At 34.8% G+C, this 144,179-nt stretch overlaps 14 protein-coding genes, 1 long non-coding RNA gene and 1 pseudogene across 19 annotated transcripts; 12 read left to right on the top strand and 4 right to left on the bottom strand.

Annotated features, from left to right (window-relative positions):
* Nucleotides 1-25,691: 25,691 nt before the first annotated feature.
* On the top strand, nt 25,692-38,239 carry LOC146921308 (putative polygalacturonase At3g15720). Its single transcript, XM_085710769.1, has 8 exons — nt 25,692-25,803; nt 35,704-35,729; nt 35,861-35,998; nt 36,540-36,722; nt 36,845-37,052; nt 37,419-37,500; nt 37,604-37,712; nt 37,866-38,239. The coding sequence occupies exons 1-8, from the start codon at nt 25,692-25,694 to the stop codon at nt 38,211-38,213; spliced, it is 1,206 nt and encodes a 401-aa protein (XP_085566895.1). The 3' UTR covers nt 38,214-38,239.
* LOC146921311 (uncharacterized) lies at nt 26,950-29,692 on the top strand. Its single transcript, XM_085714723.1, has one exon. The coding sequence runs from the start codon at nt 27,000-27,002 to the stop codon at nt 29,619-29,621; it is 2,622 nt and encodes an 873-aa protein (XP_085570849.1). The 5' UTR covers nt 26,950-26,999; the 3' UTR covers nt 29,622-29,692.
* On the top strand, nt 29,700-30,606 carry LOC146921310 (uncharacterized; the record flags this gene model as incomplete). Its single annotated transcript, XM_085710505.1, has 1 exon — nt 29,700-30,606. A coding segment is annotated over one exon (813 nt), but the record flags the coding sequence as incomplete, so codon positions are not given.
* LOC146921309 (uncharacterized) lies at nt 30,810-34,905 on the top strand. Its single transcript, XM_085714724.1, has 6 exons — nt 30,810-30,923; nt 32,208-32,832; nt 32,925-33,051; nt 33,142-33,432; nt 33,529-33,630; nt 34,408-34,905. Exons 2-6 carry the CDS (start codon nt 32,210-32,212, stop codon nt 34,891-34,893), a joined length of 1,629 nt encoding a protein of 542 aa, XP_085570850.1. The 5' UTR covers nt 30,810-30,923; nt 32,208-32,209; the 3' UTR covers nt 34,894-34,905.
* Nucleotides 38,240-46,276: 8,037 nt separating the features above from the next.
* On the top strand, nt 46,277-48,526 carry LOC146921307 (toll/interleukin-1 receptor-like protein). The gene is made up of 2 exons (XM_085710768.1): nt 46,277-46,894; nt 47,049-48,526. Exons 1-2 carry the CDS (start codon nt 46,410-46,412, stop codon nt 47,164-47,166), a joined length of 603 nt encoding a protein of 200 aa, XP_085566894.1. The 5' UTR covers nt 46,277-46,409; the 3' UTR covers nt 47,167-48,526.
* Nucleotides 48,527-53,731: 5,205 nt separating this feature from the next.
* On the bottom strand, nt 53,732-57,685 carry LOC146921306 (small multi-drug export protein). The gene is made up of 2 exons (XM_085714727.1): nt 56,403-57,685; nt 53,732-54,246 (listed from the first exon to the last, which is right to left on the bottom strand). Exons 1-2 carry the CDS (start codon nt 56,927-56,929, stop codon nt 53,832-53,834), a joined length of 942 nt encoding a protein of 313 aa, XP_085570853.1. The 5' UTR covers nt 56,930-57,685; the 3' UTR covers nt 53,732-53,831.
* Nucleotides 57,686-57,814: 129 nt separating this feature from the next.
* Nucleotides 57,815-68,576, bottom strand: LOC146921305 (uncharacterized). Its single transcript, XM_085714725.1, has 4 exons — nt 67,833-68,576; nt 59,733-60,317; nt 58,768-59,053; nt 57,815-58,192 (listed from the first exon to the last, which is right to left on the bottom strand). Exons 1-4 carry the CDS (start codon nt 68,406-68,408, stop codon nt 58,158-58,160), a joined length of 1,482 nt encoding a protein of 493 aa, XP_085570851.1. The 5' UTR covers nt 68,409-68,576; the 3' UTR covers nt 57,815-58,157.
* A 14,355-nt stretch (nt 68,577-82,931) lies between these two features.
* LOC146921304 (putative disease resistance protein RGA3 pseudogene) lies at nt 82,932-86,568 on the top strand (annotated as a pseudogene). The gene has a single exon (XR_015012071.1). The product of XR_015012071.1 is annotated as a putative disease resistance protein RGA3 pseudogene (transcript).
* A 1,863-nt stretch (nt 86,569-88,431) lies between these two features.
* Nucleotides 88,432-89,013, bottom strand: LOC146921303 (uncharacterized). Its single transcript, XM_085711281.1, has one exon. It carries the CDS (start codon nt 89,011-89,013, stop codon nt 88,432-88,434), a length of 582 nt encoding a protein of 193 aa, XP_085567407.1.
* Nucleotides 89,014-89,876: 863 nt separating this feature from the next.
* On the top strand, nt 89,877-101,190 carry LOC146921300 (putative disease resistance protein RGA3). The gene is made up of 4 exons (XM_085714736.1): nt 89,877-91,503; nt 98,851-100,639; nt 100,733-100,840; nt 100,928-101,190. Exons 1-2 carry the CDS (start codon nt 89,926-89,928, stop codon nt 100,585-100,587), a joined length of 3,315 nt encoding a protein of 1,104 aa, XP_085570862.1. The 5' UTR covers nt 89,877-89,925; the 3' UTR covers nt 100,588-100,639; nt 100,733-100,840; nt 100,928-101,190.
* On the top strand, nt 91,509-93,937 carry LOC146921302 (uncharacterized; the record flags this gene model as incomplete). Its single annotated transcript, XM_085710504.1, has 5 exons — nt 91,509-92,046; nt 92,221-92,310; nt 92,669-92,764; nt 92,935-93,096; nt 93,624-93,937. Coding segments are annotated over 2 exons (552 nt in total), but the record flags the coding sequence as incomplete, so codon positions are not given.
* LOC146921301 (putative disease resistance protein RGA3) lies at nt 96,059-98,862 on the top strand. Its single transcript, XM_085714735.1, has 2 exons — nt 96,059-96,467; nt 97,831-98,862. Exons 1-2 carry the CDS (start codon nt 96,162-96,164, stop codon nt 98,719-98,721), a joined length of 1,197 nt encoding a protein of 398 aa, XP_085570861.1. The 5' UTR covers nt 96,059-96,161; the 3' UTR covers nt 98,722-98,862.
* A 3,916-nt stretch (nt 101,191-105,106) lies between the features above and the next one.
* Nucleotides 105,107-112,655, top strand: LOC146921299 (disease resistance protein RGA2-like). The gene is made up of 5 exons (XM_085714733.1): nt 105,107-105,458; nt 107,289-110,410; nt 110,506-110,646; nt 110,904-110,999; nt 111,711-112,655. The coding sequence occupies exons 1-2, from the start codon at nt 105,420-105,422 to the stop codon at nt 110,358-110,360; spliced, it is 3,111 nt and encodes a 1,036-aa protein (XP_085570859.1). The 5' UTR covers nt 105,107-105,419; the 3' UTR covers nt 110,361-110,410; nt 110,506-110,646; nt 110,904-110,999; nt 111,711-112,655.
* A 1,823-nt stretch (nt 112,656-114,478) lies between these two features.
* Nucleotides 114,479-124,225, top strand: LOC146921298 (disease resistance protein RGA2-like). Of its 4 annotated transcripts, none has more exons than XM_085714730.1 (5): nt 114,479-115,025; nt 118,824-122,019; nt 123,168-123,240; nt 123,398-123,545; nt 123,653-124,225. In XM_085714730.1, the coding sequence occupies exons 1-2, from the start codon at nt 114,726-114,728 to the stop codon at nt 121,893-121,895; spliced, it is 3,372 nt and encodes a 1,123-aa protein (XP_085570856.1). In that variant the 5' UTR covers nt 114,479-114,725; the 3' UTR covers nt 121,896-122,019; nt 123,168-123,240; nt 123,398-123,545; nt 123,653-124,225. The 4 variants fall into 4 exon arrangements, with proteins under 4 accessions (XP_085570856.1, XP_085570855.1, XP_085570857.1 ...); XM_085714729.1 differs by having other exon boundaries at nt 114,547-115,025; nt 118,824-121,945; XM_085714731.1 differs by having other exon boundaries at nt 114,547-115,025; nt 118,824-121,945; nt 123,168-123,259.
* LOC146921297 (uncharacterized) lies at nt 123,382-126,451 on the bottom strand. Its single transcript, XR_015012070.1, has 4 exons — nt 126,365-126,451; nt 125,957-126,118; nt 125,372-125,871; nt 123,382-123,510 (listed from the first exon to the last, which is right to left on the bottom strand). It is a non-coding gene; the product is annotated as an uncharacterized LOC146921297 (long non-coding RNA).
* Nucleotides 126,452-130,018: 3,567 nt separating this feature from the next.
* Nucleotides 130,019-132,782, top strand: LOC146921296 (Protein kinase superfamily protein). The gene has a single exon (XM_085714728.1). It carries the CDS (start codon nt 130,269-130,271, stop codon nt 132,162-132,164), a length of 1,896 nt encoding a protein of 631 aa, XP_085570854.1. The 5' UTR covers nt 130,019-130,268; the 3' UTR covers nt 132,165-132,782.
* Nucleotides 132,783-144,179: the final 11,397 nt, after the last annotated feature.

Below are 144,179 nucleotides of genomic sequence, written 5' to 3'. Positions count from 1 at the left end.
TGAGTCTTTCTGAGCAATTTGAAAATTGGTCCACAGGTAGTAGTCATGTGAGATATGAATCTTGAAATATAATTCAGACGTCCGAGAAAACCTCTGACTTGCTTTTCAGTTTGAGGGGCCGGCATCTCTCTGATGACTCGGACTTTGTCTAGATCAACTTCAATGCCTCTCTGGCTGACAACGAAGCCTAGCAACTTTCCAGATCGTACACCAAATGTGCACTTGTTAGGATTCAACCGCAGCTTATACTTTCTCAGTCTTTCAAACATCTTTTCCAAGTACACCACATGCTGCTCCTCATCACTTGACTTCACAATCATATCATCAACGTATACTTCAATCTCTTTGTGAATCATATCATGAAACAGAGTGGTCATACCCCTTTGATAGGTAGCACCAGCGTTTATCAAGCCGAACGGCATCACTTTATAACAGAACGTTCCCCACGGAGTGATGAAGGACGTCTTTTCTCTATCTTCAGGAGACATTCGTATTTGATTATAACCAGAGAAACCATCCATAAAAGAGAACATTTTGGATTGAGCAGTACTGTCAACAAGCACATCAATATGAGGCAATGGGAAGTTATCTTTTGGACTGGCTTTATTCAGGTCTCTGTAATCAACAGACATTCGAACTTTCCCATCTTTCTTTGGTACTGGTACGATGTTGGCAATCCACTCAGGGTATTCAGCTGTCATGAGGAAACCCGCATCAATTTGCTTTTGTACTTCAGCCTTGATCTTAAGAGCCATGTCTGGACGAGACCTTCTCAATTTCTGTTTGACAGGAGGACATTCAGGTCTTGTCGGTATCCGATGTTCCACAATCTGGGGATCTAGACCTGGCATATCTTCATAAGACCATGCAAAGACATCTGGATAATCATGGAGAAGCTGAGTAATCTTCCTTTTCACTTCTGGCTCAAGTGCAGCACCAATCTTGATCTCTCGCTTGTTCTCTTCAGTACCCAGGTTGACGAGTTCAATTTCTTCCTGGTGAGGCTGAATGGCTCTTCTTTCTTGCTCAAGCAGTCGAGTGATCTCATACGGTATCCCTTCATCATCATCATCCTCATCTTCAACTTCATATACAGGGAATTCAAAATTTGGAGGAACCATAGGGTCACTGTGTTCAACGGGTTTATTATGGTTCAATCTGCATAATATGATTGGGATGATTTTAGAAAAAGTTTTTCATGCAGATTTTTGAAATTAATAAGAAAAATACAGATGTTTTGGTTTTTTCTGGCATTACCATTATTTCCAAGAAAAAGGCACTAAAAGTAAAAAAAACAAAGAGTCGTGAGAAAGACGACAACTTTTATTGATAACGGCAATGCCGAAACAAACATGCCCTTACAATGATATCACTTTCGCCTTGGGCAGAGCGAAAGGATTGTTATTTTGAAAACAAAAAAACATGAGCAACAAGACACATTACATGGAAGCATGCATGACTAAAGGAACATCAATGGCTTCCCAATTTCTCACAGTGCCTCCTGGTATAACAAACGCAGGCACGTAACCACCTTCAGCAGCATCTTCAGTAATAGCATTGATGAACCCAGCACTGTAAAAAGTTCCCTTTGAAACAGCAGATGTTGGAGAGAATCCAAGGCCCTCTTTACGCTTGTTTTCCAAGATCTGAATCACTTTGCCCCAGCCAGCAGCTTGCCCTTCTTGACCCGGAGAATCCTGAAGCACTGGCACAATCACACATACATCACTGACGGTCAAGTGTTTGTCATCCATCAGACTCTGGATATCATCCTGCACCACACGACAGCCCATAGGATTCTGAAGACATTCCGGACAAGAAGCATGATCATGTTTGAACGGAGAAGCCTGGCAAAGTTTGACATGTAATGGCACCAAGGGAGTAACGACATTGCGGACATCCAACATGGGACCCTCTTGAGGAATTTGGCTTCAGACGGGTGTTGAATTCATATTGACCTTCAAAAGCAGCAGCGAGTTCCTCAAAAGTATGGATGTTATCTTTGCTCAAACTAGTGTACCAATCTGCTGCATCATCTGTCAAGCTACTCTGGAAGCAATGGATCATCAGTGCATCATTATCTGCGTAGTTAGCCATCTTTCGGACATACCGGATAACATGGTTATGTGGGCAAGAAGTCCCATTGTACTTGTCAAATTCTGGCTCTTTGAATTTCTTAGGAACCTCAAATCGGGATACCAAGCATAGATCACGAGCTTTAGCAGGAGCACCGTTGTTTCCCCGGCTAGCCTTGACTTCACGGAGTTCTCCAGCCAACTCCCTTAACTGTCTTTTCATAGCTTCCATTGCGGGATTTTGTCCGCGCGGAGTGTCAACATCAATCACCTGTTGCACAGTGTGTACGATAGGGTCGGTAACGACAGTGGTTACTTGAGGCATAGCAGTAGACACAGGAATCTATCCTTGACCAGCAAAACCAGAGACACCAGCAGCAGTATTAGGAGAGTAGTAAGCTGAGAGGCCATAAGGACGGCCGTTGGGCATAACAAAATGAGCATCAGTAGCCACAGTAGACAGTGGGATAGAGGGAATCACCTCAGCAGTAACTGGAACAGAAGTGGCTGGTTGTTCTTGTGCAGCCATCATAGCGGACATAGCGTCATGAGCCTTAGCCAAGTCTTCTTTCATAGCAGCCAATTCGGCACGGAGCTGAGCATTTTCCTCTTCAAAATTAGCCATCATCCTTCTCTTGTGAAATCTTGTCTGATGAATTCTATCTGGTTGGTAGACTTTGCGAACACGAGCCACTTTTCAGACTGCGGCGGACAAAACCAGGAGGCAATGAGCACGAGAGCAGTTTTTGTGACCAATGAATGCATATGATGCATGAAATGTGTTAATGCATATGCAAAAAAGACTCTTTTTATGTTATCGGAGGGTTTTAGACAAATTAAAAACTTGTAAACATTACTAAACAACAATTAACATAAACGGGAAACAAACAATCAACATATAGTTTTACAAGACAAATCCGACATAAACAAATGGAAATAACAACAGGAAAAGGAAATCCTCAAGCATAGGAAGTGGAAGCATCATCCTCAGACTCAGACTCATAGCTGCAGTATCGTGCATAGAAGTCACGGGCACCCCTAGCCCTCTTGGAGTCTCTCATAAGCAACCTATCTTTCTCTTCAATCTCCCTCTTAGCCTTAGCTAACTCTTTCTTCAGTGTCAAGACCTCATGAGTCTTCTGCTCATCCTTTCCATCCAAAGTCATGATCAAGTTCTCAGCCTCATAGTATCTAGCTCTCCACTGATGCTTCTCCCGACTCTCCATAGCTAGATGCTCCTGATACATCTCCTGGGTAGGTGGGAGTAGAGGCAAAGGCACGGTAGGAACAGATGCAGACACATATCTCATAGAGGGGTAAGGCATACCAATCTCCTCAGCTTGGTTTATCACCCACTGTGTATAGGCCTCATGAGCAATTCCGGACCTTACACCCATATGCTTCACCTCTTTCTTCCGAAGCTTAGTCCAAGCTTCCATGAAATCCTCTCTTATCCCCGTGGGAGCATTGGAGTAGTGAAAGAAGTAAGGAGCCGTAGCAAGATTGATGGGCTTATCTTTCATCGGGAAACCAAATTGTCGCAAAGCAAGCTCCGGGTTGTAGTTGATTCCACCCCGGGTACCGAGAAGAGGTACATTAAGAAACTTTCCACCGCCAAAGATAATTTCCTTAACCCTAGAAGCGGGAGTGAGCCAGACCACTTCATTAGGAGTGAGAGCCATAATCCTCTGTGAAATAGACCAATTCTCCGGATTGTCATGGAAAGACTCCGGAAGGTGCGAAATAAACCACCTATAGAGGAGAGGCACACAACAAAGAATATATCCACGACCCTTGCCGGATCGATCATGAATAGCATGGTATGTGTCAGCTAGCAAAGTAGGAACCGGATTCTTGGAGTGGAAGATCATAATAGCATTCATGTCCACGAAGCCATCAAGATTCGGAAAGAGAATAAGCCCATAGATGAGAAGTGCAAGAATAGCCTCGAGAGTGTCCTGACAAGTGGTCTTGAGATTGGCTTTCCCAAGAAGATACTCTGAAGTGAACCCTCGGATGCGTGCCTTAGTGACAAGATTCTTGGAGACATCGGTGGTCTTGAGATAGAGATCCTTAGCAATAACCAATGGAGTAAGAGGAGGCTCAAGTCCTGAGAAAGGTACCCCCTTAGCAATAGACAGACCCATCAAGGAAGAATAAGCCTCTAGAGTAGGCACCAACTGAAAGTCCGGAAAAGTGAAGCACCGATAGTCCCGATCATAGAATTGCACTAGAGTGTGCACAAGCTTCTCATCCACATTAGTATGAAGAATAGGAAGTAAAGCCCCGTAGCGACGTCGGAAACCAGTCGGATCCTCAATCTTGAGTGCCAAATCTCTCAAACTAGCCAAATCCACTTCCTTGAACTTGTAGGAATTAGTCCTCTTCATTCCTACAATGTTTACAAATTCAACTTGTCTAAGCCCTTTGATAACAATGCATGGAAAAAGTTTATGCATGTATGCATGAATGCATGATTATGTTCAAGTTTGGAGAAAACATGGTGGGTTAAAGTTCAAAGTCGAGGAGTCATGGGTGGACACGGCGTCCGGTGAAACTAGGGTTTTAGGATAATAGTAACCGGGTTCTAAAAAGGTTCCCAAGCTGCGACCTCTCCGACGTATATCATGGTGTCACGAGACAACACTCGCTCCATGATTATCCGTGGAAGGTCTAACTTGAGTGTAGTATCGCGTGACGACTAAAACTCGAGACAACACTCGGTTTAGCCTCCGCACTACGTCCTAGAAAATGGCCATGGATGGGTTTGGTTATCTACGGTTCATAGCGTCATAGAACAATTAGAAGTAAAGTGCCTAAACGCGACAACACGCGCCGACAACATCACCCCCAAAATGCCTCAGCTATGTGGGATTGATCGCATAATCCAAAACACGAGGCAACCCCCGGAATGAATTGTCGATTATATCCCTCCTAAATCCTAAGTTCACTCAGCCCGGGTGTAGGACTTTTGATATTCTCACCCCACACGTTTGCAAGAATTTAAACATTTATTCACATAGGAAAGCAAGTAAAAGAAACAAGTAAAAAGAGCGCAAGCGTGGAAATAAAGACTAGGCGTAACTCTCGAATGTCCCCAGTGAAGTCGCCAGCTGTTTTATCTTGGTTTTCGGGTGTCAAACATTGATTACGTTTGAACCTTTCAAACCGGTGATATCTTATTTTTTCTTGGGAAGGGAAAAAGTAAGCAAAACCCTTGAGAATCGAGGTCCGGGAGTTGTTTTCGCTACGGGAAGGTGTTAGGCACCCATAACGACTATAGTATCCTATAGGAACCGTCTTTAATTTCTACGCGCGCGCTTTATTTTTAAATGCTATTTTGGAAATGTTGTTAAACCTAAAAATTTACTAAGTGAAGAATTGGAGGGAGAAGAATGTGTTTGAATTTTTATTTTATTTGAATTGAAGGAATTTTGTTCCTTGCCTACGTACCCGTTTAAGGGATCAAATCCACCGTAGTTCTCTTCCAAAAAATGTTTTTGTTTTTGTTGGTTGATTTTAAGTTTGAAAATGGATTTTGAAGAATGAGAGAGAGAGGCCTCAAGGGCATGAGACTTATGAAATTGTGAGGTTGGATTAATCATTTTGCAAAAGATGTCAAAGTTTGATTATTTTTCATTGAAGTTTGATTAAGAAAATAAAAGGAAAATTCAATGGGGTTTTGACCCCAAGGTTTATTATGAAAAATGTTTGAGTGAAGTTTGTTCAAGTTTTTTTTTTTGGGAAAATGATTTTTCTACGTATAAAGCCTAAACATTCATCTAAACATACAATCCTAAACATACATCTAAACATGCATATTCTAACTATATAGTGATGTGTGTGCATGTGTCGGTGCTTGTGTCGGTGTACATCATTAGAGTCCATTGTCCTTATTACATCATACCCTAGATACATTCTATGGCCTCTTTGCCAAGAAATTAAAAGTGCATAAAGGAAAATATTACAAAACTCCTAAATGTTTACATTCTAACTTTGGTGCAAATTAAATTGCAAGAAAGAAATAGAGATGAATATGGGGTGAAATAGAGATGCTTATGAAATGATGGAACATGAAATGAAAGGAGTTAGTAGCACATGACAATACCAAAGGAAATAAAGCAAGAGAAACACTAGAACATAAAGGATAGAAAATAAACCAAAATAAAGGCAAAATGAGTGCAAACATGACTAAAATTTGTTCATAGAATGCAAGATCCATGTGACCTATAATTCTCACATTCCAATACACTTTTAAAGGTTTAGAATCAAATCTTGGAATGGGAATTAAGGCAACATGATTAACTTGGCATTTCAAAGCGAACTTTAAGCATATTAACATTGTTTATTTACACAAGTAACTTGTAACCTAAGCAATTAACCAAGATTCACAATTATGCAACAATATCAAACACAAACAGTAGCTAAAACCCTATGAAACCAAGTGGTATAGGTCACAAACGTTCATCAAGCAATTGGGATTGAAATCAAGCAAATTCTCACTCTTTTTTAGCACAAAATATCACAAAAATAGTAAGAGAAACACCACATTATCTTTTACCAATTTTATTATGTAAAATTAACACTAAAAGGTCACAAAATTATCAAGAAACACACATGAATTTTTTTTGGAATTTTTAAAGAATTTTTAGACACAAAAACATACGAAACTTCACAATTTTTTTAGCAAAAATAGTAAACAATTAACAAGAAAAAACCACACATTTTTTTAATCCAGATTTAACACATAAAAACACCAAAAAAAAAGTCAAGAAAATGATCAAGAATACATAAAAAAAATTTAGGAATTTTTTTAGAAAAGTTTGGACATGTAAGGGTGCAAATAGCAAGAAAACAGCAAGAAACATGCAGGACAGGGGGGGGCATAGCAAAACTGCAGAGAAGAATTAGAAAACAGCATGAGGAATGGGCTTAGAGCAATTTTCGAATTGGGCTGAGGGAGTATAAGAGGCTTTTCTGGTTTTCTTAAATCATTTTCCTCATCTCATTCTCTCTCTAAAAATTTTCAACTACACATGCTCTCTCCCTTCTCACTAAAACCGCTGGAAACAAAGAAGAACATGAAGATGAACTTCATCTTCTCCGGTGAGCACAACCAACTCCGACGCGGTGGCTGCCGGCGAAAGGTGGCGGCGCCGCCGCGTCGGAGAGTAAAACTTCTCCGTTTCGAAAACAAATTGCACAGTTAGAATCAGAATCTCCTCCTCTTTTCAAATCCATTCTTAAAATTTTCAAACAATCATACAAGTACTAGATTCAAAATCGAACACAACTCTGAGAAAAAAAGGGAGAAAAGGATTACCTCTGTTTGGATCGTGACTGAATGCTTCACAGCCTGCTTCACGAACAATTGCTATTACGCTTTCTTCGTCGTTCCGTTCGCTTTTCTCCTTCCTTGAACTTGATTCTGGATTTGTTCCTTTTTGCCTTCACGAATTGATTGTTGCTGTGCAAATGCGAATGGCTTTGATTTCAACCGTATGAGATTGTGTACCGGTTTGGCTCTGCTCACCTTCTTTAAGCTTGAATCGGTTTCCTCTCATTTCTTGGTGTTACGTTCGGATCTGGATGCCTTTGATTCATTAACAGCTTCGATTCCGTCCTTGTTCTTTGAATTCTGAGTTGAATCAGCTTCAATTCCGTTCTTCTTCGATTCCGTTCTTCGCAACTTCGCCGTTACCTGAAACTTGAGGCTTCGGCTTTGAATCTGGTTCGGTTATGCTCCTTTGAGCCTCTCTTTGTTCGAAAACGTGTTGTTGTTGCTGATCTTGCTAATTCGATTGTGATTGAATCGGTGTAGCGGAACCTTCGTCGGAATTGGATTCGATTTGCTTGAAAATGGTGCGGTTTTGGTGGTTAAGGAGGTTGTTGTGATGGTTGTGATGGAGGTTGAAGGTGAAGATTGATGAAGAATGGAGGTGGTTAAAGGTGGTTAGGGAGTTGGTTAGGGTGGTGATAGAGTTAGTTAGGGAGGAAGAGTGGTGGAGAAATAGTTGGTTAGGGTGGTGAAAAAGAAAAGGTCACGTGAGGAAAAAGAAAAGAGGGAAAGAAAAGAAATTGAGTTTTTTATGATTTTGTGTAAAATGAATAATTGTTAAATTTTGACTAAGGGTTTGACTTATATAGGTGATGAGAGGGATGCTTGGACCAATGAGGAAATGCCACATGGACTTGACTTGTAACAAACTTTTGTGGACCAATAACATTTGGACACGTGGCACTTGGACTCTAACAAACTAAAAAAGGGATTAAAATGCAAATAATAAAAGTGCAAGGACTAAAATGAAAATTAAAACTAAAATCGAATTGAAAAAGTAAATTGACAATTAACGTAAAGCGAGACGATTAAAAACAACAAAGCAGATTAAAATGAAACAGAAATATGTGAAATGACCAAAACGCCCTTAGGGACTAAAACGACTAAAAATGACTCAGATGCAATTTTAAAAATGGATTTTTAACAGGGAATTAAAGCAAGAATTCATACAAGCAAAATAAAAGACTCAGAGACAATTTTTAAAATTTAAACAGGGTTTTAACACGTGAAAAGACTAAAATGCCCCTAGGGGCAAAATTGACTCGAAATGACTTTAAATGCAATTTTTTGAAATGGATTCTGACATAGAATTGAAATGAAGACTTATTCACACTATTTGAAAGGACTCGACCAAATTTTTAAAAGACTGAAAGAAATTTTAACATAGGAAATGACTAAAATGCCCCTAGGGGCTAAACTGACTAAAAAAAGACTTAACTGATATTTTTTTGAAATGAATTTTGACATGAGATTGAAACAAGGACTTATACAAACCAATTTAAAAGACCCAAACAATTTCCAAAGATTAAAATGAGTTGAATGCAGGAAATGACTAAAATACCCTTCTATGTGAATTTTGCAAACAATATTGAAATAAAATGCAGAGAAAGATGCAATTGATCAGAGACATATCAAATGACTTATAATGCAAGAAAAGAAGAATTGAGTTAGTATTTTTTAGGTCCAAAATTAGGGTATAACAGCTGCCCCTATTTAAGTTTCTTCGTCCGGAGAGCCAAGAGACGGAGTCTTTGAGTTGACGGGACGAAGATACTTAAATATTAACATTTGCACTGCTTTTGAACATAAAAATACGTTTTCAGATTTTCAAAAAAACATGAATGCCATGCAACATTTCATTTATGAATGCAAGACAATCGAACCGGAATCTACGGGCTGTGTCACACCACCAAGGGATTTATAGACATCAAGGTAGAAAGAACGGGCAACAAATAGACGGGTACAAGCTGTTCTTTGGATCGAACTTGCCACTTGACCGAGAGATACAAACAGGAGATGGGTACAAGCTGTTCTTTGGATCGAACTTGCCACTTGACCGAGAGAATACAAACAAAAAATAGGTACAAGCTGTTCTTTGGATCGAACTTGCCACTTGACCAAGGAAAGACAAACAGGAAATGAATACAAGCTGTTCTTTGGATCGAACTTGCCACTTGATCGGAGATACAAACAAAGGGTAGATACAAGCTGTTCTGATCGAACCTGCCACTTGATCAATACCACAACATGTAAGCAGGTGCAAACTGTTCTTTGGATCGAACTTGCCGTTTGACCGGAAACATAGACATAAGCAAAGGGTACAAACTGTTCTTTGGATCGAACTTTCCGTTTGACCGGAAACATAGACATATAAGCAGGTACAAGTGGTTCTTTTTGGATTGAACCTTGCACTTGACCAGTAACAAGATACAAATTGAAAGTCTGGTTTAACAAGATACCAATTGAGGGTAAATTGTCATTGACTTGATTTGGAAGTAGACATGACCATTTTTGTTGGCCCAAAAGTAAATTGACATTGATTTGAATTGAATTGAAAGTTGAATTTGACATTGACATTGACATTGGCTTGGAAATTGAAATTGACATTGACATTGACATTGGCATTGACATTGACATTGACATTGACATTGACATTGGCATTGGATATTGAAATTGACATTGACATTGACATTGGATTGGCATTGACATTGACATTGACATTGACATTGGATATTGACATTGGCATTTGACATTAACATTGACATTAACATTGACATTTGACATTTGACATTGACATTAACATTGACATTGACATTGGCATTTGACATTGACATTTGACATTGGATATTGACATTGACATTGACATTGACATTGGATATTGACATTTGACATTTGACATTGACATTGGCATTTGACATTGACATCGATATTGGATATTGACATTGACATTTGACTTTGACATTGACATTTGGAACTGAAATTTGAAATTGGCATTGAATTTGACAGTTGACAGTTGGATATGCAACATGTATGTATGGTATAGCAAGATTATTGGATGTATGAACACATAAAATGCATGATTATGCATGTATGAATGCTTGAAATGCATGATTGGCTTGTAATTTGACAGAGAAGGTTTCACAGAGATAGACAAAACATTGGAAGATTGGGCACGTAGTGGCTCGTGCCGCGACATATTCACGGGGGAAAAACCTCTTTGGGGAGACCGTCGTTGCGAGACGTATCAAAACCATGGCTGAGGGCAATGAGACTTGTAAAGGAGGACCTTTGGAAGGTTCTTGGATACAGGTCGCCGTTGCTAGGCGTGTCAGTGCTGGGTAAACACTGGATGTTCGCATCTGTGGTCAATGCTTTTCAATATTTTATTTTTTTTCATTTTCATACCCCATTTTTGCCTGAACCGCCCTTTCGGGTTTTCGATTCACCGGGGAATAAAAGTTCTTTTCATTGCCCCATTTTTGCCTGAATTGCCTTCATAGGTTGTCAATCAGCGGGGTGCTCATTTTTGCCTAAGCCGCCCTTTCGGGTTTTCAACTTAGCGAGCTTTTCATTTTCATTTTTTCAATTTTTTCATTTTTCATTCTGTTTTTTCATTCTTGCCATTGACCACAGATCATCCTGGGGAGTAACCTGCTTGTAACATGTATTGAAAGAGACATTGACATTCATTCATTCATGCATGTTTCATTGAAATGTACCATGTTGCTCAGGTTTGCTTTCAAAATAGACAGGAAAAGATTTTTCAATTTTCAAAAATGTTTGTTTCAGTTATTGACATTATCAAATAGAAAGGAAATATTTTGTATAAAGCATTGAAAGTAGAAAGAAAAGTAGAGTTTCAAACAGTAGAAAGGCTCAAATTGATGTAAAAGAGTGAGAGTCAGCCAAAGGCATGACTTCACGGATTTACAAAGCTTGGAAAATGGTAATTTTATTGGTTGGTGATACATTGAACACGATGACCGCTACACTTCATAGAAATTTTGAATTCACAAGTACAGAAACCTCTGATGAAGACGATCATTGACAGTTGCAGATGCCCCCAGGGGTGATGGTGATTCGCCAGATATAGTTACTTGTCTTTTATCAACCTCATTTTTGCATGAACCGCCCTTTCGGGTTTTCGGCTCATCGAGGCGCTCATTCTTGCCTGAGTTGCGTACAATCTCAGCGAGCTTTTTCATATTCATTTTTTTTGTCCCTAACTTTTGCCTGGATCGCCCTTTCGGGTTTTCGATCCACCGGGAAGCGCATTTTTGCCTAGGCCGCCCTTTCGGGTTTTCGACCTACCACGCTGTTCTTTTCTTTCTAGACAAAGTATTTCTTGACTATATCGGCATTAACAGGGTTTGGGAGTTCAACACCATCCATGTGTGTAAGAATCAAAGCACCGCCAGAGAACGCCTTCTTGACAACATAAGGACCTTCGTAGTTAGGTGTCCACTTGCCCCTTGGGTCGGGTTGCTGACTTATCCTTCTTTTCAATACAAGTTCGCCTTCCTTGAATTCTCGAGGTCGGACTTTCTTGTCAAAAGCATTCTTCATTCGCACTTGATACAACTGTCCATGAGTCATAGCATCCATACGTTTCTCTTCAATCAAATTCAATTGATCATACCGACTTTGACACCATTCAGCCTAGTTAACTTTGCTTCCATGATCACCCGAAGAGACGGAATCTCCACTTCCAGAGGGAGAACTGCTTCCATACCATATACCAAAGAGAAAGGGGTTGCCCCGGTTGAACTGTGCACTGTAGTTCGGTAACCATGCAAGGCAAACGGTAGCATCTCATGCCAGTCTTTGTAAGTAGTGACCATCTTTTGAACAATCTTCTTGATGTTCTTGTTAGCGGCCTCAACTGCACCATTCATCTGAGGTCTATAAGGAGAAGAGTTGTGATGTTCAATTTTGAATTCTTCACATAAAGCTTGCATCATGCTATTGTTCAGATTGGAACCGTTGTCAGTGATGATTTTGTTGGGAACACCATATCGACAGATGATGTTATTCTTGATAAACTTGACAACCACTTGCTTGGTCACATTTGCATAGGAAGCAGCTTCAACCCACTTGGTGAAATAGTCAATTGCCACTAGAATGAAACGATGTCCATTGGAAGCTTTTGGCTCAATTCTTCCGATCATGTCAATGCCCCACATAGAGAAAGGCCATGGGGAAGATATAACATTGAGGGCATGTGGAGGCACATGAATCTTGTCAGCATAAATTTGACATTTGTGGCATCTTTTAGCATGTTTGTGGCAATCACGCTCCATAGTTATCCAGTAATAGCCGGCTCTTAACAGTTTCCTTGTCATGGCATGGCCCGAAGCATGGGTCCCGAAAGTACCATCATGTACATCATGCATCAACTTCTCAGCTTCTTGTTTGTCAACACATCTCAGCAAGACCATGTCATAGTTCCTCTTGTATAGGATTTCTCCGTCCAGAAAGAATCTACCAGCCCATCGTCTCAAAGTCTTTTTATCCCTGTTGGAAGCACCAGGTGGATATTCACGATTCTGCAAGAATTGTTTGATGTTGTAATACCAAGGCTTTTTATCATTCACATCTCTATCAGCTTGATCTGGCATATTTTCAATAGTAAACACATGAGCGGGTCTATCAAGACGCTGTACTTTGATTACGGGTACATCGTTCCAATGGTTCACACGAAACATGGAAGACAAAGTAGCAAGAGCATCAGCCATCTGATTTTCATCCCGAGGGATATGGTGCAGCTCAACCTTTGTAAAGTATGTCAACAGACGTCTTGCATAGTCACGGTAAGGGATCAGCTTCTCGTGATGAGTCTCCCATTCACCCTTTATCTGATTGATAACAAGTGCAGAATCTCCATAGATGTCAAGGTGCTTAATTCTCAGGTCAAGAGCTTCTTCAATGCCCAAGATGCATGCTTCATATTCAGCTATGTTGTTTGTGCATTCGAAAGTTATTCGAGCGGTGAAGGGAATGTGGTGCCCTTGCGGAGTTACAATGATGGCTCCAATTCCTTTACCATAAGCATTAACAGCACCATCAAACACCAATCCCCATTTGCTATTGGGGTCCGGCCCTTCATTGATCAGTGGTTCTTCACAGTCTTTTGCTTTCAGATACATAATCTCTTCATCAGGGAAATCAAACTTAATCGGCTGGTAATCATCAAGAGGTTGACAAGCAAGATGCTCAGCAAGGACACTTCCTTTGATCGCTTTCTGAGCTTTGTACACAATATCATATTCAGACAATAACATTTGCCAACGCGCAATCTTTCCAGTAACAGCAGGCTTTTCAACGATGTACTTGATTGGATCCATTCGGGATATCAACCAAGTTGTATGATTCACCATATAATGACGCAGGCGTTTGGCAGCCCAGGCTAAAGCACAACAAGTCTTTTCAAGCATCGTATGCCGAGTCTCACAGTCGGTGAACTTCTTGCTCAGATAGTAGATAGCATGCTCTTTCTTACCAGTCTCATCTTGTTGACCGAGAACACAACCCACTGAATCATCTAACACTGACAGATACATAATCAAAGGCCTTCCTTCCACCGATGGGACAAGGATAGGTGGTTCTAACAGGTATTCTTTAATGCTATCAAAAGCTTCCTGGCATTCATCATTCCATACAACAGGCTGAGTCTTTCTGAGCAATTTGAAAATTGGTCCACAGGTAGTAGTCATGTGAGATATGAATCTTGAAATATAATTCAGACGTCCGAGAAAACCTCTGACTTGCTTTTCAGTTTGAGGGGCCGGCATCTCTCTGATGGCTCGGACTTTGTCTAGATCAACTTCAATGCCTCTCTGGCTGACAACGAAGCCTAGCAACTTTCCAGATCGTACACCAAATGTGCACTTGTTAGGATTCAACCGCAGCTTATACTTTCTCAGTCTTTCAAACATCTTTTCCAAGTACACCACATGCTGCTCCTCATCACTTGACTTCACAATCATATCATCAACGTATACTTCAATCTCTTTGTGAATCATATCATGAAACAGAGTGGTCATACCCCTTTGATAGGTAGCACCAGCGTTTATCAAGCCGAACGGCATCACTTTATAACAGAACGTTCCCCACGGAGTGATGAAGGACGTCTTTTCTCTATCTTCAGGAGACATTCGTATTTGATTATAACCAGAGAAACCATCCATAAAAGAGAACATTTTGGATTGAGCAGTACTGTCAACAAGCACATCAATATGAGGCAATGGGAAGTTATCTTTTGGACTGGCTTTATTCAGGTCTCTGTAATCAACAGACATTCGAACTTTCCCATCTTTCTTTGGTACTGGTACGATGTTGGCAATCCACTCAGGGTATTCAGCTGTCATGAGGAAACCCGCATCAATTTGCTTTTGTACTTCAGCCTTGATCTTAAGAGCCATGTCTGGACGAGACCTTCTCAATTTCTGTTTGACAGGAGGACATTCAGGTCTTGTCGGTATCCGATGTTCCACAATCTGGGGATCTAGACCTGGCATATCTTCATAAGACCATGCAAAGACATCTGGATAATCATGGAGAAGCTGAGTAATCTTCCTTTTCACTTCTGGCTCAAGTGCAGCACCAATCTTGATCTCTCGCTTGTTCTCTTCAGTACCCAGGTTGACGAGTTCAATTTCTTCCTGGTGAGGCTGAATGGCTCTTCTTTCTTGCTCAAGCAGTCGAGTGATCTCATACGGTATCCCTTCATCATCATCATCCTCATCTTCAACTTCATATACAGGGAATTCAAAATTTGGAGGAACCATAGGGTCACTGTGTTCAACGGGTTTATTATGGTTCAATCTGCATAATATGATTGGGATGATTTTAGAAAAAGTTTTTCATGCAGATTTTTGAAATTAATAAGAAAAATACAGATGTTTTGGTTTTTTCTGGCATTACCATTATTTCCAAGAAAAAGGCACTAAAAGTAAAAAAAACAAAGAGTCGTGAGAAAGACGACAACTTTTATTGATAACGGCAATGCCGAAACAAACATGCCCTTACAATGATATCACTTTCGCCTTGGGCAGAGCGAAAGGATTGTTATTTTGAAAACAAAAAAACATGAGCAACAAGACACATTACATGGAAGCATGCATGACTAAAGGAACATCAATGGCTTCCCAATTTCTCACAGTGCCTCCTGGTATAACAAACGCAGGCACGTAACCACCTTCAGCAGCATCTTCAGTAATAGCATTGATGAACCCAGCACTGTAAAAAGTTCCCTTTGAAACAGCAGATGTTGGAGAGAATCCAAGGCCCTCTTTACGCTTGTTTTCCAAGATCTGAATCACTTTGCCCCAGCCAGCAGCTTGCCCTTCTTGACCCGGAGAATCCTGAAGCACTGGCACAATCACACATACATCACTGACGGTCAAGTGTTTGTCATCCATCAGACTCTGGATATCATCCTGCACCACACGACAGCCCATAGGATTCTGAAGACATTCCGGACAAGAAGCATGATCATGTTTGAACGGAGAAGCCTGGCAAAGTTTGACATGTAATGGCACCAAGGGAGTAACGACATTGCGGACATCCAACATGGGACCCTCTTGAGGAATTTGGCTTCAGACGGGTGTTGAATTCATATTGACCTTCAAAAGCAGCAGCGAGTTCCTCAAAAGTATGGATGTTATCTTTGCTCAAACTAGTGTACCAATCTGCTGCATCATCTGTCAAGCTACTCTGGAAGCAATGGATCATCAGTGCATCATTATCTGCGTAGTTAGCCATCTTTCGGACATACCGGATAACATGGTTATGTGGGCAAGAAGTCCCATTGTACTTGTCAAATTCTGGCTCTTTGAATTTCTTAGGAACCTCAAATCGGGATACCAAGCATAGATCACGAGCTTTAGCAGGAGCACCGTTGTTTCCCCGGCTAGCCTTGACTTCACGGAGTTCTCCAGCCAACTCCCTTAACTGTCTTTTCATAGCTTCCATTGCGGGATTTTGTCCGCGCGGAGTGTCAACATCAATCACCTGTTGCACAGTGTGTACGATAGGGTCGGTAACGACAGTGGTTACTTGAGGCATAGCAGTAGACACATGAATCTGTCCTTGACCATCAAAACCAGAGACACCAGCAGCAGTATTAGGAGAGTAGTAAGCTGAGAGGCCATAAGGACGGCCGTTGGGCATAACAAAATGAGCATCAGTAGCCACAGTAGACAGTGGGATAGAGGGAATCACCTCAGCAGTAACTGGAACAGAAGTGGCTGGTTGTTCTTGTGCAGCCATCATAGCGGACATAGCGTCATGAGCCTTAGCCAAGTCTTCTTTCATAGCAGCCAATTCGGCACGGAGCTGAGCATTTTCCTCTTCAAAATTAGCCATCATCCTTCTCTTGTGAAATCTTGTCTGATGAATTCTATCTGGTTGGTAGACTTTGCGAACACGAGCCACTTTTCAGACTGCGGCGGACAAAACCAGGAGGCAATGAGCACGAGAGCAGTTTTTGTGACCAATGAATGCATATGATGCATGAAATGTGTTAATGCATATGCAAAAAAGACTCTTTTTATGTTATCGGAGGGTTTTAGACAAATTAAAAACTTGTAAACATTACTAAACAACAATTAACATAAACGGGAAACAAACAATCAACATATAGTTTTACAAGACAAATCCGACATAAACAAATGGAAATAACAACAGGAAAAGGAAATCCTCAAGCATAGGAAGTGGAAGCATCATCCTCAGACTCAGACTCATAGCTGCAGTATCGTGCATAGAAGTCACGGGCACCCCTAGCCCTCTTGGAGTCTCTCATAAGCAACCTATCTTTCTCTTCAATCTCCCTCTTAGCCTTAGCTAACTCTTTCTTCAGTGTCAAGACCTCATGAGTCTTCTGCTCATCCTTTCCATCCAAAGTCATGATCAAGTTCTCAGCCTCATAGTATCTAGCTCTCCACTGATGCTTCTCCCGACTCTCCATAGCTAGATGCTCCTGATACATCTCCTGGGTAGGTGGGAGTAGAGGCAAAGGCACGGTAGGAACAGATGCAGACACATATCTCATAGAGGGGTAAGGCATACCAATCTCCTCAGCTTGGTTTATCACCCACTGTGTATAGGCCTCATGAGCAATTCCGGACCTTACACCCATATGCTTCACCTCTTTCTTCCGAAGCTTAGTCCAAGCTTCCATGAAATCCTCTCTTATCCCCGTGGGAGCATTGGAGTAGTGAAAGAAGTAAGGAGCCGTAGCAAGATTGATGGGCTTATCTTTCATCGGGAAACCAAATTGTCGCAAAGCAAGCTCCGGGTTGTAGTTGATTCCACCCCGGGTACCGAGAAGAGGTACATTAAGAAACTTTCCACCGCCAAAGATAATTTCCTTAACCCTAGAAGCGGGAGTGAGCCAGACCACTTCATTAGGAGTGAGAGCCATAATCCTCTGTGAAATAGACCAATTCTCCGGATTGTCATGGAAAGACTCCGGAAGGTGCGAAATAAACCACCTATAGAGGAGAGGCACACAACAAAGAATATATCCACGACCCTTGCCGGATCGATCATGAATAGCATGGTATGTGTCAGCTAGCAAAGTAGGAACCGGATTCTTGGAGTGGAAGATCATAATAGCATTCATGTCCACGAAGCCATCAAGATTCGGAAAGAGAATAAGCCCATAGATGAGAAGTGCAAGAATAGCCTCGAGAGTGTCCTGACAAGTGGTCTTGAGATTGGCTTTCCCAAGAAGATACTCTGAAATGAACCCTCGGATGCATGCCTTAGTGACAAGATTCTTGGAGACATCGGTGGTCTTGAGATAGAGATCCTTAGCAATAACCAATGGAGTAAGAGGAGGCTCAAGTCCTGAGAAAGGTACCCCCTTAGCAATAGACAGACCCATCAAGGAAGAATAAGCCTCTAGAGTAGGCACCAACTGAAAGTCCGGAAAAGTGAAGCACCGATAGTCCCGATCATAGAATTGCACTAGAGTGTGCACAAGCTTCTCATCCACATTAGTATGAAGAATAGGAAGTAAAGCCCCGTAGCGACGTCGGAAACCAGTCGGATCCTCAATCTTGAGTGCCAAATCTCTCAAACTAGCCAAATCCACTTCCTTGAACTTGTAGGAATTAGTCCTCTTCATTCCTACAATGTTTACAAATTCAACTTGTCTAAGCCCTTTGATAACAATGCATGGAAAAAGTTTATGCATGTATGCATGAATGCATGATTATGTTCAAGTTCGGAGAAAACATGGTGGGTTAAAGTTCAAAGTCGAGGAGTCATGGGTGGACACGGCGTCCGGTGAAACTAGGGTTTTAGGATAATAGTAACCGGGTTCTAAAAAGGTTCCCAAGCTGCGACCTCTCCGACGTATATCATGGTGTCACGAGACAACACTCGCTCCATGATTATCCGTGGAAGGTCTAACTTGAGTGTAGTATCGCGTGACGACTAAAACTCGAGACAACACTCGGTTTAGCCTCCGCACTACGTCCTAGAAAATGGCCATGGATGGGTTTGGTTATCTACGGTTCATAGCGTCATAGAACAATTAGAAGTAAAGTGCCTAAACGCGACAACACGCGCCGACAACATCACCCCCAAAATGCCTCAGCTATGTGGGATTGATCGCATAATCCAAAACACGAGGCAACCCCCGGAATGAATTGTCGATTATATCCCTCCTAAATCCTAAGTTCACTCAGCCCGGGTGTAGGACTTTTGATATTCTCACCCCACACGTTTGCAAGAATTTAAACATTTATTCACATAGGAAAGCAAGTAAAAGAAACAAGTAAAAAGAGCGCAAGCGTGGAAATAAAGACTAGGCGTAACTCTCGAATGTCCCCAGTGAAGTCGCCAGCTGTTTTATCTTGGTTTTCGGGTGTCAAACATTGATTACGTTTGAACCTTTCAAACCGGTGATATCTTATTTTTTCTTGGGAAGGGAAAAAGTAAGCAAAACCCTTGAGAATCGAGGTCCGGGAGTTGTTTTCGCTACGGGAAGGTGTTAGGCACCCATAACGACTATAGTATCCTATAGGAACCGTCTTTAATTTCTACGCGCGCGCTTTATTTTTAAATGCTATTTTGGAAATGTTGTTAAACCTAAAAATTTACTAAGTGAAGAATTGGAGGGAGAAGAATGTGTTTGAATTTTTATTTTATTTGAATTGAAGGAATTTTGTTCCTTGCCTACGTACCCGTTTAAGGGATCAAATCCACCGTAGTTCTCTTCCAAAAAATGTTTTTGTTTTTGTTGGTTGATTTTAAGTTTGAAAATGGATTTTGAAGAATGAGAGAGAGAGGCCTCAAGGGCATGAGACTTATGAAATTGTGAGGTTGGATTAATCATTTTGCAAAAGATGTCAAAGTTTGATTATTTTTCATTGAAGTTTGATTAAGAAAATAAAAGGAAAATTCAATGGGGTTTTGACCCCAAGGTTTATTATGAAAAATGTTTGAGTGAAGTTTGTTCAAGTTTTTTTTTTTGGGAAAATGATTTTTCTACGTATAAAGCCTAAACATTCATCTAAACATACAATCCTAAACATACATCTAAACATGCATATTCTAACTATATAGTGATGTGTGTGCATGTGTCGGTGCTTGTGTCGGTGTACATCATTAGAGTCCATTGTCCTTATTACATCATACCCTAGATACATTCTATGGCCTCTTTGCCAAGAAATTAAAAGTGCATAAAGGAAAATATTACAAAACTCCTAAATGTTTACATTCTAACTTTGGTGCAAATTAAATTGCAAGAAAGAAATAGAGATGAATATGGGGTGAAATAGAGATGCTTATGAAATGATGGAACATGAAATGAAAGGAGTTAGTAGCACATGACAATACCAAAGGAAATAAAGCAAGAGAAACACTAGAACATAAAGGATAGAAAATAAACCAAAATAAAGGCAAAATGAGTGCAAACATGACTAAAATTTGTTCATAGAATGCAAGATCCATGTGACCTATAATTCTCACATTCCAATACACTTTTAAAGGTTTAGAATCAAATCTTGGAATGGGAATTAAGGCAACATGATTAACTTGGCATTTCAAAGCGAACTTTAAGCATATTAACATTGTTTATTTACACAAGTAACTTGTAACCTAAGCAATTAACCAAGTTTCACAATTATGCAACAATATCAAACACAAACAGTAGCTAAAACCCTATGAAACCAAGTGGTATAGGTCACAAACGTTCATCAAGCAATTGGGATTGAAATCAAGCAAATTCTCACTCTTTTTTAGCACAAAATATCACAAAAATAGTAAGAGAAACACCACATTATCTTTTACCAATTTTATTATGTAAAATTAACACTAAAAGGTCACAAAATTATCAAGAAACACACATGAATTTTTTTTGGAATTTTTAAAGAATTTTTAGACACAAAAACATACGAAACTTCACAATTTTTTTAGCAAAAATAGTAAACAATTAACAAGAAAAAACCACACATTTTTTTAATCCAGATTTAACACATAAAAACACCAAAAAAAAGTCAAGAAAATGATCAAGAATACATAAAAAAAATTTAGGAATTTTTTTAGAAAAGTTTGGACATGTAAGGGTGCAAATAGCAAGAAAACAGCAAGAAACATGCAGGACAGGGGGGGGGCATAGCAAAACTGCAGAGAAGAATTAGAAAACAGCATGAGGAATGGGCTTAGAGCAATTTTCGAATTGGGCTGAGGGAGTATAAGAGGCTTTTCTGGTTTTCTTAAATCATTTTCCTCATCTCATTCTCTCTCTAAAAATTTTCAACTACACATGCTCTCTCCCTTCTCACTAAAACCGCTGGAAACAAAGAAGAACATGAAGATGAACTTCATCTTCTCCGGTGAGCACAACCAACTCCGACGCGGTGGCTGCCGGCGAAAGGTGGCGGCGCCGCCGCGTCGGAGAGTAAAACTTCTCCGTTTCGAAAACAAATTGCACAGTTAGAATCAGAATCTCCTCCTCTTTTCAAATCCATTCTTAAAATTTTCAAACAATCATACAAGTACTAGATTCAAAATCGAACACAACTCTGAGAAAAAAAGGGAGAAAAGGATTACCTCTGTTTGGATCGTGACTGAATGCTTCACAGCCTGCTTCACGAACAATTGCTATTACGCTTTCTTCGTCGTTCCGTTCGCTTTTCTCCTTCCTTGAACTTGATTCTGGATTTGTTCCTTTTTGCCTTCACGAATTGATTGTTGCTGTGCAAATGCGAATGGCTTTGATTTCAACCGTATGAGATTGTGTACCGGTTTGGCTCTGCTCACCTTCTTTAAGCTTGAATCGGTTTCCTCTCATTTCTTGGTGTTACGTTCGGATCTGGATGCCTTTGATTCATTAACAGCTTCGATTCCGTCCTTGTTCTTTGAATTCTGAGTTGAATCAGCTTCAATTCCGTTCTTCTTCGATTCCGTTCTTCGCAACTTCGCCGTTACCTGAAACTTGAGGCTTCGGCTTTGAATCTGGTTCGGTTATGCTCCTTTGAGCCTCTCTTTGTTCGAAAACGTGTTGTTGTTGCTGATCTTGCTAATTCGATTGTGATTGAATCGGTGTAGCGGAACCTTCGTCGGAATTGGATTCGATTTGCTTGAAAATGGTGCGGTTTTGGTGGTTAAGGAGGTTGTTGTGATGGTTGTGATGGAGGTTGAAGGTGAAGATTGATGAAGAATGGAGGTGGTTAAAGGTGGTTAGGGAGTTGGTTAGGGTGGTGATAGAGTTAGTTAGGGAGGAAGAGTGGTGGAGAAATAGTTGGTTAGGGTGGTGAAAAAGAAAAGGTCACGTGAGGAAAAAGAAAAGAGGGAAAGAAAAGAAATTGAGTTTTTTATGATTTTGTGTAAAATGAATAATTGTTAAATTTTGACTAAGGGTTTGACTTATATAGGTGATGAGAGGGATGCTTGGACCAATGAGGAAATGCCACATGGACTTGACTTGTAACAAACTTTTGTGGACCAATAACATTTGGACACGTGGCACTTGGACTCTAACAAACTAAAAAAGGGATTAAAATGCAAATAATAAAAGTGCAAGGACTAAAATGAAAATTAAAACTAAAATCGAATTGAAAAAGTAAATTGACAATTAACGTAAAGCGAGACGATTAAAAACAACAAAGCAGATTAAAATGAAACAGAAATATGTGAAATGACCAAAACGCCCTTAGGGACTAAAACGACTAAAAATGACTCAGATGCAATTTTAAAAATGGATTTTTAACAGGGAATTAAAGCAAGAATTCATACAAGCAAAATAAAAGACTCAGAGACAATTTTTAAAATTTAAACAGGGTTTTAACACGTGAAAAGACTAAAATGCCCCTAGGGGCAAAATTGACTCGAAATGACTTTAAATGCAATTTTTTGAAATGGATTCTGACATAGAATTGAAATGAAGACTTATTCACACTATTTGAAAGGACTCGACCAAATTTTTAAAAGACTGAAAGAAATTTTAACATAGGAAATGACTAAAATGCCCCTAGGGGCTAAACTGACTAAAAAAAGACTTAACTGATATTTTTTTGAAATGAATTTTGACATGAGATTGAAACAAGGACTTATACAAACCAATTTAAAAGACCCAAACAATTTCCAAAGATTAAAATGAGTTGAATGCAGGAAATGACTAAAATACCCTTCTATGTGAATTTTGCAAACAATATTGAAATAAAATGCAGAGAAAGATGCAATTGATCAGAGACATATCAAATGACTTATAATGCAAGAAAAGAAGAATTGAGTTAGTATTTTTTAGGTCCAAAATTAGGGTATAACAGTCGGGAGGTTCCAATTAGTATGAAAATTGGACAAAAAAAACCAAGGTTTTGTTAGTTACTTTAGGTTTGTCATCGTTCATATATACGTATTGTGAACAGACTTCGCATTTTTATGCATGTGTACATTAGATGTCATTTGTAATTAAGTTTTTGATCAACACATTATTGTTGTTTATTTCTATTAATGGATTACTAGTGTTTCTGTATTTTTTGTCTCTTCAGTATCTTACTATGAAGCTTTTGGTTGTAGATTTAATTTTTAAAATAAAAAAATTCGGATTTTTATTATCGCTTTTCTGAAAGCCCTATTAAAGAGGGATAGTTAAGATAGCGCTTTCCAGAAAACGCTAAGAAACATCTGTTTAAAAATAACACAAAAAGAAGGCTATATTAGAGCTTTTCTGAAAGCGCTATTGAAACACTATTATTTAATAGCGTTTAAAAAGCGCTATTATAGGGGGTTCTGACCTATAATAGTGGGGGCTTTCATAGCGCCATTAAACGCCAGAATGAATGCTACTGAAGAAGGTATTTTGTAGTAGTGTGAACATGTTTCCTCTCAGATAACTCGTATTGAGCAGCCTCTAAAGTCAAGCATCGCTTTTCATTTTCCGTATTTGGTTCATATATACATCGAATAATTATGTAAATATAGAAACAATTATTTTCTTTTGAGAAAGGAACCCGATTTGTAGATGTTTTGATAAAAAAAAATATATAATTCTATGATTACAATTTCGTAATCTATATTATCCAAAATTAAAAGAATCAAATCATAATTAATTTACCTCCGACAATATTTATCCAAAATTTAAGGAATAGAATTAGACGATAGCTAAATAAATAATATATAATTTTCAAGATAAAATAACAATTTTATTAACATATATGAAGCATACAATGACATTGGAGGGGGGAACCAATCGTAGTCAGTTCAAAAACCTATAATTTGGTAAACCTCAAAAATCGTAACATACCAATGGTGAATAAATACTTATTTGTCTTATACCATATAAAACAAAAATAACAGCAAAAAAATTCTTTAAATCATGTTCATATAGAAATTATAATATAGATTATGATAACTATATTTGAAAATTATGATAAAAAAAAGATATGATTTTTTCAACATTTCCACTTCAAAACAAATCAAGTACCTCAAATCAAATGCAAATATATATTTTCTAACAATATTAATGCATTTTTTATAACAATAATCAGATGGGTATATCTATACCATATATACAGAAAATAGGGGGTTTCGGGGAGATTTTGGGCTGACATTTATGTTCTTTCAATTATACCCTTAAACAATTTTTTTTTATAATATTATATTATTGGTGTTATTGAAAAAGAAATAAAAATTTGTTATATTTGTTATATTATTATTGTCATTGAATATTTTGTTTAAAAGACATTGAAAAATATTAATATGGTTTGTTGAGTTTGTTACATATGAAAGCCACAAGTATCTATACTTATAATTTTTTATCTATATCAAAAAATTTATATAAAATATCGTTTGTAATTGACACGCAAATTTTTTTTATAAAATATCGTTGATAATCTACAAGCATCAGCATAATAAAAAGAGAGGAAAAACGGGCACGTGAATGTCCGTCTTTTTGCTAGTTAATATAACAAAATTTATAAATAAGTCAACCCAAATCAATTTCAAATCCATTCTATAACAAGTTTGCTAGTTAATAAACTTTTTTGTATATTTCAAATTTCATAATAAAGAAATTGACAATCCATTCCTTATTCATATCCATATTCCTCTATAATAGTAAATCCTTTTTTATTTAGAATAAATGGGGTATCCGAAGTTCCAACTTCGGCCTCTGAATATAGAATGTGATGTCCCTACCAATTTAGTTATGATCACGGAAAAAAATAACATTTGAGATTGGCTAAAGAAAAAATTACTTTTAATCTTTTAGGTATTTTAACAAACATAAGAATTTAGTAAGAAGCAATATCCTAAATAAAAAAAAAAAAAAGAATCAATATCCGATTACATTCTTTGTATAAAAAATATCCAATACGGAAAATCTTTGTATAAAGCAACTATTTATTATTATAGTACTAGAATTGCGGAAATCGAAAATAAAATTTCATTTTCTTGTCAACGTATTGGATATTTTTTATACAAAGAATGTAATCGGATATTGATTCTTTTTTTTATTTAGGATATTGCTTCTTACTAAATTCTTATGTTTGTTAAAATACCTAAAAGATTAAAAGTAATTTTTTCTTTAGCCAATCTCAAATGTTATTTTTTTTCTAGGAAAATGTTGATTTGGTGAAGCCATGATTTAAAATTTCCTTCCTAGGAAGAATATATTTTTTTTTAATTCTTAGTAATTGTGCTATTTTCCTCCATTTGGTACTCTAAAATAGTCTATAAATTGTAATCATTTCTGCACTTTTCACTTCACAAGTCTATACCATCACATTTTCTCGATATATTATATTAGTATTTTCATATAAAATATGAAGAGTCTATTTACCCTTTTAATGTTTGTCGTTGCTTCACACTGCTTGCATGCTAGAATAACACTTAACGATGATTCTAACTTTAATGTTCTTAAATATGGTGCCACTGGGGATGCACTACAAGAAATCTTGCATATTGCCAGGGATCAATGCCAGGAGCAAGAGGTCCTGGCAAATTTGCCAGGAGCTATGCCAGGGAAAACTCCTGGCAAAGTTGCCAGGGGCAACCCCTCACAAAAGTCGTGGCAAAATGCATGGAGCAGAAAAGATTCTTGTGTGGTCAGGAAAAGCAGGACGGTACAACACTTTGCCAGGGGTTGTGCCACGAAAAACCCCTGGCAAATTGCAAAGCCTGCAAATTTGTCAGCCCAACCTGCAAAGGCTACGTGAATAGCCTGTATGTAGCCTGTATTGTAGTGATGCGATGAGTTGACTGGAGAGCCGTTGGGGTCTGTGGCGGTTTGCCAGGGGCAAGACCCTCGGATAACCCCTGGCAAATTGCATCTAATACAATTCCATCTATACAATTGCATCGTTCCCTTTTATTTCAGTATCGTTCCCTTTCATTTTGGTCATAGCACGCAGAGAAAAAAATTTCTCTTAGAACATAAACCACCAAAAACTACTCTCCACGAAACACTCTCTTCTTCAACAACACTAATTTCTTTCACTTTGGTAAATTACTACACCTACATTTTTATGCTTCTATTTTATTTTTTTATATTGGCTTATAATTTTATATTTGTTGTTGTATTTAATAATAAATATGCATGTTATTTTTTGGTGAAGCTAAGTATTAATGCATGTTGAATAGATGTTTGTTTTTGTCTAGATCATCTCTTGAATATATGTTTTTTTTTTTTTTAAAATGTATGTTGAATATGTGTTTTTTTATTAGATCTATTAGTTTTTTTATTAGATCTATTAGTTTCTTTTTATTTGGTATATATGTTAAAACAAAAGAAAAAACCAGAATCAAATTTTTTTTATAAAAAATGTTTTTATTATTTAAAATCGTCTTTTTTAAAGTTTAATTAAAAAATATGTTATTTATTAAAATTTTAAATTTATTGGTGTAATAAGTATTAAACTGATTTTATTATAAGTAATTAGAATTAAAAAAATAATTTAAATGAATAAGTATAAAACTGATTTTATTAATAAGTAATTAGAATTAAAAAAATAACTTAAATGAAAAAGTATAAAAAGTGTTTATTGAAAAAATTTGTGTTAGTAGCGATAGTTAGTGAAAAAAAAAAAAACTAATTGTTATATATGTGAACGTTATAGCTGAAGGTGCCAAAGATGGAGTATTATCAGTATTATCGTAGTTGGATGTATGACAGAACGTTTCCGGGAAGAAGAGGATTAAAATCTCATTTTGTAGAAGGAGTTCACGGATTTATTTCATGGGCATGGGGACAACAAGTTTGTAAAGATGAGGGAGGGATAAGATGTCCGTGTCTGAAATGTGCGTGTAGATATATAAAGACCGACCCCAATGAAGTGAAGAAACACTTGGAGAAAGTTGGATTTATGCCTGATTATTGGGTTTGGATTTATAACGGTGAACAATTTCAAAATTTTGGGGCGGGAGTCAATGCGCAAGCTTCGAGTAGTGGAATAAATGTGGATGACAACGAGCAATTCAACGATGAACAATTCAACATGATGAATGATATGGTCGCTGATGCTTTAGGTGTGGAATTGTCTTACAATGATGATGTTGAAGATGAACAAGGCGAACAACCCCCAAATGAGCAAGCCCAGAGATTTTACCAGTTGTTGAGTGAATGTAATGTCCCGCTGTTTGAAGGGTGTACGCAATCAAAGTTATCAATGTGTGTCAGACTTTTAGCTCATAAGGCAAATTATAGTGTTGCTGATAAAGGTGTGGATGACATTACAGAGATGTTGTTGGATGTAACTCCTTTTAAAGATAATTTGCCAGAAACTTATTATGATGCTGAGAGGTTGGTGATGAGGTTGGGATTAAAAGTTGATAAGATTGATTGTTGCATAAACGGCTGCATGTTGTTTTATAACAATGAATTTGGGAAAAATGACGGAGCATTGGTGGAATGCAAATTTTGTCAGAGTCCACGGTATCGTCTAACCAGGAGTGGGAGGGTTCCGAATAAGACAATGTTTTACTTGCCAATAATACCAAGATTACAAAGATTGTTTGCATCGATGAAAACTGCTAGTCATATGACGTGGCATCATTCAAACAAAATTCCCGAAGTCATGCGACATCCATCTGATGGTGAAGCTTGGAAACACTTTGATGAAGTATATCCTGATTTTGCAGCAGATCCGCGTAATGTAAGACTTGGATTGTGCTCTGATGGTTTCACTCCATATATCCAGGCATCAGGGAAACCCTATTCTTGTTGGCCTATCATTGTAACCCCCTACAATCTCCCTCCAGAAATGTGCATGACAAAGCCGTACATGTATTTGGCGTGTGTTGTTCCAGGCCCAGATAATCCTAAAGCAGGCATAGATGTGTTTCTAGAACCTTTAATTGATGATTTGAGGAGGTTGTGGATTGGAGAATTGACATATGATATTTCAACCAAACAGAATTTTCTAATGAGAGCATCTTTGATGTGGACAATTAATGATTTTCCAGCGTATGGCATGTTGTCTGGTTGGAGCACTCATGGGAAAATGGCTTGTCCACATTGTATGGAAAATAGGAAGGCGTTTACTTTGGAAAATGGAGGGAAGAGTTCGTGGTTTGATCATCGTTGTTTCTTGCCTCATAATCACCCGTTTAGAAGAAGTAAGAATGGCTTCCTGAAGGATAAGAGAGTAGTAGTTGGCCCGCCCCCTAACATCACATCAGAAGAGGTGTGCACAAGAGTTAGTGATTATCCTAAAGTCGCTGATTTTGGCACAACTGTCCCAATACCAGGATACGGAGTTGACCACCACTGGACAAAAAAGAGTATATTTTGGGACCTCCCTTATTGGAAAGATAACTTGCTCAGACATAATCTTGATGTAATGCACATTGAGAAGAATTTTTTTGACAACATATTTAACACAGTGATGGATGTTAAAGGGAAGACAAAAGATAATGAGAAAGCCAGAAAAGACTTAGAAGTGTATTGTAAAAGAAGGGACTTGGAGTTAAAACCTCAACCGAATGGAAAGCTGTTGAAACCTAAGGCATTATACACTCTAACTTCTGAAGAAGCTAAGGCAGTTTGTCAATGGTTGAAAGATTTGAGAATGCCTGACGGATATTGTTCTAACTTGGGCAGGTGTGCCGATGTTAAAACTGGAAGGGTAATTGGAATGAAAAGTCATGATAATCATGTTTTCATGGAGCACTTACTCCCAATTGCATTTAGTTCACTTCCCTCCCATGTGTTAAATCCACTCACTGAGATCAGTCAATTTTTTAAAAACATTTGTGCTTCAACTTTGAGAGTCGATGAACTTGAGAAATTAGACAAGTTAATTCCAATCATACTCTGTCAGCTTGAGCAAATTTTTCCCCCAGGTTTTTTTGACTCTATGGAACATCTTGTGGTGCATCTGGCATATGAGGCTAAGCTTGGCGGGCCTGTTCAATATAGGTGGATGTACCCTTTTGAAAGATTCATGGGAGATTCAAAACGATCTATTCAAAATAGGGCTAGAATTGAAGGATCAATCGTTGCTGTGTACGTTCATAAGGAAACCTCATACTTTCTTGGTCATTACTTCATCGACCGTGTGCTTGTTCCAACCACTACACGAAATGAAGTTTATGTTGATGGTGAAAGAGACCCGTTGACCTTATCAGTTTTCAATCTACCTGGTCGCCACTCTGGCAAGGCGAGGGAACATTGGATGGTAGATCCGAAAGAGTACCGATCAGCTCATGTTCATGTCTTAATTAATTGCGCTGAGGTTAAACCATACCTTGAGTGAGTATAAAACAAACTATTACACATTTTTTCCATTACATTATTTATTAAGTTAAAACACGTCTAACTTTGTTTTTAATTTTGGTATAGGGAATTTAATACCTTTTATGAAGAATTTGGTGATGATTCACCTGGTTACATACATGAATATTTTCCTGGTTGGTTCAAACAAAAAGTATTCGATGCCGAACCAACGGATGAAATACTTCGTTTAAGAGGTTTAGCTCAAGGTCCTTTACAATGTGCCACTGAATATCATACATACTTTGTAAATGGATATAAATTTCATACCCAATCATGGAGTGAGGGGAAGAAGACATATAACAGTGGTGTATATGTAAAAGGAGTTACAGAAGGAGGTGCAGATGACTTCTATGGCGTGGTCAAACACGTTTACGAGTTATTTTACAATCAGGATAAAGTGGTGTTATTTTATTGTGAGTGGTTTGATCCCTCGCCTAGGTGGACAAAAATGAACAAAATAAGCCACAACGTTGACATTCGAGTGGACAAAAAGTATAATGTGTATGATCCTTTTATCATGGCACATAATGTTAGGCAGGTGTACTATGTTCCTTATCCCCCAACGCAACCACGCAAACGAGGGTGGTCGGTTGCAATCAAAACAAAACCAAGGGGTCGCATTGAGACTGAAGACCCAACCGATGAAGTTGAGCAAGTTGATGAAATTTCAAATGTTAATGAGTTAATTGAAGTTGAGCCAGTCACAGGTTGGCGTGATGCACAAGTTGAAGGGGATCATGTTGATCCAGCTGTTTTGTTAGCTCCTAATGAAGATGAAAATGACGAGGATGATGTTGGTTTGGAAGAGCCTAATATTGAAGGGGATATGGATGAAGGGGATCAAGTCAACGAAAGTGTTTTTGGATTATAATTAATGTATTCTTGTATTATTATAATTGGTGTATTGTTGACTTAGTTTTATATTGTTCTAATTGCAATGATATTATTTTCAATATGAATGAATATGTACGTTGTTTAATTCATAGTAGTTAATAGCGGCCAATAGCGGCGCAACGCTACGTAGCGGTTTATAATCGCTATTGCATTTAAAGTGAAAATACAAGATTGTCCTTGGTTTTACCAAAAGGACAAGGGTATTTTTGACATTTGCATCAAACCCTAAAATCCCTAAAAGCTTCAGCTTGTCTTTTTCGTCCTTCATTCTTTCCGGCCGCACCTTCCTTCAGCTGTTCTCTCTTCCTTCCTTCACTCTCTCAAGAGCGCTGCATCCTTCCTTCACCGTCAAACGCCGCCGTCGTTCCTCACCGCCGCCATTCATCAGGTTTGTCACTTCTTGACCCCATGTTTTCAATCTTTCTGAAATCTTCTTTAGATCTTTAGATGTCTCTTTCCGCCGTTCATCAACAACGCTCTTTCTTTGGTTGAACCCTTTCAATGTGATATTTATTTTGTTCATAGATCTGTAATGTGTAACTTCTTTCAATGTGATGCTTATTTTGTTCATGCTTACTGTTTACTGTAACTTCTTTCAATGTTATGATGAAATGTGGCGCGCATATCAAATGTGCTATTGCAATTTCTGTAAAACTCTTTGGAATCCGTCTTAGTTTGCATGATTTTGGGGTCTTATTTCCCCCTCTGGGTGTGTTGGATAAATAATTTGTTTGTTTATTTCACTAACAAAGGAGAGATCTCAATTTTAAAGGGCTTTTCCCAAGCTTGCTACCACGCCTGAAAAATATTGACAGTTGTCACTGTGTTTTATCCTAACACTAGAGAGAAATCGTTTTTGCAATTAAGGACCATATATTGCAGCAGTTAGTTTAGGCAGATTTTTGTTTCTATAATGTATTGCATCGTTGGAGGTGACTGCTACATCACATGTGCTCATTCACGTCGAAAGATTTTAGTCATGACTGTATTATTATGGCTGTTATGCTGAACTGGCTCCAAAACTCACATTTTTCTTTGTTTTTTTGTATTTGTATTGACATTGAAGATTGCACCTATTGAAATGGCTGATCTGTGAAAATGAGAAATAATCTACATGCTAAAATATTGAAAGGACTCTTGAATTGATCCATACATGGAGGGTGTTTGATGTTTCATAGAAAGTTTATAAACAGATTTGAGATTTGAGCAAAATACTAGTAGTTTTAAGGAATTTGGGGTGCCTCTTGCTTATCTATAGTGGTGCTGCTGCCGTGTTTTGTTATATATTCTCCTGATGTCTGTTAGTTTTCGGTCAGTAATTCTGGGTAAATTTAGAGTGTTGCCGCCGCTGCTATAGCTTCTCGACAGCAGCAGGTTTGTTTGGTTTTATCTTTGCAGCTGTAGTTCCAATTTAGAGTGTGTTGGTGTTGTGATTTTGTGGCTTTGGAGATGTAAGGGAATATATTTGATTACTTGTCAAATTAGAGTTTTGATGTTGAATTTGTCGCTTTGGAGATTGATTTGTTAGAATTTGATGGATATGACTATGAGCTTGACCTCTAATCTAATTAGAGTTTTGATGTTGAATTTGTCGCTTATTTTGTTCAATGTTTAACTATGTTATGATGATTTCTTGTTTTGATATGATGTTTTCTTATTGATAAATATCTAGGAATGCCTCCGAAACATAAAGGAAAGAGCAAGGGCAATAACAGGAAGCGGTATAGTACACATGTTGTGGACCCAGCAACAGAAGCGGGATTAAACCCCATGCCTGCTAGTTCTAATGCATCTTCAAGCCATGGATCATCTGCGTCCTCCCAGGGTAGTGCAGCGGCTCCTGCTATGGATTCTGCTCCTCCTCCCACTTACATGGGCCCTCCCGTACATCCAGGATATTATGGCACCATACCTCCTTTTGGGACCAGCTATCATATCCCACCATATTCAGTCCCACCACAAAACATTCCCTTTCCCCAACAACAACTAATCCCTCCACTACAAAACATTCCCTTTCCCCACCAACAACAAATTCCTCCACAACAAAACCCACTTTTTCCCCTACAACAACAAAACCCACCACAACCCCAACAACAACAAATTCCTCCACAACAAAACCCACTCTTTCCCCAACAACAACAAAACCCACCACAACCCCAACAACAACAAAACCCACAACAACTACAACAAAATAATATGGTCGAAGAGGATGGTGGTGGAGAGGTGGTTGATGAAGTTTTCCCGGATTATCCGAGAGATTCTCATGGTCGATTCATCTTAAAGCCTAGTGGAAACTCGTAAGTATTATCATATTACGTACATACTTCAATTTCAATTATTTTATGTATATTTTAAGTTGTAGTAATGTTTAATTATGAGTTTTTATCAGCTTTTTGCCTTGCAAACCGGCTGCTGAAGCTATCAGAGCCATCATCCATAACTGCTATCATAAATTTTGGAAGACATATGGTGATGTGGATGAGGATGAGAAAGAGCGCTGGTTTAGGCTCTTTGAGGTTACTTTAAATCTATATCATAATTTCTATTTTATTTCATATGCACAATTGTTATACTATACTAATTTTCTTTAATATGTTATAATGCAGGGTAAGTGTTCTTGGAAAGCCGAGTATCATGATATAATGCGGCGTAATTTTCATATTAGAGCTTCTGCGCGTTTTTCGGATTTGCTTAGAAGAGCCCGTATGAGGTTTGAGGAGACAAGAAAGCGGCCACATTGGATTGGCCCGCCTATCTTCGATGACTTGGTTAAGTACTGGGCGTCTCAGGAGTTCAAGGAAAAATCAGAGAAAGCAAAGAAGAACCGGGCGTCGGAAAATGGAGGATGCATTCACACTGGTGGTTGCTTAAGCAACGGAGAGCATGCTGAGCGTTTGGTAAAAATAATGAACTTTTAATTATTTTTTCATATCATATTTAATTTAATGTTTAATGTTTAAATACTTCATAATTTTATTTCTTGTGACAAATAGGCTAGGAGGTTATGTCGGGATCCGTTTATTAACGAGCTTCACGACAAAACACACAAAAATAGGTCCGGCCAATACTGCGATGAGCGTGCTAGGAGAGTGCAGGTAATCTTTGATAATTATATGTCACATTTTAGGCCTTAATGTTATTATTTTGTACATGAAATGTTTACGTGTCGCGAGTGCTGCGTTTTTGTCCCCTGCTGTTTCCTGTGTTGAGGCTGACTGTGTGTTTCCTACTGGCGTGCGTATCAGCTTCTGCTGTGCTGGTTTTAGCTGCTTTGCGGTTCTGTTTCCTGTATTGGTTCTGTTTTAGATGCTTTGCGGTTCTGTTTTAGCTGCTTCTGCTTTGCTGGTTTTAGGCTGGACATTATGGTTTTTTTTTCAGCTATTATTTTGTACAGGTTGGGGCTTTATTTTCGGTCTATAGGTAGTGAGGCAGGGATATGCTGCTGGTGTTGTTCACTAGTATATGTTGGCCTCAAGACCGGTTTCCGTTATTGGCAGTTTTGGCGGTTTTGTTGCTCTGTTTATTAGCTGCCCTTTGTTTGTGAAACTGCTAGTTAGTGAAAACATGTGCTTAGGCCTTAATGAGCTAATTAGTAGGTAGCCCAAACCTAGGTGTACTTTTTAAGTGCAAAACCTATAAAATTATATGCTTTGATATGAGGAGCCTATGTATTCTTTCAACTTTATGTGTCTATAAAATGTCATGACTGGAAAATTATAACTGCTTGAGATTTATAGACTATAGTCCATTCATTTTCTGGAACTAAGTTTCCAAACAGATTTATATTGTTGATGATGATACTGCTAGTTATTGTTCAATGTTGGTTTAGTAGACTATAAAGCATAAACTATTTTGTTATATTATTTGAACAGGAGGAGTACGATCGGCAGCTGGCTGAGGCTATTCAAAATGGGTCAACTGTTGATCACACTTTGTCCTTCCGCACTTGGACAAAAGTTGCTGGTGAGAAAAAGAAAGGAAAGCTATATGGTCTTGGAAACTTGGCCGCTAACTACCGGAAGGGTAGTGTTGCGTCAACACTAAGACTTAGCCTCAACCATGGTGAAGGATCCTCCCAACAGCCTGAGCTAACGCCAGAGATGCGGGAACTGATACATAGACTGACACAAGAGCAGTTTGCGCAGCAGATGGCGAGTCAAGCAGCCGTTGTGCAAGACTTGCTTACCCGCCAAAGGTCATATGAGGAGCAGCTGGCTCAGTTAAGGCAAGCGCAGGCTCAAGATCCCTCTCACACTAGAGCACCGGTTTTAAGTCCCAATGTTGACCCTTATCCGGTTGATAGAGATGAGGAGGATAGAGATGAGGATGATGATCAGGATGATGATGAGGAGGATTGAAGTCCCACTGTTATTTTTTTTTTGAAGTCCCACTGTTATGATATATTCTCTCTTGCCTTTATCTATTTAATTTCTTGGTCGGTAATATTTGGGGAAGTTTCTTATACTTCCCGGTACAATTTCTACCTATTTGATACTTATGTATGTAATATTTTGCACAATTTTAATTGCAATGCTGCTGCACTTATTATTTTATGTGTGCTATTGCTTTAATTTGCATTGTTAGCTTCTTTTTCTAAACCAATTAAATTAAAATAACATTTTAAAAACGTTTTTTAAATAATTTTTATTATTAAATCAATTTTTAAAAAAGAAATACAAAAACAATTTAAAAACGTTTATTTTAAATATTTTCATAATTAAATTTAATTAATTTTCGAAAATAAAATTTAAATTCTTTTTTAAAATTATTTTAAATATTAAATTTTAATATTATTATTTTTTAAACGAATAAAAAACGTTTTTTAAAAATTAAATGAACACAATTTGCCAGGGGTTAACCCCTGGCAAAGTCCCTGACATGTTTTGAAAAAGACTGATGTGATGCAGATACATCTGCAAAAGCCTGCATTGACTAGTGAATTCGTCAGAGAGGTCTGAAATTATGCAGTTACATTTTGCCAGGGGTTGTGCCAGGGCCTGTGCCAGGGGCGCATTTGCCAGGAGCTAAAGCCCTGGCAGGGTCATTTGCGATGAGCGGATTTGCTTGGTATTCTGCTCCTGGCAAAACTCCTGGCAAACGTCCATTTGCCAGGGATTTTTGCATTTTGACAGGGCTTCCGCCCCTGGCAAAATGCAAGATTTCTTGTAGTGATGGCAACACTGATGATTCAGATGTATATATTATTTTTACTTAATATTTCATTGTTTTTTCATGATATTATCTTGGTTATACTTTGTATTTATTCTATGATATTATATTTTTTTAAACTAACACCAATTTAAAACTATTTTGCACCTTACAAAGGCTTTTGTGAAAGCATGGAACGATGTCTGTAGTACTACTCAGGGCACTCCAACACTCATCGTACCCGAAGGAAAAACATTCTTGTTGCAACCTTTGTCTTATGAAGGTCCATGCAAATCTGCATCCATTCAAGTTGAGGTACTCTATATTTGACAGAATTAAAGTTAATCTATTTCAAAATAAGTTGACACTTAGATTTTAAAAACAAATAGAATAATTTTGTTAAATTATGGTTTTCGTAAGTATAATTTTTAAATCATAATATAAAATTTAATTTGTATACATACTACATTTTCACAAATACATTCAATCAAATTACACAATATATGTATACACAGTAAAAAATAAATATTGGTAGAGATATTTTAAAAACAAACCTAAAATAAAAGACAATATGAATGGATACATGTGCAAAAATAGCTTACGCAGTCCATGCATAGAAAATAATCTTTACAATTATTATAATCTCTTTGTTGAAATATTGAAATTAAAAATTTATTATTTCCTTAAAATTTTATAATGTCATTTCATATAAAAAAAAAAGAAGTCAAAACATTTATCTTTTTGACAGGAGCGTTTGAGCATCCATAATGGTGGTTGTTTCATCTATTTTATCGAATTTTCTATTTGATATGTTTCTATGTACATTTTTAAGGATGTTTTTTTTTTGGCTTGACAGATTAAAGGAACTATCACCGCTCCGAAAAGCATTGAGGCTTGGAAATGGGCAGATAATAAAAGGACATCATGGGTCCAATTTTCAAGAATAAATGGTCTTGTTGTATATGGAGAAGGAAATATTGATGGCCAAGGTGCCCCTTGGTGGGAAAAATATCCTCATGACGAAAGTAATAGGCCAACTGTAAGTTGAAAAACATGATATAGCTAATATTTGGATTTTGATATATTATTGTTTTTACTTCATGGAAATGTTTAATATTTAACTAATTATTTAACTTCGTGATAATATGTGCACATATGCAGGCTTTTCAATTCACTGGATGTGAAAGTCTAACAATTAGCAACTTGAATCACATTAATAGCCCAAGAAATCATATAAGTATAGATTCATGCAAAGCCACTTCCATCTCCAATCTTCAAATAACTGCGCCTGAAAATAGTTCAAACACTGATGGGATTGATATCGCATCTTCATCAAACATCATCATTAAGAGTTTATCCATTAGAACTGGTCAGTATAATACATAAACTCAACTCTATATTTCTTGACGATCGCTATTAATATTCCATTTGGTCGTATACATAAATCATTTTGGAACATTTTCTTAACCCCAATGATAAGACCTTTGATAAATTTCAATATCCATTTATTACCTTTTTTCAAATATATATCTTATTAATACTTCCATTTTTTATTCCAAATTATACACATTAGTTGCACTACCAAATTTTTTTAACATGTGTACAAGGGGTCTTATAAATAAGAACGGAGGGAATATTTATTACTCCTCTATCTTGTTTTAATTGTTCTTATTTGATAAAATCCCTTTGTTTATTTTTATTTTGATTTTTCTTAACTATTGTCCATTATTTTTAGGCGACGATTGCATCGCAATTAACTCTGGCTCCAGTTTCATTAACATAACTGATATTTTTTGTGGACCTGGTCATGGCATCAGGTAAACAATTTAAATTTAATATATATTAACAGTTCAATTTTTTTCACATTATATATGTTATAGTTCAATTAACATTTGAATTATCTTAATTTATTGAATCTAGTGTCGGCAGCCTTGGAAAAGGTGGAGAATATGCTACTGTTGAAGAGGTATATGTAAAAAATTGCACCTTAAAGGGAACTTTAAATGGAGCGAGAATCAAGACATGGAAGGTAAGCATAGATCGGATGTGGTTGAACAAATTGACAATTGTTGCGACTATATTCTATAAGATGTTGATGCTATAAATTGATTTTGTAGAGTTTAGTTAAATCCAAATTCAAAATATTCTCAGAGTAACATATATGTTTTGTTGTTTGAATTAGGGCGGAAGTGGGTATGCGAGGAAGATCACATACGAAGATATTACACTTGTAGAAGTCAGGAACCCTGTAATTATTGATCAATATTATGACCCTCATAAATATGATAGTGCTAGCGAAGCAGTTAAAGTGAGTGATGTTACTTACCTCAACATACAAGGAACCTCGGTTAATGAAAATACGGTTCAATTAAATTGTGACCCTAACATTGGTTGCAACAACATTGTAATCGATCATATTAACATAACCCGTGTTGATGGAGGGGAACCACATGCGTCATGCACTAATGCACATGGAACATGTTCTTCATGTTATCCAGATGTGTCGTGTCTTTCTGATAAAAAAATATAGTTCTATTTCATACAAGAATACACAAGGAAAAAACCCAAGTATGCATTAGATTTATTTTCATCTTGCCCTACGTAGCAATTTTCTTGTTGAAAGAAACCAAGGTTATTGTTGTAGTAGTCTTTGTAATAATTGGTAAATTTTAGCTAAGGTTTTTATTTTCCTCTCTAGAATGTACTCTTTACTTTTGTTCTGATTAATAATAGTTCAAGTTAGTCTATTAATTTATAATTATGTCTATGAATTTTTCTTCTTCTTAACATCTAGTTTTTAAAGGTTACAATAAATTAAGTGATAGGGGTATTTTTAAATTATGAAAAATTTGTGAAAATTGATGAAGAAACAAAGAAGAAATGAAGACTGACAAAGAATTCTTCTAATATTTGTTTTATCCCCATATCTAATTAACAAGGTCTTCATATATTGATAAATAATGGAACTATGTTTTTTATTATACTAATTGGAAAGATGTCCCGAGATAATCAAACAAATTATATATGTTTTTAACTAAACAGTTTTCGAACATGGAATTTAGTTGAAGAGTCAGCTAGTAAAGGAACTATGTCCCTCAACTTTGGGTTCCTTAACTCCTCCAACGAATACTAAGTATGAGGTTAGGTGTGATCTAATAAATTAATAAATACATGAATAGAAGTAAAGTACAAAGATAAATGATAAATTGCAAGAGATTGCAATGTGTTGATTGATTTTGTCTCAAAATCAATCAACACATTGCAAGAGATGACCTACAAAATTCATTCAAACCGGAGACTTTAACAAGAAATAATATATAAATATAAATTTTTCTAAAGGGAAAGAGGTAGATCAAGCAAAAAAAGAGGTAATAGAGAAATTACCCCCTCCTACAAATATTACGGGAGCTAGTAGTTTTCTACGACATGTTGGATTCTATCGACGGTTCATAAAAGACTTCTCAAAACTTTCTAAGTCTTTATGAAATTTACTTGTGAAAGAAAATGAATTTAATTTTGATGCAGATCTTGTCGCGATCGAGGTCAATTTCAACACAAATTCTTGTGAATTGGCCTCTTGAGTGATTGGATGTAAGTTTATCTATCTTTAACATGTTACCCATTTGTGATCCTAAAGTCCGAAAAGAAAAAAAAAAAAAAACATCATTATTTAGTTCAATAGGTAACTCATGTGTACATACCAACGTCGCCACTTTACGCATAACTGTAACCGAGTCTAAGAAGAAATGCCTCCGCCGTTAAACCATCAAATAATGTTTGGATATTCTTCAAGGCCCTTCAAAGAAAGCACGCTTGTACACCTCCGTAGAAAAAACCATAACCATGAAATCGTTAGACAACAAATCTATGATTTTGATTGATCCCTTCTTAACCCAAAGACCATTTACTCTTGACTCAAGCATCTTGAAATTGATCTTCAAATTGAATTCCTGACCTTTTTGACTGTAACTTTCTTGGGAATAATCTCAATCTGGAGTTAAACATTAATACTTGTTGTCGTTGGTGAAATTTCTTCCTCACTAAGTGCTTATCATAGCTGCTTTGTCGGTGAAATCTGGAGTTAAACTTAAAAAAAAAAAAGTCCCTATATAATCACGAGCATGTAAGTCAAATTGTAACCTTAGAGGGGGTGAATTAGGTTTCTAGGAATATTGGTTAATTTTTTAGAGTTTAGCGTTGTTGATAATTTTTCCGGTAAATAATGATGAAGGTATGAATGCGGAAAAATAAAAGAGTAAGGGAAGAAGAAAAGACACAAGAGAGTTTATAGTGGTTCCCCTCTAAACCTTAGGGTCAGTCCACTCCCTTCACACCCCGCGAAGGAATTCACTATGTTAGAATCTTTGTTACAAGCAATCTCACCCCAAGACCCCCTAACAATCTTTCTAACAAAAACACAAGAAAGAAACCCTCTCTCTTGATTACAACACAAACACCAAACACTTTTGATGGACTTTGAATCTTCCTGAATCAAAGAACCTTTTACAACAATCACAAGATAGCACCCCACTATCTTTAACAATAATTCTCACCAACAATGGTAAGAAACTTTACAACAAAGTAATTGAAGAATAACAAATGTATGACTGTATATCTTTATCAATATCACTCTAACAAATGGACTTGTGCTCAGAAAACTTTTTAATAAATGTTAAAGTGTATGCCAAGTTTTCCAAACAATTTGAATGAAAGTTTAAAAGCAAGTGATATTGAAAATGTCAATTGAGATAATGAAAGTAGTTATGTGTAAATTGCTTTGATTCTCAATTGAATTTATAGAGGCTAAAAAGATGTTTAGGAAACAATGCTATTTTTTCAAAAAGAGTTATCAATGAATAGAAACATATTTGAATGGCACCTATTCATAAAAATGAGTATGAAATGCTTTTTGAAAAAATTGCCGTTGTACAATTAAAATGTTCCGTTAAAAATCAATTATGCCATATTTACACTCTTTGGCTCATGATCAATTAGCATGTTAATTATTTGTATGTGAAAAGATCACTTAGCATGTAAAAAGAAAATACGTTGCAAAAAGTGACCGTTGGCATTTGAACTTAATTTTGCCAAAATACGTGCCACTATGAAATCATGTCTATACAATTTAAAATGCAAGATTCATAATTGATTTTTCAAAGAGAACATGCTGAAACAAATTTAGTGCAATATAAGAACATTTATATGAGGCATAATTGATTATATGATTTTTCAAAGTCAAAAATAATTTTTCTAATCAAAATATTTTCATGCAAAAATATTTTAATGCAAAATCACATTTATATGAAAATCATTATGAGTGTGTGATTTATTTTCATGAGTATTAACATTGCATCATATGGAGACTTAGAAAAATGTTAGGAATTATTTTCTGAGCATTCTAAGTTGTTCCATAAGTTAAGAATGATAAATCAAAAAATAAGGACCATACTTACAAAAATACAACTATGAAGCCTAAGTCCCATTTCTTCATTCTTCAACTTGAGCCTCCATGGTTTTTCTTCTTTTGTGATGTGAGTTTGTTATCATCAAAACCCAACCAAGTCTAAGAAGGAAATCTTCTTCACAATCTCCCCCTTTTTGATGATGACAAACCATATCCTTTTGACAATGTTTGCTCAACGAAAACTCCCCTTATCTTGTATTTCTCCCCCTTTGTTTTGCAATTGGATACCTGAAACAATTTAAGCACAAAACACAAACATACACTTTCTCCCCCTTTTGACATCATCAAAAAGAAGAAAAAAGGGTAAAATCCAAAGGGTCGAAATATAGGGAAATAATAATTTTAATGTAAAAATAATTGATCTTCTTCACAATGAATATTCAATGATTCACATAGATTGTTGAAATATCATAGCTATGTATATGAATCAACTTTATATATTCTTTTTGTTTACAGTAATTTTCTAAAAAGATTTTAAACGGTAAAATATAGAATTTTTCAATTTTTCTTAAAAAAAAAACGAAGCATCAAACACATGCATCACTTGATATTATTAACATTGTTATAGCCCTGAACAAACACAGCATGCGTTGATTATTACTTCCAATTAAAATTGAAAAGGTGCTACTACTCATGCACACATAAAATTCAACCGATAATGAGAATCAACTATCAAATTTCATAGGCATATCATGTATTTATTTGAATGAAATGTGTACCTTTAACCATCATCATCAACATGTATGAGTGTCCATCTTTCTGTCAAAGTTATAGCATTATTTAACCACAAATAACTCATAAATCGAATCGTATGATCTTGTATCTTATAGAACCCAATCAAAATATGACAATTTTAGCACATGGTCTTCAAGTACCTACAAAACAATTAATAGTACTTTCTAGGTACCCATTGTGATTTGGGTCCTTGTTTGTTAATACCTTTCTTTACCCAAATAAACTCACCATAAGGAACACCAAAGTTTCTTATGTAGCAAGTATTTGGAGTATGCCCTTTTATGTTGCAATAAAAACATGTTAAATTAAGAACATGATGTGAACCAAAATTATTTCCTTGGGAGAAATTATTCTTAGCATTTGAATTATTTTTCTTAAAAGAATTGTTAGAATAATTTGTTCTTTTAGAATTAAATTTTTGATTCACATTCTTGGAAGAATTAACAATATGCATTTTCTTGGTTTCTATGTTGTTGGAATTTGCACTTGCTTTAACAAAGACCGTTTTATTGGTGTTTGGTTTATCAAATTTAGAAAAACCAAGCCCGGTTTTGTTGTTTGAATATCTTTGTCGGCTAAGCACATCATCGAAACTGTTGTGACCTTTTTCAAAATTTTTGATTACTTGATTTAATTCAGCAATTGTTGTTTCATGTTCTTTACATTTATTACATGAAGAACCTTTAACCTTTTCTAATTCTTCTTGTGCATCAAAAGCCTTTCTTTCTAGAGATACATTTTGTTTCTTTTGCTTTGCACAAGTTTTAGAAAGATTAATGAATTCTTCAAACAATTCATCAAATGCATTTTGTAATTCTTCATAAGAAGGTTTAAAATTTAATTCAGAATCACTTACCTCTTGTTCATCATCGGAGTGGTGTGACGCCATTAATGTTAAATTTGCATATTCGTCATCCTCTGATTCTGAAGATGAACTTATATCATTGTCATCCCATGCAATATAGGCCCTTCTTGGCTTGAATTCTTTCTTTCCTTTATGGCTACTTTTTCTTGCAAGGGTTGGACAGTCTACCTTCATATGCCCCTCTTTTCCACATTCGAAGCATGTGAAACTCTGACTTGATGTAGAAACATCATTCTTCTTGTGAAATTTTCTTTTATTTCGAAATTTAATTTTTTTTATCCTTTTGAAGGAATTTTCCTAATTTTTTCACAAGAAGAGTAATATTCTCATCTTCATCAGAACTTTCATCTTGTTGAAGAACATTGGACTCTGCCTTCAAGGAGATATTCTTGTGTTTCTTTACACCTTCTTCATGTTGTTCTAGTCTTGCAAGTTCAATTTCATGCTCTTGTAATTTTCCAAAAAGTGCTGCCAACGACATATTTGGAAGACTTTTCTTTTCAGATATGGCTGTTACTTTTGGTTGCCACTCCCTTGTTAGTGACCTGAGAATCTTCAGGTTTATTTCATTGTTGGACAAGGTTTTTCCAAGGGCTGCAAGATGATTGATAAGATGTGAAAATCTCTTCTGCGTGTCTAGAATCTTTTCTCCTGGTTGCATTCTAAACATCTCGTACTCTTGAGAGAGGGTATTCAATCTGGAACGTTTTACTTCTTCTGTTCCTTCATGTGTTGTTTCCAAAGTGTCCCAGATTTCTTTGGCTGTTTTGCAGTTAGAAATTCTGAAAAACTCATCCATCCCAAGAGAGGATTGAAGAATGTTCTTTGCCTTTTTGTCAAATAACACTTTTTTCGGTCATCATCATCCCATGATATTTGTGGTTTGATACCAGTCACACCATTCACAGTACTTTTCAATTCAGGGAACTTAATTCAGAATACATGTACACATGTTCAATCATTCCAACAACCTTAACTTATCAAAAAAATTTAGAATTCGGAAAATTCTTATCAAACTATAATATAAAAATCTAACCACATTGCGTTACTCGAATATACACAGCTTCAGATTAAAAAAATATATCACAGAAACCATAAACCTCACGTAGAAAATCCATGAGTTTGTGTCTTGTTGTTGTTCATTCAATAATAATAATACGTACATTCTTATCATTTACCCCATAGTTTACACATCCTATAATATGTTGTCAACTATTAATTTACATCGTACACTAAAATACTTCAGAGTTCTAATAAACACGAAGCACAAAAGCATGTTTATAATTGCCTTGAATGAATTTACAGATTTTCACAAATATTACATAAATAGTAAGCGATTGTGTTTCAGGTCTTCAAATGCTCGATGATAGACAAGTTCTAACTACCAAATGCAATGAAAATAAAATTTAATTCAGCAAAAAGCATGCTTACCAAATGCACATCTGTTAGCATTTGTAAGACTAAACTCAAATCAAGTTATAAATGCAAGGTATTAACTTTAAATTCAATGATATATTGTGTTCTCTATGTAACAAAAAAACAAACCGTATATGAGAAATAAACAATTAACAAATTCAAACATCTAACTTCAAAGTGTAAACAAACAAATTACTAGAGTGAAATTGTAATTCATTAGATCTGAAGACTCACCTGATTCAGATGTTGAATTGAAGGAGATCGACCTGGCGAGAGATTCGAGTGAATGAGAGAAAGCCAGAATGAGTGAGTGAGAGAAAGATTTGATTCAAAGTTCAGAGTTCAACAAGTGTGAATCCTGTTTCAGAGTTAAACGAGTGAGTGAGTGGTCAGATTGAGAGAAAACCAAAACGTGTGAGTGAGAGAAATAAGAACAAGATGTGAGTCTGCGATTCACCTGATTCAGATTTCAACGAGTGAGTCGGCGATTTACATCGAGATTGAGTGAGTGATTCAGATTGAGGTTCATGCTCAACAAGTGAGATGGGGATTCAAATTTTTTTTTTGAACAAGAGATGGTGATTCAAATTGATTTGAGATGTTCGATTTTTGGGGAAGGGTTTGCCGTTGGATTTTTTGAGTGAAGAGGGAAAACGAAAATGTTTGTGTGAGTGATTGATTGAGTTTGGGAGAAGAGATTGCTTTCACGGTTTCTCTGCGAAGAGGGAAGACGAAAACATTTTCTCAATGAAGAGGGTAAGTGTGAAAACGTGAAAGGGAAAGGGAAAGTGAAAATTGTAAAAGTGACACATGTTTTTCCCCACATGTATTATGTGACTGATGTCCAACATAGTTCATCCAAATTTCAAAAATGCCACCGCATTTATATTTCTCTACAGATATTATTTCCACTGATGTGAAAAAGCTTCAGTTCACTAGTTTTCCCTTCAGGCATTTACTCCACTGATGTGAATACTCCACAGTGTTACGTTTCCCATCAGGTATTTTACCACTGATGTGGAAATCCTGTTGTGAAATGTATATTTTCTAGTAGTGTGTAGTGGGAACATAAGGACCATTCTGGACAGCACCCCAAATTTCTTCACCTTGGGCTTCTAGATAGGTTGTCATCCTAATTTTCCAGAAATCATAATGATCTCCGGTGAAACATGGTGGTCGGTTTGAATTAGGACCTTCTGCCAGAAACGGTTTAGCGGAAGCCATTTTCTGGATCAAAGAAGCAAGTTATCTTTACTCTTGCTCTGATGCCAAATGTAAGTTAAATTGTAACCTTAGAGGGGGGTGAATTAGGTTTCTAGGAATATTGGTTAATTTTTTAGAGTTTAGCGTTGTTGATAATTTTTCCGGTAAATAATGATGAAGGTATGAATGCGGAAAAATAAAAGAGTAAGGGAAGAAGAAAAGACACAAGAGAGTTTATAGTGGTTCCCCTCTAAACCTTAGGGTCAGTCCACTCCCTTCACACCCCGCGAAAGAATTCACTATGTTAGAATCTTAGGTTACAATCTGAACTTACAGAGCATTCAAAACTAGTTAGGATGACAATTAGACTTATACCCGATAGATACCCATAAAAATACTCATGATGGGTAGGGTAAAAACCCGCATAATGGATACGGGCATAGACACGAGTAATTATCCACAAAAATGAGCGGATATGGGTGCGGGTAGGTATATGTATCTTAGTACCCACCCAGCCCTATTCCCACATAATTTTTTTTTTAGCACAAAAAAATAAAAGAAAAATTATTTATGCTATCACATAAAATATATGTATACCAATTTAAAAAATACAACACTATTAAACTATTACACATTTTTATTTTTAATAAAAATGTTTATTAATAACATAATGTAAACACAATGTGAATATGCCAACAAAGATTTGAACTTTGGCATAGTTAACCGTAGTTAGGTTACATTTACCCTAACAAATATATTAATTTGACAGTTTAATATATACCTTTTCAACGACCTTGACTAAATTATTATTATTATTTTCCATTTGTCGGTGCTCACACAGAAAGTTAATAATATACCCTAACTTAGGAGGAGCCCGACTTTGTAGGAAGATTCATAATTCATTCTTTTATTGGGTTCTCACATAACTAAACCATGTTATAACAAGAACTTTACTTAGTGTTTAAATTCACATGAAGCTAGGATTAAAATTCTCATTCATATCACCATTATCTCCTTAATGTTAAGCTAGATAGCCAATAAACATGTCATGGTCAACCTCTTTCCCTCCTCATCACCAAAAGCATGGTCAAGTGTTCCTCAGCTTTAGAGGCGAGGACACACGCTACACCTTCACTAGCCATCTTCATGACACTTTGACCAGACTTAAAGTTGGAACATATATAGATTACAATCTTCAAAGAGGAGATGAGATATCCTCCGCACTTCTTATGGCCATCGAGGAGGCAAAGGTTTCCATCGTTATATTTTCGAAAAACTACGGAAACTCTAAGTGGTGTTTGGATGAGCTCGTGAAAATACTTGAATGTAAGAAGATGAAGAGGCAAATTGTTTTGCCTATTTTTTATGATATAGAACCGTCTGATGTTCGCAACCAAACAGGAAGTTATGCTGAAGCATTTGTTAAACATGAGAAACAATTTCAGGGCAAAATGGAGAAGGTGCAAACATGGAGGGATGCTTTAAGAGAAGCAGCCAATATTTCGGGTTGGAAATGCTCGGTTAACAGGTAACTACATTTTTCGAAGGATTAATATGCTTTTAATTTCGATAAAACATATGACTTTAATTTTAGTTTCTACAAAATATTTCTTTGACTTTTAATCTCCAAAATATTGTAATTTCTGACAGTAACTTTTACCCTGATGATTACATAACTGCAGGATGGAATCTGAACTTCTTGAGAAAATTGCAAAGGATGTAATCGAAAAACTAAATCGAGTAAATGATGGTGACCTAGATCGTAAGATTGAAAAGATCATGAATCTTGCTAAACTCTAATATCAATTCTTTCAAAGCATGTATAGCCTTGAAAATTTGAACAAGTATCAAGAAACTATTCAACGTAATCCAGAGTTCAAAAGGAGAGAAGTATTTATTTGCTTTGCTTGTCACCTGACATGCATTCACAATGGGAGAACTAATCATAGAATCGATATTGATTTACCATTTTAATGTACCAGTTTTATGATAAATCAATTGTTGTTATGAGGATGTATACTATGAGAATGGTTAACTTATATGAGAATGGTGAGAATGATCATCAACCATTAGATCAAAAATATATGGTTGAGATTAAAAAGTCACATATGCACCTCACCTTATTCTATCAAATTTCATAAAACTCATTCTTTCATCTTCTCCACACCATCTCTCAGTACATTTGATCTTCGTGATTCCCATAGCAACACAATTCAATTAAAAACAACATATTTTCATAAAAGAATTGCAAAATTTATATATGATTTGCAAAATTTGAAACTCATCTAATTTTAATTTTTCAATCGCATAAATTTCTTCATTAGTGTGATTAATCGCATAAACATCATTTCATCAACGTTTGACAAGAGCTCTCTCAAGTGTTCATATATTTTGCAATATTGGTAGAAGCACCGTTGACAGTAATGTTGGTAGAAAATTGTAGAAATCAAAATACTTTAATATGACAATCAATACTCCAACGTATTGATTTTGCTTTATTGTTATAATTTATTTATTTTAAAGTTGTATTTTCATAAAGATCTAATCCAACACAGCAAGAGAAGGGAGGAGAAGAAATTCAAATTTCTTCAATAAGAACATTAGGAAGAAGAGATGAACATGATTTTTTCTGATCAGATTTAACCTCTTATTTTGGAAGATCTCTTGATTGATGAAAGATGATGACGACGAATATGTGATCTTTTTATTTGAGAATTTGATGTTCTTGGAGTTTAAGGTTAGGTTGATCGAGAGATGATGGATTTTTCATGAATTTATGAAATTGTTGGATGAAGTTATAAGTTTTTGGGTGAATTTTCTGGATTTATTTTATGCCATGAAATTTGACGTTAAAGGTGGGATCGATACCAGCAATCACTGTGACGGGAAGTTAAAGGTTGGAGAAGATGAAACGTTAAAATGGGTTTATGAGAAACAATCTAATGGAGAGAGATACATGTGTTTCTTAAATGGACTTTTTTAATCTCAACCATTTATTTTTAATCTAATGGTCATCATGTATTCTCACCATTCTCATATAAAGAAGGCATTCTCACTAGATATGTCCTCTATATTATGTTTAAATGTAACAGTTTTATGAGAAATCAATTGTTGTTATTATGTTTATGAAGTTTAATTTTCCAAATTATATTATTATTAATATCCTACTCCCCTTTAATTTCTTCGATGTGTTACGCTTTGGCATGATTTATATGGTGTTTGTTTTATTTGGAAATTTTAGTTTAGTGCCATTAATATTCCATCTATGTCAAAATAGAAAATTAACGTATGCACTTATGTGGCGAAATGCTTCTAGTTATTATACTTTTTGTTGCCTTTTACTCTTTTTTTTTTATTTTTATGAAAGACAAAATAAATTAGGCTTAAATCCAAGCACAAGTGCATAGATCAAGCCAAAAACGATGCATCGCCAATTTACAGTCATAGGAAATAATGAACTGAGAAACAGAATTACAGAAAACATACATGATCTCATGAACCACACTCAACAAAAGAGTGCTAGACAAAAGAAACGCCACGAGAGGAGTTGAATAGCTCAACTGATTTGAGTTAAAGGAAAATGAGTTGAAAGTTGTGAGTTCAAACTCGGACGAATAAGAAAATATTAATCTAACAAAATACTACTAACATTTACCTTTCAAAAAAAAAATTATGTACAATTGGCATAAATAAATATTATACTCTCATACCCTCCATCCAGACGGAGAGTGAAGATTGTGCACACCCAGCTTCAAAAAGATATAGTGAAAAAAGGTCGAGGATTCAAGGCATTGATCAAAATATCTGCCAGCTGTGTAGAGTTAGGCACGGGAAAAGGTGAAACAAGCGAGCCTGTAGCTTTTCGCAAACCACATGACAATCAATATCAACGAGCTTTCTGCTCTCATGAAAAATAGAGTTCACAGACACATGACGAGCATATTGTTTGTCACAATATAGGAGTGCCAAAGAGATGAAAGGAACATTAAGACCACAAAGAAGATATGTCAACCACTGTTATTCACATACAGTTAGCCAATAACTAAGAGTAAACTCATTTACAACCAATGGGTTTCTTACCAAAAGGAAGAAAGGTTAGCTCCTCAAGCGTAGTTATGTTCTGAGGCTTGCAATTCAGCTTGTATATCCTAAATTAAGCAAGATAGTTTTGAGGATTGTTGATATGTGGTATGATACCCTAAACTCAAAATCATTTTAAGACTGACTATTTAGAAAATGAATAGTTAATTGCCCTTGCGTAACTTTTATAAACTTTTTCAAGACACAAGCATGTAGGCTTAGGATACCACTAGTCACATACATGCATCACAATTAATATCAAATGAAATTCCTAAAATCATTTAGTAAGAAGATCCAAAGGATCGATTCTCTCTAACACGTGGAATGATCCAAACAATACTTTAACAGAGGAATGCTAGGGACACTCTTTTAAACATTTTCTCTAACACTCACTCTCTTATTGGATGAAATTAATGTGTGTCCCACCACTTTAAGTGGAACCCATTTCCAAAGTGTGAGACCCACCTTAATTTAAACCAATGAGAAAGTCAGTGTTTGAGAGTTGTTGAAAAGAGAGTGTTGCTAGCACTACTCACTTTAACATAACCAAACGGAAAGAAAGTAGTAAGACAGAACATAACACTAAAATTCCCCCTTGTATCACAATCAGATGATTTAGAGTAGACCTCACATTGTTCACATAGCATAAGGCTCGCCTGACCATATTCACAAAACACTATGACAGCTACGCAGTTACTATGATTTACATGTCTGTACAGTTGACACTTCTGTTTAACTTCAGTACAGTTACGCAGTTACTATGATTCACATGTCTGTACACTTGACACTTCTATTTAACTTCGGTACCATTCTAACTCCAAACACACGTCAACGAACATGATAAATTCTCACTCCAGAGGCGAACACATTCAAGTCATCATCTACTCGCACTTCGGTACCACTAACTCCAAACACACGTCAAGTAACATTATCAGTTCTCACTCGGGAGACAAACACATTCAAGTCATCATCTACTCATTCAATCGCAATCCATATAAGTGTGACACCATAGCACACAAGGCTTGCATGAGACCAACTATTAGAAACCATAAAGAGGACTAGCATAAAACTTCTCATCCAAATGCAATTGAATTAGCACAATCATCTTTTAAAACAATATATCTTGGCGTAATCTTTAAAATCAACTATTCCATCAATAAAAGTGTATATCATATAGGAAAATTAGGTTGACAAATGAAATATAGAAATTTTAAGGGACAACAATGACAAAAAAAATATTCAGTACAAAGTTTATTTATCAAATTTGCAGTAGCAAATACAACAACAACAATCATTGCAGTAGCAAATATAGAAATTTAATTTTTGATCTATTTGCAGTGGCAAATAGATCAAAAATTTAACTACACTCAAGATACAGTAAGACAATATGTTTTAATTTTGATCCGTTGTAGTTTTGTAAGTATATAGAACTTCTTCACAAATAATGTGTTGACATATCATTAAGAGATTGATTATCAAAGATGCCTTATTTTTTAATAACAAATGTTAGTATGTTAATTGTTATGTTAGTATTTTCTCCTGTGACAGGGTTCGAACCCTGGTCCTTTAACTCCTTTAATCCTTTATCTCAACTAATTGAGCTATCCCCCAATATTATCAAAGATACTACCCAGCGGTCAAACACTTTCAACATTGTGTTCACATATCTTTGGAGGATACTGTAAAAAATTCAAACTAAGACCCTATTTCGATAAATTGCTTAATTAAGCACTTGTAGTAGAAGTACAAGGGCCTTCTTGGATAAAAAGCTTAGTTGCAGCTTATAGCACAAGCGCTTATCATGATAAGTGCTTATGTGTAAGCTTGCATAAGCTATTTTTATAGCAAAAGATAAAATAACATTAAATTGTTTTTGTATATGCTATAAGTTGTTTTTATAAGCGAAATTGGAGAACTTATGAAAATAAATTGAAAAAAGCTTATGAAAACTGTCATAAGCTGTTTTCATAAGTTCTCCCAAACAGTCTCACAAAGCTTATGCTAATAGATGAGCTCAAATAAGCCAATCAAAACAGACCCTTAGGCCCTGTTTGGATAAACAGCTTATACAAATGCTTATAGCATTAGAGCTTATAGCTCAAGAGCTTACATCATAAGTTCTTATACTTAATAAGTCTTTTTCGTTTGGATATGTATACAAAAAAGTACTTGCATAAACTGAAGTGTTTGGATGTGTATTTCATAAGCACTTATAAAATGTTAATATAAGTACTTACCTAATTTTTGTTTCGATCTTCATACTTGGTGAACGAATTCGTCCATTTGTCTTGGTTTATCACTTCGTAATGTCATTATAGGCTCTTTATCTTCTTGCTTTTTGATTTATGTTTGTTTTGACTATGTTGTGAACCACTTTTAGGCACACCGTGTGCGTAACTTTGTTTCCACTCCTTTTTAATATATGGGTCTTGCTAACCAGTGCCCTTAAGGATTCAAAAGAGAAAATAATTTATGAATTTCATGTAGAAAATGCTTCAATTTTAATTTTCAATGTAGAGAAAACACAAGTTCCAATAAAAAGTTTCTTCTTTGAACTTCTAAACAAGTGCCCCCAATGGCATTTGTTAGCATTTTCCTTAATATATTCACCTATTTTTGGCCTCTTAAAAGATTAATTTAAAACACCTCACCCCTAAGAAAATTAATTTATAAAAAATTTAAAGAATCAAACCATGATTACAGGTAGTAAGAAAACATGATTGAAATTGTCGTAGTTGTTTTAATATTTAAATAAATAAATAGAATAAAAACAATAACTTCTTATAAAAGATAGGGGAAAGATGCGTAGATTAATAGCAAAAGGCATACGTATAAGAAAAAGATAAGTTGCATTATAAAATCCAGAACATATGATAAGTGTTAATAAAACGACGCAAGTTTAAGAAAAAGGGGCTAGCGGGATTCGAAACGTGTCCCCTATTATTCAAAAGCTCCGTATAAGCCCATGTGTAAGCTAGTAGTGAGAGCTTGTTAAAATATGCCATAAGCAGCTTATTAAACCGTGATAAGCTCTTTCTATTATTGCTCAAAAAAAAAAAAAAAAGCTCTTTCTATTAATTTACCCAAACACATTCACAAAGGCTTATGTTGGTAGATAAGCTCATATAAGCTCAAAATAAGCCAATCCAAACGGGGACTTATTATAGGTGCATGTTGACAAGTTATTTCTAGAACAAAAAATAAAGTCAACTGTTTTTATATAAACTATAAGCTATTTTCATAACCTAACCTGTCATAAGCTGAAAACAACTTATGAACATGTCACAAGTTGTTTCCATATGCTCTTCCAAACAGTCTCAAAAGTCACAAGTGTCTAGGTCAGTAGATAAACTGAAATAAAACAATCCAAACAAACCCTAAATAGAACCAAAATTAAACTCATCCAGTTTTTACTAGACAAACTAACAAACTAGGATGTAACCAATCACTAATATTACTCAAATTAAAAATGTACACAATTAGAAGATGTAAGAATTGGAAGTGCAATAAGCATTCCTACTTTTTCTTAAAAGTTTTATGAGCACTCAAATTCAGTTTGAAGAATCATATATGAGTAAAGCACCAAATTAGTCCCTGTCTTTGTAAGTCATTCTCAAGTTAGCCCCTCGGCTCTATTAATATTTCAAATTAGTCCCTGTCTTTGTCAAAAGTTTCTCAATTAGGTCCCTCGTCATATGACAAAAACATAAAGATAGAGACCTAATTGAGAAACATTTGACAAAGACAGGGACTAGTTTGAAATATTAACAGAGTCAGAGACTAAATTGAGAATGGCTTACAGAGACTTGGGACCAATTTGGTGGTTTACTCAATCAGATATGGTGTGATTTTTATCTCCAAATTCTATATTTATATTTAAAAACGAAAATAAAACGAGTAAAACAAAAATGCACCACAAACGTGATAATTTGAATAGGTTTCAAGGTTCCCACCCAGGTGCCCAAGATTGGGGAAAAATTATAATATCCAGGGTTTTCTGCAACAAGGAACATCAGTAAGTCAAAACTCTTAATTTCCCCAAAATTGTGATTTTACACATATCAGGGAAAACTGGATTGAAGGTATTGATTCTAAATTAAGGCTGTGGTTGCAGTTATGCTGGAAACCTTGATATTGCGGAAAAATCCAGCCATATGTTACCAATGCGCTGCAATTGCCGTTGAGGAGACCACTAAAACCTAAATATTGTGGCCGCAATTTAAAACTATATGGATGCACATAAAATATTAGCCATTTCAATCTTACATATTATTATTTACATAAATTTAAACTCATAAAAACCAATGAATAGAATAAACAACAAAACTTTTAACAATTGTCTTTGTATTGATAAAGAAAACTATGAGTCTACGACATTTTAAAAGTCAATTTGATGAGCTAAAACCTTTTTTAAGATTTCTAAGGATGGTCCACATGAATGTGGAAACAAAGAAAAGGATGATACCAGTAATGATTGCATATTTCAGACCAAGATTCACTAGCAAATTTACGAGCATCCCGGCAAATACAACGCCGAAGAAATTCGCAGACACTGCTGGCCAAAACGGCATATCAAGAATTGATGCTATAATGGCTCCAGACCATGCTCCGGTGCCGGGAAACGGGACAGCCACAAAGAGCATCAGACCAAGCCATTGAAACTCCTCCACTGGTCCAGCCTTTGCTTTGGCATTCTTGAACAGAATGTCAAGGAATCGTGATGCCGAAGGGCTCTTAGAAGCGAGGAAAGATGCAAATCGTTTTAGGTAGAGTATGATGAACGGCACAGGTACCATGTTCCTGCATCAATTGCACAAAACTAGTTAATTTGACCACAAAAGAACTACCATTACTACCAAAAAAATAAATTAAATATGTCAACACGCCAGAGTTGTCAGTTACAGATTGCGGAAAATAGAGATTTGTTTAAATTCCACAACCGTACAGTGTTATTGTGCTGCTATAGCCAGAATTTGACAACATTTTGTACAAAATAGCGTATCGTAGATCAATAGTGATTTATTAAAATCCCACTTAGCTATAGCGCTGGTATGGCCGCTATTTGAATACAAGCATTAAATATTCTATGCAGCATGGACACTTCTCCTTCTCGAGACATCAGAAACTAGGACTTGTTTCTAATACAGATACCCGATACCCATACGACAGTTGTATAATCCCAGTCAAACATTCCTCATTTGAACTTCTATTGGAAGAATTATTTTCAACAAACTTGGACACTTGGCTAACATCAAAGAAGGCTTCACACCAGAGGTAAAACTATCAGAAAAATCAACTTAAAATATTAAAAAAACAAAAAAAACAAAAAAGTTAAAACCTTTTTTTTAACCGTATCTAATACACTTCATTCTGGAACATCGTTACCTACCTTTGGTCATCGTTGTATTTAACACATGCATATTAGGACGTTCAAGATTAATTAGTTTTTAACTAAAGCATGCTACACACAGATAATAAGCGTGTCCATGTTTGTGTTGTGTTCAGTGTCCGGGTTTGTTTCCCTGTTTCATATCTAATGAAACATAGTGTAACAAATCAAACCCATTTCAATGTACTCTAATATAAAGTTAAAATTACATAGCCATAAAGTTAAAATGACATAGTAAAATGTACTCTAATATAACTATTCTTATAAAAAATAAAAAACTATAATATAACTATTCAAAGTGAATGTGCAAATTCTATGGTAACAATATCACAACAACAGCAACAAAAAACACATTATCTTAAACCATAACCACGACGAATTGTACAAAGCCCATTAATAGCAAATGGAAAGCATGATTACAGTGAATTTCAAGAATACATCATATAAACCGGCTGGGAGTGGCAACTCAACTTATGAGTTCTGGAATGTGTATAAGTTTAACTATTGAACGTCATGAGTTTTATCCCCTCTCTTCCCACCAGGGTTTTCAACATCCTAAACCCAATCCGAGCCGTGACATAACAGTTTTGGATGTTGTTGAAACCACAATGCGACAACAATTGAGGCCACATCGGTCACAAATCTTCACAATATCAATAATTGTGATGCAACTGCTATTTAAAACCATGCACCCCACTAACAAGCACTAACAATTAACCAACTAATCTCTCCAAAAAAACAATTAACCAACTAACATTTGATGCTAAAAAATTAAATACATCATCTTCAGTCTTGAATTTTTCACACCTAAATATTTAGGTCTGCCTTACCTCTATAGAGGTGACATGCATAATGTTTCAAATTTTCTTTATAAAAACACAAAAACCAAACCATAGAAATAAAGAGCCTACCCCACCTTCAATGTCATTTTTTCCTATCTCTCTATTCCTTACCTTTACAAAAGTGAAGAAAAAATCTCAATTTTTTACATCACATAAGGTAGCAAAAACGGTAATTAAAAAAACTACAACAATCAAGCCTTAACCCACTAAGTAGGATCCACTACATGATCAAATGTCGCCATAATATTCTATCGTAAGTCACATCCCAATCCACCTCATTAATCTCTGCATCCTTCTTAATAGTCTCTCTTATAGTTTTTCTAGGTCTTTCTTCATTTAATCTAGTGATTTGACTACTCTTCATCTAATCTACTCTCAATACTACATAATCTTCAGGTCTTCTCTCTATATTCCCAAACCACCTAAGTAAACTTTTTACCATCTTTTCTGATAGGTGCTACCCCTACTCCCTCTCTAATACTCTCATTTCAAATTCTATCATGTCTAGTTTTACCGAACATCCAACGCAACATTTTTGTCTCCGCTACACTTTACTCTCGTGTTAGTTCTTTACCACCTAACGGCTAACACTATCTCATACAGCATTGTCGGTCTAACAGCTGTACAAAAAGGATACTTAAAAAATAACAAAAAAAAAAAAAAATATTTTCTCCTACAAAAAAAAAAAAACAAAAAAAGTATAATCAAAAGAAGAAGAAACTAACCCAAGAATGGATAACACAGTCAAACTTGCAGGATCAAGCTGCAACCAATAACCAACAGGAATAGCTCCACGAAGCTCAAGAACAGGAAGAGTAGCAAGAGTAAACACAACAACCCAATCAGGCCAACCCAATTTCCTCAACGAATTCGCAATCTTCAATCCAAAACCAGAAGCTTTAATAGAATCAACAGCACCACCAGCAGCAGCAGCAGCATTAGCATCCTTTGAATAAGCAAACCAAGCCAAAGACATAGAAGCCCAGAAAATAACCCATAATGCAAATTTCACCGGTTTTTCCTCGTAAAAAATCAACCTTTCAGGTTCATCAATAGCATCTAAATATTCAGTAGAAGAAGCTTTGATTTGGGTAGGAGCTAGTTTTGTAAGAGAATGTGTGAAAAGAGAAGAACCATGATGAAGGGTTAAGGAGGGTTTTGGCTTAAGAAAATGGTGATTGAAAAATGGGAGTTTTTGATGGGGTTTTGTGAAGTGAAATGAGGGTGTTAATAGTAAAGCAAGAGAAGCCATTAGAAAAGGTGAAAATGGAAATTTTGGTTTGAAGTAAGATTGAGTAATTAGAAGTTAAAAATGTTGGTATTGAGATTCATGTTGTGAAGTGGGCATTAGAGAACAAAAACAAACGGAGTTCACAAGGTGGTTCTGAGTTGTAACCGAAGAGAAGAGAATGACACTTCGAGTGAGGGAAGTGAGAACTGAGAAGCACCAGAAAATTTTGGGAACTAACAAAAATCAGAATTGTAGTATTTTTAAAAAAAAAAAATCAGAATTGTGGTAAATTTATGTTGAATATATTAAAAATTGAAGTATTTATTTATTTATTTTTAAAATAGATTTTTAATTTGGAATTGTTAAACTGAGGACAAGACCTTCTTTTCTACGTCACTACCAAAAAAAAGACCTTATCTACATACAAGTCAAATTTATATATTTATATTTTTTTTTATTAACCCTTTCTTTCTGAGAGCCATTAATTCAGTCAAAAAATATATAAATCTTTTTTTTGAGCAAAAATATCACAAATCTTGTTAACATTGTTAGTTGTTCATACAATGTTTTTTTACAGTAAAATAATTTTTGTTTTTACATAAGATAAAAAATAGATCTATTTAATGTCTGAGCATGACAGAAACTTAATTCACTTGGACAACAAATTTTGTTACATCAAAAATAACTAATTAGAAAGAAGTTCCACTAAAGTGTTTGGTTTATATACAATCGTAATTTTGACCATAAAAATAATTTACACATGTATCTAATGATGTTCCACACATCATTGTCGTATATAAAACTTTTTTACAGAGTTACAGACAATGATAAAAAAAAAAAATTGACTCCTGTTACAGTGGTAAATTAAACTCATAAAAAATGCTTCAAGATTTCAATAGTATATCATAAGTCATAAATATAAAATTTATATATAATCAAAAAATCTTTATCTGATTCTGACAAAACTCATATAAACATGTCATAGCATCATCACCTAGAGTTATCTTTATCTTGAAGCCTGTAACATTACAAAACCATCTAACATTGTTGTTATACTTATGATCCATTTCCATGGCAATTTCAAGCTGCTTCAACAAGAATCTGCTAAACAAATGCAATGGACTATTACAAGGCGGAACTTATAAGCTATAACACATTCTCGAATCCTAAATGTTTTAACATATAACTCTCAGAAGCTTGAATCAGTATGTAGTATGTACAAAGGCCATGTGTTGCAAAATCTGGCTTCTCAAAGATAACCTTGTGCCTCCAACTCTCTTGCCACTGAAACACAAGAAAATGAAGCAAATGTCAAAATTGATACACAGATAAATGATGAAAGAAATACTGTAAAACAAGGAAGTAAATGATGTATAAAATACAATGCAAGCACTCAAATCAGAACAACCAAATATTTCAGGGCACAATGCTAATTCCAATACATTTTCCAGAGCCAGAAATTGCAGAGTCTAACCACGCACATTGTGACCGTGACAAAACACACGTTTAAAGGATAAGTGTTATCAAAGAACTTTCTAACGTGGTCTTCTTAACACACTCTTTTCAATTCGTTGAAATCTAAATATGTGAATCTCATAAATTTGATGTAACACATAAATTTCAATAAACGAGTGATTGGAAAGAGTATTAGAAAGTGTGTTGATAGCATTTCGCCAACATGTTATGTAAAGGCCAGATAAACAAAGCAAAACGATTGCGATATTTACAAACCATCGCTTGATTAACTAATCTACAATGACAAAATAGTTGTTCCTTAGGACTTGGTTGATTTAGAATGATGCAAGTTCAGTAGTAGTAGACTAGATTAATTAATCAAAAGGGGGGAAAAGAATTCTAACCTTTTGAGAAAGGAAGAACCAAAACAACCTGCATAGTAACATTATTTGGAGGAAGCTGCAAACGAAGAGGATAAAGCTTTCCATTCAAAGGACTCTTAGTACACACAATGATTCCCTCTAACCCTGTCTCTTCCTCAATCTTCTTGCTCAATTCCTCAACTCCATTCCCTTTGAAAACCAAAGAATATCCCTGCACACCTTCATCGCTCACTTCGCCATCATCTTCAGCAACATGGTAGTATATAATTCGGCCCTCCATCTTCCTAGGTGATGCATCATCATTCGACTGCAAACAAAACCAAACACAATTAACCAAAGAAACAAAAAACCAAGCACAATTCAACGAGAAAATCATCAATATAGTTTTAATCTCAGTATTCATTAAGAACTAGTTTGCTTTCTAAAACATTTTCAATTTGTATCTGAATATGCCATGGATAGATACTACACAACAATTGTGATAAAGAAAACCTTTTAATGACAATAAGTTAATTGTTAGATTATTTTTTCTCCTTTGTCCAGGTTCGAACCTAGGAATTCAACTCATTATCACTTACTTCAAACCATAGAGCTACCTAACCCCCAATTAAAAAAAAAAGACATTTTAAAATATCATCAATTTCAGCAACTAAATCAACAACACTTCATAAAACTAAATTGGTGATTGAATTAAAATTCCAAGCTTAAACAAAATAACCAGATAAAAGATATTGATACTTCTCAAACAATAAATCATACATATCTAATTTCAAGCAAAATCAAAACAACCCAGATTGAAAAATTGATACTTTTCAAGGAACAAATCATACATAACTAATTTCAAACTAAATCATAACAACCCAGATAAAAAAAAATTGATATTTCTCAAACAATAAATAATACATAACTAATTCAAAACAAAACCAAAGCAACCCAGATAAAAAAAAAAAAAAAAAAATCAAAACTTTTCATAGAACAATTCATACCTGTTGTCTGGAAAAGCTAGCAGAAACACTAGGAGGAGCCACCGCCACAGCAGGAGAAGGCATGCTAGTTTCAAAAGCTGGAGCAGAAGGTTGTTGTTTACTAACATGAATCTCAACAACATCAACATCCCACAAAACCCAATCCTGAGTAACAGTCCTATGCGGAATATCATGCGTCACAGTATTCCTCCACGGTGGCAACCCACCATTCCCTCTAAGAAAATTCCCATACCTCGTCTTCAGCTTCACACGAACACCATCCCTTACAGGCTCCCATTCAACAGAAGAATCCAAAGTCTTTGGACTAGTTTGAAGCACTTTTCGACCAGTCATGCCGAGGAGAAATGGAGTGTCTGAAGCTGTTAGATATTTGCCGTAACAGCTTTTGAGACGGATAACGTTGTCGTAGTTTGGGACATATTCTACGTACCACCTTGCGTTGTTTGATGAACCGTTTCTGCCTTGTGAAACGGATTCTTCATCTTCTTCTGCTAGAAGATATTTGTCGTGGTGGCTTCTGAGACGGACTGCTTTTGCTTTGTGGAAGAAGTCCATTCCGCTTCGAAGCTTGTTGGGTTTAGTTGTCTGCATGGTTATAAGATTCAGCTCTTGTCGTTTCGATCCGTAATAACAAAAACTAAAATGAGAGTTTTAATATGGAATGAAGAGGTTTAGATATTTTTTAGGGTGGTGAGAGGGGAAATGAAATGTTTTGTAGAAGGGTGTAGTGGTGGGTTTTTATATGGGAATGAAAAGTGGTGCGTTTATTGGATTTTAATGATGGGTGAAAATTGTGGGTGTTTTGGTTTGAATAATTGAAAGTTGATGTGAAAAATGTGAGAAGAGACAGAGTCAATAGTGTCAACTGAGATAACACGTTTGGGTAAAGGAGGCAATTGCGTGGGTGAAGCGGGTTTGTAATAATCTGTTGGGTTCAATTTAAGTTGCGTGTGTCGTCGTGAGTGAGGAAGGTTCTACCTGTGGAAGGGTCACGGTTTTTAGTTTCCTCTATAGTAATCTAATTTATGTCGGTATGAAAAATGAAAATGATTTTTGTTTTTTACTATTCATTTTTTCAAAAATATCTTGGAAAGTTTGATTAAATATTTATTATAATTAAAAATTAAAGATTGAGATAATTCTTTTTTTCAATAAGTGAAGTAATTTATTAAGTATATAATATGTTTGTTGTAGCATCAAAGTAGACACACTCTATACGCCTTTTATTAAAGGTTGCATATAACTTACACTATTATGTGTATGTGTTATAGACTTGGATTGAAGAATATGGATTTTTTTGAATAATTTGTTAGTATTTGAATTCAATCGCTTGTTTAATATGAGTTGAATTTGAATACATGAATATAAGTTTTTTTTTTTTTATAAAAAAAAAACACACTAATTAAATCACGATCCTAGATATTAATCTTGCTCTAATCATATGTTCGTTAGTCATCATCTAGATTTATGTTTCTATTTTCTTAAAAATGAAAGATATAAATTCTCGTAAACATAACTCAATTGTCAGGAACATTACAATAACAAGGGTTGGGTTCGAAATGGTTTCTACTTCTAAAGAGTGACTTCAAATATTAATAAATTATTAGATGATTTTTCATGTACAAGTCTACGGTTGTGGTGTGAGGGGGTAGCACTTAGGTGCCATAGTTTTTTGGTGTCATTGGTGCCATATGTAACTTTGTGTCTATCTCTCTCTTAACAACTCATTCTCTCTCATCTAAATAATTTATTTTAATCATTCTCTCTCATATAAAATGAACCTATGTCACCAATGTCACCAAAAAACTATGGCACTCAAGTATTTCCCGGTGTGAGGCAAACAAAGATCAAAGGTGGGGCATATGATATGGTATGCAATTGGGATACTTTAACTAAGCAGATAAGACCTAGCAAATGACAACTATTGACTAGATTCAATCAAACCATATAAGGTTAAAAACTTTGTCTAGTAAAACAATACAATAGGTATGACTCATATGGACCTAAAATTGACATTCCTTGAACAATGAGTCTCATATAGCAAATATTTCATAACTAATAAATTAAATTTATCAAACGTTATTGTATCTGATTGAGTTGAATTGAGAATGAGATTGAAGTTTATAAACTTAACGAATAAGCTTTCAACAAAATCAGCAACTAAATCAAACTAATTTCTTACTTAAGTTAGATAGAATTGCTGACTCACCCTATTTCAACAATCATTCTTGATTAGGAAATCACGTATATATAGTATATACTATGGTGGATCTTATAATATGGAAGTTGATAGAAAATGCTCTTTGTCGTGTTACCGTTGCCTTGACGTGTTTGTGAATATCAAAGAAATTAAGGTGATGTTTGGTTTATGCCTTTTGTTTATGTTTTCATTTTCTTGTCGTTTTCAATTATAAAAAATATTAGTGAGAGAGACCTATACAATAATGAAAGGGGAAAATGCGTGATGTGGAAGATATGAGTCATGTCGATTGCATAGCAGACAAATGCATGAAACTAACGTATACACTAGATGTTAGATATATTTTGGCCAAATTAATAAGATCAATCTTGTAAGTAACTCACTTCATTTCTACTTTATTAAACTATTGTTAGCTCATATATATAGGTGTGTGTATGAAAATAAAAATTTAGAATTATATATTGATTCGTTTTTGGTTACAAATAATATATAAATTCATGTAAACAATCACAATTCGTTGTTGAATCAAGATGAAACGACTCATATTCTAACGTTCTACTTTCAACTGGATTGAGTAAAATTAAGAACATAAAATGTAAACTTATTAATGTATTTTCAAATACCTCATAGTATTAAGTAATATCCTAGTCCATTCACTCGTAAATGATTTCATCTACTAAGGGAGGCCAATAAATCCAAACAAGAACGTGTAAACAATTTCTTTAGGTTGTTAAGAAAAAAATTCTTTAACTTTAGACTTGGGTAATTTTTTTTTTTGAAGAAGTAGACTTGGGTAATGTTATAATATGATTCAACAAGTTATTCACATAACATGATTCTAATCTACATGATTCAACAAGTTATTAATAGATATGAGGAAACACCTAATGCCCTTAAATCGTCTCAAAGAAATCATGTTTTATTTCTCGTTACATGAGATGTTCAATGTCTTCGGAAGGTACTCGAGGATAGGTATATATCGACCACTTGTCCCCAACCTTAAGGAGTGCGTTTATTGTTGTGAAAACATTTGTGTGTGACGTGTGTTATCACATTTTCTTTAGTGGAAAATAGTTGGTGAAGGCATGGAGCAAATATATATGGGTGAGGCAAAAAAGCATTCCACGAGTGAACACCCGAATTTTTAGTAGACAGGTTTAAAAAAAATCAATTATAGGAATTCATGGGAAAAAAATTATGTTTTATACACATACATACGTTCATTACACTCATGAGTTTAAAATATTTAATTTAAGATATATTTTTATCGATGTTACTTATTTTAATTTTGGGTATGTGTGTTAGTAAAATGGTGTTATCTTTTTAAAAACAAAATGGACGTATACTTATCTTTTCAATTGCCCCATCCAAAACGTAAGTTGATGCTTAACATAAGGATCAACCTAGTCAACAGAATCAAGACCTACAAGAAAAGCTTCCCCAGACCAACTTCACAAAAAATCAAAAAAAAAAAAAAAAAAAAACTCAATTCATTTGATGGTTGGTTTGTGTATGCACAAACTAAAAAGATAAATGAGAACAATCACTTTTTTTTTACAAGATGAGAACAATCACTTCGTAAAGCACTTATTACAAAAAATCACTAAAAATGTAATATTTAAGGTATTCTTCCTTTCAAAAAATGTATTAGATATTACACTTTATATAAAAATGTTTTTTATTTCAAATTTCACATGACTTTTTATGTGAATCATTGTATCTATTTCATTCAAACTCTATTGGTCTTTAGTGATATATTTATAAAAGAAGATATAGACACAAAAATATGGTCCCTTATATAAGTTTAGGTGAACTAAATCTCTTAGCCTTACTAAGGTTTAAAAAAACTTTTTCCATAGTTAGAAAGTGCCTCTTATTAGAGATACATAGTTTAGTTACAAGGAGTAGTAGTCCTATTAGTATATATAGGTGTAACCTCCTCATAAGTGGGTTAACTTTCTCATTGTGTAAGATTCATTTTCCATCAATACAAAGAACTTTTCTATATTTCTCTCTTTCCTTCCATGGATGCCATGTTTCATAACATGGTATCAGAGCAAACCTGGTATCCGCCTTGAAGGAATTCTCCGTTGCATTTTCTCGAGAAAATTCAATTTTCTCACTTTCAATCTCTTTTTTATTCCAATTTTCTTTTTCTTTCTCTCTCTTCATTTTCCCGAGAAAATCCTTCCTCATTCCAACTTTCTGATTTTTTTTCTTTCGTGTTCCTCTGTCTCTTGTTTCTGTTCAATTTTTAGCCCAATTTCATGTGCGATTCAAGTTTCATGTTCGAATTCTTGATCGATCGAATTTTCGTTTATGAATCTTTCCTTTTCGTGATTTAGTTTGTTCTGTTCTTGCAATCGCGATTTGTTTCGATCACTTTTCATTACAGTTTGCGATTCCGATCAGTTCCGCAATTCGGTTTTGTTTTTCGATATCGATCTGGTTTCTCCTATGTTCGTTTGACAAAGAACTTCATTCTTGTTCGTTGATCTGTTTCCTTGTTCAAGATTCACTGCAATTTCTGATATATTGAATTGGTTGAAACTCATTCACGATCTTCAACTCAATTTGAGGATTTTCTAGTGTTTTCAGTTGAAGATTGTAGATATAGTTGGTTCGGATCTTGTGTCACTGGTGGCGCATTGGCTCAAGCTTCTGGTCAACATTATCGCTGTGCAATTCTGGGCATAAGGTTCACTGGCTGTCTGTTCAAGGTTCTATATGATGTGTTTGTTATTTCTTGCATATTGCTTCCAAGGTGTTTGTTGAAAGTCCTCAATGGAAGACAGATTGTTCAGCTAGTACATGATGAAGCTTCTTGTACAACTCAGTTTGTCAGGCTCTATTAGCTATGTTGCTATATCTGTATGCATCTGTCACTGCTCGACATTGATCATTTGATACTGTTAGCATGCACTATGATCCAATGATTGCTAAGCTTGTGGTGCAGGGAGAAAATCGTGCTGCAGCATTGGTCAAACTGAAGGATAGTTTGACAAATTTTCTTGTCCTAGAGATGGTGAGGATATTACAATTACTGCTGGGCTGCCAAAGCCTAAAACTCTCAAACTAGGTACAATGATGGGTGTATTCATTTCGTGTGTTTGAAGCGTTTTGGGCATCATCTACTACATCTGTTTCTCTTGGATTGTTGGTATGGCTGGCATAGGAGAGACATTGATTCTTGTTGCTTTGTGTGGCACTTGTACGTTCCTTACTATCACTTGTACGTTCCTTACTATCAAGCCAAGTGTACAATATCACTTGAGTGGGATAATGAGTATGATAGTGGTAGTTCAAAGATCTTGAAGCTTACCATCACTTACCTGCCTGATGGGAGGTACCTGATTGAGATGCAACCTGATGCCTATGGGAATTATCCGTACACTGGCTGTTTTGACTGTGCTGTCAAAACATTCAAAGGAGGACCCTTGAAATTTTATGAGCTCTCTTCCTTTATGAGCTCTACATGGCACTTTCATGCCTTTGGTTTTGTATTTGGTGAGGTTTATGATTTTGGCTCAGTTTTGGATTGTTGGAAGATTCTTGGATTGATTACTTTTCCTCGGTTTCTTTGTCCTGGATCGTTATTTGGAGTGCTTCATTATTGGAAGCATTGGTTTTGGCCTATGGTTTGAATGCATCAACATGGATTTGTTTTCTATGGTTTGAAGACACATCACATGGCTATGCATCTCTATTGGTTTGCCATTGGTTTTTCTTGTCTCGACTTGGCATAGGAGGGCATCACTTTTATCTTTGGAAGCTTGGTTTTGTTGCTTCATGGTACTTTTGGTGTGAAGTTTGTTCAACATTTGACCTCCTTCCATTGTTGACTATGGCTCTTCCTTGCATTTGGTTTTTCTTGTCTCGGCTCGGCATAGGAGGGCATCACTTTTATCTCTGGAACCTTGGTATTACATATGACCTCCTTCCATTGTAGACTATGGCCCTTCCTGGCACTTCTTTTTGGATATCATCATTGTTTTTGGATATCCTTGTTCTTCTTGTCTTGCGCTTCTTTCTTGAGTTCTTGAGAACTCTTGATGGTTAAGCGTTGTGCCTTAATTGGCTTTGTTGATATTGGCTTCTACCGGATGGTGGTTAAGCGTTGCTTTGATGCTCCTTCCTTCCATTGGTTCAACCTTGAGTTGTGGTTGCTTCATGTTGGATGAGCACTTGTTTGATATTTTTCTTAGCCGATGTATTTCCGGCATCTTTCCTTGTATTTTCTCATTTCAAGTTGGATGTGTTTTTGAACACCTTCCAACTTGAGGGGGACTATTAGAGATACATAGTTTAGTTACAAGGAGTACTAGTCCTATTAGTATATATAGGTGTAACCTCCCCATAAGTGGGTTAACTTTCTCATTGTGTAAGATTCATTTTCCATCAATACAAAGAACTTTTCTATATTTCTCTCTTTCCTTCCATGGATGCCATGTTTCATAACACCTCTTTTTTTTTTTTTTTTTTTTTTGCATCAACTAATATATAATATTTGGATTGAATGTGTAACTGGGCTGTTCACATCTTGGCACAAATTACAGCATATGACCCAAACAGATATTTCATCGAAGAAACTCCCCCACACAAGGGAAATGGCTGTATGCCACTCCTGGATTGTTGAGCTTATGAAATAAGCAGATTGAGTATTTCGATGTAATCCAAAAAAGAATCATCAACTTGTAATATTCAATAAATTTTGTGAGATCGGAAGTTAAGATCCAATAAATTTAAAGGACTTTTGAACAATCCAAGAGACTCATAGAGCAATTCTCCAGCATACCTCTTGACCAATCTTACTAAATTTTTCTTTTAGTCAAACAAAAAAACAAACTTTTAAATTATTTGATAGTGTCAAAAAAAAAAATCAAGTATTTTTTTATCATATGCATCCATGGTAGGGATTTTCTTTTGTCAATATAAGCTATCAAATTGATATATGCACAATCAATATAATAAATCATCAAATTATGAAAAAAAAAAAGTTGACTCTAACAATAATTGCTTAAAAGTACACATAAGATAATCTATAATGAACCCATATGAATTATCAAATTATAACAAAAGTTGACTTAAACAATAATTGCTTAAAAGTTTATTATTTTTTAATTTTTAACTTGTGGTACTAATGATCATTTACAAAACCTAGTATATTGAGGTTACGAAACAAAATTATGACCATTCTCGGCTAGTATTCGAGGTAATCATTTAAATATATTAAATACTTAAAACTCATTATAATAGACTAATTCTTGATATTTGAAAAAAAGTCTAATAGCTAAAAACCATTTTTAACAAGAAAAATATTAAATTTAACAACAAAATATTAAAAAAATGTTTTAAAATGACTCTACTTTTTTTAACGGATAAGCACACCTTTTTCAAAAGGTAAATTAATTATACTTATTCATTTAAATTTCAAACACACTGTTATATTGTTTAGATGCATGAATATTGTGTTTAAGGGAACTCATTTAACCCAAAAAAGAGGATTAACGACGAAGTTTGTTGCTCGTTTGTATTTCAGTCGTGCGTAATTGTTTATATATACACAAATTTTTTATACAATATTATTGAATCCTCAATATATTTTGCTCAATTGATCAAAAAATAAAACAATAACATTTTTTCTCTCAATTATTCTTATTTTCTGAATTGAAGTTTGAATTTAGTTTTCTTCAATTCACACGCATTCTTATACCTAGTTGACGCGTGCAATGTGCCGCGAAATAAATAAAAGCCATGATATTATAGTCAACATCAAAATCTTCGAAAACAATGAATTTTTGCTAAAAAAGACAAAATCATTTTTTTTAAAAGGAAAAAAAAACAAAATCATTTGTAATATAATAAAAAAAAATCAAAATAACAAACAGAAGAAACCGCACCTGAAAACTTCCTCTCGCCGGCGGCGACGACCCAAGTGAGAAAACACTCATCGGCGACGCAATATCCGACGCAAAAGAAACATCATCAGAACCAAAAGAAGATAACAAACTCTCAAACTCATCTTCCATAACACCTTCAACATCCCACAAAACACCCTCCATTTTCACAAAAGAATCATCGATCGTTACACTGTTCCTCCACGGCGGATTACTACCGTTTCCCTTCAAAAACCTCCCACAACAACTCCTCAGCTTCACCTGAAACCCGTCACGTATTGGCTGCCATTCGTTTTTACCATCTACACCGTTTTCTAACTCCGTTAATATTACCCTCTTTCCTGTTAGGGTTAAGGGATACGGTGTTTCTGTCGCCGTTAAATATTTTCCGTTGTGACTCTTTAACCTTATTACTTGGTTATGAGTTTGTAGTTTTTGCACTATCTCCACTGTCCATTGAGCTCTTTTAATGGCTCCGTTTCGGCTTTGTCGGACTTTTCCGTTGTTGTCGTCGGCGATAAGGTATTTGTCTAGGTGGCTTTTGAGCTTAATGATCTTTGATTTGGTGAAATATTCCATGAATGGTTTGATACTATAGTGAAATTAATCAACTATAGTTTTTTATTTTTTATTTTTGTTTTTGGAGAAATTGATTAACTATGTTATAGTAAGGTGAGAATGGTTTTGATTTGTGTGTTGTGTGTGTTGGTGACACTGCTTTTGATTTTTGGGTAGGAGGTGATTAGTGAAGAGATGACACTTGAATTGCTTGGTTTTATACGTCTCTTTTGAAATTGAAGTTTGAAGTGTGTATATAGATGAAACTTCTTTATTTTTAGTTGACATTTTTTTAATATTTTATTAAATGAAAAGGAGATTTTAATGATACATTTTGATTTAATTATTTAAAGAAAAGTTTATAATGATGGTATAGATCATGTGTACAATAAGTATTTTTGTAAGTATATCTTCTTTTATACATGTAGCGATATTGGTTCTCCTAAGCTATGCTTAGTTGATAAAGTCATCATATTTATATGTAGGGATCAGGGTACGAACCTCAATTACTCCACTTGTTCACATTAGAGGATGAATTTTTAGTCAACATAAGAATGGAATAAAATAAAATAGACTTTTATTTTTGGAGGAAAAGAACAAACAAAGTCAATTTGACTTTAAAAGACTAACAAGTTATTCCATTATATTTCGTTTCATTCCACCAACTATGTCAATAATCAAATCATATTATTGTCTTGGTGAGTTTAGCTTAGTTTGTAAGGACAATGCATAATATAGGCAAGGTTCGGGGTTCAACTCTCGTCCACCACTAAAATAATATGATTTGATTTTTTTAGTGGTGGATTTTTATATTTCAATTTATCTCTTTTTATTTTACAAAATTATATTTCATTTTATCTCTTAAATATTTGGTTTTAAGTGTCATATGTGGTTGCTGCATATAAAGATGCTTTATATCTATGAAATGTTAAATATATATCTTTAAAGTACCAATTTAATTTTAAACTATTTCAATATAATATGGATATCTTACAATATCCTTAAAAAAACGATTTTAATTATTATTTAAGATTTTTTTAGTATCAAATTTACATTTATATTTATTTTTTATATAAATCTAATAGATTCTTAATTTTATTTCTTTAATATCATTTTTTCTTTGAAGATAGACGAAATCCTAAATGTGATTTCGAATATTTGCTTTATAATTTACTACTATAAACTACTTATTTTATTTTTTTGATAGAAAAATGATTTATTTTAATAGTTTAAGCTTTTTTATAAACATACATATATAAAAGAATATCAAGTCTCGTATTAGTCAACAAGAAAAAAGTCTCCCATATGGAATAGTCTAAGCTAAGAAACTGAGGATACAGGGAAGTAGGGACTGGGGTTGAAACTTGAAAGTACGTGGAAATTTTGGTTGCTTTCTGGGTGTTGAAAATTTAATGTGAACAGTAGACTTCTCATGCTTTGTTTTTTTAGAAATATAAAATCACAAATTCATTAAAAACTCACATATACAAGTAGTGACATCGAAGTTCAAATCCCAATCATAAATTTTGATATATCAATTTCGTTATTTTTTTCAGTCGAGTTATTAGAACTTATGAAATACCGTGCTTTGTTAATTGCGCACACAATATCAACAAAAGTAATTTGATTGCTATGGATAATGGACATATAGTTTTAAAAAAGTTTGATGATGTACATATTCGTGACAATGAAAAGGTTAACAAAAAGGTTAATTATGTTTGGCCATGAATTGTATTAGTTTGTAGGCTAAAATATGGTTTTGATCCTTGCAAAATAGGCCAGTTTTGGTTTTAGTCCCTGCAAAATTTTTTTATAGCTTTTGGTCCCTGCAAAAATAGGTCAATTTTGGTTTTAGTCCCTGCAAATTTTTTTTATAGCTTTTGGTCCCTGCAAAAATAGGTCAGTTTTGGTTTTAGTCCCTGCAATTTTTTTTTATAGTTTTTGGTCCTTGCAAAAATATGCCAGTTTTGCTTTTAGTCCCTGCAAATCTTTTATAATTTTTTTTATAAATTAAAAAATTCTGAAAAATTGAAAAATTAATAAAAATATCTAAAAAATTCTGGAAAATCGAAAAATTAATAAAAATTTTTTAAAAAAGTTTAAAAATTCTGGAAAAATTTAAAATTAATAAAAAAATTGAAAAACAATTAAAAAATTCTGGAAAAATGAAAAATCAATAAAAAAAATTGAAAAAAATATTAAAAAATTCTGGAAAATTGAAAAATTAATAAAAATGTAAAAAATTGAAAAAAAACGGAAAAAATTAAAAAAATCTGGAAAAATTAATAAAAATAAAAAATGATTAAAAAAATAAAATAATCTAATAAAATGAAAAATAATGAAAAAATTCTGGAAAATAAAAAATATTCTGATTAGTATATATGTCGAAATTTCAAAATTTTGATTAGTATATATGTCGAGCTTAGGTTTTTTCAGTGTATTTTTTCCCTTATTCTCGGTTTATAAATACCCAAAAGTTCCCGCTTTATAAATACACAAAAATTCCCGGAAAAAATACTAATGAAAATTTCAAAATTTCGAAAAATACATAAAAAACCTAAGCTCGGTTTATAAATACACATATTTTTTCCTTTATTCTCGGTTTATAAATACACAAAAATTCCCGGAAAATTTTTGAGAAATACTAATGAAAATTTCGAAAATTTTTCATTAAAATTTCATTTTTCCAGAATTTCATTTTTATTTTCGAAAATTTAAAATTTCATTAAAATTTATTTTCCAGAATTTCATTAAAATTTAAAATTTCATTTTTCCAGAATTTTAATTTTTTTAGAAAATTTTCGAAATTTTATTTTTTCCAGAATTTTTTCTGAATTTTTTAATCTTTTTTATTTTTTCCAGATTTTTTAAATTTTTTCCTTTTTTTCATTTTTATTAATTTTTCAATTTTCCAGAATTTTTTAATATTTTTTTCAATTTTTTATTATTTTTTCAGATTTTTTATTGATTTTTCTTTTTTCCTGAATTTTTTAATATTTTTTTCAATTTTTTTATTAATTTTTAATTTTTCCAGAATTTTAATTTTTTTTTAAATTTTTCGATTTTCCAGAATTTTTTAATATTTTTTTCAATTTTTTTATTAATTTTAATTTTTCCAGAATTTTTTTAATTTTTTTATTAATTTTTGAATTTTCCAGAATTCTTTTTTTTTTAAAAAAAAATTATAAAAGATTTGCAGGGACTAAAAGCAAAACTGACATATTTTTGCAGGGACCAAAAACTATAAAAAAAATTTGCAGGGACTAAAACCAAAACTAGCCTATTTTTGCAGGGACCAAAAACTATAAAAAAATTTTGCAGGGACTAAAACCAAAACTGGCCTATTTTTGTAGGGACCAAAAGCTATAAATTTTTTTTGCAGGGACTAAAACAAAAACTGACCTATTTTGCAAGGATCAAAACCATGTTTTAGCCTAGTTTGTATGACTTTATGTTTGCGAAAAGGACAGAAGAAAAAGATTGGAACGTAACCCTTCCGGTGGGGCTGATTGAATAGAATACTAGAAGTCTGGAATCAAATAAATATGGTAGACGGAGAAGGTTCCAGGGTAATACAAATGCATAAGAGTACAAGAAGAAAAATAAACATTACATCCTTTCCCCTAATCATTGTATATTATAAACAAATTTTTTTTTTTCCTTTGAATAATTGATACATCTAATTTATAGACTTAAGTACACATTTGGTCCCTTAACTAATTTTCAGGTTTTGTTTTGGTCCCTTAATTAATAAAAGTTTCGTTTTGGTCCTTTAAATGTTAGTCAATTTAGTCTCTCCCCGTTAATTTTAAAAAGAAACTGTTGTATCATGCAAGTTTGTAGTATCTTAAAGTGAACCATCAACACTTATTCTATTTTCCTTTTCTTCTTCTTCCCCTCTCTTCTTCATCATCTTCATAGACCATCATCAAAACATACCAACAAAACCAGAAAAAAAATTGAAATTCAATGACAACATAAACTCACAATCAAATTTGTATTCAATACAAATTTGAGGGACCATAATCTATTTTCAACAATAAATACAATAATTGACAATAAAAATATATCAATCATACCAATTAGATCCGCCAGATTTATAAAAATACACATCATAGCAAATGTAACGCCCTCCTTTTATTTATATATTTTTATTAAGTTAGAATCTATTTATGTGATTTATTTATATATATGAGGTGTTAGTATTTTATTATGTGACATTATTCTATTATTTATTAGAATATGAGAATTATTAGTGTAAGTAGAATTGGAGGTTAGAATAGAAAGAATAATAAGTTATTGGGCCTAAATAGATTTAGGAAGAGTGATTAGTATTATAAATAAGGAAGCTTAGGTTAGAAAGAGTTTTTACGTTAAACCGCTTTTTGGAGAAAGATGAGAAAGAGGAGAACTCAGAGAGAGAGAACCTTAGGAATGACGCTGCTTATGATGCTTATGTTGATGCGATGTTTAAGATGTTGATGTTTATCATTTGATACTGTTAAGTTGTGATGCTGATATGATGTGACTTTATAAGTGTTGCATATGTTGTTGTTGATCTTATTTAAGATGTAAATATCGGTCTAAGTCAAAGAGTTTGTTAAGTCGTCGAATCGTTATGAAGTCATCAAGTTGTTAAGATGTTATGTTGTCAAGATGTTAAGATGTCATAGATGTTCATGAAGTTTCTAAGACGTAAGATATTGAGTCCATGCATACTCATTTAAAGATGAGGGCTCATGCCCTGGAGCTTTTGCTCAACCACGACGATGGAGCTTTGCTCAACCACGACGATGGAGCTTTTGCTCAACCAGAGATGAGGGCTCATGCCCTAGGAGCTTTTGCTCAATAGCGATGAGGGCTTATGCCCTAGGAGTATATTTATGCTCATAAGCGACGAGGGCTTATGCCCTAGATTGGTACCACATGCATTTGCATTTTCATGATGATTCAAGATGGTTTAAGACGTTAAGAGTTGCATAGTCGAGTCTAGATGCATTGTCAAGTCAAGTTGTTAAGTTGTGATGTTTTAACGAATTACTTTGTGATGCCTTTTAGTAAGATGATATGTGACGATGATTGTGACTGCTATATGATGATATATTGCTAAGATGAAATAATGATGTCAACGTATTTGATTGTAATTGTTAAATTATAAGATGTTTATATTGTTAAATGTAATTTATGATTTATGAGCTTAATATTATTGTTTGAGAAATCTCAACCCTTCTGCTTGAAAATGTTGCTCTTCGTATGGGTAACTTGCAGGTAAACAAGATTAGCTGCGGTCGTGGGTGACTATCTCTCACTGTGTCCTTAGGTGCTCTGATACGTAACGGGATGGGGATTTTAATACTATTTTATGTTCCTTTACGTATTGCTTTTGAAGTTTAAGAATTATTTTTGAACTAAGATTTATGAGACTTTTATGATGAGGCCTGCGTGCCGAGACTATTTCTATTGTTAAACTAAATCCGCTGCGAAGTTTTTTAAATATCATGTTGATGAATTTTTAAAGGATAAATTATTATCTATTTTGTTAAGATTTTATGATAAAGAGATGTAGCATTCCGTTTATGTGAATTACTCTGATAATTTATTATGAAATTTTCACGTTGGGAAAAGGGGTGTTACAGCAAACATTGGTGAAAGTTGATTAATTTGTTATTGGGTTCTGCATTCATCTCAAAGGCACATGATTTATAAAGCAGAGAGCCTGTAATATCTCACTCGTCAGTAATGGAATATTACCAGTTAAACGTGTTAAAGGATTAATGTTCATGGAAAGTAAGTATGACGAAGAATGTTTATTAACGACATCAGTCAAGCACGGGTTAAGTATCAGTGTCGGTATAAACACGTTTAAGGCGAAGGGCATAATGGTACTTTTATACAAAAGGGGTATTTAAGTAATATTGGCCCAAAATATTTCATTTGGAATTGCTCTTTCTCTCTCTAGGTTTAGAAACTTGAATTATCTCCTCCTTCTCTCTACAAGACCGCCCCTCTCCCTTCTCTAAATCATCTATCATCCCAAGTTTTATGCAATTGGTGATCAAGCATGGATCATGGTAACTTCATGAGCAAGAAACAATTGAAAGAGTTGGATTGGTATAGTATTGGAATGGGTTTTGGATGAACCAAAAATTAGGGTTTGATCTTGGGGAGCTTGAAGCTTGAAGAAATTTCAAGATTATGTTAAGGTGAGTTCTATAGATAGATTACCTACCTATGGGTTTGTACAATCTTATGAAGAAATTATGATTTATGTTAGTTTAGTTTTGATGAAACTTTAGCACCCCAAAGCAATCCTTGTTGATTACATGATAAAATTGCCATGTAATATGTTTATTAAAGTCAATATATGTTGCTGGATGTGTATGGTACATTACAGCATCGAATTGGACGAGTTTTGGGTCAAAATTGCAAAATCTGCACCACTGACCCGAAGAAACTCGCTAATAGCGAAATAATTTCGCTAATAGCGAAATTACCCAGATGGATTTCGCTAATAGCTAAAAAAATTCGCTATTAGCTAAACTCTCTGCACTTGCCAATTTTCTTTTGGCTTGTTGGCTCATCTTGGGGCCGATGGTGCAGTCCGAAGCCTTTCTTTCATCGATTTATAACTTTATATCCCCAAAACAACATCTAAGCAATGCACATAACATCAAGTGATCCTTGAATTGAAAAATCATGGCAATCTTAGCATGTACGGCTAGGATGGCACAAGAGAGTTTAAGCCGAATTACTCGGGTAGCAATGAACTAAGGAAGGGAATGAATGTAGAGCCTTGACATAATTTGTCGAGAACTAGAATGCTAAGCATGAGTCCCATAGATGTGAAGACGCGAAGTGTTTAATGTATTCTCTTCGCACATGAACAAGAACGACCATGCAAGCATGTTAAGCCGTGAATAGGTAAGCTAATCCCTTCACTTTGAATGAAATGTCTATGTAGGAAGTTTACCGCTAAACGGGTAGATCACGGACCCGTGGTAAACGAGCAAGTATGTATAGGTTAAACCCTTCATGTATGTATTATTAAGACCATGATATATGTGTAATTTACCACAAATCGGATCGATTAAGGATCCATGGTAAATGAGTATGTAAGACGTAGGTGTCGTGGGAGCGGGATAAGCTCCGCAGGGGGGCCCTCACGTTACTGAGGGAGTCCGATGTGCCTTAGCTAGGTTTTCATTGGTCATGTATAGGATTGTACTTAGGGTTACTCCACCCGGGTCTCTCCATAAAATAAACTTAGATAATATGTTTGTTCAACGCTAACATCTATGTATGAATGATTATGACTTTGTATGATTATGATATGATGTTAGACACGTACAAGTTTATGAGATAGAGCAAGTTATGAATGTTACACCAATGACGATCTAGGTTTCCTCGATCTTCTGGTTTAGGATCGTGTCATGAATATGTTATGTTTAGGCCTCGATGCGTTTAGCGTATCTTGGCATAACGGTCTTACGCTCCCTTTTACCGCCATGACACGTATGATGTAAGAAAGACCATGACAAGTTAAGATGAACCTACGACGGATCTAGTATGCATGACCGTCTAGGCAAGCATGACCACACACGTATAATCAACCGGCAGGTTGTATTTTAGACATGTGGTGACCGTAGGTTTTCCCCGAGGTTACCTATAGCATATGATTAGGTAGAACTCACTGAGACATTATGTCTCATCCCAATCCTTATTTGTTTCAGATAAACAGGTTGGAATGACAAGCTAGTAGCCGGATGGATATTTCAGCAAGTGCTCGTTCGTACCCGCTGCAGGATGATGTGGATTTTCAAGGACACACTTTGCTATGTTTTAGACAAGTTGTGTTGTATTAGTATTGTACGAATGCATATTGTTGTGTAAGTTATTCCTTCGAATGTAATTAAAGTTGTAAACATTAATGTATCTAGTATCAAGTTAATGCACATGCCAAACTTTCTAGATACGTTTGATATGGGCGTTACAGAGCCAAACTCCAGACCCTTACCAAAACAGAGTCATACTTTAACAAAAAAAAATTATAAGGAAAAAAAAACCATGAAGATCTCGTATAAACACTACAACAACAAAAAATTGAATGAAGAAGATAAACAAGGTCGAGGGAAGAAGGGTCTAAGCCTTAGATTCATTTTGGGGCTTGTAGGGATTATTGTGGTTTTTCCATCCTTCAGGTCGTGTGGTAAGAGATCAGATCAGGGCCCAACTTGAAGATGAATTTGAAAATTTCAGTTTCAACTTGAAGATTATGGTCCCACAAATTTGATTGTGAGTTTATGTTTTCATTAAATTTCAATTTTTTTCTGGTTTTTTTGGTATGTTTTGATGATGGTCTATGAAGATGATGAAGAAGAGAGAGAAAGAAGAAGAAAAGGAAAAAAGATTAAGTGTTGATGGTTCACTTTAAGATACTACAGACTTGCATGATTCAACGGTTTCTTTTTAAAATTAACGGGGATGGACTAAATTGACTAACATTTAAAGGACCAAAACGAAACCTGAAAATTAATTAAGGGATCAAAACGAAACCTGAAAATTAATTAAGGGATCAAATGTGTAATTAAGCCTATAGAATATGCACATCAGTTATTCAATTAATAGTTTTTTAAGAAGCAAAAATGAAATTAGTATAACCAAACATCAAAACTTCTCAGCACAAGGTGTCTCCAGAAGAAAAGGCAAAGTCAAAGGATTACAAAGACAACAAAATAAACGAACAATGAAAGAAAAAAGAACAAATCAAGTTATTTCTCTCAAACACAATTGGATTAATTGTGTCTTCAAAAATGCGGTAACTGATCCTCTTATTATTCTTGATAAGGTGAAGCAGACTTTCTTTTTATGGTTATCTTCGAATGTTATTCCTTTAGCTTTTGGTTTTCATGACTGGTGGCGATATCCTCTACTTTGTATGGGAATCATGTAACTGTTTTGTTTTGTTTCGGTGGTGACACTCTTTTCATAGGTGTCTGATTGTTGTAACAGATGTTGGGTAAATCACCACTTTAGCACACCTTGTGCGGGGTGAATTTATCCTCCTTTGAGCAATATATTTCATTTTGATTTGTTCAAAAAAAAAAGGTCACGAAGAATGGTAATCAAAAGTGAAAATAGTGTATTTCGTTTTAAGCCATCAAAACATCTGAAGTTTGATCTTGTCGAGCAATTGATGTAAATAATACTCCTTGTGCTTAAAAATGCGACCATTTGTTTCATTACAAATTGTCCAGCTAAAAATCCTACCAAAATAACGTAGACGACTCATCCCCGACACAACAACCTAAGGTTACGAAACAATATGTTGGTAATAGTATTATTATTTCTGCAGCGTGTTGATTGTTGACAATTGTGTCTTAAGAAAAAATTATTCAGTGAAAAATTATTCAGTGAAGATGACTTTGAAAGGAGGAGCCACTGGTATGCGTCACAATGTCCCGGTTCTGTATATGTATTAATAAATATTAATATGTATATTAATATTGCTTCCAAAAAAAATGTATATTTTTTATATGAGAGGTACTATGTAGTACGATGACATTATCACGAAATTTCACGAATTGCAAATTATTACTATCTTTTTTTTTTTTTTTTTGGTCAAAATTATTACTATCTTCTCTTGCGCAACTTTTGCTCATTTTCTATATAAAACAACGGAGATTAAATTAAATAAATAAAAAAGACAACACCCTTGATAGAAATATCCCCCAATAAAGCTCATGTGCATGCATTGAACGATAAAGTTTGGCAAGATTAGTAAAACGAGATGTTATTGTGTTAGTAATAATTTTTTTGTCTTTTACAATGGACCAATTTGAAAAACTAATTGAAGATAACTTGTTTACTGGGGAGAAGCCACAGTATAGGTACAGTGTGTGCCTAGAAGTTAAATGGTTGTTGAAATCTGCTTAAATAAAGGCGTGTATAGAATAAAATAATCAACTTTTGTTGCTCCGTGAAATTTTGTTAGAAGCCTTACTGTACCATTCAACATTTTCTTTTTTATATAGATAGATGAAATGACAAAGTCATTCTCACACACAATATAGTCATCAGAGTTTGAACTTCAATCATGATGTTCGATTTACAATTTTGACATTTTTATCAGTTAAATTATAATTTGTGGAGAAATAATGTGCATTTATATATTTTTTTTAAACAAGTCAAAATGAGATATATATTAACCAATAATAGTTTTGCTCCCTAGTACAAGGAGTGCCTAAAGAAGCTAAACAAAGTTACATCAAATCGAGGAACATAGTTGTAAATAAAAATAAAACAACAGCCAATCCCCAAACAAACAAGGGGATGCTGCCACCACATATGGTAATCAAAAGAAAAGCACACATTTTTAGCTTTCAACCACCGAAGAGAAGGCATCTTAACCTTTTCCAAGAGTTGCACGGTCGAGTTGGCTTTATTTGCAAAGAGTCTATGGTTCCTTTCATTCCAAAGGACCCAAATACAACAAGGGCAAATCAAATGTAAGAATGACCGACGCGGAGCATAACCACCAAAAGAGTTAACAAATCGGTAAAAATGATCTGTAACATGTTGGGGATCCACATAATACACATCAAGCCAAGATTTAATAAGTTGTCAGAGATTGCCAAAAAGAGGACAATGAATTATTAGATGATCAATTGTTTCATTTTGGCCACATCATGAAACACACAATTGGTTGTCAATAGTAATAACGCCTCGTCGCACCAAGTTATCCCTTGTTGGTCATCTATTGCGGAAAAAACGCCACGCGCAAATAGAAACTTTCAAAAGAACACTTTTATGCCAAGGTGCCTCCAAAACAACGTCGTGATTGTGTATCTCCTGCCTCATGAGCATTTGATACACACCACCAGGAAATGTGCATTTATATTGTGAATAAAGTGGGCTTTATTTAGGGCAGTAATATTTGCAGTGATATTTTTCCTAAAACAATATATTCTGCCGTGATATTTATCACTTAGGAAAGAATATAGCAAAATTAGTCTTTCAAATTTATCTGACCTATATTTTGAGGCAACAAATTTATTCAACCATTTTTTACATAATATTAGGAACATATTTGCTTACTAAAACCATTTTCCAATTTCACTTTTTAAAATTTGTGCACATTTTTTTGTACAATTTTGGGTTCATTTATGTACTTGATAATGAGATGAAAGACTTTGACCAACCATAAAAGTGGTAAGAAATTTTGACCAAAATTAAATGGAGCGGACTTCCTTTCATTGCAAGGGGGCCAAAATCTTGAGCTGACCGAGACTTTTGGAGGAGGAAATTTTTTAGATGGTTTAAACTTTAAGTACGAAGAAAATTGCTCTTCTCCCAATAGGAACTGCTCACTTCCACCTAAACTTTTGAAAATACCCCACGTGACTTAATTATTACATGGGATAATTGAAGCTAAGACTACAAAGAATCATTTTTTGTATTTATATACAATTTAAAAATATATTTAATGACTATCCCGGTCCAACCTCGGTCCGACCTTAGTGTATAACCTACGTGAGTTAAGTCACGTTCGGTATATCCAACGTGAGTTAAGTCACGTGACATGCATTTAAAGGTCAGACAATACCTTATTTCTTCATTCTTCTTCATTTCACATCTAAAATCTTTAAAAACTCTCTCAAATCATCCAAATCTTCAATTTCTTCAAGTTTAAATCAACCAACACTCCAGTAACAATTAAGTTTTCATAATCAAGTACCATTGACATTTTATGTTTATATGTTAATTTTTTCCTCTTAAATTAGAAATTTTTTAGTTTTAGGTTTGTTCAAATTGATTTTTTTTTTTTTTTGCAAGAAATGATACAATGTTTATATGTAAATGACTTATGTTGTTTAAATGTTTTGATGTTTGCATGTTTATGTTGTAGTTTTTAGTTTTAGGGTTTATGTATAATTTGCACTCTAAATGTTTGATGAAATGTTTGAATGAGTTTTTCATTGATTGTTTAATTTCTTATGGTATAGATCTGAAACAATGGATAATTTGTTCAGCGCTTAAGTATGCTTCAATGGTGGAAACCCTTATTTGATTAAGGTTTGGGACGATGTCACGTTAAAAGAACTGAAGAGTCAACTGAATGAAATCAACCAAGGACTCAACCCCAGAGACAGAAAGAGGGTGGAAGACGTTCAACATGGACATCCTGGGATATTGCAGTCAAAGACGATAATGCTCACAAATGACGACTGCGTGAGGAGCATGTTCTCCGTATTTCGACAGCACAACATGTTTCTGAGGATTGAAATGGATGTTACATGTTGAGATCACCTGAAGATATTCTCAAGAGTTTGATTATGTCAGAAGATTATGTTTAGGGAGCATCATTATTATGTAGTGTCTTTATTTTGTTGGAATTTAAGTTTAATTCATGAAAGTTTGATGACAATGTTGGTATTAAAGTGTCTTATAGTTAGTGTAAAGGTTTGCAAGTCTCTTTGAAAACCCAAAAGAATTAAGAGAACACAACATGTATTTTACGAAATCAACTATATAGGTTTTCACATTGAATTCCTTCGTATAAGATGAGTGTGACGAACATGAATGCATTTCTAAGATGTTGTTTTGTGCTTCATCATGCTCCTCTGTCAATTGAAACTTGTCAATTGGCAGAGCAGTATTGGAATGCATTCCTTTTTGTCATGACTCATCTTATGGGAATTCGATGTGAGAACTTATATTGTTGATTTGGTAGAATACATGTGTTGTGTTCTCTTCATTCTTTTGAGTTTTTAAAGAGGCTTGCAAATTTTTACACTAAGTATAAGACACTTTAATACCAACATTTTGAGCAAACTTTCAAGAATTTAATTTAAAAATCCAATATCATGATGATACCGCATATTTATGAAGAATGTAATGTAATGTAGTGTAACGTAGATGAAATTAAAACTAAATAAAATTGTGTATTTTTAGAATTGATTTCGTTTACTTGTGTATTTTTTGTTATGAATTGCTTCATTCATGCATTCATTCTTCATGCAGGACAGGCAGAATTGTTTCATTCAAGCAGAATTGAAAGTTATAGTACGCAACTTTATTCAAATTTATTCAAAGGAGCAAGGTTGTCAAAACCAGAATTTTGCTTCAGATTGAAAGGAGATAGCAAAATCAAAATCATAAAATTGCAATCGAAATCGAAGATTTTACCCAACTACCTTTATAGGATCGATTTGAGATAGCACAATCAAAAATCGTAAAATCGCAATCGAAATCGAAATTTCTACCAAAATGACTTAAAGTTAAAGCCTAGATGCTACATCAATTCACATGCCCCAATTCTATGGGCAGTGGCGGAGTCAGGAAAAAAAGTTTGGATGGACCACTAAATTATGAAGCTTTTTTTTTTTTTGGTAGTATAAATGTTAATTGAAACAAGTTTTAGTTGAGAGACAATGTAAGGGAGGTTTGAAACCCCCCCACAAATTAGAAGAACTCTAAACCTCCTCTAACCAGCCAAGCATAGACACAACAAAAATAACGTATACCGCTTTATGGAATCGCCAAAATCTAAAACCGTTGAAAAACTGTTTAAAATCTCACAAAATTTATCTTGATTTTTTATTTTTCTGGATGGGCCACTACACCACTTTACAGAGATTTGGATGTGCCGAAAACAAAAAACATCGTAAAATTGTTTAAAATCTCGCAGAATAAACCTATTATTGTTATTTTTTTTAATTTTTCTGGGTGGGCCACAGCCCACCCCAACCCATAAAGGGCTCCCCCTCTGTAACCCATGGACCAAGTGTCACTCCTATTAGCAATCCCCCATACACAACTCCCCAATTTAGTTCTACTTTCCAATGTGGCAATGTAAAAAGTCCAATATTAAGAATGTTATCCGGTAAATAACACAGCTTACGAAGTTAATTAATATATAATATGTGTAAAAACTCTGATATCCATACTCTGTCAGCATTATGTCTCCCCTCTAGAGCCAAGCTAATTTGTTAGCTGCCAATAACAATTGATGAAGCAAAATCATAAAGCAATATAATAAATCCTGGCCCAGATCTAATGGTATGGTGCCATTAATGACACCAAAGTATTTCCCTAATAAAAACTAGGCTTAAGTAAATGTTCCTGCAAGCATTTTGGTTTTAGTTTTAGTTCATGCAAAAATATTTTCTTGGTTTTAGTCCTTGCAAATATAGAATAGGAGTATTTTGTTTTGGTTCTAAGTGTTTTGTTTAATCCTTGTAAAATCTTTTCATATTTAAATTGAACCATATAATATTCATTTTATATAGTATCAATCCATTTTGCAAGGACTTAAACAAAATAACAAGGACCAAATGAATAAGTTAGATGTTAGCAAGAATTAAAATAAAAAAAATGTTCTACCAAATTTTTTTTTTTAATGTTTTTACAAGGATTAAAACCAATAACTTGTTAAAAAAAAAAGGATTAAAACCAATACAATTGATATTTGCAGAAATTATTTGCATTTTAAGCTTGAAAACCAACTTGATAAGAACCTTCAAAGTTCAAATGACTTATTCAATGCAGGCGAAGAGTTTTATTTTCTAGCCTTTCCTTTTCATCTGGTTTTTTCCACCAAATTTCCATAAAAGAATAATCAAAGAAAATTCCAACAACTTCAAGCAAAATTCCAAAGATGAGGGTTTCCTTGTTGACTATCACAAATAGATCAACGCAAAGCTTTTTCCTATCATATACAATCTTTACTTCTTGTTTGATGCACAACGACACTGCATTTTTCACTGATCATACAAAACAACCTGTACTTGTGCTTAGTTAAGACAGATGGCTGAAGCTGTGCTTGAAGTTTTGCTTAACAATTTGAGCTCACTCATTCAGAAAGAGATTGGCCTATTTCTTGGCTTCCAACAAGACTTTAATAGTCTTTCAAGCTTGCTCACATCAATCAAGGCTACTCTTGAAGATGCCGAGGAGAAACAATTCAGTAATAGAGCCATCAAGGATTGGCTGCTTAAGCTGAAAGATGCTGCTCACGTTCTTGATGACATCTTGGACGAGTGTGGTACTCAAGTATTGGAGCTGGAGCATGGAGGATTCCAGTGTGGACCATCACACAAGGTACAAAGCTCTTGCTTATCTTCTTTAAATTCTCAGCATGTTGCTTTCCGTTACAAAATTGCTAAGAAAATGAAGAAGATAAGGGACAGATTGAATGAAATAGCCGAAGAAAGGAGTATGTTTCATTTGACTGAGATAGTCAAAGAGAAGAGAAGTGGAGTCCTTGACTGGCGCCAAACCACCTCAATCATTACTCAACCATGGATCTATGGAAGAGATGAAGATAAGAATAAAATTGTGGATTTTTTGGTTGGTGATGCTTCTGTTTTAGTAGATTTACCAGTCTATCCAATTGTAGGTCTAGGTGGTCTTGGTAAAACAACACTTGTCCAACTGATCTTTAATCATGAAAGGGTAGTCAACCACTTTGATCTAAGAATTTGGGTATGTGTTTCAGAAGATTTTAGTTTGAAGAGAATGACAAAAGCCATCATAGAATCGGCTTCTGGCAATGCTTGCGAGGGCCTAGAGCTAGAGCCGTTGCAGAGAAAACTTTTAGATTTGCTAAAAGGAAAAAGGTATTTGCTAGTGCTGGATGACGTATGGGATGATGAACAAGAAAATTGGCAGAGGTTAAAATTTGTATTGGCTTGTGGAGGCAAGGGTGCTTCAGTTTTGGTCACTACTCGTCTTCCAAAGGTTGCAGCAATAATGGGAACAGTGCCAGCTCATGATTTATCATTGCTATCTGACAGTGACTGTTTGGATTTGTTGAAACAAAGAGCCTTTGGACCAAATGATGAAGAACGGGAAGAACTCGTGGCCATAGGGAAAGATATAGTAAAGAAATGTAGGGGAGTGCCTCTTGCCGCAATGGCATTAGGAAGTCTCTTGCGTTTCAAAGAGAGGAAATAGAGTGGCTCAATGTCAAGGAAAGCAAGATATGGGATTTACAAGGTGAGAACTGCGTCATGCCTGCCTTAAGGTTAAGTTACTTGAATTTACCAGTAAAATTGAGACAATGTTTTTCCTTATGTGCAATATTTCCCAAAGATGAAATAATAAGCAAGAAGTTTTTGATTGACCTTTGGATGGCAAATGGTTTTATTTCATCCAATGCGATGTTGCAAACTGAAGATATTGGCAATGAGGTGTGGAATGAGTTATATTGGAGATCATTTTTTCAAGATATTGAGCATGATGGATTTGGCAAAATTGAAAAATTCAAAATGCACGATCTTGTTCATGATCTTGCTCAATCCATTACAGAAGAGGTTAATTGTTGCATTACAGAGTCAAGTCCATCTAACAGAATCCGCCACCTCTCAATTTATGGTAGGAAATCAAGGGTACTCGGTTCAATACAGTTGCAAGGGATCAAATCATTGAGGACCTTTTTAACACCTACATCCCATTGCTCACCACCTCAGGTACTAAAATGTTATTCTTTACGAGTACTTGACTTTCAACTACTTAAAGAGTTGTCATCTTCAATTTTTCGTTTAAAACATCTAAGATACTTGAATCTTTCTTGGGGTAAATTTGAGAGTCTTCTGAAATCCTTATGTAAGCTATTGAATTTAGTGATTTTAAAGTTAGACTATTGTCAAACCCTCAAAAGGTTGCCTGGTGGTTTGGTACAATTGAAGGCTCTTCAACATCTATCTTTGAACAACTGCTACTCACTATTAAGCTTGCCTCAGCATATAAGGATGTTGGATTCCTTAAATACTTTAACTCTATTTGTTGTTGGCAAGAAAAGAGGGTTTCTTTTGGAGGAACTAGGACAAATGAACCTTAAAGGAGATCTTTACATTAAGCACTTGGAGAGAGTTAAAAGTGTGATGAATGCCAAAGAAGCAAATATGTCGAGCAAGCACGTGAAGAATTTGAAATTGTCATGGGCGAGAAATGAAGACTCCCAATTACAAGGAAATGTTGAGGAGATTATTGAAGAGCTTCAACCTCAATCCCAACAACTTCAAAGTCTAGGAGTGGGAGGATATACAGGTGCTTATTTTCCACAATGGATGTCTAGTCCTTCTCAAAAATATTTAACTCAGTTAGAACTCGTGGATTGCAATAATTGTTTACACCTTCCACTCTTGGGGAAACTTCCTTCTCTTAACAGTCTAACAGTGTGTAACATGAGTCATTTAAAATACATATATGAGGAGTCATGCATTGGTGGAGTTGCAGGAGGTTACACAACAGTAAAATTTTTGCTATTAGAGAAGTTGCCAGACCTGGTAAGGTTATCAAGGGAGGATAGAGATAACATATTTCCGTGCCTTTCAACACTTCAAATTACTGAATGTCCTATACTGTTGGGCTTGCCGTCCCTTCCATCTCTCAGTGACTTGCGAGTACGAGGGAAATGCAACCAACATTTACTTAGTTCAATTCACAAACAGCATAGTCTTGAAACCCTTTGTTTCAATGATAATAATGAAGAGTTAACTTTCTTTCCAGATGGGATGCTAAGAGACCTAACTTCTCTTAAGAGATTGAATATTAGGAGGTGCCAAAAGTTCAACTTATCAGAATGTTTTCAATACCTCACTTGTCTTGAAAAATTAGTGATTACAAGTTCCTCCAAAATTGAAGGTTTGCATGAGGCTTTACAACATATGACTGCCCTTAATTCTTTGGAATTGATAAATCTTCCAAATCTGGCATCCTTACCTGACTGGTTAGGAAACCTAGGTTTGCTTCAAGAATTAGACATTTTGCATTGTCCAAAGCTTACGAGTTTTCCGATGAGCATTCAATGCCTTACTAGTCTGAAAAGTTTGAGAATTTGCAGTTGCAGTGAGTTAGGGAAACGATGTAAAGAGAACACTGAGGATTGGCGAAAAATTGCTCACATTCAATGCATTCGAGTACAAAACTGTAGAACGCTCATTGGAGGAGGAGGAGGCGGAGGAGGATATTATGTATCTTCGTCATTTTGTTTTCAACACCAGTGAAAGAATATAGATTATAGCTGAGATTTAGTTATGTTCTTGTATTTCTACTTTAAGCTTGTGTAAGTTAATTCTATTTATTTATTTTAAACTTTTGGTTTTATCTGTTTATAATGTATTTTGTCATTCCCCTCATTGTAGCATATATTCATAGTAAAAGCATCACTCAAGTTCCTATTATGTTTCCTCTTTGACAACAAAGTTTGTATAAAAGCAACAAGATACATCCAAACATGTAGTCGATCATATTTTTTTTCTTCTTCTTAAATACAGGAAGAATATTTGAGTAAAGTAATGAGTTTGTCAAACACCAAATTAAGCCTTGACTTTATAGAGCACTCTCAAATAGGTTCCCAAGATTATGAGTATTTCAAAAAGATCTCTGACTGTGTTAAACGATTAAGTTGGTCCCTATATTTAACCACTTATAGTCAATTAAGTCTCAATATTTTAACAACTTACTATCATTTTGATCCCTATGTTTATCCACCTTACTATCAAATTAGTCCCTAACATATTCTTTGAATTACTAATATGATTAAAATTTGACAGAGTAAGGGACCTATTTGAAATTTTCATAAAATCAAGAACCTATTTGATGGCGCTCTATAAAGTCATGGACTAATTGAGTGGTTTACTAGAAGAATATTTATATTCTTAGCCTTGCTTACTCTGTTGTAATTTGTGATCTTCTCTTTGGTTAAGGCATGGTAAGTAACACAATTTTTGTATTATCATACAATTTATACTCCATTTCATTTACCTTTTTCTCTAACAAATCCCTTTTTTCTTCTGAGTCTCTCTGATTTATCTATGTTTCTCTCCCCAAATCTAAGAACCTTCACCTCTATGTGGTACGGTTGATTGCAAGATTATAGGATGCTTATGCAAATCTGAAAGAGTTATTAATTGCCAACAGATTTTGGTGAGTTCTTGTGAAGTATGTACTTCTAGAATAATTTTTTCTCTCATCATAGTCTTCGAATATAATTTTAGAATCTCAATCCTCACACAATGTTTAATCTAGTAAAGAAACCGTACGTGATACAAAAGTTTTTTTTATATATTAAGAAGTTTAATCTATGTGGTAAGGGTGATTGTAAGTTTGAAGGTTGTTTATCCAAACCCGGAAAAACTTCAAATGTGGTATACTGTGATCTGCAGGGATAAGGGCTATATATCATGGGAGGAAAAAAGGAGAGTCTAGAGAATTTTTGATAAAACAAAATGTGGTAAGGGTCTTTTTTAATTTGGTTTGTAATAAAACAAAATTAATCTTAATTTGGTTTGATAAATTTAGATGAATTTTGTTTTATTTTAATTTGGTTTGTACTTTGTAATAAAACAAAATTCATCTTAATTTCCGCAAATATGAATTTTCTTTCTTAGAATTTAAGGTTGAACATAACACAACTTCTCCAAACCGGTTAATAAGACGACAACCATCTTCCACTATATCATTTTTAATGTGAGATTTTTAACATTCTTCATTCTTTTGATTAATCTTCAATAATTTATAAAAAAGAACATTATTTAAAGATTATACAAATATGGATAGATGGAGAAGTAATGAACCGTAACAAACACGAATTTTTCGTTGAAGGAACCGTAACAAACACAATTAACATTTTAGTTTTAATACTTTGTAAATGTAAAACACTTTACACCGTCCATCGATCACAACTAATTAATGGGTCTTACTAACAAGTCTTCCTAAAATATTTGTTAAGGAATCAAATATTTTTTTTTTGAAGACATAAAAATGAGATATATTAATACTGGCGGCGAGTACTTCTTAGTACAAGGTGTACGAAAAAGACCGCCCCAAAGAACAAAGAGTCATACAAAGAATATACAAGAGAAAAAACAGGTCAGTCGATACCCAAACAAGACATAGGGTCCGACCACCAGCTATGCAAACCATACACAAAGTTGGCCTTATTTGCCTTCAACCACTACAATGAATGATATTTCACTTTATCTAATAGCTGAACCATTGGAGTTTCGACATTTTTGAAAACTCTGTTATTACGTTCACTTCATATAAGCCAAACACAAAGAAGCCACAATAGTTGAAGGAAAGAACGCCGAGCTTTAGAAAAACCTGTGTAATGAATGAATTGGGTGAAGTGGTCACTAATGGTAAACGGATCGACCCCCTCCACACCAATCCACGCCCTTATTTTTTGCCACAACGAACCAAAAACACCACAATGCAGAAACAAATGCGCTGCTGATTCCTCATCCCCACAGCCCGCAACACATGTATTCCCCGCTACTTGCACAATGCCGCGTCGAACAAGATTGTTTCTGGTTGGAAGTCTGTCCTTTAACAAACGCCATGCAACAATGGAGACCTTTAGGGGCACCTGCTTATGCCAAATAAGATCGGTGGTTGTGTCAGAGGACTCCACCGTAGTAGATAAAATTTGGTAGGCACCTCGCACAGTATATCCATCATGAATGTCGGGATCCCACTGCCACCTGTCAAGAATATTAGCCTGCACAGAGACACCATCAAGTAATAACCTACACTCCGTTAACATTTCTTCTTCCCACCTCCACAATCTTCTCCTCCAACTCCACGCTTCTCCACCCTCCTCCAAACCACGAACACTCATATCCGCCACCGTACTAAACTTATTCCCCCATGAGCAGGGGCGGATCTGGACTCAAAATATTGGTGAGGCACAATTTTTTCGCGGTTAAATAATTAAATAAAATGTACACATAAGTAGCGAACGTGAGTTAATTGCCGTTTGTAGTGAGTGAATTTTGGGTGTAAATGAGCAATTTTAAAAATGAGAAGAGTGATTTTAAATAACATATGCAAATATATGGCCCAAGCCCATAACAACAAACACACATAAACCTAAATATTTGATATTCAGTCACATTATCACAGCCGCTGCATACTTTTCTTTTCTGCTTCTTTCTTCTTACGGTTTTATGGTTTCTTTATCTTTTTCCTTTCTTACCATGGTTTCTACATATGATTTCTTCTTATTTTCTACTGGTACTCTGCTTGTGATTGATGGGTTTACATTAAGTTTATTATCTCAATTCAATGTTTCATATATGGAGGAAAAAAAATGAAAAAAATCAGCTTGGGCTGGTGTGGCACTTGCCACACCAGGACCTGTTCAGGTCCGCCCCTGCCCATGAGCGTAGCTCAGGAACATGCATTGTTATGCAGAGATCGAGGTTCGAACCCTAAACATCCCACTTATTCACCTTGAAAAAAGTGAATTAACTACTAGACTATTTGAAAAAAAAAAGTTGCGTAGTCAATTTTTAAAAAGCTTAAAAAATGTAATATTTATCATAAAGTTTTCTTTTTTGCCTTCCTCAACATTGGTTTGGAAAAAAAGCAACCAATTATTACGGTAAGGTCACGTGCATGTGGACATATGGTTGTTTCCACGAAAGACATATGCATCGATAATAAAAGTTGACTTGTCAATTAAAAACGTCCCCTATCACTTCATTTCTTAATCACACAAACCTGTGCACCTTCATTTTGAACTTCGAAGATGGCTGAGGCTGTACTTGAAGTTGTGCTTACCAACTTGAGCTCACTCATTCAGAAGGAGATTGGCCTATTTTTGGGTTTCCAACAAGATTTTAAAAGTCTTTTAAGCTTGCTCACTACAATCAAGGCTACTCTTGAAGATGCTGAGGAGAAACAATTCACTGATAGAGCTATCAAGGATTGGCTGCTTAAGCTTAAAGATGCTGCTTACGTCCTCGATGACATCTTGGACGAGTGTGCCACCAAAGCACTGAAGTTCGAGTACAGAGGATCCAAGGTTGGATTCTCTTGTTTATCTTCTCTTCATCCAAAGCAAGTTGCTTTCCGTTACAAAATTGCTAAGAAAATGAAGAGCGTACGAGAGAGGTTGGATGAAATAGCTGAAGAAAAGACTAAGTTTCATTTGAATGAGATAATTAGAGAGAAGAGGAGCGGAGTCCTTGACTGGCGCCAAACCACCTCAATCATTTCTCAACCTCAAGTTTATGGAAGAGATGAAGATAAGGAAAAAATTGTAGATTTTTTGGTTGACGATGCGTTTGGTTTTGAGGATTTATCAGTCTATCCAATTGTTGGTCTAGGCGGACTTGGAAAAACAACACTTGCCCAACTTATCTTCAATCATGAAAGGGTGGTTCACCATTTTGAGCTGAGAATGTGGGTGTGTGTTTCAGAAGATTTTAGTTTGAAGAGAATGACTAAAGCGATCATTGAAGCGGCAACTAAGAAGTCATGCGATGATTTGGATCTAGAGCCACTGCAAAGAAGACTTCAAGATCTACTACAAGGAAAAAGATTTTTTCTTGTATTGGATGATGTGTGGGACGATAAACAAGAGAGTTGGCAGAGATTGAGGTCTGTATTAGCTTGTGGAGGAAAGGGTGCTTCAATTTTGGTAACTACTCGTCTTGCGAAGGTAGATGAAATCATGGGAACAATACCTCCACATGATATATCAAAGCTATCCGACAAAGATTGTTGGGAATTGTTCAAACAAAGAGCTTTTGGACCAAATGAGGTAGAACGGTCAGAGTTTGTGGTCATAGGAAAGGAGATACTAAAGAAGTGTGGGGGAGTACCTCTTGCGGCAATAGCATTAGGAAGTCTCTTGCGCTTTAAAAGAGAGGAAAATGAGTGGCACTATATCAATGAAAGCAAACTATGGAGTTTACAAGATGAAGATTATGTCATGCCTGCATTGAGATTAAGTTACTTGAATTTGTCGGTTAAATTGAGACAATGTTTTGCCTTCTGTGCGTTATTTCCCAAAGATGAAATAATAAGCAAGCAGTTTCTAATTGAGCTTTGGATGGCTAATGGCTTTATTTCGTCCAATAATATGTTGGAGGAGGAAGATATCGGCAATGAGGCGTGGAATGAATTATACCAGAGATCATTTTTTCAAGATATTGAGACAGATATATTTGGCAAAATTACTAGTTTCAAGATGCACGATCTTCTTCACGATCTTGCTCAATCAATTTCAGAAGAGGTGTGTTGCATTACAATAGACGATGAAATGCCTGGTACATTTGAAAGAATCCGCCATCTCTCATTTGAAAGGGAGATTTTAACTAGTGTAGACTCAATCTGAAAGAGTCCGTATTGCAAGAAAATGTCGAGCAAATTCTTGAAGTGCTTCAACCTTATATCCAAAAGCTTCAAGAATTGCATGTGGAAGGATATACAGGTTCCTATTTCCCAGAATGGATGTCTAGTCCTTCTTTAAAACATTTACGGTCGTTATTTATCAAAAAATGCAAAAGTTGTTTACATCTCCCACAATTGGGGAAACTACCTTCTCTTAAGGAATTGTCGATCTTGAGTTGCTCACAAATAGAAGGTTTGGATGGGGCTTTACAACATGTGACTGCCCTTCAATCGCTGTCACCGGAGGATCTTCCTAACCTGACATCCTTACCAGACTGTTTAGGAAACCTTAGTTCGCTTAAAAAACTAGCGATTTTGGAATGTCCAAAGTTGAAGTGTCTTCCGATGAGCATTCAAAGCCTTACTGGTCTGAAAAGTTTGAGGATTTTTTTTTGTGATGAGTTGGAGAAACGGTGTAAAAGGGATACAGGTGAGGATTGGCCAAAAATATCACACATTCAAACTGTTGAAGGTATGTTTTGGATCCCTAGCCCCCTCTTAATACTTTGATTTATTATATTGTGTACACCTTCTATAGTTATGGATCTTCTTAACAATGTTCTTTTTCTTCCTCTTTCATAGTGTTGTATTGATTCTGGGTTACCATTAAGTTTCATTCATATGTTATACTTTTTTTTTTTCACAGTTGGCTATTTTTAGGTATTGAAGGGGTAAAGATTTGGGCTTCATTTCCCTTTCGTACGCTGTTTACTTGTTCAGATCTATTGGAAGGAAGGTAAAGTGCTTGTTGCTTTGTATTTTTTCAGTCATTACTCATAGCACTATTTGTTTTAAAAATTCAGTATTTTAAATTCTTTGGCTGAATACTACCTCTGCCTTGAATAAATTGGGGCTTTTGCTCGGATACAAACCTAGTTTTTTTCGGGTTGTTAAGGATGCTTATGAAAATGGCATCGGTGGCGTTGCTTTCAAATTACTATTTACAAGATAATTTTTTTTGTTTCCTTCATGGCCTTTCCCTGATATCCTTGTGTTCAATTCAATTCCCTGATATAAATACTGTGATATGCAGAAGAAAATTTTCAGGAGTTTAACAGTTTTTGGCAATTTTGCTTTCCTCGTGTGTGTAGCAGGATTTTAGCGTCAACCATTTTGGAGATAGACTTAATTTCGTCTGTTCTGGTTGGACTTCTCACGAATTCCGCAATATTTGCCTCTATAGCATAGAGGTAATAAATATAACCATTTGTGTTGCATTCCCCAATAAATAACTATAGAAGATATATTATAAATACCGATTTTATTGACTTCAAATTGTCGTTTTGACATGCAGTTTGATGTGCATTTGAATGTATAGTTTGTTTAAGGCTATAATATGCTAAAAAGTTTCTTACTGCAGGGTGCTGCAGTTTGTTGAAGGTACTTCTGCTGGGGTTAGGGCTTTCATGGTTGAAGAGACAAGCCTTTGAGCACCAAGGGAAAGAGAAAGAGTGTAAAAACTAAAAGTCTAAAACTTCAGCTTGAAGACGAAACTTTGTGACTAGAGCTCAAACATAACCATGTGAGTACAAATCTTGTTTCCATCATAAGACTCTGCTGGTTATTTTGTGATGTTCTGGTTTATATTTTTCCAACTTGGTCCTTGATCATCTTCTTGGCATGGTTATGGAACCCACAAGTTATCATTTGATTTTATCTCTAATTAGGAAAATAAATATTATTTTGAGTTAAATTGTTTTCCAAGTTTATGTTTGCGTTACAACTTGCCACCACTCAAGACGTGGCTTAACACGAAGGTCTCATGAAAGTGTTGGTGAAGTGAATTGGTTGATATTGACGTGGCTTAAACTCTTGCGATCATCATCCTTCTATGTATCCTCATCAATTGCTGATAATCTTCGCATGACAATAAGTACCAATTCTAGCATTTAGGTGGCCGAATGTTTAATCTCTTCTTTCCTTTCATTGTTTGACACACTCTCCTGCCGTCTATCTACCTGTTGAGTTTATATAGTCCTAGTTTAGATTTATTGTATAATATTTAATTTATACTGTGCTAACTGATATTTATTTTATGTTGGTTGTTAGAAAGTAGAAGGTACATCTCTGCAAGATCTTCTACCGGCCATCATTCAGTCAACCACCTCTTGATTTGAGAGTAAAACCGACAATTTATTCTACAGGAGCAAAAAATCATGAGAAATCTTGGAATATTGTGATAGATAAATCTGCCACAAGCAAGAATGTATTCTGCCAAATTTGAGCACCAAAATCCTTCATGTGATCCATTTTAGAAACATATTGATAGTGAATTGAAGTTTGCTTTATGTACACTTTTTATTTTCCATTTATGGATTATATATGGACGTCTAAGCAGTAGACATAAATCAAAAATTGAAATAAAGTGCTATTTTAAGTTCAAAACAAGCAGTAGCTTTGCCTCTTCTTTGGCTCTTTGGCAGAAAAAACTTGAATATATTGTTCGAAAGATCCAATACAGAAATATCTGTGTCATATTCGAGGTTGTCAAATCCATGTGGGCTAGTAAAATCGATGTGCAAGAACTTTTGTTTCAGCAATCTCAGTGTCACAATTTAATTTCATCTTTTCATTAACTACTGAATAAATTCTATGAAAATTTGCAAAATCACTAGGATCAACAATGTTAAATATGGATATTGAAGAACCAGTACATGCTCTTTATTGGACAAATTCACAATGAAAATATCGTCTTTGCATTAGATGCCTATAAGGTTAATGTGAAACATTGGAACATCAAACATAGTACTCAGATACTAGCATTTAGGCTGCCTAATCTCTGCTTTCCTTTTCATTGTCCAAGACTATATCCGTCTATCTGTCTGCCTCCCTTTTATGAAGATTTACTTACTACAGAATAACTGGTGGAGATTGTACTCACTTGATAGTTTTTCTGCTGTTTGACAGAAAGTACACCTTCTACGGGCCATCTTTCCACCACCTCTTGATTTGCGAGTGCAACAGCCAATTCATTCTGCAAATACTGTGGCAGAATGAGTCCAATGCCAAGGATTCACAACCCAACAATCTATTTATTTATGGGAATTCTTTAAAAGAAAGAATTCTGAAAGTAACGGCTGTAACAAGAAAGCACTGTTGCCTGTGGTAGAGTAAGCAACGGCTGTAACAATCCATACGAGTGAGAGCCCTGCAGTTTTACTGAATTTGGAAGCTGAGACGGAGAAATGGATATTTGAAACCATCAAAAAGAATTTGAGGTCCATTTTGATCACAAACTATCTGAAAGTACATTGGAACTTTAAAGATGAGAACATGCTGCAATTCTTTTCTACATTGTATTGGATTTTAGTCAAACATACTGCAATTCCTGCTGACAAATAAACAGTTAAGAAATGAGCAAGCCTCCCTCGCAAAAGAAGTTAGAAAGTAGAAACTAAACACTACACCACAAACATGTTCTTTGATAATAGCTATGAATGTTCACTGGGTTGTTTTAGTTTCTAACCTCATGATTTGGTCATGAAATAGGTCAATGGAACTAGTGTACCCATTTGATCTATTTTATAACAGATAAATTCTGACAGTGTATACAGTATATTATATATTAAGAGATTTAATTAAAATTCTATCAATCTTATGAAAGTACAATTGATGCAAACTAGTGCTGCAGAAATGTGTATTACAACTTCAGTCAATACATAAAGATTTGGCAAGATTAGTTGGCAAGGCTCCTCAATCAACAAAAGACTATTTCAAAATCTTAATTGGAACATAGGAGAAAGAACTATTTCATCTCAAAGAATCCAAGTTGAGATAAGTCCATTACTTGCTGTAGTTGTCCAAATATTCCAGTTCTACATAGTTTGGCAATATGCAATAAATTAGAATTAAAATGCTTTAACATGAGACCCTTTGCAGGCTAGGTATCAGAAATTAATTCCTTTTTCCATCCTCTTCTACATAATTTTTACATCTATAGTATTAATTTGATGTGCAACAAAAGGAAGGGAGGAAAATCTATTATTAAAACATGAAATGTTTATATTGCCAAAAAAATCAATTTAAGATGGCGTGAAAAATTTATTTAATTTTAAAATGAATATAATTTAAAAAATATAAAGCTTGTAAAGCCTTTTAAGAGTGGAAGTCTTAAACAATTGTCTACAATTGCCCAAAGCCTCTCCTGGCATAACTATAATTGATGATTCTTTAATAATATTTTATGGTTAACAACTTCAGCTGCGGATATGTTATTAGAAAAAGTGGAAAATGTGAAGAGTAATACGATATTAAAAAGAAAAGATATACAAAATAAAGTGGGAGAATATGATTATAGTGCTTCCTTTACGTTAATTAATTGTTAAATTAAAACCCTTAATGTGTAGAAACCATCTTTAGCATCTATACCCAACTAAATATTGTTTCACCAGTAATCCTTTCCTTGATGGTTGAGAAATCTTGCCTTACTTTACAAATTGTTCCAATAATATTGCTAATATTATATTGGTTGCCAACTTTTGTTCATAATATAAAAGGACGTAAAACTTGTCATTTTGAATCATCACGCATCATACAATACAGTACAACCTCACTAACATTTTCATTTTACAATTCAGAGCTTAAGAGATGGCTGAAGCTGTCATTGAAGTTGTGCTTGATAATTTGAGCATACTCATTCGAAAGGAGCTTGGCCTATTTCTTGGTTTCGATCAAGACCTGAAGAGGCTGGCTAGCTTGCTGACAACAATCAAGGCTACACTTGAAGACGCTGAAGAGAAACAATTCACTAACTGTGAAAGTGCTAGTGCTATCAAGGATTGGCTGCAAAAACTCAAAGATGCTGCTTACATCCTTGAAGACATCTTGGACGAGTGTGGTACTGAAGCATTGGAGATGGAGTACAAAGGATCCAAGTGTGGACTATCACACAAGGTACAACGTACTCAGAATATTATGAAATATATTGTAATATCTTTTATATTATATTAGAGCATCTTTAATTAGTTTTGAGTATCAATTGGTCTTTCCAAAACAAAACAAAAGAATCTAGTATCAATAATTTTAGACTGTCTGTTATGATTATATTTTATATTAGTTATTCTTGTATATGATTTATTTTTTATTTATGATTGAGTCTCACCAGGACCGGGCCAATAAATTTTACTTGTAGGTTTGGCCTAAAGAAAATTTTAATATATGAAGCCTTTTTAGTCTGTATATGAGACCATTTTGTTTATAAAATCTAACAAAAAATGTTTTTTGTTGGGAGGCCTAAAGCGAGGGCTTTAGTAGCCTTACCCCTGGGGCTGGCCCTGAGTCTAACATGGAATAAAGTTAAGAACTGGTTAAAGTTTATAAAGAGTTCCCAAGATTTTAGGAATCTAATAATTGTTTCACACACTTGTTTGTTGCTAGTTTGTTTTTGAACATTAAGGGCACTGTGCAACTGGTGTGCATATTTTTTGGGTGCTCTGTTATGTTTGTTAATGCCTGTTTCTTTCTGGTCCAGTTTAGTACATATTTTTATTTTAAGTTTTTCGTTAGCATCAATTATGTCAGATATGTGGTCATATATCAAGTCTCAGTCAGTTCCTAGTAGTTTGCTGCTCATCTGTCTAAGTCACTATTGTGACACTGTTTTTTTTTTGCCTTTTCTCAATTTTGTTCTCTAATGGAAGGCTCTCTAGTCATCGGTCTCGGCACGCTATCAGTAGTCTAAGGTAGTCCATTCCTCCAATCAACTTCAAGGTTGAGTTGTTGGAACCAGTCATTGATGACCTTTCCCACATAAGTTGTTTTATTAGTGTTCACTGCCCAACCATCGTCAAGGTTGAGTCGTTGGCATCAGTTTAAAAAAACTTTGTGATCTGTTCCAGACTTAAGTTGATTGTTGCAGTTTTGTTTGGATACAATTTGTTAAAGTAAATTATGGTTCTGATACTAGTTGGTTTGGCTTGATATTTCTCACATTCTTAAAAGCCTAGTAAGCTTTAACTTGAGGGGAAGTGTTAGAATATAATTAAATGTCTTGTACTATATTTTATATTAAATTAGAGTATCTTAAAGTTATTTTCTAGGATCGATATATATTTTTAGAGTATCTTTTAGGATTATATGTTATACTACTGATGTTTATTATGATTTCTTCTTGGCTTATAATTGAGTCTATGTATCCATATAAATAGAGATTAGTATTAAGTCTTTTGTATCAAGCTAATATTCAATCAGTATCAATAATATAAGGTTTTTATTATTTTCTCTCTTCTTTTTATCTAAAATCTCACAACTTCAACAGGTACATAGTTCTTTCTTGTCCTCTTTTCATCCCAAGCATATTGCTTTCCGTTACAAACTTGCTAAGAAAATGAAGAGGATAAGAGTGAGGTTAGATGAAATCGCTGCAGAAAAGAGTAATTTTCATTTAACTGAGATCATCAGAGAGAGAAGTGGTGTAGTCCCAGACTGGCGACAAACCACCGCAATCCTCACTCAACCTTTAGTCTATGGAAGAAACGAAGATAATGATAAAATTGTAGACTTTTTGGTTGGTGATGCTTCTGAATTAGAGGACTTGTCCGTCTATCCAATAGTAGGCCTAGGTGGACTCGGTAAAACAACACTTGCTCAACTCGTCTTCAATCATGACAGAATAGTTAACCACTTCGAGTTAAAAATATGGGTGTGCGTTTCAGAAAATTTCAGTCTAAAAAGAATGACAAAAGCAATCATAGAAGGGGTAACTAAGAAGCCTTGTGGAGATTTGGATCTAGAACCACTACAAAGAAGACTTCAAGATCTACTTCGAAGAAAAAGGTACTTGCTTGTTTTGGATGACGTGTGGAATGACAAACAAGAGAGTTGGCAAAGATTGAGATCTGTATTGGCTTGTGGAGGAAAAGGCGCTTCAATTTTGGTCACTACTCGTCTTCTGAAGGTAGCTAAAATCACGGGAACAATGCCTCATCATGAAATATCAAGGCTATCTGACAAAGATTGTTGGGAATTGTTTAAACAACGAGCCTTTGAACCAAAGGAGGTAGAACAAAAAGAACTTGTGATCATAGGGAATGAGATAATAAAGAAGTGTGGGGGATTCCCTCTTGCAGCAATAGCACTCGGAGAAAAAGGTACTTGCTTGTTTTGGATGACGTGTGGAATGACAAACAAGAGAGTTGGCAAAGATTGAGATCTGTATTGGCTTGTGGAGGAAAAGGCGCTTCAATTTTGGTCACTACTCGTCTTCTGAAGGTAGCTAAAATCACGGGAACAATGCCTCATCATGAATTATCAAGGCTATCTGACAAAGATTGTTGAGGAAGTCAATTCAATTCAGTTGCACCAGGTCAAATCATTGAAAACCTACATGGAATTTTTTGACGAAGATGAAGCTAGTCAACTTTCACCTCAGGTATTGAAATGTTATTCTCTACGGGTGCTATTGACGCATAGACTAAACAATTTGTCGTCTTCAATTTGTCATCTAAAATATCTAAGATACTTAGATATTTCTTATGGTAGCTTCAATACTCTTCCAGACTCCCTTTGCAAGCTTTGCAATTTGGAAGTCTTGAAGTTAAATGGTTGTGATTCCCTTCAAAAGTTGCCTGGTGGTTTGACACGCTTAAAAGCTCTGCAAGACTTGTCTTTAAGTGGCTGTGACTCATTGACAAGCTTGCCCCATCATATAGGGAAGTTGACTTCCCTAAAGACTTTAAGCAAATACATTGTTGGCGAAGAAAGAGGACTCCTTTTGGAAGAATTGGGACAACTTAATCTTAAAGGGCGGTTAACAGATGCCAAAAAAGCCAATATGTCATGGAAGAAACTGAACCAGTTGTGGTTGTCATGGGAAAGAAATGGAGTCTCCCAACTACAAGAAAATGTTGAGCAAATTTTGGAAGCACTTCAACCTTATGTCCAACAACTCTATTCATTTGGTGTGGGAGGATACACAGGTGCATGTTTCCCAAAATGGATTTCTAGCCCTTCTCTCAAAGATTTAAGTTCTTTAGAGCTTGTGGATTGCAAGAGTTGTTTAAACCTTCCAGAGTTGTGGAAACTACCTTCTCTAAAGTATCTAAAAATATCTAACATGATCCATGTTATCTACATGTTCCACAAGTCATATGATGGAGAAGGTTTTATGGCTTTGAAAACTCTTTACTTGGAGAAGTTGCCAAACCTGATAAGTTTATCAAGGGAAGAAGGAGAAAATATGTTTCCATGCCTTAAAGCACTTCAAATATCTAAATGTCCTAATTTTCTGGGTTTGCCTTGGCTTCCGTCTCTCAATCATCTGTATATAGAAGGGAAATGCAATCAAGAATTACCAACTTCCATTCATAAACTAGGTAATCTTGAATCCCTGCATATCTTGAATAATAAAGAGTTGATTTCCTTTCCAGATGGGATCCTAAGAAACCTAGCTTCTACTCTAAAGATATTGGATTTTTATCAGCTCTCAAAACTTAAGACACTCCCAGCTGAAATGATTCATCTTCATGCTCTCCAAGAACTATCTATTAACCCTTGCAGAAACATCATGTCAATAACCAATGAAGTATTGAAAGGACTACACTCTCTCAAGGTGTTAGATATTGTGAAGTGCAATAAGTTCAACATGTCATCGGGTTTTCAGTATCTAAATTGTCTTGAGACATTGTTGATTGGTAGTTGTCCAGAAGTCGAAGGTTTTCATGAGGCTTTACAACATATGACTTCTTTGCAGTCCTTAACCTTATCTGATCTGCCAAACCTAGAATCTTTGCCTGAATGTTTCGAAAACTTTACCTTGCTTCATGAGTTAACAATTTATGAGTGCCCCAAATTGTCCGGTCTTCCAATGAGCATCCAACTCCTTAGTGGTCTAAAATCATTGACTATTACAGGTTGCCCAAATTTAGAGAAGCGGTGCCAAAAGGAAATAGGCGAAGACTGGCCGAAAATAGCTCATGTTGAGTATATCGACATTCAAAATGACTACATAATAGAGGGGGGATATGGTGGTCGACGTATTGAGTTTGATGCAGGTTTCCTATGGGGCTCTTTATAGTTTGAAACACATATTAAAAGTTTTGTACATGTGGTTCGTTAAATTTTATCAGGTATTAGAAAATTCCATTTGTTTATTAAGTCTTTTGTTTATGAAAATCAATTTCTCTAAGTTGTTTTAATTTATATGGTTTTTTTGTTGCCAGACCAGACCAGATCCTTAACTGGTTGTCCACTTTGACAAATATGCAAGGCCAAGTTTCTGCATCATATGTTAATCATACATATCCATAGAAAAATTTACATGGGAGAAGGTATGGTTTAATATAATACCCTTGTGTCAATTGCATATTGGAACCCCAAAACAATAAAATCTAAATGTTGTTGTTATTGCATTCCAGTTAGAGAAAGCTTCTTACTGCGCCAAATGCTTGTTTTTGGGGAACATGATGGCCATTCAATGGTAGCTTTCATGTATAGAGAAGATTTTGGCACTGTCAATTCTCGTTGTGGATAGAGAAGATTCTACAAAGTTCTGTATAGAAGGATACTTGTGAAATGTTTGTTGTTATTTTATTTTATTTTTTCTTTGGCAAATAGAGTTATGTAATATATATTTGGAATTTTCTATGTGCTTCTAATTTCTTTGGAGAATGATTCATGGGATACGATTACGAAGTGCATTGTTAATATTTTACCATATTTTTTTATTATTTTTTTAAACTGGTGTGCTGACTGAATTATGTTTTTTTTTTTGTATTCTTTTGGTTGCATTGGATATCAGTATAATCATTTTTTTCCAGCACTTTTTTCTAGTAGATTCTACTAGTTTAGTTTAGAATTTTTGACATGCTGTTAACTTTATTTAGTGGAGATGATCCTTCAAAGATGCAAGTGTCACATAATCAATTTTCCTTTGGATGAAATTGAGGATTTTCTATCACACCTCCAAGTAATAATACCAACTCTAATGTAAGTAGTGATTCATAATTCACGCCGATTAGATTTAAAAATCGAAAGTATCAACAATGCTAAATAGAAAGTGTAACTTTACGAGTTTTGGTATGTAGAAGAAGTGGTAAATACCACCCAAAACTCACACAACTGCCAGATCCTGGGTTTGTACACAGGTGAAAACGTACAACCTAACAATATTGACATTGTTATTTGAGCTATGTTCACATAATTCATTAACATGATCATTCATTGATTTTCCAATTGATGGGATTCTTTTTAATTGGTACCTAAAACGTTAAGATCAGGTTGACATGACAACGAGGGTGACTGCAATATGCTCTCCATCCAATGTTAGATTTGTTTCAACAATGCATAAAACTTCGAGTATGATATGAAGGCTACTTCTATAGTGCGCAAGTATGTTGTACTGTCGGCATTTCAATTTATAAACTTGGTAGTCCTAAATCCCTTAAGTTCATCGATATTGAACAGCTTACATACTTTTCAGTTGGGATGCTAAGAAACCTTACTTCTCTTTGATTGGATCCTTCTATCAAGGATTTGATGATTTGGAAATCCTCAAAAAAAGGTTTTGATGAGGCTTTACTACAAATGACTGCCCTTGAAAGGTTAACATTAAGTGATTTAACAAACCAGTCATCCTCAGCTGACTGGTTAGGAAACCTTAGGTTTGCTTCGCGATGAGCATCCAAAGTTGGTGCATCTTCCGAATGAGCATCCAAAGCCTTACTTGTCTGAAAATTTTGGAAATTGGGGTTGCAGTGAGTTAGCGAAACAGTGTGAAGAGGAAACAGGTGGGGATTGACTAAAAATATCTCACTTTCAAAATATTGAAATTGAAGCAGTTTTGTTTTGAAGAGGAGAATACTGTATTGTAGCAGGTTTGTTTTGGATTTCTCGCCCACTCGATATACATATTTATTATATTGTACTAAACATAATTGGACAGCACTAGATATTGAGAAAACAATGAAATTTTTTTGTCAAAAGATGAGTTTATTCGAAGGAACAAGAGGAAATTTTTGGATGAATAATATTTTAAGCAAATAATCTTCAAATGTATAGGGGTATAGATCTCACTACCTCAGTTTCAGCATCAAGGTGTTGTGGTCTTCTGTCAACGTAATACTCTCAACTTCACCAGACTGCTTGAGGTGCTCGTTGGTGAAAGTGGTGCATTTTCTAATCTATCTTCATTAGTGTCAAGATTTACAATTTTTGTATCTTTGGAAGAAGATTTGATCTTCTTATTCTGTAATTGCTGAGGTTTACTAGAAATGCTACCATCAGTTCACTCAGGATCCAAAGACTTGTTAGGTTTATTGATACCTTCGCATTGAGGATCCAACTTCAGTACATATATATCCTCTCATAGTTTCTCCCCAGATTTCAAGCTATCCTCCAGCCATTGATAAAGGAAAGCTCTCTGCAAAAAGCATCATCAACCAATATAAATGAAATCAAGTAAAAGGACATTGTGACTATACAAATAGAAACTTGCAGTGTACACTTCACAGGTGACTGCTAACCAAAAATAAATAAACAAATAAATAAATAAATAAATAAATAAATAACAGGAGTAAAATCAACCAAGGAATGCATAAAAAATGTTGAATACAAAGGTTAGTGAGTTTACCTGAATTTTAGGACTAACAAATGCCACTGGCCCTGTCAGTACTCGGATGTTGTTTATATGGACATAAAAAACTAATTTGAACTAATAACTTATAAATCTGTGATGATTTTCTTGAACGATTTGTAGAAACATGTATATGAGAAACTAAAAATCATCATGTAGTTGCAGTTGAAAAATATTTTTGAAAAATACATTTGTTATAAAACGACATTTAAAGTCTGTGTTTATGCATGGCTGAATAACTCTCATGCCTTGGCATAATAAAGTAAAAGTTTATGTCACTATTTCATTTTGCTAAGTTCATAATTGATGTGTTAATTAACTATAACATCCTTGTGGATTTTTCATGTTCTTCTCATAAGAAGTACTCAGATACCAGCATTTAGGCGGCCTAAAGTTTAATATCTGCTTTCGTTTTGATTGTCCGAGGCTTTCTCCTTCTACTTGTCTGCCTCCCATTTGTGACGATTTACAATCAGATGGAGATTGTTCTCACTTGTTATTTTCGCTGCTGGTTGATATAAAAGAGAAGAAGGTACACCTTGACTTGTCTGCCATATTTCCACAACCTCTTAATTTGCAAGTGCAGCAGCCAATTCATTTTGCAGGAGGACATAATCATGACAAATCTGCAAATACCGTGGCAGACCAACCAAGGTGTAATGATTCCGATGCCAAGGATTCACAACCCGTCAAGTTTATTACTGGTAATTCTTTCAAATCAAGAATCCTCGTTCGATTTAGCAAACCAGGAAAATGACATCAAATTTGCAAAGCTCCTGTTTGAAATGATCAGTTGGTATTGATAAGGCAAAGATTGTTGCTCATCAGGCTTTTGTAATTAACACAAACCCTGCACAAACTGTTGCTAATTGTGGAGTAAGTAACAGCTGTAACAATCCCTACGAGTGAGAGCCCTGCAGTTTTACTGAGATTTTGAAGCTGGGACAGAGAGATGGATATTGAAAACTATCTGAAAGGATTTCAATATGGATTTCAAACTATCTGAAAGAACAATGTTATATATGGTATTTTCTACAATGAGAACCAAACATGTTTGCACTTCCTACTGACAGGGAAGAGAGCAAGCCTCCCTGCAAAAGAAACACAAAGAAGGCGTGCTGGATCTCAAAGGATTTTGGTCTATTTGGGGCAAGGGGCTGGCTGGTGTGCTGAAGGCTTTGGGACCTAAGAGTGTGCTCCTCTCTATGTCTCAGGTTTGAATCCTCCAACTTCAAACAATTCATGTGTTGGCTTCAATTGGACCCCCTGCTAGTGGACGGCGGGATGGTCCTCCGGCTTAGTGACTGGATACCGAGTTTCCAAAATAGAAATGTATCTGAACCTCCAATTTTATCTAAATAATGAGCATGTTCTTGAAGTTTTTTTGTTTCTTAACTTAATGATTTGGTCATGAAAAAGGTAAATTGAACTAATGTACAAATGTATGTTATTTGTTAAAAAATAATAATTCTATTGCCCACCTAGGTCTTCCAATGTTACCCATTTGATGTAGTCCTATAAGAAATAAATTCTATCAATCCTATAAAAGTACAACTAGTGTATACTAGTGCTTCAGAAATGTGCATTACAACTTCAGTCCAAGCAACTGCAATACAATGCCAAATTAGCATAGGCATCTCAGAAAGCTAATACAAGAAAACCATATAATAACAAACTCATAAAAACAGAAAGAAAGCATGAGGCAAGGCATATGATTCAAATCCATTCCTTGCTGTAGTTGTCCAAATATTCCAGCTCTTCACAGTTTGGCAATATAATCAGGCAATAAATTAGAATTAATTCAATTACTTTTTTCATTTCTATAAAGGCACCACCATGCCTGAAACAACTATTTAATATCTCAAAGAAAAAGAGTGGAGGTTTTCAACAATTGTCTACTTGCCTAGAGCTACTCATGGCACTCCTGGTATAATTGTTGATCCTTTAATAATAATATTTTATGGTACAACCTCGATAACATATTCATTTTACAATTCAGAGATTAAGAGATGGCTGAGGCTGTACTTGAAGTTGTGCTTAATAACTTGAGCAAACTCATTTGAAAGGAGCTTGGCCTGTTTCTTGGTTTTGATCAAGACTTGAAGAGGCTGGCCAGCTTGCTGACAACAATCAAGGCTACACTTGAAGACGCTGAAGAGAAACAATTCACTAACAGTGAAAGTGCTAGTGCTATCAAGGATTGGCTGCTAAAACTCAAAGATGCTGCTTACATCCTTGACGACATCTTGGACGAGTGTGTTACTGAAGCATTGGAGATGGAGTACAAAGCATCCAAGTGTGGACTATCACACAAGGTATCTAGTAATTAGAATATTATGAAACATCGTTTATATTGTTGGATCTTGTGTTGGGGGTCTGCTGCAATAACTTGACCAAGAAGACGATGAAGATGAATATGATGAAGTGTGCACATAAATTCCAAATATTGTTGTATATCTTGATTGTTGGGAAAAGGCTGCTGCACTTGAAACCTGAAAAGTCTAATAGTTATGCATGTAAACTCAAAGCGTATGGGGTTGCCATACTAACCTTTAGGTTCGATTCGCCCCCACCAATAACTGTATATTGGATGCAATAAGGAATGACCGGCGAATCCCCTTCAGGATACTATGAGTTCCTTGACGTGTATTGCACAACCACACCAAGCGTATCTCCTAACAGTATTTTACAGATTTATGGTTCCAGCAATTCACTCATGCATTAGAGAATTGATGGATGATTTAGAGTAAGAGAATGATGGAGAATTATGTTGTTCTTTTTTGTGTGTGTGTCCAACTAATGCCCAAATGCCAAGCATTTATAGTGCATTATATGACCCTTCATATGAGAGAAAACACCCCTTTGATTTGAAACAATGTTATGGTTCATTAAACATCCCTTTGTCAAAGGTTATAATCATATACACTTGAATCAATGCAAAGGTTCATTAAGCACCCTTTTGCCAAAGGTTATAATCATATACATTTGAATCAATGCAAATGTTCATTAAGCATCTCTTTGCGAAAAGTTCCAATGTATATGAATGATTCCCATGAAGAGTTACAACTTTTGATTTAAAGTGATTCCATTATTTTGGAAATCATCAACATATATTATATTAGAGGATCTTTAGTTATTTTTGAGTATCAATTGGTCTTTCCAAAACAAAACAAAAACATCTAGTATCAATTTATAATTTTAGAGTTTCTGTTATGATTATATTTTATATTAGTTATTCTTGTATATGATTTATTTTTTATTTATGATCGAGTCTCACATGGAAGAAAGACTATAACTGACTAAAGTTTGTAAAGAGTTCCAAAAAGTTTAGGAATTTAATAATTGTTTCACGCCCTTGTTTGTTGCTAGTGTGTTTTTTGCGCGTTCAGGGCACTGTGCAACTGTTGTGCACATTTTTTGTGCTCTATTTATGTCTTGTTGATGCCTATTTCTTTCTAGTCTAGTTTAGTGCATCTTTTTATTTGAGGTTTTTCATTAGCATCAATCATGTCAGGTATGTGGTAATATACCAAGTCTCAGTCAGCTCCAAGTAGTTTATTGATCATATGTCCAAGTCACTGTTGACACAATGTGTTTTTTCCTTTTCTCAATTTCATCTCTGATGGAAGGCTCTCTAGTCATCATTCTAAGCACACTATCAATAGTCTCGGGTAGTCCATTTGTCCAATCAACGTCAAGGTTGAGTTGTTGGCACCAGTCATTCATTTGCATGTCCCACATAAGTTGTTTTATTAGTCTTCATCGCCCAACCATCGTCAAGGTTGAGGCGTTGGCACCAGTTTCAAAAACCTTTATGACCTGTCCCACACTTAAGTTGATTGTTTCATGTGAATAACAACATCTTACTCAAGATTGTTGCAGTTTTGTTTCAAAAAACTTTGGTTTGATATTTGTAATATTTTATATTATATTATATCATCTTTTAGAGTATCTTAAGTTATTTTCTAGGATTAATATTTATTTGTAATATTTTCCTTATGTTTATTATGATTTCTTCTTGACTTACGATTGAGTCTATGCATTAGTCTTTTGTATCAAGCTACTATTCAATCAGTATCAATCATATTCAAGGTTCTTATTATTTTCTCTCTTCTTTGTTATCTAAAATCTCACAACTTCAATAGGTACAGAGCTCTTTCTTATCCTCTTTTCATCCCAAGCATATTGCTTTCCGTTACAAACTTGCTAAGAAAATGAAGAGGATAGGAGCAAGATTAGATGAAATTGCTGCAGAAAGGAGTAAGTTTCATTTAACTGAGATCGTTAGAGAGAGAAGTGGTGTAGTCCCAGACTGGCGACAAACCACGTCAATTGTTACTCAACCTTTGGTCTATGGAAGAAACGAAGATAGGGATACAATTGTAGACTTTTTGGTTGGTGATGCTTCTGAATCAGAGGACTTATCCGTCTATCCAATAGTGGGCCTAGGTGGACTAGGTAAAACAACACTTGCTCAACTCGTCTTCAATCATGACAAGATAGTCAACCACTTTGAGTTGAAAATTTGGGTGTGTGTTTCAGAAGATTTCACTATAAAAAGAATGACAAAAGCCATCATAGAAGGAGCAACTAAGGAGTCCTGTGAGGATTTGGATCTAGAGCTACTTCAAAGAAGACTTCAAGATCTACTTCGAAGAAAAAGATACTTGCTTGTTTTGGATGACGTGTGGAACGACAAACAAGAGAATTGGCAAAGATTGAGATTTGTATTGGCTTGTGGAGGAAAAGGCGCTTCAGTTTTGGTCACTACTCGGCTTCCAAAGGTAGCGAAAATCATGGGAACAATGCCCCATCATGAATTATCAAGGCTATCCGACAAAGATTGTTGGGAATTGTTTAAACAACGAGCCTTTGAATTGAATGAGGTAGAACAAAAAGAGCTTGTGATCATAGGGAAGGAGATAATAAAGAAGTGTGGTGGATTCCCTCTTGCGGCAATAGCACTAGGAAGTCTCTTGCGTTTTAAAAGAGAAGAAAAGGAATGGCTATATGTCAAGGAAAGCGAGCTATGGAGTTTACAAGGTGAGGATTATGTCATGCCTGCCTTGAGATTAAGTTACTTGAATTTTCCAGTAAAATTAAGGCAATGTTTTTCATTCTGTGCATTATTTCCCAAAGATGATATTATAAGCAAGAAGCTTTTAATTGAGCTTTGGACGGCTAATGGCTTCATTTCTTCCAATCAAATGTTAGAAGCAGCTGACATTGGTAATGAGGTGTGGAATGAATTATATTGGAGGTCATTTTTCGAAAATACAGAGATTGATGACTTTGGCCAAATTACAAGATTCAAAATGCATGATCTTGTTCATGATCTTGCTCAGTCTGTTACAAAAGAGGTATGCTGCATTACAGATGACAACGACATGCGTACTATGTCTGAAAAGACCCGCCACCTTTTAAATTACAGTCAAAACTCATTTGAGGAATTCAATTCAATTCAGTTTCACAATGTCAAGTCATTGAAAACCTACATGGAGTTTAATTTTGGTGTCTATGAAGCTGGTCAACTTTCACCTCAGGTATTGAAATGTTATTCTTTACGGGTGCTTTTGAGCCATAGACTAAACAATTTGTCATCTTCAGTTGGCCATCTAAAATATCTAAGATACTTAGATATTTCTGAAGGTTTCTTCAAAACTCTTCCAGATTCAGTTTGCAGGCTTTGCAACTTGGAAGTCTTGAAGTTAGACTATTGTGTGTCTCTACAAAAGTTGCCTGATGGTTTGACACGCTTAAAAGCTCTGAAGCACTTGTCTTTAAGTGGTTGTAACTCATTGACAAGCTTGCCCCATCAGATAGGGAAGTTGACTTCCCTAAAGACTTTAAGCCAATACATTGTTGGCAACAAAAGGGGGTTCCATTTGGACGAACTGGGACAGCTTAACCTTAAAGGAGAGTTGCACATCAAGAATCTAGAGAGAGTAAAAAGTGTATCAGATGCCAAAAACACCAATATGTCAAGGAAGAAACTGAACCAGTTCTGGTTGTCATGGGAAAGAAATGAAGTCTCCCAACTACAAGAAAATACTGAGCAGATTCTAGAAGCACTTCAACCTTATGTCCAACAACTTTACTCTTTTGGTGTACGAGGATACACAGGTGCACGTTTTCCACCATGGATTTCTAGCCCTTCTCTAAACAATTTAAGTTCTTTAGAGCTTGTGGATTGCAAGAGTTGTTTAAATCTTCCGGAGTTGTGGAAACTACCTTCTCTACAGTATCTAAGAATATCCAACATGATCCATGTTATCTACCTATTCGACAAGTCATATGATGGGGAAGATTTAATGTCTTTGAAAACTCTTTACTTGAGGAAGTTGCCAAACCTTATACGGTTATCAAGGGAAGAAAGAGGAATGTTTCCGCGTCTTAAAGAACTTGAAATCACTGAATGTCCTAATTTGTTGGGCTTGCCCTGTCTTCCATCTCTTAGTGATATTCATATACGAGGAAAATGTAATCAACAATTACCAAGTTCACTTCATAAACTAGACAGTCTTGAATCACTACATTTCTTTGATAATGAAGAATTAGTTTACTTTCCAGATGGAATCCTAAGAAACCTTGCTTCTCCTTTAAAGAGACTTGGTTTTCATCAGCATTCCAAACTTAAGATGCTTCCAACAGAAATGATTCACCTTCATGCTCTCCAACAACTTTATCTTTCCTATTGCAGAAACATTAAGGAATTGCCAAATGAATTAATGCAAAAGCTACATTCTCTTAAGAAGTTGGATATTCTCGGGTGCAATAAATTCAAGTTGTCATCTGATTTTCGGTATCTAACTTGTCTTGAGACATTGGCCATTGGAAGTTGTTTGGAAGTGGAAGGTTTGCATGAGGCTTTTCAACATATGGCTACTCTGAAATCCTTAACATTGTCTGATCTTCCAAACCTAGAATATTTGCCTGAATGCATAGGAAACCTTACCATGCTTCGTGAAATAAGTATTCACGTGTGTCCCAAATTAGCTTGTCTTCCTAAGAGCATCCAACATATCAGTGGTCTTGAAATATTGAGTATTCATGGTTGTCCCGAATTAGAGAAGAGATGCCAAAAGGAAATAGGCGTGGATTGGTCAAAAATAGCTCATGTTCAATATATTGAGATACAAAATGACAAATTACCATTTGTGGATCATGAAGGTTTTTATTTTGAGGGTGATGCAGGTTTCCTATGGGATTCTTCATAGTTGGCGACATATTCAAAGCTGTTCACATGTGGATCACTGCATTTTATCAGGTATTAGGAAATTCTAGATTTTTTATTATAATTTCTTTAGTTTATGTTTTTAATTTCTCTAAATGGTTTTAATTTATGGTTTTTTTTGTTAACAGGTCCTTAAGTTGTTTTCCCACCTAGAAAGAGAAATATGCAAGGCCAAGTTGTTTTTTTTTTTTTTTTTGAGGAAATATGCAAGGCCAAGTTGTAGCATATTAATGATATATATCCACAAAGAAAAATCTGCATGGGAGGAGGTATAGTTTAATATAATACTCTGTAGCTTGCATTTTATTTTAGATAGACGAAATGACAATAGCCATTTGAGAACTCACACACATAAAAGGCGGAGTCAGGGTTTAAACCCCAGTTATATCGTCCGGCCTATTAATTTCGACATTTTTGTTAGTTCAGCTTAGACTTGGGAATATGTAGATTGCATATTAAAACCCCTAAAATCATAAATTTAAATGTGTTTATTATTATTTGATCATGCAACTATGCTATGATTTAGGTACGTTCTGGTTAGAGAAAGCTTCTTGCTACATCAAATGCTTATTTTTGGAGAACAGGATCAGTATTCAGTGGTTGCTTTCCTCCATAATTAATGGTTTGTTCTCCATTACTTGTTGTAAACATTCTTCTTATGTGATTGTGTTTCAATTATCATTATAAACTTCTACAATTACAGATATACATATGTGCTTGCCTATTTTAGAGGCAAATTTTTGTCTGAAAATTTAAATGTGGAATTGGGTTAGGGTGTGTTATGTTGGATGGTTGCTCAATAGGCCCCTCAAATTGCTCAATTGATCGGGTTGTAACTCTCAATCGGCTTTTTTCAGAAATGTGAACAATTTTGAGGGGCCTATTAAGCAACCATCGTTATGTTGAGCTTGCCAAACCAACTGACTTTGAGATCCAATATCTGCATGAGCAACCATCGTTATGTTGAGTTTTCATTTTCTCATGTGAGATTCCCTTGAGTTCAAAATAGACATGCTCAAATAACAGAATTTATTTTATATCTTCAATATGGATTTCTTATGTCATTTATAGATTCTCGTTATTAATTGTGATGAATACAGAACACTTGCAAATTTTGAAATGTGATTCCCTTGAGATCCAATAGAGATTCTTTCTTTTTTTATTTAGTGCAGATTTATTATTTTATTTTTGAAAATCTCTCATTGATTCATGGAAGAGAATTGATTGAAGTCTCTATATAAACTTTCTTTGAATGATATGCAAATCATAATAGCATTTGTCGTTGCCTCACTGTTTGCAACATTAATAAAGTATTATTTTTGCTTAGAAACAGAAATCCTTTGGATGGATCCTCAATATTACCAGACAACAAATGTACTGTCCATCAGTTGTGCGTTCAATGTTGGTATATCACTGGTTTATGGGACGTTGTTCCGAATCGGATGCAGAGGTGTTCTTCTGTAGGAACTAGCAAATCTGGTGCTAGAAATTTGTGCCTGTGAAGCTGATAGCGTGCTTAGCAGATTTCTAATGCTGTGGTGGTCTCGGTGGCAGAACAGAAACAACGTTATCTGGAACCAACACAGTTCAACTCCTCAACAACTGTGTATCTGTGCTCATGAGTGGTGGATGGAGTGGGAGAGGTGCATGTGCAGTGCGGCATATCTGCAAATGCTGCGGACAGTTTGGTTAAATGGGAAGTACCAGGTGAAGGCCGTTTCAAATGTAATGTCGATGCGGCATTTCACAGGCTACTTAAGACGAGTTGTTTGCGGAACTCTGCTAGGGAATTTCTGCATGCACTTAAGGGTTGGATGGCGCCAGAACTTTCTGTTATCAAAGGGGAGGCATACGCATTATAGAATGCTATTATCTGGAGTCTGAGCTTGGGGTTTATTGATGTTATTTTTGTGTCAGATTCCAAAGCATTAGTAGATGCAATTAACTACAATTTATGGGGTTTTTGAGTTTAGTTTAATTGTTGCAAAAATAAGAGATTTGATAGGCTTCAATTTTAACTTTTAGGTGAAGTTTATTCGTTGTCGAGCGAATATGGTTGCTCATAGCCTTGTGAAAGCGGCCACTTCTAGTGCTAGTCGACAAGTTTATGATTATGTTCCTCTTTGTATTCATCGTTTATTGATTAATGAAATATGTTAAGTTTGCTTGGGTCAAAAATTTGAAAATAAGAATGATGTAGCATTGTTCAACTAGAGATACCTAGCATTATAGTTGAGGAAAATATAAATATAATATGATTGAGAGAATAACAAGAAAACTGCTCTTTCCTTTTTAATCGTAACATCTACAGAAAAATTGTGTTTATATTTGCTTGTCATTTTCAATGTTCAATGCATCATTAATTATTATTTTGTCATCATTACCTTTAATTATTTATTTGCAGAGTGCAGACAGAGAAATAAATAGAATGAAATAATAAATGGTTTGATGTGCGTTATATGGGTATTTTGCATTTTGTTAAGGGTTTTATTGACTCTGGGTTGCAGTAAATTTCATTCCTGTGTTATACTTTTTGTTTGACAGGTTAGAATTTTCAGATACTAATGAAAGGCAAGGTTTTTGTTGCTTTCTATCTTATCAGTATTAGTCATAGTATTATTTTATTTCATTCAGAAATTTGGTAAAACACTAATACATACCTCCCTTGATAATTAAAATCATTGATTAAAGAGTAGTGTTACCAACTGCATATGGAAGACCATTCAGAAAGTAAATTTTTTTATTTTAAGTCGTCATATGAAAGAGCAGTTGGTATTTGATAAGGCAAAGATTGTTGCTCCTCGGGATTTATAACTGACACCAAACCTGCACAAACTGTTGCTAACTGTGGATTAAGTAACGGCTGTAACAATCCCTACAAGTTGAGAGCCCTGCATTTTTACTGAGATTTTGAAGCTGGTATAAAGAAATGGATATTGAAAACAAATCTGAAAGGATTTTAGGTCCGTATAGATTTCAAACTATCTGAAAGAACAATGTAATGGTCTTTTCTACAATGAGAACCAAACATGTTTGCACTTCCTACTGACAAATAAACAGCTGGGAAGAGAGCAAGCCTCCCTGCAAAAGAACCACAAAGAAGGCGTGCTGGATCTCAAAGGATTTTAGGTCTATTTGCGGAAAGGGGTTGGCTGGCGTGCTTAAGGCTTTGGGACCTCTCTCTGTCTCAGGTTCGAATTGCCCAAGTTCAAATAATTCATGTGTTGGCTTCAATTGACCCCCTGCTGGTGGACGGTGGGATGGTCCTTCGGATTAGTGACCGGATACCGAGTTTACAAAAAAAATAATGAGCATGTTCGTGAAGTTTATTTTGTTTCTTAACTTAATGATTTGGTCATGAAATAGGTAAATTGAACTAGTGTACAAATGTTTTTTACTTGTTAAAAAAATTAATTCTATTGCCCACCTAGGTCTTCCAATGTTACCCATTTGATGTAATCCTATAAGAAATAAATTCTATGAATCCTATAAAAAGTACAACTAGTGCATACTAGTTCTTCAGAAATGTGCATTACAACTTCAGTCCAAGCAACTGCAATACGGCGCCAAATTAGCATAGGCATCTCAGAAAACTCATCAACCTTAAGATTTGACAAGATTAGTATGCAAGGCTTCTCAATCAATGAAAGCTAATACAAGAAAACTGTATAATAACAAAATTATAAAAACAGAAAGAAAGCATGAGGCAAGGCATATAATTCAAATCCATTCCTTGCTGTAGTTGTTCAAATATTCCAGCTCTTTACAGTTTGGCAATATAATCAGGCAATAAATTAGAATTAATTCAATTACTTTTTTCATTTCTATAAAGGCACCACCATGCCTGAAACAAGTATTTAATATCACAAAGAAAAAGAGTGGAGGTTTTAAACAATTGTCTACTTTCCCAGAACCTCTCATGGCACTCCTAGTATAGTTGGTGATCCTTTAATAATAATATTTTATGGTAACAACTTTAGCTTTGAATATGTTATTAGAAAAAGTGAAAAATGTGAAAAATTTGAATATGTTATTAAAAAGAAAAGATATAGAAAAGTGCTTCCTTTATGTTAATTAATTGTTAAATCAAAACCCTTAATGTGTGGAAACCATCTTTAGCATCTATACTCAGCTAAAGATTGTTTCAACAGTTATCCCTTCCTTAATGGTTGAGAAACCTTGGCTTTGCAGCACAAATTGTTCCAATAGTATTGCTTATATTAAATTGGTTGCCAACTTTTGTTCATACTATAAAAAGACCTAAAACTGGTCCTTGTCAATCATCACGCATCATACAATACAATACAACCTCACTAACATTTTCATTTTGCAATTCAGAGTTTAAGAGATGGCTGAGGCTGTCCTTGAAGTTGTGCTTAGTAATTTGAGCGAACTCATTCGAAAGGAGATTGGCCTATTTATCGATTTCGATCAAGAGTTTAACAGGCTGGCCAGCTTGCTGACAACAATCAAGGCTACACTTGAAGATGCTGAGGAGAAACAATTCACTGACAGTACTGGTGCTATCAAGAATTGGCTACTAAAACTCAAAGACGCTGCTTACATCCTTGACGACATCTTGGACGAGTGTGCTACTGAATCATTGGAGATGGAGTACCTAGGATTCAACTGTGGACTAACACACAAGGTATGTTAGAATGTTAAGAAATATCTTATAGTATTTTTCATGTTCTTTTTGTAAAAAGGCTAAAATGAAATATATTAACAAGCAGAAATAAGACCTTGCAGTACAAGAGTACCGAAAAAGGCCTTATAAAGGGAACATAGTTATATTACAAAGAAGTCCCAAGCAACAAAAAAGAAAGAAGCTAAATTACAGCAACAAAGCAAAAAATAGGATTAAGCCTCCATTAATGATAGTCGAAATCAAAAGCAACATATTTTGATTTGAACCACCAAAAAGACTGGAGCTTAACCTGTTCAATTAAATAATGTAACTGCTCCTCCTTGTGCTGAAATATTTGTCTATTTCTCTCTTTCTATATGACCCAAACTGTAGCTATCCATATAATATTAAGAGCGAAATGCACACTTTTCGAATAGCCCCTCAATCCTCCAAACTGCACTGAATGGTCCTATAAATTCCCATGTGGAACCAAAGAAAAGACTAGCCAACTTGAAACATGAGACCAAATTCTACCATAAAAATCACATTTAACAAAAAGGATATAGTATTATGTGCCCCCACACCATAACCAGAAAATAAATCTGCCTCAACCAAAGATTGCATCAGCACATTTAAACCTTCCGCCGCTAACAAAAACAAACAAGGAGGAGAAAGAGGATCTCTTTGACTAAGGCCTCTTTCCATTTTAAATTCATCTGTCGGGCTGCCGTTCACAAGCACTGATGCTGATGGCGTAGTTACACATTCTAAAATTCACTTACGCCATCGAGTCGGAAAATTCATTTTAATCATCAAAACTTCCAAGTACCTCCAATCTACCGAATCATATGCTTTCTCAAAATCAGCCTCGAAAAGTAATAAGTTTTCTTTAGCTTATGTGCATCATCCACAATCTCATTCGTAATAAGAATAACATCAAAAATTTGTCGTTTTTTGATAAAAGCTAACTGGCCTAAAAATTAACATTACCAATAACATTCCTTAACCTGTTAGCAAGCACTTTCGACAAAATTTTATACAAGCAACCCACCAAAGAAATTTGTCGGAAATCCGCCAAGGGCTCTCAACTTTAGGTATCAAAGGTATGAACGTACTATTAATACATTTTGTTAATTTACCATTACAGTCAAATTCAGCAAAAAAATGCAGCAACTCATCCTTTAGGATATCCCAAAAATCTTTAACAAAGCCAAGATTAATTCCATTCGATCCTGGACTCTTGAAACTGTCACAATCCCATATTGCTTGCTTTATCTCCTCTAAAGGAAAAGGTTTAATTAAATCTAACCCTTCAACCCCAGTGATCGATTTAAAAGGAAGATTATCAATCCCAGGTCAATTCACCATAGTTGACTAAGAATGCGTCTGAAAATGTTGGAAAGCTGAATCACGCACACCAACAACTCCCTCAACCTGAACACCATCAACATGAATCGATATGACAACGTCCTTGACGACATAATACCGTGGAAAAATTTAGAATTAACATCTCCCTCTCTCAACCAATTTAATCTAGAACTTTGCCACTGAATACTAGAATTTAACTTAGATAAAGAAAGGATATCAACTGATAAAGAATGAAGTTCTTCTAACTCTTCCACCTCCAAGTCGTGGTCCTCCCCTTTAACATCTAATAGAGAAATATGCTTTTTAACCCCATGAATTCTTCCTTATAAATTTTGAGTATGATTCTGATGCCAAGTTTTCAAGCTTCCATTGATCAATTTAAATTTTTCCTTCAAGACATATCCACCCCACCCTTCGACCTGAAAGGATAGCCCATAGTCACATAATTCGTGTAATCAAGGGAGAATTGCGAATTGGTACGTGAGTACCGAATTCGGGTACTTCGGCGTATTGGTACGCACAAACCAGCGAACCAAGCGTACCAAAGCATGGTTACCGCTGATTGGTTGAAAAAAAGGTTTAGACTACAAAGTAAATATAAAATGAATCACCATGAGTTGAGGACTGAGTGAGAAGAACATGAACAAAGAGTGGAGAGTGAGAAACTTGGTAGAAGAAATTAGGTAAAAAAAATACATTTTTTTTATAGCTCACTATATTTATTTAGGTATTATTACTACTACGAATCGGAGCGTACCGAAGCTGTATACCCCTATACGTACCGAATTCATCTCCTGTCGCGTACCGCGAACCCGTACCCGTACCGCGTACCGGAACGAACCGCGAATTATGTGACTATGGGATAGCCACTTCCTTAACAAAATCCTTATACCCTTGTAAGTCAGCTCAACATTTCAACATCCTTTGCGGTCTAGGTCCCCAATTCTCTTCATCAATCATCAAAATAATCGGACAAATGTGGGATATACCTCTAGGAAGGGCCACCTGAATGCAATTCGGACAGCGCTGATACCAAGGTTCGGATAACAAAAATCCATCAAGATGACTCATCGACAAACCATCACAACGATATTAGGTGAACCTTCGACCACACAACGGCCACCCGACACTCTACTTCTTCTCTCCTCTGTTGAAGGAACTGCATTAAAATCACACCAAGCAGCCTCACTATCGTTCGTTATCAAATCACCCAATCTAATCCATAATAACTGCCTACTCCCACTATCACACGGGGCATACACATTTGCTAAGGTAAACTCATAAGCATTCTTATTAAACCGCCCTTTAAAAATGAAAACATTCGCAAAACTCATAGTACCTTACGTAATTATTTTCTAGGATCAAATTATAATTTTATAGTATATTTTAGATTATCTCATAGGATTATATTTTGTATTACTTATTTTATTATGATTTGTTTTTGGTTTATGATTAGTATTTAGTCTTTTGTATTAAGCTACAATGCACTCAGTATCAACAATATTCATGGCTCTTATTATTTCATCTCTCCCTTTTGTCTAAGTTTGGACATGGTATCTAGAGCTTGGTTTCATCCTCCTTGAGAATCTTATAATTGTTTCACACTCTATTTGCTTCTAATTCATTTTTTGTGCATTATGCATGGGACTGTGCACCAGTTTTGCATGTTTCTTGGTGCTTTATTTATGTTTTGTTAGTGTGAATTTATTTCTGGTCCTGTTTTGAAAAAAAATATATTTAAGTATGCAGTCATATGTCAAGTGATGCAGTCAGTTCCAAGTTGTTTGTTGATCTTCTGTCAGTCAGTCTTGTACCAATGTGTTTTCAATTTAAACTCTAATGGAAGGCTTTCCAGTCATTGATCTCAGCACACTATTAATGGTCTTTGGTAGTCCCTTCATTCAACCAACGTCAATGTTTAGTCGTTGGCACCAGCCGTTGATGACATGTCCCACATAAGTTGTTTTATTTTCAACAGTCCTGTCGCCCGACCGTTGTCAAGAGTGAGTTGCCGACCCTGGTTATCGAAAACTTTGTTACCTGTTCTACACTTTGGTGGAGTTTATGAAAGTTTATTGTGGTTCTCATACTACTTGGTTTGATTTGATCTTCTATTTTATAGGGTATATTCTAACAAGCTTAAGCTTAGTAAGATTTAACTTGAGGAGATGTGTTAGAATACTATAAAAAATATCTTTTGTTTTCTATAATCAATTTATAATGTTAGAGTATCTCACATGATTAGATTTTATATTACTATTCTTATAATAATTAGTGCTTGATTTATGATTGATCTATGTATCCCCCCCCCCCCCCCCCCCCCCCCCCCCCACATAAATAGGGATTATCTAGTATTTTGCATCAAGCTACTATTCGGTCAGCATCAATAATATTGAAGGTACTTGGTATTTTTTTCTCTTCCTTTTATCTAAAATCTCACAACGTTAACAGGTGCAAAGATCTTTCTTATCCTCTTTTCATCCAAAGCATGTTGCTTTTCGTTACAAACTTGCTAAGAAAATGAAGAGGATAAGAGCGAAGTTAGATGGAATCGCCGAAGAAAGGAATAAGTTTCATTTAACTGAGATGGTTAGAGAGAGAAAAGGCGGTGTTCTAGACTGGCGCCAAACCACCTCAATATTGACTGAACCATTAGTCTATGGAAGAGAAAAAGAAAAGGATAAAATCGTAAACTTTTTGGTTGGCGATGCATCTGAATTGGACAACTTATCTGTCTATCCAATAGTAGGCCTCGGTGGACTAGGTAAAACAACACTTGCCCAACTCGTCTTCAATAACGAGAGGGTAGTTAAACACTTTGAAAGGAGAATTTGGGTATGTGTTTCTGAAGATTTCAGTCTCAAAAGAATGGCAAAAGCTATCATAGCATCAACATCTGAGGAGGCCTATGGATGTGAGGATTTGGATCTAGAGCCACTTCAAAAAAGACTTCAACATCTACTTCGAAGAAAAAGATATTTGCTAGTTTTGGATGACGTGTGGAACGAACAACAAGAGAATTGGCAGAGACTGAGATTTCTTTTGGCTTGTGGAGGAAAGGGTGATTCCATTTTGGTCACCACTCGTCTTTTAAACGTAGCAAAGATCATGGGGACAATGCCTCCTCATGAATTATCAAGGCTATCTGATACAGATTGTTGGGAATTGTTTAAAGAGCGAGCTTTTGGACCAAATGAGGTAGTACATGAAAAGCTTGTGGTCATAGGAAAAGAGATACTAAAAAAGTGTGTGGGAGTCCCTCTTGCGGCAATATCACTAGGAGGTTTGTTGCGTTTTAAAAGAGAAGAAAAGGAGTGGCTCAATGTCAAGGAAAGTAAGATATGGAGTTTACAGGGTGAAAATCCTGTCATGTCTGCCTTAAAACTAAGTTACCTGAATATGCCAGTAAAATTGAGAAATTGTTTTTCCTTTTGCGCACTATTTCCCAAAGACGGAATTATGAGCAAGCAATTTCTAATTGAGCTTTGGATTGGTAATGGCTTCATTTCTTCCAACCAAATGTTGGAAGCAGAGGATATTGGTAATGAGGTGTGGAATGAATTATATTGGAGATCATTTTTCCAAGATACTAAGACAGATGAATTTGGTCAAATTGAAACATTCAAGATGCATGATCTTGTTCATGATCTTGCTGAGTCAGTTACAAGAGAGGTTTGTTGCATTACAGATCACAATGAAATACCTACTATGTCTGAGAGTACCCGCCACCTCACAATTGACAAGCAAAATAAAGTCAACTCAATCCAGCTGCAGAAAGTCAACTCATTGAAGACATATATGGAGTTGAACTATAGTGTCTATGAAGCTGGCCAACTTTCACCTCAGGTATTGAAATGTTATTCTTTACGGGTACTTTTGAGCAATAGACTAAACAATTTATCTACTTCAATTGGTCGTCTAAAGTATCTAAGATACTTAGATGTTTCCGAAGGGCGTTTCAATACTCTTCCAGAATCCATTTGCAAGCTTTACAATTTGCAAGTCTTGAAGTTAGACCTTTGTCATTTTCTACAAAAGTTGCCTGATAGATTGACACGCTTAAAAGCTCTGCAACATCTGTCTTTGATTGGTTGTGACTCACTATCAAGCTTGCCCCCTCAAATTGGGAATCTGACTTCCCTAAAGACTTTAAGCAAATACATTGTTGGCAACGAAAGGGGGTACCTTTTGGAAGAATTGGGACAGCTTAACCTTAAAGGACAGTTACACATTAAGAACCTAGAGAGAGTAAAAAGTGTAACGGATGCCAAAAAAGCTAACTTGTCAATGAAGAAACTGAACCAACTCTGGCTGTCATGGGAAAGAAATGAAGTCTCCCAACTACAAGAAAATATTGAGCAGATTCTAGAAGCGCTTCAACCTTATGCCCAACAACTTTATTCTTTTGGTGTAGGAGGATACCCAGGTGCACATTTTCCACCGTGGATTTCTAGCCCTTCTCTCAAAGATTTAAGTTCTTTAGAGCTTGTGGATTGCAAGAGTTGTTTAAACCTTCCGGAGTTGTGGAAACTACCTTCTCTAAAGTATCTAAAAATATCCAACATGATCCATGTTACCTACATATTCCCGGAGTCATATGATGGAGAAGGTTTAATGGCTTTGAAAACTCTTTACTTAGAGAAGTTGCCAAACCTCATAAGTTTATCAAGGGAAGAAGGAGAAAATATGTTTCCACAACTTAAAGCACTTCAAATATCTGAATGTCCTAATTTTTTGGGATTGCCTTGGCTTCCGTCTCTCAATGATCTGTATATAGAAGGGAAATACAATCAAGAACTACCAACATCAATTCAAAAACTAGGTAATCTTGAAACCCTACATTTCTCGTATAATGAAGAGTTAATTTACTTTCCTGAAGGGATCCTACAAAACCTTGCTTCTTCCGTAAAGACATTGGGTTTTCATCATCACTCTGAACTCAAGATACTCCCAACTGAAATGATTCACCTTCATGCTCTCAAGGAATTGTATATTAACTATTGCCAAAACATCAAGTCATTAACAAATGAAGTATTGCAAGGGCTGCAGTCTCTCAAGGTGCTAGATATTGTAGGGTGCCGTAAGTTTGTCCTATCAACAGGTTTTCAGTATCTAACTTGTCTAGAGACATTGGCGATTGGTAGTTGTTCGGATGTGGAAGGGTTCCATGAGGCTTTACAACATATGACCACTCTACAGTCCTTAACACTGTCTGATCTTCCAAACCTAGAATTTTTGCCTGAATGCTTCGAAAACCTTACCTTGCTTCGTGAGTTAATGATTTATGTGTGTCCCAAATTGGCTTGTCTTCCAACAAGCATCCAACATCTTAGTGGTCTAAAACTATTAAGTATTTATAGCTGCCCCAATTTGGAGAAGCGGTGCAGGAAGGGAATAGGCGAGGATTGGCCGAAAATAGCTCATGTTGAGTTTATTGACATACAAGATGAAAACCTAACACATGGTGGACATGGTGGACGGTATTTTGATGGAGATGCAGGTTTTCTATGGTCCTCTTTATGAATTGCAACATCTTAGAAGTTGTGCACATGTAGATCGCTAAATTTTATCGGGTATATTATATTCTGCAATTCTAGATTTTCTTATTTAATTTTTGTAGTTTAAGGAAAAATCCACATTGGAGAAGGTATAGTTGATATAATACACTCTGTTGATTGTCTATTGGAATCCTCAAAACAATAAATGTAAATGTGTGTATTGGATTAGGATTTTAAAAGACTATTTTAATAAAAAAAAGTCTTTAAGATTTTAAAAGACTGTGTGAGATTGTATTGATTCTGTGAGATTTTAAAAGACTTTTTATGTAAAAGACTTTACGCACTCAAGATTTTAATGGATTTATCACACTGACTTTTAAGGATTTCAAAGGATTTTATGGGATTTTAAAATTTTAAAGGATTCAATGAATTTCAGGGGAAAAAAGAACAAACTTACAAGCGTGAATGATAAAAATAATGAACAAATAAATTCTAGCGTTTGAATAAAGAAAAATAAAACCAATAAAAAATTCTTTTACTATTGATTTTATAATTTTAAGGATTTTATGGATTTTATAAGATTTTAAGGGACTAAAAAACACTCTTAACACATTATTCTCCATACACATTTTTTATTTGTTAAAAATGTTATTCCCACAAAATTCAATTGTACATATTTAAAATTATGACAGCCCTTACAAATCTTTCAAAAAAAAAAAAATTGTGTCAGCCATCATTTTGTGTTTGAAATTAGAGAAGTCGTTTGAGTTTTTCTAAGAGAGGTGAGAGAGAGAGAGAGAGAGAGAGAGAAGAGAGGAGGGAGAGAGAGAGAGAGAGAGAGAGAGAATGGAGAGATAGAGAGACGAAGAGAGAAAGGAGAGAGGGGGGAGGGGAGAGAGAGAAGGGAGAAGAAAGAGATAGTAACTTTTAAATGAAAAATAATCCCAAGAAATCTCATCTTTTCATGAAAGACTTTTTCTTGTTGAAGTTACACTACAAAATCCCACAAAATCCATCAAAATCCAATTTATTAAACAATCCTTCGAAATTTGAATGATTTTGAATACCATGAGACTTTTTTTAAGTGATGAAAAGTCTTGACTGAATACCTCAAGACTTTTTTAAAATGACAAAGAGTCTTGATTGAATACCACAAGACTTTTTTTAAGTTGCAAAAAGTCTTGATTGAATACCACAAGACTTTTTCATAATTAAAAAGTCTTTTAAAATCCCATAGAATCCTAATCCAATACATCCCCCTAAAACTATCTGATAATACAACTATGTTATAATCTAGGCACTTCCTGCTTGAGAAAGCTTCTTGCTGCATCTAATGATTCATTTGGAGAACATGATGGACATATACAAGGGTAACTTTTCTGCATAATGGTTTGTTCTCTCTTGCTATATGTTGTGTGCATTCTTCTCATGTGACTGTTATGAGAGGCCATAAAATTGCCTGATTATGTGAGAATACGTATTTTAGCCATGGATTGCTCAACGTACTTAAACATTATGATTTTTCAGATGGAGCTTGTCAAACCAATTGATTTTGAGATCCAATCCTCCCGTGATTTTAGAAGGAAAAGCTGTGATTTTAATAGTGCGGGTTTTGATTTCGTGAGAAAATGTGAGATTCCCTGGAGTCAGAAATAGACATGGTCAAACAAACATGGTAATTTATTTTATATCTTCAATCTGCATATCTTCTCATTTTCCATGTTATACATATTCTCATTTTCCATTTATATATATTCTCATTTTCCATTTTAATGAATACAGAGAGCTGCAAAATTTGTAAAAATATATCTGAGGATCAAGTCGGACAAGTGAGTCAGGGAGGCTTATTTTACAGATTAATGGAAAGATTTCTACGTTGAGTCCGGACTTTATACAGGATTGTAGAATTGTTCTTGTTGTATATAGTGATGATCCCACAAAAATTTTATACAGGATACTATCCTATCTATAATTATGAAATGTGAGAAGCAAACTTGTGAAATGTTGGCTATTATTTTTCTTTTACTCTTTTCTGCAAATAGATTTATGAAATTTTTTTTTTTAATGGTAAATGTTAGTATGTTAATTGATTTATGATATATCTATTTGGAAGTTTGACTCATAGGGTAGGAATTGTCTTTTTAGTATTTTAGCATATTTCATCTTCACTGTAAACTAGGGTGTGGATTTAGCTGTTTGTTTTTATTTTTTCTTCCTAGACTGTTCTAGTGATTATTTGAGTTAATCACTTTTAAAACATTCTTACACTGTTGGCTTGCAAGACTTAAGGGAATATGAATATATTAAGAAAATTTTCAAGTAAAATATGGTAAATACTGGTGAAAAAAAAATAAACACTTTGTAATCTCAATAGGATCAGGATAATTTACTTTTCATTCTGCATTTTGTTCCAATCTTTTTGGATTACTTTGTTTAAATCTGTAATGATAAATCAGAACACCGACAATCATTCAATCAATCAGAGCAAAAACTGTATCTAAAGCTAGCTTACTTCTAAAGGATATTCTTTTAAGAATTTTGTTTTACCTAGGGAAATTTTGGCTGCATGGTACCAATCTAATATTACTACCATTTTCTATTGGTATAGTTTAGGGTTAATTATGTTTTTGGTCCCTACAAAATTGCAACCTTGTAAGTTTAGTCCTTACTTAATTTTAATAGCATTTTTAATCCCTACAAAAAAAAATTTACTTATAATTTTAGTCCCTGCTAAAATAAATTTTGTTTAATTATCCTTAAACTCTTAAATTTTTTAACGACTCTTTTTATACAAGTTTAGAACGCTATGAACGGTTCATTTACTAAAATCTATAATTTTTTAACATGAAATAAATTAAATATGAATTTTTTAAAACGACAAAAGTTTAAGATATAAGTAACAAAAATATGGACGTAGAAATCAAATTTTTGCGATATTTTTTTCGGAGGACCTTTTAATAACGTTCTTAACACGCCTTAAAAAATTGTTGAAAAACTTAAGAGTTTAAGCATAAATTAAACAAATTTGGATTGAGTAAGGACTAATATTGAGTGCAGAAATTTTTTGTAGGGATTAAAAATGCTATTAAAATTAAGTAAGGATTAAACTTACAAGGTCGCCATTTTGTAGGGACCAAAAACATAATTAACCCTATAGTTTATAACATAAACATATGATATATCTTGTGTAGAAGGAAAAAGAATCAGAAATAAAAAGGACATATATGTGTTGTTCATAAGGTGTCAGCTCAATGGTAAACGTTTGACCTTGTAACCTCAAGGGAGGGAGTTCAAATCTGCTCAACGATGGGTGTAAAATGGTCAGTAGTGTCACTTTAATTAATAATAATTTCTACCTTCTCCAGTAGAAAAGAAAAACTAAAAACTAAAAGACATATATATGAGTTGATTGAAAAGCATACTTTCAGTTGGAATTTGAAAACACCTACATTAAACTGCATATTTCTCAATGAATACACGATATAGAAAATCAAGCAGTACCTTGTTCCACCTGGATGTGTTATAATGATACCAATGTCCTCGCAGGTAGCTTTTCCACGTCAATACGATCCTCCACAAATAATAGTAACCTAAATTAATGTAGCAGAGTAACTAGGTTTTCAATGGCATGCTTTAATTCTGACTGAAAGAGCAACAAATATAAAGACTTTGGTGTATATGACTGATATAAGAATTATCAGAAATCTATAATTGATAGCATGAACTGAAATACATGAGGCAGCAGGTTCTAGAAACTAGAGAGATCCTTAAGTGTAACATGATGTAAATTGCAAAAATTATGAAGTATGAATTCAAACAAGACAAATGGAAGAAGATGGGGATTATAAAGTTATTAATAAAGCTTGAATCATTATCATTTTTTGTGCAACAGATTCTTATCAAACATTCATGACAAGACAGAAAACTTAAATCAAACTCAGTTTTGCCAAAATTTTGTAGTGCTCCCCAACTTTCTGCAAAATCTGCTCCATCTTTTGAACCTATCAAATCAAAAAGAACATCAGCGAGTACTTTTTTTGGGAAATAATAGCGTATCAAAAGGTATTTTGATACCACCGGACAGACCTCATGGCGTGGAATCTGTTGCCTGACATCATCAAAGTATTTCAATCCTAACTTCTGTGCATTCATAAGTACATCATCATTCCTAACTTCTTTGTCATACAGTTTCAGTGTTGTGGCAGGACCTATACCCCATAATTCTTCAAATAAGGATATTGTTTGCACCTATAGTTGAATAAGATTGAAAAGGATAAGGTAGTAAGATTGCAATTAAAATGTCAAAAATATACAGGTTGTTACTATTTTATAGAATGTATGTTCTTCCTACTACATATCTATCAACTGACCAATAAAAAGATGACAATAACAAATATCCAATCCGTAAGTTATTACAAATGTGTCCTTGTGCACGTGCATAAAATTTAATAAATATGATGCATAAGTATTCAAAAAAGGCTAAGTAGTTCATACCTTCAAAGTTTTCCAATTTTGATAACTTCCCAGTAGTGATTAGCTCCTGAATCTGAACTGAACACAGTAAAAAAATTGCTTGTCTATTACCTGACCCAAACAAAATTTCTAAGTAATTAATTACGTAGGAGAAGGTACAAATGTCTTGTTGAGGACCAAATTCAGATTTTTGAATTAACAATGGAGAGTCATTCCTTTACTATGTAAACAATCGATTTTGAAAAGCTAATAAAAAAGAGGATAACAGAATATTAAAACCAAACAATTATCGAAGTAAACAAGCATCGTTTAATGACCCAAAATAAACTTTCGTTAAATCAAAAGAATAGTACTCCGTGTAACCAAACAACACATACACCTTGATTTCCGCAATAATAAGTAGCAACAAGGAAGATATTGCATACGAAAACTAAATGATTATTCCACTAGAGCTGATGAAGATCTAATAGGGGTGAAGAACAACGAAGCTATTATAAACTCGTACTAATATTCTGAAACTAAATATAAAAATTGTCATTCAAACTACCAGTAGATAAGAAATGCAAGAAGAAAGCTGCCACTAAGTCAACAGAATTCACTTACATGATCCTTCATCAATTCCTCTCCAGTCTATTATATATAACTAAACACAGTTAGACAACACTTTAGATATTGAGAAAAGAATGGATTTTTTTTGTTAAAAGTTTATTCTATTCAGAGGAGCCAGAAGAAAGTTTTGGATGAAAAATATTTAAAGCAAATAATCTTCTACTGTAGGGATGTGGATCTCACTGCCTCATTTTCAGCATCAAGGTGTTGTGTTCTACTGTCAGCATAATTTAAACTCTCAATTTCGCCGTGACTGCTTGTCGTGCTTATTAATGAAGGTGGTGCATTTTCTGTTCTACCTTAATTACTTTCAAGGTTCACAATTTCTGTATCCTCGAAAGAGGATTTGATTTTCTTATTCTGTAATTTCTGAGTTTCACTAGAAATGCTACTATCAGTTGGCTCATGATCCAAAGACTTGTCAGGTTCATTGATACTTTCACCTTGTGAATCCAACTTCAGTGCATATATAATATCCTTAGATAGTTTCTCCCCTGATTTCAAGCTGTGTTCTCCAGCCATTGATAAAGGAGATCACACTGCAAAAATGAGGCAAACAACATGCCTAACTTCCCATTCTTTGTGTTCGCATGCCCAGCAGGATCCTCCCATTCTTATCATTTTCACACTAACGCATTTTTTTTTTTTTTTAAAGAAACACTTAAGCATATTGTAATTGTCCATATAACATGTTTTGGTTTTAGGTTTGCCATCAACATCAAAAAGGGGTCATTTCCTTGTCGATCAGAATATAAGAATAAAGCTCACTACATATTTGAAAAAGCGATCATATTCATCTCGTTCATATTGACTTAGGAGATTATATGAGTACAAGAAGAAATTGGTCCTAGACTCATAATGATCCCTAACCTAATAAAGAGGAAATTGAGGATCCTTCTCGATAACAGGATCCCTAACGTTATTTTTTACTAACTTCCCAAAAAAATCTCTTGCAGGTTAGGTCTCCATTAAATTGTCTAGAGTCATTCTCATTTTTTACCAAAGCATGAAATAATTATCTTTGAACCCAGAAACAGAATCTACGAACATCTAAAAAAACTTAGTGGTTTGCTTCAACGAAATACATGTGTATAAAAGCGAGACAAACAATACATTATTTAAGCATTAAAATCACATTGGAGTAAAAAGTTACATCTTCTTACTTTAGTTAAAATCAGTCATGTGTATGTTTGATTACACTTTTGGAGGTGCTAAAACAAATTCTAAACATGTAAAATTATTTTTGACATGTTGAGATATTTTTCAGGAGAATTTATTCTAACTTTGATGTGATGTTGAGTTCAATAATTATATGAAAGGAGTCGTACAAGAAATATTGTCAATATGCATTCATAATTTTCATTGACCCAAATGTTACCTTGAAATTTAATTTGTAGGTGGAAGTTTTCAAATTCATGGTGTAGTTTAAAATTTCGTTGGAGTTGGAGGTCATGACACTTAATGGAAAGATTACATAATTGGGAAATCACAAACCAATGGGGACCAAGAAGGAATGAAGCATATATGGAAATGAAGTGCAACAAAGGACAAGAGATTAACTACTTTTATGCAAATTTAATAATTTCTTTATTTTCCTTCAATAAAAATTCTTTATTTAAGATTTTAAATTAAATAACAAATAAAATTAAATAACTAATATTAATATTATAGAACTAGAATTAATTCAAATTTGAATTTTAGGATTTGATTTTATCTTTATTTTAAGATTATGTCATATTTAAATTAATTAGGTTCCTTTAAAAACAAGGAGGTTGAATTTATCGAGTAAAAACTAGGATATTTATCGTTCTTAAAGTTTATAGGCTTTGTCATAGTTGATTGTGGCGTCTTTGTGACTTATGAATTGAATATCCACCTCGATTGTGGTTTCATCCACACACTTGTCTTCCTCAAAAAAAAAAAAAAATCCACACACTTGTCAACACGACCCTCAGTTTGGCATTGATGGTATGATGATCGACTCAAACTTGAACCTAGGATTTCTTTTAATCCAAACACTTTTTTTTTCAAATAAAATCAATTATTCAAAATTATTTTTTAACACTGAAAAATCAAAAAAATATCATATGGACAAAATAGTTTGTAACCTGCAACCTCCAAACATGTTAAAACCAATTACAGACCATAATTATTTTTAGTTTTATTCAAAAAGTGAAACCAAATTTACATTAAATTTAATAGATTTGTTCAATTCACTTACACATGTCAAAATCACAAATATTTGCCACATTTTAATTATTTTACACATATTAAGAAAATATGATAATAAATAAAAAATAAATAAATGATTTCATTAAATTATTCATATAAACTATCAATGTATATTTTCATTATCATGCAAATTAAATTAAAGAGTAATAATAATTAAAAATGGTGCACATAATATTAGTTTGTAAAATTAAAAATGAACAATTAAATTTACCTTAAATATTAAAAACGACAAACCTTTTTAGATAGTTTCTTTTACATATTTTACAATCATTACAAAATAAAGCAAAAATGAATAGAAAGAATAAATTTGCATTTGGCAAACCTCCAAATTTTTAATTTACACACCCCATAAACAGTTGGGCCAAATGATACCAACCCAACCTCAAATTGTCACACTCTCTCTGATAGTGATAAGTGATAACTGATTCACCACTAGTCCACTACCTCTAAAAAAAAAAAAACCGATTCACCACTGCATTATATTGAGACTTATTTCTTGTTGTTGGATTTATTTTGTAATTTGTTTTATGTTCGATGTATGGTGGATTTATTTTGAGATTTGTTTAATGTTAGAGTCTTTATATTGAATATATTGTTTTTAAAATAGTAGCGTATTTGTTAATAACAATCGACAAAAAAATATTTTAAAAAGTAGACGGGCCAGCCCACCAACCCGCTAGTCCGCCTTTAGGCGGGGCGGAGTGTGAGTTTGAGCCCACCCCCTCAAGTTGGCCTGCCTCGGCCCACCCCGTTTTTGGCGGGCTAATAGCGGGCTGAGCCTAAACGGGGCGGGCTGGCCCGTATTGCCATCCCTACCTACCTCTGCACAATTTTGAGTTGAGTGTTTGTCTTTTGTGTGTCCCCTTGCACGTGACCCTCTTTTTTCTCCCATTTCACTTTTTACTCTTTCTTTCTCCAAATCCAAGAACCTCCCTACTCACTATCACTAGTCTATACCAGTATCTATCTCCCTCACACACACCCTCCCACTCACCTTCCTTTCCCTCCCTTCAGATCCCATCTTAACCAATCACCCACCCATTAATGACTCCACATACCACACTTTCACTCTTCACCCATCACCATGCCCTTAACCACTCTTTTCTCCTTCCTCATCCTCCTACTCTTCCCCACATCAACACACACATGTCCTGCTAATAACAACTCAAACACAACAAAAACACACACTTCTTGTCCTCCATTTCAATCCACCCCTCCTTTTCCTTTCTCCACCACCCCAGGTTGTGGCCATCCTTCTTTTCAACTAACATGCTCAACCCCTCACTCTTTCATCACCATCAACAACCTCACCTTCTCAATCCTCTCTTACAAACCAAACTCCACTTCCATCACCCTCTCCCCTCACAACCCCATTTCACAACAAAACAACAATAGCAAATGCCCAACATCATCCTCAATCCCAAACAAACCCATAAACCTCTCTAACACACCCTTCACTCTCTCGGACGAAACATGCTCACGTCTCTCTTTTCTTCAACCATGTTCCCCACCAAACCTCCCAAACTGCAGCCACTGTCCTTGGCAATGCAAACTCATCAAAAACCCATCAGAAATCTTCAAAAGCTGTAGATCCATGCATCATTCAGTTTCAGACAATGAACCACGTTGCCAAAGTGATGTTCTTGTTTACCTAAACGAAATACTAACCCTAGGTATTGAACTTGAATGGGATGAAGCTTTAACACAAGACACTTACTTCACAAACTGCAAAGACTGCATCAACAACAACAACGGTTTCTGTGGTTTCAATTCATCAGACACGAAAAAACAGTTCGTATGTTATCATTTCCATTCAAAATCAACTCTTTCACCACCATGGATCCACAAAATGAAACCTAGCAAAATCGCTGTTTTCGCTATCGTTATCGCTTTCACTTCGTTGATTCTTTTCCTCTCGGTTGTTATCTCAATTCTCCGGTCGAGAAAGATAAACATGACGGTGGAAGAAGATCCGACTGCGGTGTTTCTTCACAACCACCGCAATGCGAATCTTCTTCCACCGGTTTTCACCTACGATGAACTGAATATATCTACAAACAACTTCGATCCGAAGAGGAAAATTGGTGACGGTGGATTCGGTTCGGTTTACTTAGGCAACCTCCGTGACGGAAAACTCGCCGCCGTGAAACATCTTCACCGGCATAACCACACGGCGGCGTTTTCATCAAAATCATTCTGCAACGAGATTCTCATTCTTTCTTCAATTGATCATCCAAACCTCGTTAAACTTCACGGTTACTGTAGCGATCCACGTGGTTTGATTCTTGTTTACGATTACGTTCCTAACGGAACCCTAGCGGAGCATCTTCACGGTTCAAAGAGTAAACGGAAGGGATACATGATGACGTGGCAAACGAGGCTTGAAATTGCGATACAAACGGCGTTAGCGATGGAGTATCTTCATTTTTCAGTTAAGCCACCGATAGTTCATAGGGATATAACGTCGTCAAATATTTTTATTGAGAAAGATATGAGGATTAAGGTTGGTGATTTTGGGTTGAGTAGGTTGTTGGTTCTGCAAGAATCGAATCAAACGACGTCGAGTGGTTTTGTATGGACTGGCCCACAAGGTACACCGGGTTATTTAGACCCGGATTATCATCGGTCTTTTCAGTTAACTGAAAAGAGCGATGTGTATAGTTTTGGCGTGGTTTTGCTTGAATTGATTTCCGGTCTTAAGGCGGTGGATTATTGTAGGGATAAGCGCGAGATGGCGCTTGCGGATATGGTTGTTTCGAGGATTCATACGGGTCAGTTGAAAGAGGTACTTGACCCAGTTCTTGACTTGGGTAACGACAATGACGCGCTTGATGCGGTGGGTGCTGTGGCGGAGTTGGCTTTTCGATGTGTTGCATCGGATAAAGACGATAGACCTGATTCAAAGGAGGTTGTCGGGGAGTTGAAGCGGGTTCGATCACGGATAAGTGGCGGCGTTACTCGGTCCATGTCTACAACTTAAGTTGAATGAATGACTTACTCAGTCCATATTCACAACTTAACCTCAGTTTGATATCACGGTGCGTCATTGTGATTTTGACATAATCATCGTGATACCAAATAGACACAGTGTGGCAAAGGAGAGATGAGTCGTGGACATGTGGAGTTTGAATTTGACTCCGTGAGTTAAAAGTTTTGTTTGTCTAAGGGTAAGGTGAAGCCCACAATGGAACCAAAACCAAAGTGTCCTATGATTTTTGTGTAATTTTATTGATGATGTGTAAGTACTTTGCAACTTTGGAGTTGTGTGCACGTGGGTATCAAATTCAATGTTATTTGTTACGTAACGTCAAGGGTAAAAGATGTCAGTGACACCGTACCGGTATTTAAATTTAGTATAGAAGCCTACCCAAATTGACTCAGCTGAGAATACATGTGGACCAGAGGGAAGGGACCATTCTACTAGTTCTTACTTTGCCACTCCAATTCCAAATATCTAGATACCTATCTATTTATGGGTAAATGTACAGTACTCTTATTGAAAGACATTTCCATTTTGAATTTGAATTATTCTTTCTTTCTCTGTATGTACATTTTATTTTGAATTATTAAATATAGATGCAACTATGTTTAACTGATAGTAATGTTTTACTTATGGGTCATGTTAACCAATGGCCCATGGTACTGGTTAAGGGAGTAAATATAGTAATATTTGTATTGAAAACTGTGTAATCAATACATTAAAAGTTTAAAAAGTGTCTTTTTTTATTTAAAATTTCTTCTTTTGGCTTCCTTAATCAGTGTCCCGAGGCACCCGTTAACATTTCCCTATATTTATATACAAAATGTATACTTCCTCCGGTCATATTTATAAGTAAAAAATGATTTTTTAAGTACATTGGATAATTAATGTATCCGATCACATTTATGGGTTAGATACATTAATTATTGGATGTACCTAAAAAGTTGTTTTTTGGTTATAAATATGACCGGAGGGAGTACATCACTTATGTTAGAATTGGTTAACTAACTTGTGTTTTATCTTGGTTTTCGGGTGTCAAACATTGATTACGTTTGAACCTTTTTAACCGTTGATATCTCATTTTTTCTTGGGAAGGGAAAAAACAAGCAAAACCCTTGAGAATCGAGGTCCGGGAGTTGTTTTCGCTACGGGAAGGTGTTAGGCACCCATAACGACTATAGTATCCTATAGTACGCGCGCGCTTTATTTTAAATGCTATTTGAAAGTGTTTATTTATGTCTAAGAGTTTCTAAGTGAAGAATTGGAGGGAGAAGAAAGTGTTTGAATTTTTGTTTTATTTGAATTGAAGGAATTTTGATTCCTTGCCTACCTATCCGTTTAAGGGATCAAATCCACCATAGTTCTCTTCCAAAAATGTTTTGTTTTTGTTGGTTGATTTTAAGTTTGAAAATTAGAATTTGAAGAATGAGATAGAGATGCCTCAAGGGCATAAGATTGAAAAAAAGTGAGGTGGAATTAGTCATTTGCAAAATATGGTCTAAGTATGGTTAAGATTCATTAAAGTTTGATTAAGAAAATAAAAGGAAAATTCAATGGGATTTTGATCCCAAGGTTTATTAGGAAAAATATTTTGAGTGATGTTGTTTATGTTTTTTGGAAAATTGGTTTTTTTTTAAGTGTAAATCCTAAGCATTCATCTAAACATACAATCCTAAACATCTAAACATGCATATTCTAGCTATATACCTAAAGTGATGTGTGTGCATGTGTCGGTGCTTGTGTCAGTGTACATCATTAGAGTCCATTGTCCTTATTACATCATGCCCTAATTACATTCTATGGTCTTGCAAGAAATTAGAAGCATAGGAAAAATATTACAAAATCCCTAGGTATTTACATTCTAAGCCTTGGTACAAATTACATTGCAAGAAAAAAGGTGAGGGAGGAGTTGAAGTATGGAATGCTTATGAATGAGTGAAACATGAAATGAAATGGTTAGTGGCATAAGGAAGAATAGGGATTGAAAATTATAAAAAAAAGAAATGCTAAAAAAGCTAGGCAAAAGTAATGAAATTTCTAACCTAAAAATGGCAAGATATTCCTAAAACTTATCATAATGTTAAGACAAAAGCATGACCTATGACCCTCACATTATGTCAATTTTTCTAAAGGCCTTATCACACTACATAATATGAGGATTAGAAGTACACACTCAAGTCAAGAATTATGATAGATCTTAGGCATATTTGGCACTTTATTCATGCACTAAAGTAATTACATAACTTGTAAAACAAGAAATCCACATATCAATTCACAAGACAGTAAAACAACCACAAATTCAGGGGCACATCTATCACAAAATCACATATTAAGTACCCATATCATGCACCAATGTATCATGATCAAAATCATAGCAAAGTTCCTCAAGAATTAACAAGAAAAGTAAACAAGTAACAAGAATTAATACTCACGTCTTTATCAAAAGTTTTTTTATGCAAAAATATCATAAAAACGTCAAGAAAAATATCAAGAACTCATGGAAATTCATTTGGAATTTTTGCATAAAAATTTGACATGAGGGAGGTGTGAAAAGCAAGGTCCAGTGGTGCACATAGCAAGAAAATCAAGAAACAACGAAATTCTGCAAAGAACAAAGGTCCAGGCCCAAACCCTAACAGACTTGGATCACAGGACAGCCGTTGGATTGATCCAATTGGATCAAACCTTAGATCCAACGGCTAAGATGTAAAACCAAACAAACCAGGACTGAACCAGACCGGTTCAGTAGTTTATAAAAGGATTTGCTGACTGGTTCACTTCATTTTACTTCTTCGTTTCTCTCTCTAAGTTAAACCTTAGAGAGAGAAGCTCTCTTCTCTCACCTTATGATCTTCATCTTCTCCGATGGACACAACGGCGGAGGTGTGGTGGTTCGCCGGCGGCGCCACCACACCTGAACGTTTTCTGCAAAAATTTTACACCGTTGTGTTCACCTGAGTTTCCTCTTTACGATTTCGAAACTGATTTTTCGAAAACAGGCCTGGATTTGAACAGATCTACGCTTGAATCTACATCCTAGGGTTTCAAAATTTTCTTCTAATCTTTTTGAAATTAAACCCTATCTTGACTTATTTTTCACACTGATGATGATTATGAACCTGGATTCATGAAATAAACGGTGAATCTTGGAGGATTTTCATTTTAGGGTTCGGTCTTCAATCTTTTTCAAATCTTTTCGAAATATTCACTCTGATTCACCGTTTATTCTCGATTTCAAACCTTCGATGATGATTATTGTAACACCCCGTTTTCCCAACGTAAAAATTTCATAACAATTATCAGAGTTTTTCATCACAAAACGGAATGTCACATTTCCTAAAAATCATAAATAGAATAAATTAATATTTATCCTTCAAAATTCAATCAACAATTAATTAATACTTTGCAGCGGAATTATTCATCATCAAAAATAGTTTTGGCATGCAGGCCTCATCTTAAATGATTTCATAAATTCTTAGTTCAATAATAATTCTTAAACTTCAAAAAGGCAATACGTAAAGGAACAGAAAATAGTATCAAAATCCCCATCCCGTTACGTATCAGGGCACCTAAGGACACAGTGAGAGATAGTCACCCACGACCGCAGCTAATCTTGATTACCTGCAAGTTACCCATACGAAGAGCAACATTTTCAAGCAGAAGGGGTGAGATTTCTCAAACAATAATATCAAGCTTATAAATCATAAATTACATTTAACAACTTAAATATCATTAACATATCTTAAACTTCATTAACTAGCATCATTAATCTCCTACATTAGTCATATACTTCATCTTATATCATCAAATACTAATCACGAACATCATCACATATATTAATCACAAACATCATCACATATCGTCAAATATTAATCATAAACATCATAGCATTATCAAACATAGCATTATCATAATCAACTTCATAATCAAATTCATAAACAACTTCATATTCAAATTCATAATCAAATATCATCTTTAAAACATAAGCAAACATCATCTTAAAATCATCAGACATCTTATTCAACTCAACACTTGACTCGACGATGCGACTCAACTTGACAATGCAACTCTTAACATCTTAAACCTTCGTAAAAACTTCTTGATATGCAAATGCATGTGGTACCATTCAGCAACATATATGAGCGTAATTAGGCTCTTCAACGTGTGAGCATAAAGCTGCCGGGCCTAAAGCCCCCAACTTTAATGAGCACAAAGGCTGTCGGGCCTAAAGCCCCCAACTTTAATGAGCACAAAGGCTGCCGGGCCTAAAGCCCCCAACTTTAATGAGTATGCAATGGACTCAATCTTCCTACAACTTAGACAACATCATGAACATCTCTTATAACTTCTTGACTTAGACCGACACTTACATCTTAAATAAGACTCAGCAGTATATGCAGCATATAAATACATCATCCAATGATAATCAACAACATCTTAAACATCACATCATCATAAGCATTATAATTAACACATATAGTGCATAAATAACAAGATACATCTTTATATAACCCATCTTTAAATCACACATCTTCAAATAACACATCTTTATATAAGACCTTTCTTTGAATCACACATAGTCAAATAATTCATCAATTACACTTTGTTAAATAAAGCACACAAAGAACAGTTCTAGATCCTCTATTAATATTATAGTATTAAAGTAACAACAACCTTGACACTTCCTTTTAATATAATAAAACGTATACTCTAAGCTTTACTACTCAAGAGATCAAATGAACCAAATACACTCATTATTTATTTATTTATTTATTTCTTAATTAAGCTTGTAAAAGCCATCGACTTGTTCTACACACTTCGTAAATATATACATTCCCACACATTTCATATAAGTATATTTAACAAGAACCATATAAGCAATGACACTACCTATATTAGTATAAGCATTTAACACAGGCACCACCGTACATAAATAAAATAAACAAGGACACTACTTATAAATATGTAAAAGCATATAGTATAGAGACCTTGCAAATAGGCTATACCGGGAACAAGTATAAATAAAATAAATTTAAGGGTAGTACTTAATAAAGTTGTATTTGATACCTTGAGAAAATTACTTTGGTTATCGTCAACTATTTCATCCCACCACTTTATAATTTCTCCTATAATCATCTTATACTTTTTTAACTAATCCGTAAATTTAGGCTCCTTATGTAATCACACTATTTACTTCATTAAGGGCTCCTCTCATTAACCTCAAGTAACTTGATATTTTCTTTCACCGTTATTACTATCTCTAACCTTATCGAATTGCACTAAAGACATCAATATGACCATCTATTACCAAAGCACAAAGTGACCAATTGAAATCATGATTCAGTTCATATTATAGTGGACATGCATGCTTTATTTCCATAAATTTTGATCAATTTCGGTTATCAATAACTACCTTGCTAGCTGTAGTACTACAAATTCTAATTTATACCATATTTCAAATCAATGTATGCAATTCACCCAATTTTCTACCTAGCTTGTAAATTTCACATCTAGCTGTTATTATTATTATCGTTATAAGCACACATGACAATAGAAATATACACACTTCATAAGGAGAGCTAATTTTATCACTAATATAATAGCACAAAGGTATTAAACAAACACTCAACCATTAACACTGATCATACATCTTAGCTAGATAACCACGTAATGAATCCATCACACATCGCAGGTATATATATAAATATCAAAACTATTCACGTAATTATAATTATTAAAATAAGAAGTCAAAAATCCTTTTTAATCAAATTCAAATTAGAATACCATGTGATCGGAACACACAAAACATTTACGGATTCAACATGTAATCACAGCAACTCAGAAACAACAATAAAGAAATATAATTATAGCAACAAATTAGAGCATGAATTTAAAAGGTCATGTAAAACAATGGAAAACTAAACCCTTCACTATCCATATGATCATACATCCCTTATGGTGGATAGAGACTCCCCCCTTACATCAATTCAGCAGTTTTCCATCATCTAATCATCAATTCTCACTCAAACCCTAATTTCTCATAATCTCACAAACTCATCCTAAAACATGTTAGATGCAATCTAATGATCTACAGACTTAATATTAGTGAAAGATAGTCTCACCCTTACCTTAGATTGTTTTTTCTGAAATCAAAAGCAGCGTTCTTCGTTACTAGGGTTCTCTCTCTCTGAGTTCTCCTCTTTCTCCTCTTTCTCCAAAAAGCGGTCTAACGTAAAAACTCTTTCTAACCTAAGCTTCCTTATTTATAATAATAATCACTCTTCCTAAATCTATTTAGGCCCAATAACTTATTCTTCTTTCTATTCTAACCTCCAATTCTACTTAGATTAATAATTCTCATATTCAAATAAATAATAGAATAATGCCACATGATAAAATACTAACACCTCACATATATAAAATAAATCACATAAATAGATTCTAACTTAATAAAAATATATAAATAAAAGGAGGGCGTTACAATTCTCCCCAACTTAAAAGAATTTCGTCCTCGAAATTCAAAGCACACAAAAAAAAAATTTACTTATTGCTTCTTCAAACCAAAACACAAAACCACATCAAAGTTAGTCAGTTAAACATGATCACGTAATAAAACATAACTACTAACTAGAAAACATGACGACACGACACAACGACTCATCTACTTGGCCGGACGGACCGACCTGCTCTGATACCAATTGTAACACCCTGTTTTCCCAACGTAAAAATTTCATAACAATTATCAGAGTTTTTCATCACAAAACGGAATGTCACATTTCCTAAAAATCATAAATAGAATAAATTAATATTTATCCTTCAAAATTCAATCAACAATTAATTAATACTTTGCAGCGGAATTATTCATCATCAAAAATAGTTTTGGCATGCAGGCCTCATCTTAAATGATTTCATAAATTCTTAGTTCAATAATAATTCTTAAACTTCAAAAAGGCAATACGTAAAGGAACAGAAAATAGTATCAAAATCCCCATCCCGTTACGTATCAGGGCACCTAAGGACACAGTGAGAGATAGTCACCCACGACCGCAGCTAATCTTGATTACCTGCAAGTTACCCATACGAAGAGCGACATTTTCAAGCAGAAGGGGTGAGATTTCTCAAACAATAATATCAAGCTTATAAATCATAAATTACATTTAACAACTTAAATATCATTAACATATCTTAAACTTCATTAACTAGCATCATTAATCTCCTACATTAGTCATATACTTCATCTTATATCATCAAATAATAATCACGAACATCATCACATATATTAATCACAAACATCATCACATATCGTCAAATATTAATCATAAACATCATAGCACTATCAAACATAGCATTATCATAATCAACTTCATAATCAAATTCATAAACAACTTCATATTCAAATTCATAATCAAATATCATCTTTAAAACATAAGCAAACATCATCTTAAAATCATCAGACATCTTATTCAACTCAACACTTGACTCGACGATGCGACTCAACTTGACAATGCAACTCTTAACATCTTAAACCTTCGTAAAAACTTCTTGATATGCAAATGCATGTGGTACCATTCAGCAACATATATGAGCGTAATTAGGCTCTTCAACGTGTGAGCATAAAGCTGCCGGGCCTAAAGCCCCCAACGTAGTTTGAGCACAAAGGCTGCCGGGCCTAAAGCCCCCAACTTTAATGAGCACAAAGGCTGTCGGGCCTAAAGCCCCCAACTTTAATGAGCACAAAGGCTGCCGGGCCTAAAGCCCCCAACTTTAATGAGCACAAAGGCTGCCGGGCCTAAAGCCCCCAACTTTAATGAGTATGCAATGGACTCAATCTTCCTACAACTTAGACAACATCATGAACATCTCTTATAACTTCTTGACGTAGACCGACACTTACATCTTAAATAAGACTCAGCAGTATATGCAGCATATAAATACATCATCCAATGATAATCAACAACATCTTAAACATCACATCATCATAAGCATTATAATTAACACATATAGTGCATAAATAACAAGATACATCTTTATATAACCCATCTTTAAATCACACATCTTCAAATAACACATCTTTATATAAGACCTTTCTTTGAATCACACATAGTCAAATAATTCATCAATTACACTTTGTTAAATAAAGCACACAAAGAACAGTTCTAGATCCTCTATTAATATTATAGTATTAAAGTAACAACAACCTTGACACTTCCTTTTAATATAATAAAACGTATACTCTAAGCTTTACTACTCAAGAGATCAAATGAACCAAATACACTCATTATTTATTTATTTATTTATTTCTTAATTAAGCTTGTAAAAGCCATCGACTTGTTCTACACACTTCGTAAATATATACATTCCCACACATTTCATATAAGTATATTTAACAAGAACCATATAAGCAATGACACTACCTATATTAGTATAAGCATTTAACACAGACACCACCGTACATAAATAAAATAAACAAGGACACTACTTATAAATATGTAAAAGCATATAGTATAGAGACCTTGCAAATAGGCTATACCGGGAAAAAGTATAAATAAAATAAATTTAAGGGTAGTACTTAATAAAGTTGTATTTGATACCTTGAGAAAATTACTTTGGTTATCGTCAACTATTTCATCCCACCACTTTATAATTTCTCCTATAATCATCTTATACTTTTTTAACTAATCCGTAAATTTAGGCTCCTTATGTAATCACACTATTTACTTCATTAAGGGCTCCTCTCATTAACCTCAAGTAACTTGATATTTTCTTTCACCGTTATTACTATCTCTAACCTTATCGAATTGCACTAAAGACATCAATATGACCATCTATTACCAAAGCACAAAGTGACCAATTGAAATCATGATCCAGTTCATATTATAGTGGACATGCATGCTTTATTTCCATAAATTTTGATCAATTTCGGTTATCAATAACTACCTTGCTAGCTGTAGTACTACAAATTCTAATTTATACCATATTTCAAATCAATGTATGCAATTCACCCAATTTTCTACCTAGCTTGTAAGTTACACATCTAGCTGTTATTATTATTATCGTTATAAGCACACATGACAATAGAAATATACACACTTCATAAGGAGAGCTAATTTTATCACTAATATAATAGCACAAAGGTATTAAACAAACACTCAACCATTAACACTGATCATACATCTTAGCTAGATAACCACGTAATGAATCCATCACACATCGCAGGTATATATATAAATATCAAAACTATTCACGTAATTATAATTATTAAAATAAGAAGTCAAAAATCCTTTTTAATCAAATTCAAATTAGAATACCATGTGATCGGAACACACAAAACATTTACGGATTCAACATGTAATCACAGCAACTCAGAAACAACAATAAAGAAATATAATTATAGCAACAAATTAGAGCATGAATTTAAAAGGTCATGTAAAACAATGGAAAACTAAACCCTTCACTATCCATATGATCGTACATCCCTTATGGTGGATAGAGACTCCCCCCTTACATCAATTCAGCAGTTTTCCATCATCTAATCATCAATTCTCACTCAAACCCTAATTTCTCATAATCTCACAAACTCATCCTAAAACATGTTAGATGCAATCTAATGATCTACAGACTTAATATTAGTGAAAGATAGTCTCACCCTTACCTTAGATTGTTTTTTCTGAAATCAAAAGCAGCGTTCTTCGTTACTAGGGTTCTCTCTCTCTGAGTTCTCCTCTTTCTCCTCTTTCTCCAAAAAGCGGTCTAACGTAAAAACTCTTTCTAACCTAAGCTTCCTTATTTATAATAATAATCACTCTTCCTAAATCTATTTAGGCCCAATAACTTATTCTTCTTTCTATTCTAACCTCCAATTCTACTTAGATTAATAATTCTCATATTCAAATAAATAATAGAATAATGCCACATGATAAAATACTAACACCTCACATATATAAAATAAATCACATAAATAGATTCTAACTTAATAAAAATATATAAATAAAAGGAGGGCGTTACAATTATGAACAAAACGAGAAGGTTTTTTCGAATATACCTGGATTTGATTGGAGTTTCGAACGAAGGATCCTTGAGTAAACTTCTACTTCCTTTGGTAAGCGTTAAACCGAAAATAAATCGGTGAAACTCTCTTCTCTTTCTTCACCGGTTCAAATGTTGCTTCGATCCTCTTCTTCTCACTCTCTCGTCTCTGTGATCGTTTGAGTTTGTCACTTTTGTGTCAAATTCAGGCTTGAATTGCAGAGTTTTGGATTCGATGATGATGATTTCGCAAGAAGTCTCTGAGAATCAACACTAATTTGTTGAATTTTGTTCAATTGAAACGGTTAGGGTTTACGTGTTCTTGAGTTCTGGAGAATTGGGGAAGAAACGGTTATGATTTGATCTTTTGGAAAGAGTGAGAGAAAGTTGAACTGTGTTTGTGATGTGGCGTGTTGTGATTGATCTCTGTTACTGCATTGAATGATGTGGCCCCTTTTATAGGCTGCCAAGTGGCCTTGGTGGCCAATGGTTGCTTGCCACCTGTCTGGACTTTGTAACTAATTCGTCCTTGGATCAATTTTGGACTCAAGGGCCCTTCTGCAATTCTGGCACTTTAAAAGGACTAACCTGCAAACTTTAAACAAGGACTAGAAAATAATCCTGGACAAAATGTGGACTGCTTTGCAATTTTAACAAAAAGACTTAAAAAAAATTCGAAACCAAAAGGACTATTATGCAAAAATGTGAAATTAAAAGGCCTATTCTGCAAAAAGGAAGATTATTAAAAAAGGACTTGAATGCAAATTTGGAAACTTTAGGACAAAAAATGAAAAAAAAAATAATAAAATTGAATTAAAAAATGTAATTTGAAATAAACGTAAAGTGAAACGATTAAAATTGACAAAACGGACTAAAATGAACCAACGGCTTAAATGAGGTACTTTAAAGTAACCTCTCTCTGCCGAAATTTCGTGTGAAATGACCAAAATGCCCCTAGGGACTAAAACGACTAAAAATGACTCAGATGCAAATTTAAAAATGGATTTTTAGAAGAGAATTGAAGCAAGAGTTTATACAAGCAATTTAAAAGACTCAGAGGCAAATTTTAGGGGCTAATCAGGTTTTTTAACACTTGAAAAGACTAAAATGCCCCTAGGGGCTAAACTGACTCAAAATGACTTCAAATGCAATTTAAAAAAGGATTTTGACATGGAATTGGAGTAAGGACTTATTCAAACTATTTGAAAGGACTCAAACAATTTTTCAAAGACTGAAAGAAGTTTTAACATAAGAAATGACTAAAATACCCTTCTATGTAAATTTTGTAAGTAAATTTGAAATAAGATGCAGAGAAAGATGCAATTGATCAGGGACATATCAAATGGCTTGACATGCAAGAAAGGAAGAGTTGAACAAGTATTTTTAGGTCCAAAATTAGGGTATAACAACTTGCAATTAATTTAGTTAATTTGCAACTTAACTAAATAACTCTTTAACATTTTTTTTAAGTGCTAAATTTAAATAGTTCAATAATATATGACTAATTTTTTGAAATATGTAAAAAGTCCTTAATGAACTTATAAAATGAGATGGAATATTGAATGTCATGTGCTCGATTTGATGATTAGTCTATTGGTGGGTTTAATTAGTAGTCTAAGCCCTAGGAAAACCTTGTATTGCTATTTTCTTAATAATTATGAAAGAAGCTTCTTTCGAAAGAAGCTTCTTTCGAAAAACTTCACATGGAGAGTAGCAAGGATTATTATGAAAGAAGCTTCACATGGAGAGTAGCAAGGATTATTTTTTAAATATATATATATTCGTCAAAGTGGTCCATCATCAAACGATTATTGTACGAAATTTAGAAGACAATAGACGTATCATTCCTAAACTAAAAGCTTATTGTTTTCTCTTGTTTTCCAATAATAGTAGAAATGCATAGCTTTCTTGTTTCATCTCAAACTCATCAACAACTCATAAGTAAACTTTCTTGCTTCATCCGATGGCGGAACAACGTGTGCTTATAAT

The sequence above is a fragment of the Medicago sativa genome, chromosome 5 (assembly GCF_051527215.1).
Source record: "Medicago sativa cultivar Bolivia chromosome 5, Bolivia_mono, whole genome shotgun sequence".
NCBI classification, from domain to species: domain Eukaryota; kingdom Viridiplantae; phylum Streptophyta; class Magnoliopsida; order Fabales; family Fabaceae; genus Medicago; species Medicago sativa.
Note: the sequence above shows the minus strand (reverse complement) of the source record. Positions and strands in the feature narration are given on the sequence as shown.

What these genes read in the sequence shown, in the direction of transcription:
- LOC146921305 (XM_085714725.1), bottom strand. Translation starts at nt 68,408, where the DNA reads ATGGAATATTTCACCAAATCAAAGATCATTAAGCTCAAAAGCCACCTA. An exon ending in CTAGCTTTTCCAGACAACAG is followed by an intron (nt 59,054 to 59,732) that starts GTATGAATTGTT and finishes TTTTGTTTGCAG; the next exon opens with TCGAATGATGATGCATCACC. An exon ending in GGTTCTTCCTTTCTCAAAAG is followed by an intron (nt 58,193 to 58,767) that starts GTTAGAATTCTT and finishes CTTGTGTTTCAG; the next exon opens with TGGCAAGAGAGTTGGAGGCA.
- LOC146921311 (XM_085714723.1), top strand. Translation starts at nt 27,000, where the DNA reads ATGGAGTATTATCAGTATTATCGTAGTTGGATGTATGACAGAACGTTT.
- LOC146921307 (XM_085710768.1), top strand. Translation starts at nt 46,410, where the DNA reads ATGTCATGGTCAACCTCTTTCCCTCCTCATCACCAAAAGCATGGTCAA. An exon ending in TGGAAATGCTCGGTTAACAG is followed by an intron (nt 46,895 to 47,048) that starts GTAACTACATTT and finishes ACATAACTGCAG; the next exon opens with GATGGAATCTGAACTTCTTG.
- LOC146921298 (XM_085714730.1), top strand. Translation starts at nt 114,726, where the DNA reads ATGGCTGAGGCTGTCCTTGAAGTTGTGCTTAGTAATTTGAGCGAACTC. An exon ending in ACTGTGGACTAACACACAAG is followed by an intron (nt 115,026 to 118,823) that starts GTATGTTAGAAT and finishes CAACGTTAACAG; the next exon opens with GTGCAAAGATCTTTCTTATC.
- LOC146921303 (XM_085711281.1), bottom strand. Translation starts at nt 89,013, where the DNA reads ATGAGTGTTCGTGGTTTGGAGGAGGGTGGAGAAGCGTGGAGTTGGAGG.
- LOC146921299 (XM_085714733.1), top strand. Translation starts at nt 105,420, where the DNA reads ATGGAGTACAAAGCATCCAAGTGTGGACTATCACACAAG. An exon ending in AGTGTGGACTATCACACAAG is followed by an intron (nt 105,459 to 107,288) that starts GTATCTAGTAAT and finishes CAACTTCAATAG; the next exon opens with GTACAGAGCTCTTTCTTATC.
- LOC146921306 (XM_085714727.1), bottom strand. Translation starts at nt 56,929, where the DNA reads ATGGCTTCTCTTGCTTTACTATTAACACCCTCATTTCACTTCACAAAA. An exon ending in ACTGTGTTATCCATTCTTGG is followed by an intron (nt 54,247 to 56,402) that starts GTTAGTTTCTTC and finishes CAATTGATGCAG; the next exon opens with GAACATGGTACCTGTGCCGT.
- LOC146921308 (XM_085710769.1), top strand. Translation starts at nt 25,692, where the DNA reads ATGAAGAGTCTATTTACCCTTTTAATGTTTGTCGTTGCTTCACACTGC. An exon ending in GAGTTTATCCATTAGAACTG is followed by an intron (nt 37,053 to 37,418) that starts GTCAGTATAATA and finishes CATTATTTTTAG; the next exon opens with GCGACGATTGCATCGCAATT. An exon ending in CGAGAATCAAGACATGGAAG is followed by an intron (nt 37,713 to 37,865) that starts GTAAGCATAGAT and finishes TGTTTGAATTAG; the next exon opens with GGCGGAAGTGGGTATGCGAG.
- LOC146921300 (XM_085714736.1), top strand. Translation starts at nt 89,926, where the DNA reads ATGGCTGAGGCTGTACTTGAAGTTGTGCTTACCAACTTGAGCTCACTC. An exon ending in AAAGGGAGATTTTAACTAGT is followed by an intron (nt 91,504 to 98,850) that starts GTAGACTCAATC and finishes AAGATTGTTGAG; the next exon opens with GAAGTCAATTCAATTCAGTT.
- LOC146921301 (XM_085714735.1), top strand. Translation starts at nt 96,162, where the DNA reads ATGGCTGAAGCTGTCATTGAAGTTGTGCTTGATAATTTGAGCATACTC. An exon ending in AGTGTGGACTATCACACAAG is followed by an intron (nt 96,468 to 97,830) that starts GTACAACGTACT and finishes CAACTTCAACAG; the next exon opens with GTACATAGTTCTTTCTTGTC.
- LOC146921296 (XM_085714728.1), top strand. Translation starts at nt 130,269, where the DNA reads ATGCCCTTAACCACTCTTTTCTCCTTCCTCATCCTCCTACTCTTCCCC.
- LOC146921309 (XM_085714724.1), top strand. Translation starts at nt 32,210, where the DNA reads ATGCCTCCGAAACATAAAGGAAAGAGCAAGGGCAATAACAGGAAGCGG. An exon ending in GCTGGTTTAGGCTCTTTGAG is followed by an intron (nt 33,052 to 33,141) that starts GTTACTTTAAAT and finishes GTTATAATGCAG; the next exon opens with GGTAAGTGTTCTTGGAAAGC. An exon ending in AGCGTGCTAGGAGAGTGCAG is followed by an intron (nt 33,631 to 34,407) that starts GTAATCTTTGAT and finishes TTATTTGAACAG; the next exon opens with GAGGAGTACGATCGGCAGCT.